Below are 144,179 nucleotides of genomic sequence, written 5' to 3'. Positions count from 1 at the left end.
TGTTGGATTGACACTCCGATCGAAGGCAGTGAGTTTCTTTGCACCCCGATCTGTGGAGGTTATGAGTGCATCCTTATGCAGCGATCTGTTGATGGAACGGAGATGAGGACGTTGGTGAAAGTTTGGAAAGTGGGTCTTACTAGGGAGGTGCTCCGGTTTGAGGTGTTGATGCTGTCCCAGATAAGCAGCATCCCGGCGATCGTGAATGAGTTCAAGTTAGGTACATAATGGAGAGTGTCAACCTATGGTGGGGTGTCCAGATCAATCTAGAGGCCTAAGTCAACTGGGCTGCCCAAATCTAGCTGCGATGTTGAAATTAATTATGTAATGGGTCCTAGAACAAAGAGAGTGCTTAGTGGACTTGGGCTTTCTCATGGACCGAACTAACGAGCTCCAGTTTTCTAGTGTTTCATATTTGGGATCTTGGAGGTTTCACTCAACTAACTACGTTTATGTCTGACATATGGGGTATTAGCGAATCTTCTAGAGTAGTATTGAAGAATGATTCAAGCTATTCTATAATGGAGGAGCATGACATGTCAAATGAGTGGACCTATCTTTATGTACCACCGTGGGTACTACTACATCTTCTTGTTGATACGCTAAAAGCAAGTGCGCAATTTAACCTTGCAAAATGTTGTTGTCAGTATAGAAAAAGTAGGGATCGTTCTAGCCGGGGATTGAGGGTACACCTGTAAACAAATAAATAATTAATAAAAAGTATAAAATATTATTTACAAAAATAAAACAAAGAATAAAAATATATACAAGTAAACACAAATAAGGGGGTTTTAGGATTTTTAAATTAAAAAATTAAAAGAAACAAAAATGAAAATGTAAAATACATATACAAGGGTGGAACGCAAGGAACAAAGATTAAAACCACAATCATATGAATGAAATCCAATCACAATTACTATAGTTCATTATCTATGTCATGAGAAAGAAGTTGACCATGTGAAACGTTAAAAAGCAAACGATTTCCCATTTTTTACTTTCCTTGAATAATTAATCTAAGTGAAAGTACCTAAATTAATCCTATTGAACATGCAATCATAGTCTCGAAAGCTAGCTACTCAAGAACACATTCAATGCATGAAGAACAAAGAAAAGATGTCAACCAAAGTGCACGACCTAGTATGAAAAAGTTCATCTATTTGCAATCCTCTTTAATTGATTTCGACTTTTGTCCAAAGCCTTTACTACTTATGAAATAGGTTCACAAAACTATTAGGTGAATTGTTTACCTAAATCTAGCCCCAATTGCATGCATATATCCTAAGTTGGCCACCAAAGAACATAAATATGCAAAAGTTTTCTGTAATCCAAAATCAATCAAGCAATCTCACATAAGCAACATAGAAATCAACATAAAGAAGTCACAACTTTATTTCAAAACATATAAACGGGCTTTAAACTTTGCCCTTAACGTCATGTTAACTATAATTCATAACTCTACAAATCAAAAAAAGGAAAACAAAAGAAAGCATGAAATACACCGTGAAAGATGAATGACAAAGCCTTGAGACAAAGAACTTGAAGATCCTTGAAAGCAAGCAATCTTCTAGGGACGACATAAGGGTGGATGGCGGTTAGGATCTTGATGTATTGCATGACTTCTTCTCCTCCTTGGTTGATACGCAGAGCTTCTGAAGACTAGAGAATGGAGAGAATTTTGCTGATGTTTTGAAAAGAATGAAAAACTTGGTTGGTGAAGTGTCCCAATGATGCTCCTATTTATAGGAGGATGGCAACTTGGTCTCCAAGCCTTCAAATTTTTTTTTCTAGGATTTATCTGATTAGTCCACACAGCAGTAGCCAATCAAATAATTCCACATCATCCTTCCTAAGTCATCCAACCAATAAGAAGTCTTCAAATTATCACCTTGATTCTAGGGAGATTATTTTTGAATTAATTACATGATTATTTTCTTATTTATCTCCTCAATTTTGACCAAGGATGGAGTGTAGCGCTCAAGGAATGTATCTGGACCTGTTTTCAACCTTCCTGAATATTGTAAATCCCTTAAAACTCTCCATGATAACTTCAAATTTCAAAAACGTCACTTTCCAGAATCCTTTGAATATCTCATGGCAAAAATACTTATTTCACTTAAAATTCCTTCCTTTTGCATCCAAGAAACCATAGTATACTTAGGTCTCTTTCTTTGCCGCAATATCCCAAGTTTTCTAGAACATTCTTGAGCTATCTTGAAGCCACATGGTCTCCTAGTGCTCTGAGGTTTCTTAGCCCCATCAGGACTCCTCATGTCTTCAGGACTCCTAGTCAAACAAGGACTCTTCATATGAAATGTTCTTGAACCTTCCAGAATCTTCTTTTGCTATCCTTGTTAACCCAGGATTCCTACTTTGATTGGGTTTCCTAGTCGGACCAGGATTTCCTGGCTGGACCAGGAAAACATCATTTCTTCATTTTTGCTCATTTATGCATCCTTGTGCCTTGCCTTTGTCACTTGTAACATCTCACATCCTTCTCATATCCTTGTCATTTTCTCCGATGTACCTAAAAAATAGAAACTAAATTAAAAATGATTAAGTAAAGGAATAACTAAGCAAAATATGGGGAGTTAAATATTAAAATTTCGCATTAGAATGCTCCTATCACTTGTTCTGTCTATAGATGGCAGCGGAAGGGTATGTAATGACCACTCCTGCTTGAGGCTAGTACAAGTTTTTTGTAGTTTGATAATACTCAAAGAAATGTTATCTGGATGTTACGATACAATTATAATAAACTCTATTGAGTTTCTATCTATAAAGTTATTTCCCTAATTAAAAAAATAAGGTTAGTAATTAAGAGAAGCCTAATGATCAAATTTGTAGTTTGAAGAGAAAAGGGTGGTGTAATGAGAATGGGAGGTATTGAGAGAAAATTTGAAACTTCCAATAGAAATTCTCTTTTGTTACTTAAACCAGATAGAAGAATCAAGTAGTTTCAAATCTTAGACCCAAGTCTACTATTGGAAGTTAGACTAAAGACTACTTCACAAGCTAAAACCGAACTTCAATTCAATCCCATGTCTTGAAATCTGCACTGCAACTATGCTTAATATGCAGGAGCATAGATCTAGGGTTAAGAAAGAAAAAAAATTCAATAGTGGAATGTGTTTAATATTGGGTTATATATTATCACAAATGGTACATGAACTTATCCTCTATCTTATCTATGGTACCTGAACTTCAATTTTGATCACAACCAATACCTGAACTTTTCGATTTAATTTCTAATGGAACCTATCACTAACTTCCGTTAATGTTCCATTGAAAACTAACATGTGACTCATTTTTCAAGGATAAGCTTGTAAAATTACTTTTCTTTTCCCTATATTTTTTGTAATATCACTTATTTTCACTTATACTAGCATGGGCCTACACACACAAAGGGATGTTTTTTTTTCTTTTTTCTTGAAGGTGTGTGGGGAAGTAGTTAAAAGTAGTGGGGAGTTTCCTTATAGAAACCCACCACGTTTCCACTACTTTTATTTTAATATTGTTTTTATTTTTATTTTGTAAATTGACTTTTATTATCTCTTTTGATTATTTTTGATTCAAAGTTTTTTAATATATAAAGGGTAAATTAGTAAAAAATTTCAATTATGGAGAGCAAGCTCTCTTCTCTTAATAATAGTATAGATTATGAGATAATCAAAAAGAGAAACTTTCAACTTCAATTAAAAATATGAATGATAATGTTTTATAGTTTGTCAAAAAAAAAAATGTTTTATAGTTTACATGAAATGTTTTGTCTATATCTATAAAACAAATTAATTTTTGATGAGATCTTGTTTTAAATTTTTTTTTCATAAGAGGGAAGAGATACAATTTAATTTCTATTTTTTATTGAACTTCTATTTTATTAACATATTAGTTGACCAAAATACTATTTATGATTTTTTAGTAAACAAAATTATTTAAATGGGTTTTCATCAAACTACTCTTAAATATAGGTCATGTGCTTTGCACATGTCAGTTTTTAACAGAACATTAACGGAAGTTAGTGATAGGTACCATTTGAAATGAAATCGAAATGTTCAGGTACTAATTGTGATCAAAATTGAAGTTCATGTACCATCATAAGATAGAGGATAAGTTCAGGTACTATTTGTGATAATAACCATTTAATATTTGACAGAGTAAAGAGCTCTTCTAAAAAATGAAGTGATTCTTCGGAGTGAACCAAGAAGCAATTCACAATTTTTCTTCATTTATAAGAGAACATGTTACAAGAAAGTTTCATGGTGAGCTTCGATGAGCGGGGAAGGGATACAACAAACTTGGCCAACCACCTATACATCCCATGCAAAGAGAAGCTAGAGTAGAGATATTCTCGGCCATCAAAGTTGAAGGTGCCACTGTTGCAGAGGGATACTAATAGAGTGACAGGCAACTCTAGGAAAACAGATGATGGTGATACTGATAAAGTCTCACCCAGAAACAATAGTCCTCACATTACTTTCAGGACCAGCTATCAATGTGACATGCAACTCCAACTCTTTGGCACACAAACATAGGAACGTACTCAACTGCAGTACAAAACTATTTCTTATGTGGCATCATACTCAAGAAGCATAACATATGCTAACAATGTTCACTACATAACATCAAACACATCTCTCATAATGCAGCATCAAAGATGTGTAAAATTTCACATACTTGGTAAATCTTGCTAACGAAAGATGGTACTTATTTTTCTCTCTATAGACAATAGTTGATTAATGTGACGTCACTAGTAGGATTGAAGTATACTGTAAGTATCATTTCAACCATGTGACATTCAGCCATTCTTTTGGCTTCAGCAGGAACCTGAGAAAATGTAAAAGGGATTATCAAGTTAATAGATATATATTCTGCTTCTTTTCTTATTTTTCCTTTTTAAGTCAAACAATAGAGATAAAGTCTAGACCTCCACATCTTTTCGCTCTTGCTGCTTTGTTTGAGAAAAGACTATCTCCCGTAAATTTCTATGGCTACTAGATGAAGGAGAAAATAAGAGAAATTAATTAAATCTAATAGACTAATATAGTCATGCTGGTACTAAATAACTCAAAATCAAAAGACAATAATAAAATGGGCAACCAGTGAACAAGACTCCTGCAAAATACGGTCTAGACAAAGCTATACTGAACCTTGACAATAAGGTGCACTGAAAGTTAACTGAAGCGTATGAAGGCGACGCCGCTCTAGCTATCAATACATGTTGAGCTACTGAATAAAGAGCCAACTTGAATAACCTTCCTCATACAGTGAATTACAGTGAAATTAGCATAGAAATCAAACTACAATTTGAACATCAATCATGAAAGTGATTAAAAGGGAGATCCTTCATTTCCCCCACAGTACTAATTTATGGCAACCTGTCAGCCATCACAATGAAGAGGGAGATCAAATTGTTGACACAAGTGAAACAATTGATTTGTCTCCTCCTTTGTCCGTAGCTATGAAGGGAGAAAATAACAACAGAGAATGATGCAATGAACCCTGATACAATGATAAATAATTTATAAAAGCATTCACCAGTTTAGTAAAACCAGATCATACAAACAAAATTGGTTTGATACCTAGCTACAGGAGCAGCCAAAACCAATGTTTTAAAACGCTGAGGTCAGTGGCAGATCTAGGATGTACATTTGGGTCGAGTTAATTTATGGGTTGCGCATAAGATCATATATATATTTTTTTTCTATCAATAATGCTTCCAAGAATTTTGAGACTAAATTTTAAAAAAAAAAATTAATAAAAATAATTGTAACTAAAGAGAAGATCGATGGGTGGAGAAAATGGCAAAAGAGCCAAAAAAAAAAAACAAGCAAGAAAAATGTCAAATATACTAATAAAAATGTTGTAACAAAAGGAAAAAAAAAAGGAAGGAAGAGAAAAAGGGTGAAAAAAATGTGAAAATAGCAACAACAACAAAAAAGGAACAAAAGAACAAAATTGGGGGGAAGAAAATGACAAAAGAACAAAGAAAACAGGCATGAATTGCCATTATGCATGCCTTTAAGAGGATTCGAACCGTGGTCTTGAGAGAAATGAACCTGTTACTTTGTCAACTGAACCAGGGATGAGTTAAATAAAATTTAGGACCTATAATGCATGAAATATTTGAAGCATTTGGGTTGGGCTGTAGCCCAACCAGCCACCTACATAGATACGCCAATGGCTGAGGCGTACCCTAGACTTTTTCGGGAGAGCCTCACTAAAGCGTAAGCCTTACGATGAAATATATATATATATATATATATTTATATATATAGCACACTAATAATAAAGAAAAAACTTATTAAATATCATTAATGAAAGGTTTGTGATGATTATTATTATAGCTGTACATGTATTAGATAAAGAGGAGCAACGTGCCCATGTTTCTTGCGGGTGATAATGTGATGTTAATGGAAAATAGGTCGACTAAAAAGAAAAGTGGTTATTTATTTTTTAGACATAGTATAGTGGTGGTTTGGGTATTTTTTTTCAATTTCTCTTTTATTTATTTATATTTTGTTAATTTAATTTGAAAATTATGTTATTGAAGGGTATTATAGGCACTTTCAATATTTGGTGAAGTCTTTGACACCAAAAGAGGACCTCCTATTATAGTAGTACATATGAAAATTAAAACTTTTAAACTGTGGAATCAATTGAAGAATAGCCCTCATCAGAAGAAGATAAAGATAAGGACTTTGGTTTAGCAGAACTCATAATAATTCATAATAACCCAGGCTTCATTTTGTGAAGGAGAGACCTATGCTCCATCTTGCTTCTTGCCGCTTCTCATTCTGTTCCCATCCCTGTACGTTAGTTTCAAGACCCGAGCTTTCCTCTTCCATTTGTCCATTACCATAGTATATACCCCAAGTTGCGAACCCCGCCACAAGTTCTTTTCTTAGAACAACCCAAGACCATGAGTTTTGAAGCCGGGGAACAGAAGTTTGACAAAGAGATGCTTGACGATTAGAAGTATAATAGCAGCTATAGGCCATTTTCATGAAACATCAGAGTCTAAGGGAACAGTTCTTGGGAATTCTAACAAAAAGCTATAAATCATATATAGTTGATGCTTTGGGAATTCGTAAAAAAAAAAAAAAAAAAAAGTTTTCTAGGCGTTAGCTTTTGACGCCTTCCACTTTGGCGCTTCGTCGCCTTAACAGCAAAACACATTCATTTGAATGAACGCCTCACGCCTTCGACTCCTCAAGAGGTGTGGTGATGTAGGACGAGATTTCAGCCAATTTCAACAAAGAATCTCGAAAAGAAAGAAGCGTCTCTACATTAAGAAGAATGATTTGAATATTGAAAATTGGTATTCAAATAGGCTTCTTAATGATGAAATTAATCATAAATTACTCTTTTGGATATATCGGGATTTTCGAGCAAAATCTTGGTTGGGATTCCAAATACTTAATATTACGCAAATTTTTAGTATCTAGGATTTTATTTTCGATTTTTATTTAATCAAGTTTAATTAGGTTTCCTAGTTTTAGTCTACAATAAATTGTTATGTATGTTTTCTAGTTGTATTAGGTTTATGCTATGTGCCCTATATAAGGGACCTCTTAGATTGTAATTTTCATTCAAGTTATCAATAAAAAACCAAATATTAGAGAAATTTCTCTATGTTTCTTACGGCTGTGCCCGTAATTGCTAGTGGATTCTAGCTCATCTCATATGGCTTTCGACGCTTGACGGAGCCTCTTACTATCGTGTTCACGCTTCCCGCAACATTTGGTATCAGAGCGGGTATCGCCCGCTCCTTAGCAGACGACGATCCAAGGGAGAAGTTCACTACCACCAACCTCAACGACGCTGATCATAGAGTATCTATCAAAGAAAGTTTCGTTGAAGAGGAACATGCCAAGGGATTCGCCCTAGGACAACCTCATCAATCCAAAAAAAAAAAAAAAGAGAGAAAAAAAAGGAATGTTGGATATTCACAACACCAGATTACGACGACTTCCGAACAACATGCATCATCAAAGACAAGGTATGCTTGGTAATACTTGACTGTGGTCTACGAGAGAACTTTGTAGCAAACAAAGTTGTGGATTATTTTCAATTACCGACAGTGAAGCTGAGTGATCCATACTTGATTCCATTTGGAGATGATGAATATGCACAAGTAACAGAGGTTTGTAAAGCTCCTGTCTCTATGGGAAAATTTTATAAAGAAGAGATTACTTCACTACCAGAAAGAAGATATTCACAAATGCAGGCCGTAAATGGGCATGCCGTAAAAGACAACTATCATTTACGGCGCACATTATGTGCGTTGTAAATAAGTCTCAATATGCGTCGTAAATGAGTCAAAAGTGGGCCGTAAAAGAGAGGTGCATTTACGATACACTTACCATGCACGCCGTAAATGAGTTACATGTGTGCCGTAAAAGAGGGTTACATTTACTGCACACATACCATGCACGCCGTAAATGATGTTTGAAAAAAAAAAAAAAAACAAAACAAAAAATTCACAATTTATTTGTTATTTCATGATGCTATATTTTTGTTAGTTAATAAACTTCATTTATATAGTCATTGTACATCATATAAAATTTGCTTGCAAGTAAAGAAGAATCCATTTCCTACACTACTTTACATTCATTTCTTTCACCTACTCTATCTACAATATTGTAACTCATTGTCACAAGACTCACAGCCCTAGTGCCTCACCAAGTTGCAGTCCTACAAATAAAAAATGACGAAGCAGAATAGAAAACAGAGGCAAGAACCAATCATCCCTTCCATTAGTGTAAACACATGGTCATCAGTATCTTCCCCAAGTGATTCTGCAAGAATTCCCTTCAATAGGAAAACAGAGGCAGCCGTGAGAGCTTTAATTTTGATTTCCAATGCTTAAGGCCTCAAAATATAACAATATAGATGACTTGAATTACTGGGTCTTTCCAAATGTAAGCTAGAGTTTTGTGCTCAATGTCTAACACTTATTTTCTCATTCAATAAAACAGATGACTGAAATCACTAGGGTTTGTCACAACTAAGCAAAGAGTGTATGTATCGAAAAACAAAAAGCAAATTATGAAATATGAAAGCATGAGTCCATCAGCGTACCTTGCTTATCCAAAAATTGATCCTCCGATTAAGTGTATCTATTGGAACCCCAACTGCAGCTGCAAGATCTTTGGAGGTCCAGCTGAAAGTAGGCAATATCAATAAAGACAAAAATTAATGAACCAAAAACGATATACTAAGATATTCCTCCCATTTACCTTTTCTGATCTTGAAATTGCATTATAATTGCTGCATGAAGAGGAGCAACCATGAACTGCATTTCTCTATCTTCAAATTGCAATTCCAACTGAGACAGCATTAACCATCAATATATAGTGTCAATCTCATATTATCGGTAGTGATTCATGAAAAATAGAATAGCTAATGTGCTCTCTCAACCTTAAGACTCAGGAATCCAAGAAGATATGTCAAACTATAAGAATGTAAATAAATAATTATAGTAGACTTCTGGTAATACGAGAGCAAGCCCCAAAAGTAATAACACCTGTAGGAAAATATATATGTATATATATATATATATATATTCAAAGCTACCTGTATGAGATGGCTGAGCTATGGTTGCTTAATATTGGTGTTGGTCCTCTTAGAACCAATCAAATCATTGAGCATAATTTCACATTTCTGCATGCTGTTCTCTCCAAAATGTATCTGAAGAATGATTTCACCAAAATGAACATTAAGGTAGACAGTTATAAAGAAATAAATTCAAACTTTCTCACCCAAGTGATAACATATTGGTTGGAACCCACAGCAAGTCCATATCTAGTGCATATTGCTTGTGGAATAACCTGGCAAAATAAAAGCAAACACCAAATCAAATTCAAATTCACCCCAACCATAAACGAGCATAAATGTTAGAACCACAATGCCAAATCATGGAACAAGCCTCACCTCTCTGAAAAACAGGACAAAATTCACGGAGAGGATTATAACAACATACTAATTGAAAAGCTTGTCCAAATATATATGAAGAGCCTGCAGATAGCAAATTGAATTAGTTCAAAACAATTCTCAACTAGAATACTCAAATTGCGTCTTCAAATATTTCATAACCAATTTAACTTTTGCACAATCAAATAACAAAGCAAGTGAAAAGCAAATAGAATGCAATTGATCAAAGTACTTACATCCATATCTAGTCATCGATTTCGGAGGCAAATGCTACCCTAGAAGCAATTTAGCCACCACTTGTATTCCCAGTAATCCACTTTCAGATAGATAAACAATTAAAACAAAACCAGACCCATTTTAGCTATTTAAATCAGTAATCCAAGTCCTCCACAGAATATCATTAAAGGGCGTCACTTTATGACCTCCCACATTGACCCTATGCACAACGTGAAGAGCTTGCTTAGCCAACCCATTGAAACCCACAACTTTCCCATCACTCACATACATTGCAATATTAGCAACAAGGTCCGTAGGTGCAGAACGACCTCAATCGCATTCACAAACGCAAAGCTTGAATTTTTATCAAGAACAAATCGAATTACAAGCTTTTCAGTACTGACCCAAATCAAGTACTCCCTAACCATTGGACCTAATACACCCTCAAATCCAAAGTTACTGACTTTCAGAACCACAAACCCATTGACCAAGACATGAAACTGAGCACTATTCCAATCAAAATTACAAGAATTGAAGCTCTGGAAATTGAGTCGTACCATGTGGGTGCCCAGGTCGCGGATCTGAAACTCATACTAGGACGGCCACCGGAAAACCTTAGCGGTTTGGTAAATTTGGGGGGAATTGGGATTTGGGTTTTGGTTTCGGAGTGAAATTGAGCGAGCTGAAGTGGACAAGTCCAGAACGAAGCGGCGGCCATCGTCGAAGGTGGAGTCCACGCTGGAGCTGCAGTCGAAGACGTAGTTGTCGACGGGAGAGAAGGCGGAGAGGGTGAGGGAGAGGTGGAAGATCCGACAATTACATGGGTAGGTGATTTTGGGTGTTTGCGATGATGGATAGAGAGGGAGGACGAGAGAACTTTGGGAGAATTTTTTTTTCTTTTGAGGCGAGGGCGAATCTTCTGGTTTTCATAGCAAACTTCCAGTAAAGAGGGAAATTAGAATTTGAGCCAAAAATAATAGTGGGCTCTTCAAATTTTTTGGCATTTACGACGCACATAAAAAATGCAAAAACATCAAATTGGAAAGTCTTTTACAGCGCACATGAAAAAGTGCCGTAAAAGATCAGTAAGAGAAGTCTTTTACGGCACACATTATATGTGCGCTGTAAATATAATATGACATTTACGGCACACACGAAATGCAAGCCGTAAAAGATCAGAACGAGAAGTCTTTTACAGCGCACATAAAAACACGCCGTAAAAGACAGTCTTTTACGGCGTGCATGGCATGCACGCCGTAATTTGTGCGTCGTAAAAGACAAGTTTTCTGGTAGTGCTTGTCATGTGATTGACATGGATGACAGTAATGTGCTTTTTGGAAGGCCATGGCATGAAAGCTTCAAAGGTGGTTATTGCAAAGATAACACATATTTATTCAAGTGGGAGTCGCACAAAATTAAAATCAAGCCTGGAAGGAAGAACATCAAGAATGACCATCCTGAGGTGTGTGAAAAGGAACATGAAGAAGCTACTTTGAAGATTGAAGAGAAACTCATTGAGGACAAGGAAGCTGATTCATTCATCACATCGATATCCATGTCATGCATGCCTAATTGTGTTCAAGATCAACCCAAGGAGAAGTCAATGCCCATTCCTTTTCAAGTGGAGGAGTTCAAGTTTCAAGATGCTTATTCCAAACTTGTCTACGGTATTGGATTCATGGTGATACCTTTTAATTTCGAGAATATTGAAGTTGTTGGCTTATCATGTTTCATTCTTACTAATGATCGAGCTGCATTCAAGAGGAACTTGAGGTCGAGTTCTTTTCAAGTGGAGGAGTCTGATGTAGGACGAGATTTTAGCCAATTTCAACAAAAAATCTCGAAAAGAAAGAAGCGTCTTCACATTAAGAAAAATAATTTAAATATTGGCAATTGGTATTCAAATAGACTTCTTAATGATGGAATAAATCATAAATTACTCTTTTGGATATATCGGGATTCTCGAGCAAAATCTTGATTGGGATTCCAAGCATAATATTCTTTAGTATCTAGGATTCTATTTCCGATTTATATTTAATTAGGTTTCCTAGTTTTAGTCTACAATAAATTATTCTTTATGTTTTCTAGATGTATTAGGTTTATGCTATGTTCCCTATATAAGGCACCTCTTAGATTGTAATTTTCATTCAAGTTTCAATAAAAACCCAAATATTAGAGAAGTTTCTCTATTTTTCTTATGGTTGTGCCCGTAATTGCTAGTGGATTCTAGCTCATCTCATATTGCTTTCGACGCTTGACTGATCCTCTTACTATCATGTTCACGCTTCCCGCATCATTTAGTCTCCTCCACTTGAAAAGAACTCGACCTCAAGTTCCTCTTGAATGCAGCTCGATCATTAGTAGGAATAAAACATGATAAGCCATCAACTTCAATATTCTCGAAATTAAAAGGTATCACCATGAATCCAATACCATAAACAAGTTTAGGATCAGCATATTGAAACTTAAGCTCCTCCACTTGAAAAGGAATGGTCATTGACTTCTCTTTGGGTTGGTCTTGAATACTATTAAGCATGCATGACATGGATATCGATGTGATGAATGAATCAGATTCCTTGTCTTTAATAAGTTTCTCTTCACGTTTCTCTTCAATCTTCAAAGTGGCTTCTTCATGTTTCTTTTCACATATCTCACGATGGTCATTCTTGATGTTCTTCCTTCTAGACTTGATTTTAATTTTGTGCGCATCCCACCTAAATAAATATGTGTTGTCCTTGCAATAACCACCATTGACGCTTTCATGCCATGATCTTCCAAAAATCACATTAGTGTCGTCCATATCAATCACATGACAAGTAATCTCTTCTTTATAAAATTTTCCCATAGAGGCAGGAACTTTACAAACCTCTATTACTTGTGTATATTCATCATCCCCAAATGGAATCTTGTATGGATCACTCAGCTTCACTGTCGGTAATTGAAAATAATCCACAACTTTATTTGCTATCAATTATTACAGAGCCTACCTTGTCTTTGATGGTACATGTAGTTCTGAAGTCGTCGTAATCTGGCGTTGTGAATATCCAACGTTCCATGTTTCTTCTTCTTCTTCTTCTTCTTCTTCTTCTTCTTCTTCTTCTTTTTTCTTATTTTGTTTGTTTTTTTTTTTTTTTGGATTGATGAGGTTGTTCTAGGGCGAATCCCTTGGCATGTTCCTCTTCAACGAAACTTTCTTTGATAGATACTCTACGACCAGCGTTTTTGAGGTTGGTGGTAGTGAACTTCTCCCTTAGATCGTCGTCTACTAAGAAGCGGGCGATACCCGCTCTGATACCAAATGATGTGGGAAGCGTGAACACGATAGTAAGAGGCTCCGTCAAGAGTCGAAAGCCATATGAGATGAGCCAGAATCCACTAGCAATTACGGGCACAACCGTAAGAAAAATAGAGAAACTTCTCTAATATTTGGGTTTTTATTGATAACTTGAATGAAAATTACAATCTAAAAGGTACCTTATATAGGGCACATAGCATAAACCTAATACACCTAGAAAACATAAAGAATTTATTGTAGACTAAAACTAGGAAACCTAATTAAATAAAAATCGGAAATAGAATTCTAGATACTAAAGAATATTATGCTTGGAATCCTAATCAAGATTTTGCTCGAGAATCCCGATATATATATATCCAAAAGAGTAATTTATGATTTATTCCATCATTAAGAAATCTATTTGAATACCAATTTCCAATATTCAAATTATTCTTCTTAATGTGAAGACGCTTCTTTCTTTTCGAGATTTTTTTGTTGAAATTGGCTAAAATCTCGTCCTACATCATGTGGCTTACTCAAAACCTTCTCATACTCCTCATCTGTATATTTGATAACATCCCAAACTACACAGAATTTATAAAGAATTCTAAGTCGATAAGAAGTGGGCAAGTATTTGAAATCATAGTTATAAGGATACTTGTATATACCTTATTATACTTGCCAAAAAGAGTAGTCACCCGCAATGTTTTAAAAGGCGCTCCTGAGGCGAGCCTTGAGGCATTCATCAAAGTGAGTGTGTTTTGCTGCTGAGGAGACGAGGCACCAAAGGCGTTGATCAAGGCGCAAAAGGCGCGGACGAAGGCGTACAAAGCGAATGCCCATATTTTATTTTTATTTTTTTTATTTATTTATTTCCTTTTAGGAGAATTCTTGGGTACCTTGGTGTTTGTCATACCCTCATTTTGTTAAATATTTTGGACCATTCCATTAGTAATATATCCAATGGTTTAAAATATTTAACAAATTGGTAACTTGTTTAGCCCTTAGCCTTTTTTTATTTTTATTATTATTTTTTTTTTTAGGGTTAAGTTGGAACAAGAAGAAGCAATTTTTTTTTTTCTCCAGCAATATTGCACGCAGCCGCATATCAAATTTCAAAAGAATCAATAGAAAGGAAGAAGAAGATAAAAGAAAGAGAAGCTGATTTTGAGAAAGCTTGGTTTGTCAAATTTCCAAATGAAAGCTTCAACCATCACTCTAAGCGGCATATCTCTTTGAGGCTCGACTCTCCTTCAAGTAAACCCTAACCTCATTTTGTCTTCTTAATTCAATCTCTTACCTCTACTAATTATTGTAGCTTCTGTCCAGTTTTCCATTGTTATTTTTCGTTTTCTTTGGAATTCCTAATTGACTTGGAATCGTTGCTTGTTGGGTTTTCTTTCTTGCTTGGCCTCTATTTTATTTTCTTTCTTTTTCTTAGTTTGATCGGCTTTGATCGGTTGCAAGAAGAGATAATTTGTGTGTGTGTGTATATATGTGTGCGTAATTAAAATAGTATATTGTGTAATGTCCATCGTCGAATTAGTAATTAATTTTAATTAACGTAATTTACCACAAACTCCAATAATTTATGAAAAAACAATAAATTTTGTTCTAATTAAAGTAATTACTCCACCTACAACCGATGTACTAGTTTATGGATAATTTCACCAGTGTGACAATAAATTTGTTATCAAAGTGGTAAATCTTTATGTTTTTATCATTACTGAAATTATTACTACAATGACTACGCATTTTATCACAACCCACAACACTTAATGTAAAAGCGGTAACTTTTATTCTATTTATAGTAATTACTCCACCTAAACTAATGTACTAATTTATAGACAATTTGACAAGTATGACAACAAATTTGTTGTCAGAGTGGTAAATCTTTATGTTTTTATCATTAATGAAATGACTACTACAATGACTACACATTTTTTCACAACCACAACAATTGATGTAAAAGCGGTAACCTTTGTCCTATTTATAGTAATTATTCAAACCTAAACTAATGTACTAATTTATGGATAATTTAACAAGTGCAACAACAAATTTGTTGTCAAAGTGGTAAATCTTTATATTTTTATCATTAATGGAATAATTACTCAATGACTACATATTTTACCATAATTCGCAACTATTGGTTTAAAACCGGTAACTTTTGTTCTGATTGTAGTAATTACTTCAAAAACTATACCATTTACAAGATTACCAACCATTTTACAATTCCGATAACATTTGTGTTGTGAACATGGTAAAATTAAAATTAGACCAAAAGATATGTAACAACTCAGTATTGTAAGGAGGTTCTCCACTTGATAATCAAGGTTCTCCATTTGATAAAAGTTGTCCAAATATGATATTTACATCTTTGACAACTCAATTACAATAAGCACAACAACTATTGTCATAAGTCGTAATTGAAGTTCAACATTATTATTTTGACAATACTTGTTACATGATTTTTAACAATATTACATATGGTAAATTTTATTTTTTTAAATGACACATGTCGATATTTAATTGGGTAACTTGTTGACAAGTTCAGTAGGTTTCCACTATATTAATTTACTAAAAGTAAAAAAATTAAAAAAATAAGGGTATGACATACATCAAGGTACACTACACGACCCCTTTTTTTTAATGTATGAGGATTGAGGATATAGAAGATAAATGTTTGGTTTACTTGATGGAATCAGTTTTGACTTTGAGCAACGCGGTGGGGTTTGGATCTGAGCAAGGATTTCATGACATTTCCTTTTTGGCAATATGGGTATATCCTAGAGAACTACAGTTCATAGTTTCCGACCTCTGACAGAGTCCTGGTTATCTAATCATGGTAGGAGAGTTTGCGACATCTTTTCTGATCAGATTGAGTATGATATGAGCAGCATATTCCATATTGAATTATCACTACATTTGATCCTCTGCCTGTTAGAAAAATAATTAGGAAATTGTTATATTGTGAATCAGTATATCTATAAGAAATCACTGTAATTCAAAGCAAATACGATATAAGAAAACTGAAGTATGAAATCTAAGAAAAACCTTTGACAGATCGAGGTTAGAATTTGATTCTATGGCCTTAAGACAAATCGTCCCTCATAGGTGCTTGAAAGTTTGTAATGGCGAATGCCTCCCAGGATACAACGATCTTTCTTCTTGCGGAGAAAACACTTTAATCAGCAAGAAACGGCGAACCAATGTAGTGTTTGAACCTTCTCTGTTTTTAACTCTAATATGAAATGCAGAAATTCTTTGAATACTGGATGAATTTTCTGATGCAAAAGTTGGATGCAAAGTGGTGGGATTGGTTCTGTATATATAGGAGTCTGATGCATCTATTTGAAAGCTCATACCTTTCTACACTACAACTTCCACCTTGTGTTTAGTTTGAAAGGTTATAACCTTTGGATAAGATGATCAGTTACTTCTTTCATATATATCAAAATTGGTAATTTGAATTTTCATTCAAATGAATTTAATCTAATTTAAATTAATTAAATTTCCAACACTGCCAACCTAAATCACTAGGTACTGATTACTATGTTTTTTTTTTTTTTTTTGAGGGAAATGGAATCAGGTTCCAAATATATTACGACGTCACTGCGTCAAGCTAGAGGGTTTCATGAAACCACTGATAGTACAAGTACAAGCACAATACAGACTGCGCAAGGCAGCCAGAAACTCCTAACCAATCTGCCCAAAGCAGCTAAATTATTACTAGCCAACAAATCGAAAACCTAAAGGAACTGCAGAAAAGAAAAGCAAATAAATAAAACTCCCCTAACCCTACCCTATCCAAAGATGGAACCACTGTCTTGAGCATCTTGACGCCTAAGACCCAAATGGTGTACATCGCAACACAACAACACAGAGCACGGTAACATCCAGAAGACAAAATAGGGCTAGAAGATAAACTATCTACCTCCCTAAAAGCCCGATCCAACCCAAACTAGTGAAAGGAAAGAGGAGACCTGAGCCAAAGGCCCAGATCACTAGGCTGCACCACAACCCAGTATGGCAGAGGCCCGAGCCCACTACCAAAATCCAACTTCCTCACACCAGCCGGACTAGACCGGCCTTCCCAGAAGGCAGCCCCGCCGTTCACCATTCCGGTGGCCTCCATCTCTCCTCCACCATCACTGGGTCCTCCTAGAGACCGGCTGGGACACCTACTTCAAAAGCCAATCAACGGAGCCAGGGAACCACCAGCCCCCGCTCTCGAAGCCGCCCGAACTCGCACCCTCCCCTGTCACACCGCAATCGGAGCCTCAATAGACGGCGATCTTCCTCAGAACCTCCGATCACAAATCTCTGCCGCCGTCCTTCAAAAGCTAGACAACAGATCTCCGACTTGGATCACACCACACAAGCCACCGCCTCCTCGCTAAGACAACCGCAATCGGAGCCTGGCACACCTGGATCGATCAACGTCGTGGATCACCACTGACCTCGCCGCGATCAATGCCTGCCACAGCCTGGATCGAAACCCACCAACACAATCTGAGAAGCCTCCAAACCAGGAAGCCCCCCGCTGCACCCACGATCGCCGCAGAGAGCCTTCCCTGCGTCGTCGTCGTCCACGATCGTCGCCTTGCCTGAAGGAAGAGCGCCGCCGCAGCCAGTCGAAACCTAGGTTTCGAAAAAAACCAAGGTCACTCGCTCCGAGAAGCTCGGAGACGAAAACCCTGGATTTAATTATATTATGTGCTGCTCGCCTAGGTACTGATTACTATGTTAATAACTTTTGTGTGTATTATATTTGATCCATAATATTTTTCTTTGCAAGTCTGCTTGGCTGTCTAATGAAGGTATCTTTTAAGCTTACAGTTCAATCTGATGTTGTTCTGTTTATGATATGCATTGTGTTATCCTGCTTCAATTTTGAATATCTGTTTGGTGAATGACTTGTAATTCAATTAGTGATGTTTTTTTTTTGTTGCAATACATATTCTATATATAAAACTAATAATTATATAAATATAGCTCGTTAATTTATACGTAAGGCCAGGCCCAAAAACGCCTCGGCTACGCCTCAGTCTTTTAAAACATTGGTCACCTGTCGGTGTGACACCGTGTATACAACTATAACCTGCAAAAGTGCAAAGTAGATATGAGCAAAAACATCACCAAAGCTCAAGTCGCAAAGAGACGTGGTATTTGGAGGCATATATGTTACATAATTAAGAAAAAGCTGTAGGTTATCTTTATATGCAGAATTTGTAACAGGAAGCCAGTTTCCAAGTGATCTGGAAGCAAAACACAGACTTCTCATGAGTCATGATTGATTGTGGACAGTGAAATGCAGATCAAACAACCCAATATATATATATATATATATATATATGGAACCGCCTACACCTACAAACACTTGACATCCAATGCATGTATGGTCTCATATATATAAGTTCTACTTGTACTATATATATTTTACAACTGGTGATCCATGAAATGTGATCAAACAAACTAATGAAAACCAAATAACCTTGTCATCTTTCGTCAGTGGTTCAACCACAGGCATAATTGGCAGCAAAGCATCAATAAGAGCATACACGTGCATGCATTTCGATAAGACCAAACACAGTCAATCAGTTCAATTCACTGTTTATCAAGATAATCCAGTAAACCACCTAACATGCATGCCATTTTACTATATCAGCCAGAACAGAAACATACGATTCCAACAGTATTCCAGTGTCTTGGCAAATATCCAATGTGGAGTTTCTTCCAATTCTTCTCATAAGTAGCCATAGCTACTTGACAATCTCAAGAATTACCAGTTTAGGAATCTTTTTGTTTTCACTTTCCAGTCTGAAGCATATATACATGAGCTTTCCTAGGCACAATCATCACATTGCATTTTAATTCCATAATTAATCATACAAGAATAGAAGGCAAAAGGAGATGCAGAGCCAGAAATGTATACATATAGATGTGTGTATGTGTATATCTCTACTACTAGAAATGGAAGCTTTTAGTTTGGTGTCAAAAGCTTCACCAAAATTTAAACTCTCAAAAATGGCCATACCAGAGACAAAATAGATTGAAGAAAATAATATCTACAAGGGTTAACATGGTAATCTACAAAAAAGAAAAGCAAAATAAAAATTAGAAAAAGATGTGAAAACGTGGAAGAGGTGGCTTCACACATTTACCCACGTTCAATTTAACCGCCCGTTGTGGTTTCCTACAAAAAGCGAGTGGAGGCCGCTGATGAAACAAAAGAGCAATTGGGAAATTGAACAAGGAAACAGACCGGGTAGGTTTCTGCAAATTAAATTGAACTTTGTAGTTTCTTTTTCCAATTTGATCTCAATTTCTGCCAAGTCTTTCCCTTACGTCACTGTTTGGTTGAGTTTTTAACTTTTTACTTTATACTATTTTGTTTTAGTATGCGATTGTTTTGCTATGAATGGGAGAAAATGATGGATTAAATTTCATAATTTTCATCGTCTGTGTTTGCAGGGGTCATGACCGAAACAGAAACAGGAAGACTTGAAAAATACAAAGGTAAGACATGCTTATGCAGTTGTGCAGATTGCAGATTAAAGTTTGATTCCTGCAATTGAAGGTTTAACTCTTTTTTTTTTCTTTTTTTTTTCATCATGTCTTGAAGATTTGGAATTTATATATGGGGATCAAACCAGGTGAGTCTTCTCTGACACATATGTTTGGTTTAGTTTGGTTTCTTAGATAAGTTACCGAATTGATGCAGAGAGAATGTGTTTGGGCAATAGTCCAATGGCCAGCAGTGGCTTAGTGAGTTCTCATCTTTGATATTTTGATCATTATTTATTTTCTTGTTTTATAATCTTCTTCTATAAACTTTGTTTCCTTTTACCAGGATTGTTGTTTCATTTTGGATGAGTCGGAATTCATTCTTTTCGTTTAAACTGCTCTATAGTGTCTCTTGAAAATTTTGCACTATTCTGAGTAATTTTGATTTCAGGTGTGTTTTAGTTTCTTTCTTTTGTTCTCCATTGCACCAATTTATATATATTTTTTTTCATTTGTTTTTTGTGTGACTACTATGGGTCATGCAGATATAGTTAGTTGTTGCTATGTCAGGTACTCCTTTTCCTTACCTTCTGTTTTGTTAACCAGAAGGGTGTGAATAAGCAAACATCAGTTTTGTTAAGAATCATTTTGAGTTTAGGGAGATTGTTTCAATTCACAATATTTTATTATTGTTTTTGTTTCTTTCCAAAAAGCTTTTTCCAAGTACGTAGAATTTGCTGGTGAAATTTGATATCGATGAAAATGAAAATATTCATGTTTGCGAACATGGTCAACTAAGATTTTCAGTTTTAATCTTTTGTGTTGCACTTTTAATTGTGATAAAAAGGAAAAACGATCATGAAATATTTTTTAAAGAATTTGTTTGGATATCAATTCAAATTTGAATACAGTTGTTCTAGGAAACTGAAGCATAAGGTTCATTGAGTTTGGTTTCTTAGGTTATTTATTCTTTCTCTATGATTAGTTCAGTTTTAATCTTTTGTGGTGCACTTTTAATTGTGATATAAAGGAAAAACGATCATGAAATCTTTTTTTAAAGAATTTGTTTGGATATCAATTCAAATATGAATTCAGTTGTCCTAGGAACTTGAATCAATTGAAGCATAAGGTTTATTGAGTTGGTTTCTTAGGTTATTTGTTATTTCTCTATGATTAGTTTATTGAATGAATTTTTATTTTGCTTGGCTAATTTTTTTTTTCTACTATTTTGCTGGTTAACAAATCAGAAAAGATAGAAGAATGTGTCAGAACCCCTAAGTAGGGTACGTATCGCGACATGAGTACTTTACCCATGTTTAGGAGTGGTTTAATTTCAACTGCTTTGTAAAAAAGCAAATGGTGACCGAAGGGAAAACGAAGACACCTGGTAGCTTATGCATATATATTAAATTTGATTTATGCTGTTAATTTTTCCATTTGATCCCTATTTTTGAACAACTCTCTTAAACCAATTTTGTAGGAAACCTTTTTCCTATGTTTTTTCATTTTTGGTTATTGTATGGTGTATATGATCTGCAATTTATGTTGTTTGATCACTTTGATCAAATATCACCTCCTTTATGGTTCTGTTATTGATGATTGTGAATTCCTTTTCACACCAAAAATTAGATCCGCAGAGGAAGGTGAAATATTGTACTGTGAGTGAAGGGCCAACAGCCAATGGTGCAGTAGTGAAAGGCCAAACACCGAAGCTGAAACGAAGATCTCCGGAGGATCAAGTTTATGAAAAGTTGAGGGCTGATGGAGTTATGTTGTCTTTTCTTTTCAGCACATTTATTGAGTATTCTGTTAATTGATGGCTTGTCTTTACGTATAAAGATGAGAAGACAGACCATTAACGAACTAAAGCAGACACTGAGTAGAGAAGGTACTTGAGTTATTATGGATTTACAGCTTAAAAGGTGGCTAATGTATCCCCCATAAGCAAATGAATTGAAACAAACTGCATATGATGTGATGCTAATTTCACAGGGAAGGTCGTACAACATTAGACCACGTCTCAAGATCCAGAACTTTAAAGTTGTAGAGCTATCCATGTGGATAATTCAACTATTTTCTCTGAATGGTGACTTAGAAAGGCATTAACAAATTTGACTATAAAAATTACCAACCTGTTTAAGGAAAACTGAATTGGGAGAGAATTGAGTCGTGCTTTCATTGATAATAAGGGCCTCTTTATATAGAGGATTACAAGCATAGAGACAGAGTTGTACATGGAAACATAATCGTACATTGATTGGATATCTCCTAAGATTTTCCGAGAATATCTCTAATATAAACCCTATTTCAACTAGAGCAAGTAACCTAGAGTTTGGGCCAGACACATATTCTGGATTTACTTAAACACTCCCCCTTGTGTCGCCCAAACGTGGTGCTCCTCTCGTTGCCACATTAAAAACCTTGCCAAGTAACAAAAAAAACCCTGTGGGACAAAAATAACCTCGGTCGAAGGGGAAAAAGAGCACAACACACCCTTCACGTTTCGAGACCATACATGTAGACATCTCCCCCTGATGTCTGCATCTCCCCCTGATGACTACGGTCATGGGAGTTCGGATAACCTCCGCAAACGATGCTACCAACATGTTCCTCGAAAGTGGAATTTAGGCAATGACTTAGTGAGCAAGCCTGCCACACTGTCCTCAGATTGAACCTAGTTCACTTTGATCTTGAGGAGAGTTTGTTGTTGCTAATTATGCTTGTTGTTTTCGCTTTTGATATAGCCTTGCTTTATTTGTTCAAAACAAACAACATTATCCTAAATACTCGTAGGCTCATCTGTGGTAGACTTCAAACCACAATTGTTCGAACATGCGTAATTATGGATCCAATCCATAAACATTCACGAACCATTTCGTGAAGAGAAATAATCTCTGCATGGTTCGAAGATATAGCGACTAAAGTCTATTCTGTAGACCTCCAAGATATCACGGTCTTTTCCCATGGTGAACTTTTAACCAGTTTGGGAATGACCTTTGTATGGGTCAGAGAGATACCCAATATCAACAAAACCTTCCAAAACACTTATGTCGTTTTGGGGTGGGGATAGAGAACGCAGGCCAGCGTTGGCGGCGTTTCTGGTGTGTGATGGGTCCGAATCCATCATCTCTCTGTAGGGATAGAACAAGCCCATATCAATTGTACATCTCAAGTACCAAAAGATGTCTTTTACACCAATCAAATGACGTCACGTTGGTGCAGAGCTATACGTTAGCTAACAAGTTCACTGCAAATGAGATGTGTCTGGTCCTGTGCATTGAACTAAGTACAATAATGCGCCTATTGTACTCAAGTAAGGCACTCCTGCCTCTAACACATCTTCGTCATCATCCTTTGAACGAAGAGGATCCTTTTTAGGATTAAGACTACAGGCGATCATGGGGGTGCTTGGAGGCTTGACCTTGTCAAAATGCCTAAGCATCTATCAACACGATGCTCAAGTTCCAAACCGAGACATAATCGTGTTCTCCCAAAATCCTTCATCTCAAACTCGGATTTCACGTGTTCAGCGGTTTCCCTTAACTCTTTAAGGGCTTCTAATGAAGATCATGTCCAACATGAACCGCGATAGAATCCGGAACTTGTTATGGAAACGCGTGGGCATATCCCTTCCCAATCAAGTAGTCATCTTAGTGAGCGTTTCAACCTCTTTGTAAATGCGCTCCGTGGTCTAGAGCCACTTGACTTGGGTAAATGAAGTTCACCATGAACCTTCATGTATATTCCGTATCTATATCCCCATAGAGATAGGTAGTGACCACATTTGTAAGCTACATAATCAGTTATTCGGAAACTACCAAACTGACAGGGTAGTGGAGTGCAATGACATCCATTACGAGAGACTATGTCTCATCGTAGTCAATTCTAGGGCGTTTTGTGAGAAGCCTTGCGCCTTAAGGCGAGATTGCCATCTCTTTTTCTCATCATGCTTTCTAACGAAGACCCATTAGGCAATAGGTTTTATGTTAGGAGGTGTTGACATCACTAGCTCGAAAACCTTCCTCTTCGTTAGAGAATCCATCTTAACCTGGATCGCATCTTTCCATTTAGGCCAGATTTCTCTACGTTGGAATTCCGTCATCAACGGAGCGTGGTTCGATATCATCGGACTCAACAAACTCATGCGCAACAAAATGCACAACTACATCATCAATTATGATGGAGTTTCTATCCCATGTCTCATGTACACTAGTGTAATTTTCATAGAGCTCTATATTCTCAGGAATAGGTTCTAACGTTGAGGCGTCCCCCAACGATAACCATAACCCGGAAGATACTCATGAGACGGATTCTGAGTCATAATGATCAAATGATTGGAATGTGCCAAAGTATCCTTCGAACCCATGGGCCTCCCACGCATCCTAGCTGGGGCCATGGCCTATAACACCAGAGTGCCACTCTCTTTGGCATTGGCGCCATGCCTACCTCCGTGTAGGGTGGCGCTACGTCCTCTCGTAGGGACGTGCTTCCTTGCAGGCATGTTTGCAGCATATTTGTGTGATCTCGTCACTTTAACAGAGATCAAGATGAGACACAGTGGGGACAGGTCACGACAATTCCTGTCGTTCCTGCTGAACATCCGTGTTCTTATCTCCCCCTAACGACGGGAAGATTGTCTCATCAAAGTGACATCCGCAAATCTAGCGGTAATGAGATCGCCATGCAAGGATATTAAGTGGCGGACGATTGTTGGTCTCTTAAATCCAACGTAGTTACCCATTCGTCTGTAAGGACCCATTATAGAGCGATGTGGTGGCGCAATTGGCACATAACTTGCACACTCAAATATGCGCAAGTACGATATTTGTACCCAGTCACTAGTTGTAACGTAGAGGTAGATTGAGTGGCAGTGGGTTGTAGACAAATTAGCATAGTTGCATGCGATATTGCATTACCCCAAGCGGATAGAAGGAGGTTGGTGTGCATTACCAATATCTTGACGACCATCGTAGTCGTTTCCGCGAGACCATTTGGGTGTGTTCATGAGAATATAATGTCCAACAGTTGTCCCAATGCAATAACCATCGAAAGTCTTCGATGTAAACTCTCTAGCAATGTCAAATCCAATTGACTGAATAGGATGATCCGAGGAGCGAGCCCGTTGTCATATGATATGTGCTAGGAGAGTAGCATAAGCAGCATTTACAGATGGACAATGGCATAACACGTGACCATTGTGTTTGTGTGTCAACCAACATCATGAGATATTTAAATGTATGCAAGTTGGTTGAACTAGTCCACAGAGTCCCCATGGATTCTATGTAAGAACATAATGAGTATTTTCATATCATTTGCATAGGATGATCTCAGTCCTAATTTTCCTAAGGAACGGACTTTGTAAAACGTGCGAGCGGCTTTAGAAACAACCAATGAGAATTTTGGTTAAGCCTGAGCGTCTGAACGCTATGTTGAAGCAAGTTGGTGATTGCAGCATCACCAGGGGCGCCATCACCATGATGGACGCCATCCATGGCGTCATGGATAGGGACTATGCCAGCCCTAGGCTGGTGATGGACGGAGGTGGTGCCCTAGGCAGCAACGTCAGTCACACTTAGTCCAGGAATCAACTTTTGATTCATGCTTCATTTCGCTCGATAGAAAAGATGTCCATGTGAAGTTTTTAGTAGATGGATCATCATATCATGACTAGAATGACCTATTCTGTTGTGACAAAGCCAAAATGTGTCTAAATCCAAGAGATCTTCTCTCATAACTTTATTGGATTTAATAGCTCGAATAGTGACATAGAGTCCACTAGAGAGACACATAAACTTCTCAAAGATGCGCATTTGTTCACAATCGTTAGAGGTATTGCAAAGGAACTCATTTCCGTTCTCTATACGCGATTTCGCATGGAATCCGTCAGCTATTCATAGGTGCGATTTTCCCTATGAACGTAGAGAGTTTCTGTGACAATAATTAAGGTGCCATTTGGCAAGTGGAACTTGGGCAATTCCATGACCTTGAATTAATACTGATGACCCAGCCATCGTAGTCACAAAGAAATATGCTCAGAATCAAAATTGAGTCATAATGAAAGGAACTCGAAATTTTATTCATGAGCCAACGGAGTTACATCATTATCTCTTTGACCAAAGAAAATCTAATCCAAAAACTAGCTAATGCAAAACAATGGTAGTCGTCTAACTTCTTTCGGTAATTCCAAAATGAATGTGACCAGGTGAGTAAAGAGATGTCGGTGGAGTAAGGCTCGCTTAAGTACCACTAATCTTAGAACCTTCCTCGATATCATACTTACTTTGGTTGAGCCTACATTGAAGAAAGACTAAACCATTAATATACCACAAAATATATGGCAATTGCCTATTACATCTCTTGGAAAAATAAAGACTTAAACAGAATTGGCAATCTATTGATCCCAGCCAGATTTGTAGTCTTTAACCCTTCACTCTAGATCATCTTCTTGATCTTCTTGTTCCATATAGTAAGCTTCTCTTGCTTCACAATATGCTTTGTAGGTGGTGACAATTTCTTCATGAGCTCTACAAATGTGTGCCCAATGATCAGACACTCCACATCGAGAACATACATCTCCTTGCTCAAACTCCATTGATTGAGGCGCTTTGAAAGCGTCATTTAGATGGCTCTTAGTGTTGGTGGCGCCACCAACATGGCCAGAGGCGTTGCCTCCCTCTCTCTTTCCACGTTGACCTCTTCGGTTCTGTGTTCGCCTATTTTGGCGGTTACCTTCCCAAGTAGAGTGATTATATGGAATAGAACTTCCAGAAGTATCCCTAAGATTAGGGTTTCGCTCTTGGCGCCTTCTCTTAGGGGCGCGACTATAATTGGATTCCGGAATATGCTCTATTTTTACAGATCTCGAATTATAGTTTTTCACAAGGATGTTGTCATGCTTTTCAGCGACATTCATAGCTCCAATGAGCTCATGAAACCTTGTGATCTGCCTTGCAGTAACATCGATTCGATAGTTCTTAGCAACCATCAATGCAGAGACGGGGAAGGTAGAGAGAGTCTTCTAAATCAACATCACATTTGTGATCTCTTTACCACATAATTCCATTAAGGATTTAATGCGAAGTGCTTCCGAGTTGTAGTCAAGAACTGACTTGAAATCACAGAAGCGGAGGCTATGCCATCTCACTTCTAGGTTAGGAAGCATGGAGTCACGGACGTTGCCAAATTTTTCTTCGAGTGAGACCCACAGCCTTCTGGGGTTTTCTTCATTCATACACTCGTACTGGAGCGAATCATCCATGTGACGAGTTATTAGGATGATGGCTTTCGCCTTATTTGCCTCTAAGGCTGCTCTATTTGCTTCCCAAGCTTAAGCTTGCTCAGCAGTTAGCACGTCCTGGCTAGGCTCGAGAATAGTATCCAGGATTCCATCGGCCTTGAGATGTTGGCGGACATCACGAACCCACCTGTGATATCCAGAGCCAGTTGTTCCCAATGGAGCAAAATCCAATTTGTTCAGGTTACTCATCCTGAAAGAGAACAAGAAATTAGGGTTAGTTTCGGAGCGTAAAAGGCTACCATGAAAACATATAAAATTTCTGAGCGTAGTCACTTCCAAGAAATTGGGAATTTCTGAGCGTAATCACTTCCAAGAATTTAGGAATTTATGAGCGTAATTGCTTCCGAGAAATTATATTCCAAGAGGTATTGGATTAGATTGAAACAATGATGTAAGTGGTCGATCATAAATTCTCTACAAACTCTAAGTTTGGAGATCTCAACAAGCTCTAAGCTTAGAGTGAGCACGAACCCCCACAGTTCGGCTTGATTTGGTCTCCCCTATGGTGAAGAAAGGGGGGTAGAAGAAGGGAGGTTGCAAGTCCCCGAAAAGAAGAGAAATTGAATTAAAAACTCTAAAAAAAAGGGAACGTTTAGTAAAAAAATACCTTGAAATAGGTCGCCGGAAAATTTGACTGGAAAAAGTACCCAGAAAAGTCGCCGGAAAGTGCCAGGAAAAGTCGCCAGTAGGGTCCATGCTAACGTGGGACTGTCCAGAGCTGACGTGGCGCTGACGCGGCAAGCTGACTGGTTGCTGACGTGGCGGTGACGTGGATGCTGACCTTGGGCTGGTGTCAGTGGGCCTCGTTACTGGGCTTCAGGCCTATCCTTTCTATTTCTGGGCCGAAGGCTGCTCTGTTGATTCTGGGCTGGGTTAAGGCTTCTCTTCTGCGTCTGGGCCGTATACTTCTGGGAAGGGCTGCTTGGGACAGAGAGAATCTGCAGATGGAATTTGCAGACAGCGGTTCACGGTGCAGTGGCATTCGGTGGGCTGTTCGGGTACTTTCCGGCCAGTTCCAAGAAGGATTTTTTCAGTTCCGGGAAACTGGGGTGGCGCTGCAACTTCTGACAGAGGATGGCTGTGAAAAGTGGACGGCAAGGATGTGAACCAGGCAGGGAACCAACGGATTCTTCTTAGGGTCGGTTCAGTCACTTCCAACAGCCGGTTCTGGGGGTGGCGCCGCCGGTTCCGAGTTCCTGGAGTCAGTGGCTTCAAGGAGGGCGGCGGAGGTTTCTGGCATTTGAAGGTTACGACTTTAGGGTTTCAGGGTTAGGGCTTCGTGCTGATAACGTGTTTAAGGAAAACTGAATTGAGAGAGAATTAAGTCGTGCTTTCATTGATAATAGAGGCCTCTTTATATAGAGGATTACAAGCATAGAGACAGAGTTGTACATGGAAACATAATCGTTTATTAATTGGATATCTCCTAAGATTTTCCGAGAATATCTCTAATATAAACCTTATTTCAACCAGAGCAATATAAACCTTATTTCAACTAGAGCAAGTAACTTAGAGTTTGGGGCAGACACATATTTTGGATTTACTTGAACACAACCACATAAAACATTACCAAAGTACAATTATACAAAAAAAAAAAAAAAACAAACAAACAAACAAACAAATACAAGAAAAATAATAAAATAATAAAATTACCAACCATGCACATTAAACAAAAGTAAGAATCGTTCGTAGGCATACTCATAGGAAAGATAATTCGCACGCACAGGCGTGACAAGAATAGGTATCCCGCGTTTGACACTTTGACCATTATCAAAATAGATTAAAGAAGATTAAGTTTGTGTTTGTCTATCGTCTGCCAATATGTGTAAAGATATATGAAAACAGATTGTTAACCATGTCAATGTTGACATTTAATGGTAACAAAATTACACCGGCCAAATAATTAAAAAAATATACTATGCACGCGTGAGCACAGAACTTCCGCACAATAAATTTTTTTATTTTTTTTTCTGTTATGAAACTAAACTGAAATGGGGTTAAAAGAGTAAACCAAATTAATTGAATCAAATATGAATTTATCAACAGTAGAAAATCACATTAACATGCTCAATGATAAAACATATTCGCACGCGCGAGCGCGCCTTTTTCCACACGTGCGTGCAAGAAGGCTAGTATATATGAATAGAACGGAACATAATTGAATCCCAGAAAACTTAGATTTGACCTGATCAGTGGCAAAAAGAAAAGTCAAAACGGAGAAACCGCGCCTTGACGGTTAGAGATGGAAAAAAGAACTTTCACTTGGAGGGGCGAAAAGACGTACACGCCCTTGGAAGTGGGGGTTTAAAAAGTGGCTGAACAACTCTCTTAAGAGTTAAGACTGAAACTTTGTAATTCATCAAAAACGAAAAGAGACTGAGAAAGTTCGCGTCTTTGGTGAAAGACGAGGAAAAGAAATCGAGAGAGGATGCGCGGCTTAACGGTGTGGTTCTGGGCGCTGACGTCAGCAGCAGCAGCTATATTGGGGGCGGCAGCGTCGTCATCGTCGTCGTGGGTGGCGGACGGGACGGTGCTGGAGCTGGACGATTCCAACTTCGAATCGGCGATTTCAGCGCTGGACTTGGTCTTGGTTGACTTCCACGCCCCCTGGTGCGGCCACTGCAAGCGTCTCTCTCCTCAGGTCTCTGATTGCTTTGCTCTGATATCATCCATGGATTATTATTATTATTTTTGATGATTAGAATTCGATTTGTAATGTAATGGTAATACCCACTTTTAAACCCTATTGTTTTCATGGGTTGGTTGGATTTAGTTGGATGCGGCTGCGCCGGAGCTTGCTTCATTGAAGAACCCAATAGTGATAGCGAAAGTTAATGCTGACAAGTACACATCTCTAGCTCGCAAATATGGAGTCGAGTATGCTTCCCAACCCCAAAATTCAAAAGCTTTAAACTAAAACTAGTACATTGCAGATTTTGATTTTTTTTTTTTTCTCGCTGTTTGATTGATGTAGTGGATATCCTACGCTGAAGCTCTTTATACATGGTGTCCCCCAAGAGTATAAAGGGCCGAGGAAAGCCGATTTGCTTGTTAGTTATCTCAAGAAATTCGCAGCTCCCGATGTTACCCTACTTGATTCAGACTCTGCTGTTGCTGATTTTGTTGGAGCAGCAGGCACATTCTTCCCTGTTTATGTTGGTTTTGGCTTGGATGAGTCCCTGATATCTGAGTTGGGATTGAAGTACAAAAGGAAGGCCTGGTTTTCTGTTGCAAAGGATTTCTCGGAGGATCTAATGATGTTGTATGATTTTGACAAGGTTCCTGCCTTGGTATCCCTTCATCCAAGTTACGATGAGCGCCACGTCTTTTACGGCCCCTTTGAAGGTTGGTTTAGTTTTGGTGTATCACTGCTAATTCACTGCTAAAAAAACGTATAAATATAATCCCTTCCAATGCAACCAATACAGAATATTAAAATACGTATGCAGTTCAATTTATTAAGTGTGCCTAACAACATTACACCTTATTGTTTGAGGATTCAGAGTACTTGTCCATGTGGTTGCTATAGTTCCACTTGTACCAAATTCCAATCCCTAAATTCATACTTGTTATTCATATTTGAATGAGCTTCCTGGTCCATTTTCCGCTAGGAGAAACTTGAACAAAATTTCAGAAATTTTCCACTTTTAATTTTTAAACATACTAACTTTTTAAGTTTCTGTTTTTATGGATGGGCAAGCTGTTTATATCTGAATTGTAAAGGAACCATCCTTAAGTGTTTTCTGCATTGTTCACTGCATTCATCTATAGCAACCCTGAGTTTTTTGGTTTGACTTGTTGAGGCTGTTGGCTTTTTCTGGCACTGGGAAAGATTAGAGCCAAGTGCTAGTATATAACCAGTCATGAATTAAAGCTCAAATATGGCTCATAAATATTTTGCCTAGCTCTATCTCAGATTCATTATAAGTCTAATCTAGTGAAATAATTTCAAAGACCCTGTCTTTAAATTTGTAACAGTTTAGTGTGTGAACTCCAAATCCCTTCTAGATTGCATAAAGTATTCTTTATTCCAGAAGTTTTAGAATCGCTTTTTTACTTTCAAGTGCTGTGGCTTTAGCTTTTTGTTTTGAATATGCAGAGGAATTTTTGGAAGATTTCATAAAACAAAGTTTGTTACCTTTGGCCATACCCATCAACTATGACACATTAAAATCATTGGACGATGATGAAAGAAAAATTGTGTTGACAATTGTGGAGGATGAGGATGAAGAGAAGTCAAAGAACTTGATCAAGATTTTGAAATCTGCTGCTTCCGCCAATCGAGACCTTGTATTTGGTTATGTCGGGATCAAACAATGGGAAGATTTTGCTGAAACATTCGGAGCGAACAAGAAGACAAAACTACCAAAAATGGTTGTTTGGGATCGAATGGAGGAGTACTTAACAGTAAGTAGTTAATTAGAAACACTTATAATTTTTCTTATATCTAAATGCTAAATTCATCTCTGAAAGTTTATACACGTTGTACTTATCTTGTGAATATATCATAGCTTTGTGTGAAAGAACATGAGTGCAGGTTATTTAGTCCTAAATCCTTTCTTTCCCCACATGTATGAATAGAATGAGTAGACAATGAAAAATTAAGCAAGAAACCACAAAGTGAATGGGAATGGGAAAAGATCATTAGTACTTTTCTTGAGTTTTCATAAAAGCTGTTTCTTTTCAAAAACAGAAAAATAAAATAATAAAATAAATAAAAAAGGCCACAAGGATAAATCCAAATACTAGTACATTACAAATATGTGACTACTGGAAACTGTAGAAAAAGCCAGAGGTAAACAAAATCTGGGGTACCTTTCAGGGCATTGGAACATCTTACCAAGCTGGTTGTACTTGTCTTTTGCCTAAAACCTAAACCACCAAACACTCTCTTGTATGCGCAAGGGATTGCTTTCACTATAAGTGGGTTCTCCAAGTGTCAAAGTTGATTTTTGAATCACTATGAGATAAGAAAGTTAGAGTAGAGGAGATAAATTGTACCTAAGAGTCTAGCGATGCTTTTCCACTTTTCTAGGTGCATCCTGTAATGATGGTTTACCACTTGTAGAAGCACATATTCATAGAAGACGGGCAGACAGCAAAGGTCTTCTTCCTTACATGAATCAATTTGTAGAATTTCCAAATTTGTGGTGTCTCTTCATCTTTAACTTCTCCTTCCAACCTTTGTTGGCTGCGAAGAGTGTCTTTTAATCGACAAAGTAATACATTTGTGTAGTTTCAATTACAAACATGACCATGTATTCTAAACTTCATAGGTTAACCAATATCTCCATTCACATTTTCATTTTGTGTATATGGTTACACAAGGATATTTTGGAAGTGTCCTTGAGATAAATGAGAATCCACTTCTTGAAATTCTAATGCTCTTTGTATAAATTGGGCAAGAATCAGACCAACAACTTGTAGGTCAGGTCTTATACATTACATCGCAATGTCACATATGTCAAACTAGCTTGCTGCTAAGGCATAAGTAGCCTTTCTCATCCTTTTCTTTCTCATTCTGCTGTGAACTGAGTATGAAGCATCTGGCAATCCATATTGGTTGCTGTGGTACTTTTTCAATACACAGCTCATGAAGGATATTTTTGTTGAGGATTTGCTTGGTCGACCTCAAGTCCCTTATATGAACTTGCTATCTAGCCAATTCCCTGTGCCAATATGATATGGACAAGAAACATGATGGAGCTACCATCAGATACTTGTGCCAAATTTCTGCTGACTGCTTTAGTTATTACAAAGTCTTCTTCAACTTGCAGACTATATGTTCTTTGCGTTGGCTTTAAACTTCTCTAATTGCTCCATGCAAATTTCTTTCTCTATATCACAATGAGAAGAAGTCTCACATGTCTTTCATTTGTCTTAGAATTGAGTTGGGTCTTAATTATTGAGCAACACTTTCAGTTTGAACTTTCATCATATAATATTGGCAGCCAACCCACTTGGTACTAACAAGATTTGCGTGCTATCTCTGGTTTGTAAAAGTGAGCTGATATACCATCTTTGAACCTAATAACTCGTTTCGAATCCACACCAATTTAAGGATTTCTGTAAAATTACTATGTGCTATTGTGTTCTCTACAGAAGTTCTCAGTTCCTTGGTGATTTTTATTTTTTATTTTTTAAGAAATTAAAGGAACTTTTATAGAGAAACCATAGCATCCTCCTTTACTATCTCTTTATGTGAACCTATAGCAATTAGTGTCAGTATTAGCAAAAGCAGAAAATTGGCAGAAGTTGTGTTTTGTTTCATGTTTATCAGTACTAAAAAATTTATCCCGGTTTGATAGTGGTGTTTGTTCTAAAAGGCGCTTTTTCCTAGAATGTGTTCTAGGTCATGTGTCTAGTTTACTTTTGTTGTTGAGATACTAATGAAGTTAAACAAATTAAAGTTAATTGCAGATGATAGTTGAAGGCTTTAGTAATGTAGGTCAAAGTCAAACTAATTTGTGATATTCCTGTTTCATTTTCTGCATTAAGATTGCCTTGCTTCTCTTAGTGAACTGGGGTGTTCTTGACAGTTCTGCTTTATAGAAATGCATTACATGTAGCGATTGTTGATGTTTATTTACAAACAGGTCAACGGCTCAGAAAGCATTGACGGGGAAGATCAGGCATCTCAAGTCTCGCAGTTTCTTGAAGGATATAAGGAAGGAAGAACGATTAAAGAAAAAGTTGGTGGCAGTGTGTCGCTTACTGCCTTTATATCTTCATTTATTGGGATTGGAACTGTGTATATATTAGTTTTTGTGGTAGCGACGATAATTCTTATTAGAAAAGCCACTGAGGAAGAACCTCTCAGGGTTGGTAGGGGAGATAAGGTTGATCATGCTACAAGCTCTACTGCCGAGGCTGAAAGCAGTGAGCATAAAGCTGGAGAAAAGGAAGATTAGAGTTGCCTTTTGTGGTTCGTTTAATCACATCTGATTGGGTACTGTCAAAATCTGATCTATGAGAATTAATTCTGAGTGTGCCTAAATCAGTATGGAGTGAAATGTCCATGATTTTGTAGAGAATGATGTATTCCTCTGCACTCTGATGTGTTTATTTCATAAGCGGACTTTTTTTTTTGTCTGTTATTGTTGTGATGCTCAAGAAATTTAGGCTATTACAGATTTTCTAAATGTATCATGTTTAAAATTATTTTCTCCACTCTTTGATTCTGGTTCTACAGTGGTTGGAATATGCCCATTTTATATATTTCACAGGGGGTGTTGAAATGATTTATAACACTCAATATTCAACAAGTCTTTGCAAATCAACAATGGTGGATGAGTATAAGATCAACAAGACGTACATAGATCTTTAAGAAGAAGGTACCAGTAGAATGCGCACCAGAGAGACTGACCTTTGGGGGGTCGCCGGATGGCAGGAACAGCGTCAACCAATCGAGGCGGCGACATTTGGCTGCAGGGTCAAGTTCTCGATATGAAAATTCTGACGAAGAGAATTGATTTGATTTATAAATTGGGTTGAATTCAAGTTCAGGTTGGGGGTAAAATCAGTTCAGTTCTTTCAATTTCATAGGAACATTCTCGTAGTCTCATTATTTTATCCAATAACTCCATCCCTGAATCCGATAATCAACTATAAAATTTAAAGTATTTAGCAATGCTGATCAGCATCCTCTATATTAGAATGGAAAACCACCTTTCATCAAAACCATCATCATACTGCCCATTTGTGACTCCCCAAGTTTTCAGTGGCCTGGTACTCGGAATGTTTAAGCTTGACAATATAACCGAACCAATATCACTGATATTTACCTTGTATTTTATTTTTCAACAGAGAGGAGAGCTTTTATAACTGCATATGATCTCACTGTTCCATTTGCTAGATGGGCATGTAGCTATGAATAGTATCACATCTTCAAAAGGGTACCAAATAGCACAGAACTACAGATCGAAGGGAATCGTACGTGGTAGGATTTCTCTTATGATCTGCATCCAAGTAGAGAGTGATGCAAAAGCAGTAATTGAAGGAATTAGCAAGCTTGGAGTTGGTCCAAGGGATAAAGGTATGCAAAAACTTGTTCATCAACAAAATCAAGCAAAAACTAGCATTTCCATTAAGCTTTATTTGTACACAGCTCAAAGTCGTGGTCAATAATATCTCACCAATGCCAAAATCAAACGCAAATATTGATCACAATACAGCACAGAATGCAGTCTGACTTTCTCACACGATAAACGTTAGATGCTGAACCCCATATACATTCTTGCATATCAGAATTATAGACAACCTTATGCTATAATATACATGTGAGGTAGCATGAAGACACATTTCTCGGGCATATCGATCAGATAGCAAGCATCCACATGAGATGAGCCCAATCATGATATTGCAACTAGTGATTTGAAGTCAAAGTGGTGAAAACATCTTCATTTACCTCCCTCTTATGACTTGGCAGCATGTACCCAAGGAACTCAACTATATGGACAATTTGGAATCAGCATTCAGGAAGAGAATGAGCAGAAGCAAAAGGAGAAAAGGTTGCTGCTGACTCACTACAATGTAGTGGATGCTGTTGATGACTGGAAGAACTCAAGAAACTTGGTGAAGCATTGCTTGCGCTTGGAATGGGTACAGTCAGATATCTCGAGTTCAGTGGTGATAAAGATGGGTAGTACGAGGAGTGGGGAGAAATAAAATAGGAAGCATGAGACCTTTGGGATGAGGAATTCCGCAGGTCTACTGAGCTTCGGCTTACACTCATAGAAGGGGACTGGCGGAAGGAGGACCTAAGAGACTGCTGGATGTATGTGCTAGAAAGAGAGTGAGGATGAGAAACATAAGGAGACCTTGATGATTCTGGTACTATCTGAATGGCTGAAGATGATGCTAGTGATGATCTCCTAGATGACAGTACAGACGAGGCCACAGAGGATGGGCCGGGTGAAAGCAATGGTGTCGATTCTGAAGCTGGTAGATCACTCATGTTGGCTCTTGCATCACGCTTGCAAACTGGGCAAAAGGTTCTCCATGAAGTAAGCCAAGAGTCCACACAGACAGCATGAAACTCTGCAACACCCAAAGTTATTACATTGAGATATGCTATTCAAATAAATAATAAACTATCAAAACTGTATATTCAGAGAGTCACATTTAAAGTAATATAAGTAAACAACCTGTGGAGCATGTCTCATTCAAATCACAGTAAAAGACTAGGGGGATTTGGGTGAGTTGGGAGCGAATCCCTTTTATTCTGCTCTAATACTAAAGACAGAAAGTTAAATTTCAACATTGAACATATTCTGAAGTTGCAGTCACCCATACAAGGTCACCAAGGTGGGAGAGCTAAATTTGTTTCCAACAGCTACTTGACATTTATAACTTCTCACCATTTACTACATCTTACTTGAAAGGGACATGAGTTTTCAGCATATAGAAACTCACGTTTCAATACACGCAATATCAAGATTCATATTATCAGAATTCTATTAGAGATTAGGAACTATGCCTTATCAAATCTTCTTTTCTTTTGGTCTGGATGCCCAATTAAATCAAACTCCAATGAAAATATAAAAAACAAAAAAATTCAACTCCAATAATACTGAACTGTCACTTGTATCATATAGGACACAATTTGGGCATTTCTTGGTAGAGGAAAGAAGCATACAAAGCTGTTATAGCAGTGCAAAAATACAATTTAAAAGGATATCCCAGCAATAACAAAGAGAAGACGAGGGTTGATAAGTGAACTATAGGGCAAAGAGACCCACGAGAACGGTACAGTCTAATCTTAAAGGAAAGAAAAAATCCATCCAAAGTCTAAAAAAAAGAGAACTAAGATTAAGCGCGTCCTACCATCCTAGCCCATGATGACTTATAGTTGAGTGTTCATAGCCCTTGACAAATGCTTAGAAAAACATACATACCACCAAGTACCAAAAAAAAAAAAAATAATAAAAAAAAAAAACCTAGACACAAAACAATGATCCCCCAAATCAGATAATATACAAATCAAACAAGCCAAATAAAGGCCAAATAAAGAATAAGCAAGCCACTAAAACTCCAAACTAACTACAACCAAAGTGAAGTTGGCTAGAGGGCCCACTTAGTCCCGGAAAGCTTGTAGATGCTACTTATTTCAGTATGCAACTTCATGTCAATAACAAAGCATCATTGCCAATCATTTTATTTCACCAGAAGTTTTAGACAGAAGGGCTTGTTGCACCATACCAAACCCAAGTTTACCTGTTATAAAGTCCCTCCATTCAGTACTTCAAGCAACTATACATAAGCAAAATTTAGTCTTCGATACGGCAAATTAGCTCTTTCTTCCTCTAATAAATAAGTTTCAGAAATGGTACACATTATCTAGTAGATAAATTAAACAGGAGGCAACTTGTGGAACCCCGCCATTTGAGTAGGTCACATTTTAATAAATAAAAATACTTTATGAATGATCACCAATTTCTAAATCACCACCTATATCTTGACTGGTCTCAATGTGCCTAGTAAACCGTACCTAAAAAATATCAGCATTCCTGGGCAGGGCATTATCATATATCTCAAAAAGCTAATGGTAAAAACACCATGCCACCAAATTAAACAAAACAGCTCCTCAAACGACAATATGGGCGGGGGAAAAAAAAAAAAAAAGAGAAAAAGAGCAAACTTACTGTGACAACAAGGCAGAATCCTAAGTTTCTCTCCAACACTGTAGTCCTCAAGGCATATTGCACATGTTACTGAAGTGCAGTTGTCCTCTAAAACGGCAGTAAATATCAAACTTGGCATTGCTTTTACTAATCTACTGCTCATCCCATGAAATTCTCGGACCCGAGAAGCTTGAGGCCTTTCTCGTCTTATGCGATGTCTGCGAACGAAAAAGCAAGTAGCCAATACTGCAGACATGGCGAGCAAGGAAATGAAGGAGATTGCCATGATAGACCATGCTGAGTTCTCAAAGCTTGCAATTAGCCACACCTCCATGTTAGTGAGTCCAGTGTACATTTTGAGAATTTCCCCAGAAGCTTTTGAAACAAAAACTGCATGTATTTTTATACCAGCTGAACTTCCTGCCACTGTAATTTCCACATAAATGTTAGTTGTACTTTCTAAAAGTGACAAAAGGTAATGCATAGATAAAGAATTTGAAACTTCAACCTGGGAGAACAAAACAGTAGACAGAAGTAGAACAGAAACTACAAATACACACATGGACACCGCATGACTCATACCAAAAAGATAAAAGAGTGTTCACATTCCACTACCGCATATACTTATTTTTAACTTGCAGAAGGTTGAACATTTCTACAATACGACTAGATTGGATGAAGATGTGCAATTTACAGTATCAGAAAAGAGCTTCCAATCAACTTATTCAGTAAACCGACCATTATCGCAACAGGAAAAGAACACCAACATTCTACTTTACAAATCCACTAAAAAACAAGAAATCTAACAGTCTCACCCAAAAAAAAAAAAAAAAATCAGACTGAGACACTATGTGGTACAGTAGTAACAAGTTTCCCTTGAAACTGATATTCCACTCTTCATTATTGAACCTTCAAGTGAAATTATGTTCTAATGAAAAATTATTTCAGGGATCCATAATGCCAGCAGACACAATTTTACCTGGAATGATTAACACAATGCAAAAAGGTATGCAAGGAAATAAAATACTATGGAAATAACCATGCATTATAATATGATACGTGAAACTGAATTTCCAGGTGCAACATTTAATCAAAAAATCTGTCTAAAATAAATATGCAGTCTTACAATCTGAAAGACTGATACAATAACAGGCAATTTTCATTTTTTCATCAAGCCATGCACGTTGTACTAGCTAAAAACTAACTACAGAATGTTACCAATATATTTTAATTCAAATAAATGAAAAGGAATGCTTCTCCAGCCACACAGAGAGAGAGAGAGAGAGAGAGAGAGAAAACAATTAGAAATAAAAAAAGAGACCAACGAAAATGAATGTTTGTTACTTTTTACACTGCATATTAAAAGATGCATTTTATTAAACCCATTTGGATGTACCATGTAGTTTGATTTTTGTGAAAACTTGATCTTGTGCTAGTAGATGAATTAGGAGAGGGCCATTTAACTTTCTTTTTTTCTTTTTTTCATTAGAGAAATGGGGAGGAAATTTAAGCCACTCAGCCTGTTCGAACCAACCAGGTCTGCCCAATTCTAGATTTAATCTGGGTAATACCTGAAGCAACCCAACACAGTTGGTTTAACATTAGTCCGAGGTTTTCTAAACCTGATAAATCCAACCCAAACCTACCCATATATATAGGTGATCAAAAATATTTATATTCCCCTCACCCTGTTAGAAAGTAACATAACTAGCGTGCCACTCGTCTAATCTGGGTTTTGATAAAGGGTCCCTAAAAGTTTACTTATTCTGTCCTGCAGAGCTGTTTTCAGTTCCAAGGGAATCATATCCAGAGTCATCTAGAAACATTAGAGACCCAGTGAAATCCACAAACATGAATAAGGTCTTCTTTGAAAATGTCACACATACTTCTGTCGCCATGAGGCCAAGACAAGGACTGAGCTTTTGGAGAAACATTTCAAGATTTGACTAAAAGGATGAAATAAGCTGCCAAAGGAAAACAACCCTTCTTATCTAAGGCACAAAGTTCCATTATCGACATCTTTTCAGGCTTCAGTTTCTTCAGACATTTGGGATTGGTCTTTCCATATGACCACTAACAATGAAAGACTTTGTTCCTCATTAAACGATTAAAGCTGAAGAAGAGCAAATTCAGGTTTGTTGCTCAATGAACTGACAGAGGACTTCAAAACACACCCGAGCCTTCCAGTAACTAGATGCTCCTGTTGGTACTTGATGTGACCAATCAAACCTCCCCCAATAGTGTTAGATTTGCAGAAAGCTCACCCAACTCCTGCTCATTCAAGGTTTTTCTGAAGCCAAACCCCCATCTCCCCACCCCCCCCCCCCCCCCCCCCCGGGGGAATAACTTTGTTCATAATGCTGCGAACAGTGCAGAAAAACATGGTTTACAAATCTTCCCATCTTCACAAAATGTTCCGATATGAAGAAACATACACGAGATCAGACATGTTGACCTCTGTCATGAGCCACTAACCAAGACAAAACCTTAACTTTGGGAAGAAAATTTGCTTTTCAGATTGGACTAAAAGGCTGAAAAGAAGCAAAGTTGGCTCTTAAATAACTGACATGCATGAGATCAGACATGCTTAACTTTGGGAAGAAAGTTCTAAAAGGCTGAAAAGAAGCAAAGTTGGCTGCTTAAATAACTGACATAGGAATTGCATGAAATCACAATTATCTTGTGAGATCTTGATGGGACCAGTCATACCTCCTCCAAATAGCATTAAACGTGTAGTACACTCCTCCAACTCCTCCTCAATTATTATTCTTCCGGCATAACCCCGGTTCTACGGAAATAAGCTAAACTAATAAGATATGGATTCTAGACTGATGCTTCACCACTAAACTCAGCATCATAATCTATTTTCCCTAAGCTAATTAGCAAAACATAGGTTCTAACTTCCTAGACGAATGAAAGAGTAAAGCAGAAACATTTCATACCTACACAAAACAACTCAAGCACCTAACAAATCGCACTTACCAAACCCAACAAGAAGCACGCATGGACAGACTCCTGCATTGCATACATCTTCAATTGAATCTTAACTTCATGGATCAGTAATTGCAACACAAACACTGAACTTCACACAAATTAAAACACTATGCATAAAAAAGTTTATAGAAGAAAGGTCATTACTTGAAACCAAGACGCCGTCGTCTTCATTGTCATAGACAATTGCAGCTTTGAACCCAGCCTCTTGAGCTCTCCTAACTTTCTCCTCAAAACTGCAACCCCCTCCTCTTATAATCAACACAAAAGGGGAGCTATAATTCGTGCCCGGTCCGGCTTTCTTAGTCAATGTCGAGCATGCATCAATCGGCTCAGCCAAATACAACACTCCACACTCCCCAGAACCCCTAACTGCCGGAGCTGAACAAATCAACAAACACATAAACATCATACAAAAACACACACACACCCTTAAAAAAGCACTTAACTAAGTAAATAATGATAACCCAAAACACCAATCTCTCTTCTTTCGCCAAAATTCTCAGAATTTAACCATAAAACAAGAAACCCAGAACAATTCCACTCACCAAAATTAGCTTCAACGTCCTCGAAAGAGAGGGTGACGTTGCTCCCAATCAAGACCACATTGGCATCCGCCATGCAAAACTTGCCAAAGAGAAGCACCGTCAAAACCACGACCAGATTCATTGTGCCCATCAATCCAAAACAAAAACACGACAACTTGTGATTAAACCTATCTATCTAAGTGATTATGGAGAAAAAGACAGAGAAACCCAAACTATTATATTATAATATATATCCCTCAGAACTAACAATAATTACAACATCCGCTTCCATCCTAAGAGGATATGAATCTTTTGTGGGTTTGATGCTTTTGATGGACTCGTAATTTCTACTAATAAATAGGAGAGATAACGAGCGATATATGAAAGGGGTTGATATGAACTCCAATTACTCGCTCTATATCTTTCTCTCCCTTTGTTTTTTTGTTTCGACCAACATCCTTTCCCCACTGATATTATCTTTTGTTTTTTTGATAGACAATAAAACAAAAACTAAAGTTTGGGGTTGACTCACAAGCACCAATTTCAGTTTAACTTTGTCTAAATTTGGTTTAACTATTGACCATATAGTCGTCATCCATCAAACTGATTGAACCCCCACGAGGCTGTGTGAGTCTTGAGTTATCCGTTGTATGAATTGTGGGGCCGAGTTGTAAACAAGTTTGATACGCCTCGAGTTTGATTCGTATTTGGTATAGCAGTGGAATTAGGATTTAAATCTCAGAGATAATGATCATTTACACAATTTTTGTCTAAAAATTACTCACTCACTCCACTAAGAGTTTTTTACTTCCATTTATCCAATCTAACATTTGTTGACAGCATTGCCCTCATTTTAATTAATAAATTACACTCATCTCTCTCTCCCCTCCCGTCGTCGATCTATTCTCTCTCCCCTCCCGTCGTCGATCTATTCTCTCTCCCCTCCCGTCTTCGGCCTCCCTCTCACTGTCACTAACGCTCGAACCAGGCCTCCATCGAACCAAGCCTCCGGCGAATCAGACCGCGACAGCTTCTCTCTCTCTCTCTCTCTCTCTCTCTCTCTCTCTCTCTCTCTCTCTCTCTCTCTCTCTCTCTCTCTCTCTCTCTCTCTCTCTCTCTCTCTCTCTCTCTCTCACTGACGCTCGACCCAGGCCTCCGGCTAACCAGGCTTCCGATGAATCAGGCCACGACGGCCTCCAAGTTTGATTACGGCCTCCTGAATTATCTCCTTGGATTAGACGGCTCTTCTCCCCCGGATTTAGGGTTTCCTAGTGGTGATCCAGATCGGAATTGGTCTCGACGACTCGGTCCAGATCCTAATCGGCCTCAACGACTCGCTGGTCCCAGTCTAGATTGGAAAACGTGCAGAACCAGAGAGAGAGATTTCCGGATCCTGATTTTGATTTTGATTTTGGCCTGCGTTTTGGATTTTCCATTTGAAATTGATTATGATGGATTGAATGTATAAGATGGTGAATTCAAGCCTTGAAGAAGGCAGGTCTGCAACCATCGAAGTTGAAGATGGGAGAAGAAGAAGATGTGGGTGCCCAGAGCATTTTCTAGGTGCCCAAATCAATTTTTATTTTATTTTTTGGTAAAATTGGGGCAAAATGCCCAGAAGGAAACAAAAAAGAAAACAGAAAAAAAAAATTAAGGGGCAATAATCTGATTATTGGGGGGTAATAATACGATTACTGGGAGGGCATTAATATGATTATTGGGGGAAAATAATACGATTATTGGAGGGCAATAATATGATTACTAGGAGGCAATAATACGATTACTGGGGGGGGCAATAATTTGATTACTAGGTATTATTAGGGGCAATAAAATAGGAAGCCGGAATCCGGTCACCGGAGTCCCGCGAGGTCTCCGATTACTTTTCTCTCTAAGTGACAAAGAATGAGAGGGCAAACTTGTCCTAAAAAGCAATAAAAAATACTTAATTGGGTAAATGGGTAAAATATATATAAGATATTGTGTAAGTGGGCAATTTCTTATAGTGTTTGGATAAATGGGGTTAATTAACCCCAAGTGTAAATTGTCATTATCCTTAAATCTTAAGGGTTCAAAAAACAAAAGATCACAATCGCACTATAAAAATTTGGAAACAAATTTAAAAAACTTCAAAACAATCCGTATTGTTTTCTTCAAAAGCTTATGCAAAATTCTTTGTTAATTGTTATAAATAACATTAGTACTTTTTATCAAAATAATTTTTAGAATGTCTCTAGTTGGTTGGTTATTTTCTTCTCTTGGGGGGAGGGGGGTAAACTCGACTCATGAAAATTTATTAATATATTATTTTTCTAATAGAAACTTTTCATTGCCTACCTTTTCAATTTGAATAGAATTTAAGTATATAACCTGTAATAGACATAATGAAACTACATGGCGGGCTTTCTCTGCTAGGGTTGCGATAGTGCCGCTTTCGTCGTCTCATAACCTTCCTCCATCATCAATGGATAACCCTTTTCGGTACTGATTTCAATGCCGGCTCTTTTGCACACGGCTTATGTTGTTCTCAGACCATGGTTTTTGTCTGCGCCAATCCATATCTTTCAAATCTAATCTAACCTTAGCCTTCATGTTTCATGGGCGGATGAGGTTGTGGTGCAACCTTTCCAGATAGAGATAGTGCTAAATGTTGGCTGGCTTTGACCAATCCGAGCATGTCTGAAGTCAATGACTGACATCGGCTTTGGTTTAGTGGTGTAGAGGCTGGATGAGGGGATCGAGATGGGTCATTCTTTGACCATGACCATGATCATATATTCAAATTATTGTCAAGCTCGTGAGTAAATTGAATTTGTTAAACTCGACTCATGAAAATTTATTAAAATATTATTTTTCTAATAGAAACTTTTCATTGCCTTCCTTTTCAATTTGAAGAGAATTTAAGTATAGCCTGTAATAGACATAATGAAACTACATGGCGGGCTTTCTCTACTAGGGTTGCGATAGTGCTGCTTTTGGCGTCTCATAACCTTCCTCCATCATCAATGGATAACCCTTTTCGGTACTGATTTCGGTGCCGACTCTTTTGCACACGGCTTATGTTGTTCTCAGACCATGGTTTTTGTCTACGCCAATCCATATCTTTCAAATCTAATCTAACCTTAGCCTTCTTGTTTCGTGAGGGGATGAGGTTGTGGTGCAACCTTTCCAGATCGAGACAGTGCTAAATGTTGGCTGGCTTTGACCAATCCGAGCGTGTCTGAAGTCAATGACGGACATCGGCTTTGGTTTAGTGGTGTAGAGGTTGGATGAGGGGATCGAGATAGGTCATTCTTCGACCATGATCATAGGTAAATTGGCACAATAACCTGTATCGGATTCTAGCGTTCATGACTTAACAAATCATTTTAGCAGGGGTTCTGTTCAGAAGATTCCTTTCGGTGAGTAACGGTGGCGCAGACAGCAAGCAACGATGGTACAGCAGTCAGGCACCAGTAAGTGACGGCAGTGTGCAATTAAGCGCAAGTGCTGGTGGAATGAACGTAAGGCTCCACAGAAGGTTACCATGGTCTAATGAGTGCCTAGAGTCTGCTGGGGTGCCTGAAGAAAATTCAATTGGTCTTAGGCCTTTGATATGGAAGAGGTGTATGGGCTTGCTGCTATTTGGATTCATATTTAGGATCCAGGAGATTTATGGGCTTTACTTTTTGCTATGCTTTGGATTTGGTTCTTCGGTTAAGTAGAAAAATTCTCTTTATTCAACACATTAATTTGTGTGGAATATGGATCGGTCATACTACCGGTTACATTGATAGAAGATTACCCTCTGTTCGACGTATTCTTTTGCATGGAAGTATGGTTGGTCATTTCATTGGTAACTTTTTACATAGCTTGAGTTATGTCTAGTGCTTCATCGAATGCGTTATCGCATTCCTTAGTATCCTTGCTAGGTTACCCTTTGCTGCTTTTAATATTGTTGCTGTTATTTTTCATTTTGATGTATTTGCTACATCTATCCAGTTGTAATTATTATTATTATTAGAGTGTCACGCCCCGTTCTGAGATAAAGAATATTCTCGAGTTAGAGCGTGAATTAAAAGAGAGAGAATAAAATTAAGATAAAATAAATTGTAAAACAATTAATGGCACGTTTACTTACTTGGAATGGAAAATAATCATGAATCGGAGTCAAGTGGAATGGGAGAAGAAAGGAATCGGTATTGATTCCGGAGGAATGATTCCTAAACCCATCTCCCCCCTTCGTAATCGAATTCCTGAGTATTCAGGAATCGATTCCTGATAAGGAGGTGGGACCTACATCCATTCCGATTTCTTCATGTGTTAGTAAACGCAGGAATTTTTTACTCCGTAATCATTCCCTTTCCTTCCAAGTAAGTAAACATGCCCTAAGAGAATTTCCATTATTTATAAATTGGAGAAAATTATGTTTAGTCCCTGTACTATGGCTATGTCATCGTTTCAGTCCCTGACATTCTAATTTAGTCTGAAAAGTCAATGAGGTCACAATTTTCGTCTAATAGGTCATCGCCGTCTAAATAATCCGTTAACTGCTTAATGTGGCAGATAAGTAAACGTCAACTCAGCGCCACGTAAGCGTGGTGAATGTTAAAATGTCAAGAATAACCCTAGCCTCCCCTCTTAGTTAAAACTTTTTAGTTCTTGCTACAATCTCTTCTGCCTCTTGTTCCTTTACCCAAACATCGGCCTCATCACCTAGCCCTTCTTCTTCCTCTTCCTCTCATCAAATCCAACCTCAAAGCTGAAGAAGACACTCTTGTTTCGGAACCCGAAACAAAGTCATTCCATGAGACCAAACGAAGAGAACCCAATGAAGGAAGCAAAGGAAGTAGCCAAGAAAACATCACAATCCATAATTTCTCCAGAGGAGGTTTCAATTTGGGATTGAATTGAAGGCAAGTAGGAAGAAGAAGATGAGTAGGCAGCAGCAGGCATACACTACTGGTTCTAGGGCTTCGATTTTGGAAAGAAGGAAGGGCATGTAGTTTTTGTTCTTGAATGTGGAATTGCAGTTTTGTGTGTCGGGATTTATGGGTTTTGTGAGGATTTTGGTGGTAGTGAAGGTAGGGATCTGGGGGATGTGCATGTGGTGTTTGCGGTGACAGTGATGATGGAGGTGGTGACTGGGAACTCGTTGTTCGGGAAAGTAAGAACGAAAGGGATAGCGGAAGAGTTGGTTTGGCTACGGTGACCTGTGCTGTGGTTGTGGCTTGGATATCCAGTGCTCGAACCCGAATGGATACCCAAAATCAAAAATTCAATCTTTTGCATCTATGAAACAATCGAAAATTCAACTCACCTTAATCCCACCACCATCTCCAGAAAATGAAAACTCACTATAAACAAATTGGGCCAAGTCGGGAAGAGCTTGGCCTCTTCCTTCTCCTCCGACGAGCTTCAAATTTCGTAAACATGTCATCTTTGACTTTGGTTCTTCTATGGTTCGGCAAGATGTCATCTTTTTTATCAGGCAAACTCTCAACTTTCTCTGCTTCTTTGATTCGTCTGCTTGTATAAATTCAAGTTGGGTTTTGTAAAGAATCAAAACTAGAATCTGGATTTTAGGTATTTTTGGCTTTGATCAGTGAGGATTTTGGGGTCTTCTTGGTTCCCAAAAAACAGAGAAAATTGATTTGGAATTGGGGTTTGTGTTGTGTTGCTACTGACATCCAATGTTCTTTTAGTGATTGAATTGATTATTCACAAATTGGGTTTCTAAATTAACCTTGATTTTGATTGAGATTACTATGAAATTGAACTTTTGCAACTCGATGTTGGTGAAATCCTGGGTAAGACCCATTTTGATGATGGTGGTCTGATGAGTTCGATCAAGATGGGATAAGACCCATATCTACTGATAGTGATGATAAGACCCATTTCTAGATTTCCTTTTAGTGAAGAGAGAGAGGGAGGGGGAGGGAGGGAGAGCTTGGTGGTGGTGGTTATGGTGGTTTGGGTGTGAAGAAGAAGAAGAAGAAGAAGGTAGGAAGAAAAGAAAAACAAAGCGCAACAAAAGAAATTAAAAAGGAAAAAAATGAAAGGAGAAATAACAGAGGTCACTCCTCAACACGATGTTTTTTTAATAAAACATCATGATTAACTATAATTATGTTTTATAACACATGACAGTTTTATATTGAGTGGTGGTATCACCACAAAAATATTGGTGGTGAGCAAATTTGAATCAGGATTATATTGGACGTTTCAGCACTATCGTGCTGAGGAGTGATGTGACGTAGAATGGATTGCCACGTCAGCAAGTTAATGGCCCAATTTGACGGAATTTTAACAATGAGGATCTATTAGACGGAAATTGTGACATAAGAGACTTTTCAGATTAAATTAGAATGTCATAGACTGAAACAATGACAAAGTCATAGTACATGGACTGAATAGAATTTTCCCCTTTATAAATTCATCATTTAGTAACGGTTTAAATGACTTTCCGGTGATTTTCAAGAAGAAACATAAATCCTTCTATGAAAATTCAAGAAAACTAAAGTCGGTGAGTCGTGTTATGTTGGTTAGCTAGCCTAACTAATACTGTGGAGGTCATGGGTTTAAATCTCACTGACATCAAGGGTAGGGTGGGGAGTTACATTGTCGTCCAGAATAAAAAAATAAAAAATAAAAAGTCTACAAGCAAATCTTAAGTTCGACAAAATAACAATTGCAGGGCTTCTCACAAAGTAGATCCCATTATTATAAAGAAAAATTGAAAAGTGGAAAAAGTCCAGCATGTCTCGAAAATTACCAACAGAAAAGAGAAATCACAAGTTTCTTTAGCTCACACCCATTGCACCTGGAATCTCAATGAAGAGTAATCTTACCTGCAAGAATAATAATAACATAGTGATGAGCTGCCACCGCTCAATTGAGGAAAATCATCCTCACACACTCATGTCTCAATAACTTATTAGGTGAAGCAAAAAACGCACACAAGCACTAAGCAACACTCACACCTCAAACTCCAATCCTTCATAATGAACCCTTGTTCCACCCTTCCGCAACCCATTTTGCGTCATCTTATCCTCCGCGCGATCTCTAAGTCCAAATCATCCGAAACGGTATAATTGACTATACGACCATCAATATCCCATATCAGAATCACCAACATAGGTATAATCGATATTCCCTTCTTTGTGTACATGCACAGACTCGCCTGAACCCTTGTGCCTATGAGGTTTGGATTCACCTACACGGCTACACATAACATTCCCACCCCCCAACAAATGATATCCCCACGTCTCCGATAGGCAACAAACGTTGTTGGCAATTCTTTCTACTGTAGAGGTACCACATGCAATCATTTACATTTGCAACAAATACAAGCCATTAATTTCCATTACTATCCGCAAAGTCAAGCTCATACCATGGCATGTAGCCGATAAAACATGCATTATATAAATATTTATACGATAGCAATGCAATTCACAAAAAAAAAAAATAGAGATGCATTAAATATATATCTATCGTTTGAATAGAAACTGTTTGAACTCAAAATTAACATTTTTTCCCAACAAGGGGGACTCGAAGAAATCTGGGCCAATATCTGTGGCCCAAGCCATATATTTTTGATAAGTTCGGAATATATTGTTTAGAGGCTAAGTAAAGCCAACTTGAAGACCAAGTGATCTTAAGGCAAATCGTGATCTTATCGGTTTACTATTAATAATCAAGATATTTGATAATTAATAGTGGTTTGGTCGGTTGCAAAGATGGAGCACATGGAAAGATCTTTGCATTAAAGATGGCCCCATGATTTTGTTTGGCTAGGATTCTAATGGACATATTTGGCAAAAGATCAACAAGGACTCCTCTTAGTTACGTGCATGTCATGGCTTTATCAATTAAGGAAGGGTAGGTGAATTAATGAAGCTTTCATCCATAATTGCATGAATCTATTAATATATAGAGCTTTTTACCAATAACTACAAAATGACATTACTATTTACCAATAGCAGACTCCAAAACCAATAGCCCATGCGGCCAATAATTGAAACAATCTGTCAGCCCATTTTATAGAAAAAACACTCAAATATTAAGAAAATTATGAAACATGCCACTGAGACTCACATAACCCATTTCTCCCAAAATCAGAACGGTTCCAAAATCGAAACCATCCCAAAATCCAAATCCTCCCTAAATCGATCTAGGGCTCCGACGAAGGTAGGGGACGAAGAAGCTGGCGGATCGAGGCAGCGAAGCAACCGATGAAGGGAGGCTGCGAATCCTGCGAAGGGAGGCTGCCAATCAGGTGAAGCAAGGCTGCGATGCAACTTGCGAAGCGAGGCTGTGAAGCCTGCGAAGTGAGGCGGCGAAGGGAGGCTGCGAAGGTTAGCATAATGCATTAGATATTATCTGTAATGATGAATCTTATAAAAAAGATGTACAAACATGATTGGGCTACTAATTTGTAATTGCTGCAGGTTATCAATTTGACTATGTATTTGATTGGACAATACTGAAGTATCCACAAATTGGCTCCGGTTCCAAAACACGAGTAAGTACTTAATTTGTTCGGGTTTTCTCTAAAGGAAAATAATATCCTTTTTGTTTGTGTGTATATCTGTATCGATAATGATCATTATTTCATTTGAATGTCTTTCTAGCAGGCAAGTGCAAAACCAGCTTTGAACCCTAGACCTTCTGCAGAAAGAACAGAAACGCCTTCAGGTTTGTAAGTTTAAGTTTTCAAGCAAGGCTTGAAATGCATCAATCTTTACTTATGTAAATAGGTGTTTACAATATCTTCAATTGTTGGTCTTGGATCTGTGGTTTAGTCTTTGATTGAATTAATTTTTAATTATATGAATACTTCAGTGGGACAAGATTTTCGAGATAGATTCTCAGGTGCGGTTGAAGCATTTTCTAGAAGGAATGGTTATGGGCATGGTTCACATGGTGATAACTCCATACATAGATCAACTGATGATGCGCCATCATCCAAAGATGTGGTGAGTGGTGCCAACATCTTATACACTTTATGTTTGAGAAATTCTGAGGGTCAGTACCTTTAGCCTCATGTTGCCACAGGTTTTGGCATGGGTAAGCTATAATGACCTTGTGTTGTTTATTTGTTTTACAATTTGGTGGAGCTGTACTGATCCTAATTTATTTGTTATTTCTGCAGGGCATAGCAACATTTTGTTTGTAGGTCAGTAGCTATAGGCTGATTGTTAGTTTTATATTGAGGGTCAGTAGCTCTAGTTTGTGTTTATGTTAGTTTCTTATGGTTCTTAGTTCTTGCAAGTTCATGGATTAGTTGCAAATTTTGCTGCTTGTATCTTCTACTTCCTTTCATTTTTTTCTTTTCCAATTTTTATCTTGGAAAGAAATAGAAGAAACTTTAGAGATTAGGCTCTAAGTTTAGTGACAGTTTTTATGTGTTTGAATGCTATGATTTTTGAAGAGAAAGGATTAGAGTTGTAATCGCCAAAGCATTTTTGGGCACACTTTGTCATCCCTTATGCTCTGTATTGTCGATTGACTTGCAGGATGGAGCTAATGAAAGCAATGCTAAAGTGAGCAAATGCAAGAAGGCCAGGCTAGTATACTACTAGGGATCAGTACACTACTGAGGGTCAGTATACTACTGGGGCTAGTATACTACTGGGGGTCAATATACTACTGAGGGTCAGTACTCCAGGAAATCCTGCTGGAGAACTTCTTCACTATGAGATGAGGTGAAATTCAATGCAACTTGTATGTGCAAGCAGCAAAGCCAGAAATAAATGATATATTGTTCAAGTTTCATATTGTAATATTTATAAATAGTTTTTGGAATTATTAAATAAATGAGTTGTTTCTAAGAAAAACAAAGATGGAATATAGAAATATTATTTATTCACAATGTTACTGACATTCAGCAGTGTTAATTCACATTATCAAACTCACAAGGGCAGATTCATAAATTACTTACCAATATAAATAATTCAAAAAATGAAGGAGTCTGACCGCATGGGCCATGAACAGTACCTCATGGGTCATGAACAGTGCCAAATGGGAATTAAAAAAAACAGGTCTGCTAATGGTAATTTATAGACTAAAAGTGTAGTTAGTGGTAATTTGCTATAATATATATATATATATATATATATATATATATATATATATATATATATTTATATATATATATATGGAAGCATGTGGTCAAAAATGAACATATATATATATATATATATATGTATATGTATATATGATGTGTATATGCAATTAAACATGGCGAACATGTTGTCCTCCTTTACTTCAAGATGGTCCATGCAATTAAGTCTTATGGCGGAGCAAGAAAGGAAGGGCATAATCATGCTTGATGGCAGTCAACACACACACACACACACACACACACACACAAGTTAATTGTGCAAGTTGCATGGTCCAAATTGATTACGTGGGCTATATGTATATGCATGCAATTAATGACCTCGTGAAGATATATGAACATATATACATGCATATCCTACCACATCTAAGAGGAAGATTACGTCCAAGACTCTAAGAGGCAATTTATCATTGCCTACATTCTAGCGGCGACAGAGGAGGATAATTATTAATTGACTACGATAGATATCAAAACTATTAAGAGTTTTGATTTGATTTAAGGCCAATAACTGTGGCCTAAAATATAGTATTTCATTCCTATTAGGAAGGAGAATCTACGGGCAGCCTATGTATAGAGGCTACAGCGATACAATAAAACACAACTCTCAAATCAACTAATCATACAGATTATCAAAGCCTCTCTGGAGCAAACCTACCCGCAACCTAGTTGCAACCCAGCGAAGCAAGGGTAATGCCCTCGCAACCCAGCGAAGCTAAGGTCACGCTTTAGCAAAACCCATGCTTTCTCCAAACTTCCCAGTGATTGCTCTGCTCAACCAACAACGTTGAGTATCGATCCGGTGTCGCGAAGATATCACAACCAAAGCCCTTACCGGTAAGGCAAGAAGTCCTTTTCCGAAAGGCATAGAGAAGAACCTGGTAACGAGGTTGGTCCTCTCCTCGTCCACGGCGTTTGATCAAGAAGTCAGGTCAAGGGATTCTCCGACGACTGCACTCTACGGTGCTGGCATGCCTGCGCACACGCTCAAAAGAGACAGTTTGCACCCATACTGGTTTTGGAGCCAAACAGAAACCCCTACCTCGGAAAGAGAAAATGCAGCTAGCCTTGTTCCTGCTCCACACTAGTAGTCCCTCCTTCGTTACTTCGTAGTTCGCGTCATCCACCAAGGTGCCCAAAAGAAACTCTCTTCTTTCTCTCGTTGAACAGAAGAAGAAAAAGAAGAGACGAAACTCTCCTTACAATCGGTTTTCTTCTTTAAACCATTCCTAATGGAATTGGATTGAATTTCATAATTCCCTTCCCTAACTTTCCTCATCAACATAAATTCTAATTTCTCAAATTAGGGATAGCAAATATCTCCATCGGGTAGGGTACCCATAGGGTATTCGAACCTAAAGGAGAGAAATTCGGGGAAATTCGGGTAACGGGGATGGGGATCCCCAGTATTCGAATTCTAAAATCGGGTACAGGGCGGGGATGGTATATTGATCCTATCCCCGTACCCACCCAATAAGAATCATCTGAAATACATATATATATATATATTATTTATTATAACTATTTTTGATATTATTTATAAATAAATATTTATGTAAACTTCATGTTATTGTCAAAATTTAAATTTTATTAATAAATATGTTCAAAAAAAGGAAGATTTTTTTAATAAAAGATCTTTATCAACATGTTAATTTTCCTTGATTGAAATACGAAATTTATTTTATTTTGATGTTTGATTTTAACTTTATATTTTACAATCCATAATTATTTGTATAAATTTTTGTATAATAAATTAGTAATATTGTTAACCGAGATTTGGACGGGTACGGGGACCTAATCCCCAATGGGGACGGGGATGAGGAATCCCCAGTATCTTATTACGCGGATTAGAGAGGGTACGAGAATGGAGAATAAAGTCGGGTATGGGGATGGTAATTTAATCCCCTTACCCTACCCTACCTTAACTTTCTGTAACAACATAAATTCTAGATTGAAATCCAACATTTCCTTCACTAACCTTCTATTACAACATAAAAGCAACATAAATTCTGAATTTAAATTCAACATTTCCTTCATTAACCTTCTATAACAACATAAATTCTAAATCCCAAATAAATTCTAGCCTAACTAATAACTCCTAATTAAACTCTCGTTAAGTCATAATAGATTCTAAACCAGAAAACTCTCTTTCTCAAAAAATGTACTGCCCGTAAGAGAAAATAGAAAATAAAATAAAAAAACAAAAATTTAGGGACGGGTTATTGCGTGGAGTTGTAAGTCTTTTTCAAAAAGAAAAAAAAAGTATAGCATATAACCAAAAAAGATAATACTTGTGCAGCAATTAAATTAGATGAGTGCAACAATTAAATCAAACTCTAACCTACCAATTTGGATATTGTCAATCTATTTCCTGACATTTTAATTTTGATTAATTACACCCCTACTTTTTCAATTGTTGCCGATTTACCCCCTACCGTTAATTTTTGGATTTTTCATCTAATTTCTCCATTAGCTTGATTAGTATGTGAGGAGTATTTTCGTCTTTCCGATCCAATTGTCTATCGAAAAAGAAAAAAAAAATCAAACCAACAATGTTAGATTTTAGGAGAGAGGGATCTGGAGAGAGACATGCCACTGATCGATGAACCTCATGATGAAATGGCGCAGTCAATACATGAGCCATTCTGGCATCTGGATATGGCGAGAGAGACCATGTCAGAGAGAGAGAACTGCCCTGACCAAAAGTACAAGGATATGAGTACATAAGACCTAATGGCAGTGGTCCATTTTAACTGTTTTTTTAATCCTCTCTGCTCTCTTCTCTTATCGATGTTTATGTTCTCTTCGATGTGGGACTTCTTCACATGTTGGAGCCAATGAATTTGGTAAAACCAGCATTATGTATGTGGGTGTGATCTTTGCTTAGTTGTTTACGTTAAATCTGGAACAAATAATCCATTTTATAGACCAAGTGTCGTTTGCTCATATCTCTGACTCCATAATTAGTCTCAACCATTCTTGTGGTTGAGTATAAATCGAATTAGATCTTACCCGCTACTCTCACTTGGTTGCAGGTGAACAATGGTTTGAGAAATTGTGTTTTTGATCTAATATGCATCATATTTCCATTGCACTTGAAGGCTTGTGGGCTTTCTGGGTTCATTTCTCTCTTCAATGGAGAATAATATTTACTGTCCGACATAATCTATCTGGGCACATATTAACTCAAGGTAAGAGACCAATAAAGCTCTCACATATTAACGAAGGATTGTTGGTGACAGATTTGGTCTCTCCCTATATCCCTCTCTCCTAAAATCTGACATTGATTGTTGGTTTGTTTAATTATTTTTCTATAGACAATTGGAAAAACGAAAATGCTCCTCACAAGCTAACTAAGTTAACCAAAAAATTAAATGAAATGTCTAAAAGTTAATGGTAGCGGCTAAATCCTCAACAATTAGTAAAGTGAGGGTGTAAATAATCAAAATTAAAATGTCATGGGGTAAATCGACAATAACGGTATAAGTCAGGGGGTAATTTGACTATTTTGCCATTATTTTATGTGAAATTTTCTTCTTCTTATTTAACTTTATTAATTTAGAGCCAATCCGAGCCTAATTCAAGGTCGAGCTTTTCCAATATTCAAGCCGAGCAAGCTTGAACTTGAAAAAAATTATTCAAGGTTAAGCCCGACTCAAGCTCGATAAAAAGAAATTGAGCTAAGTTTTTTCACCTTGGCACTTCGACTCGGCCTATTTACAGCCCTAAAGTTGATGGTCCAGTTTAGCTAGACCACCAATACATAGATCTAGTTTACTTGTATATCAAAGTGATTTATGAAATAGGAAAAACTGCCGCATCGGCGTAATGTAATCCAACGGCCAGAAACGAGAAAAATTTCAAAACCCAATTTTCATCTCGGAGCACCGGATCTTCCCCCTTATGTTCACCCTCGGTCTTGAACTAAAGAAGCAACAATCGAATTAATTATATATGAGGGCCCTTCCACTAAAGGGATATTTTTTATTTTATTTTTGTCATTATAAGGGATCACTTGTGGGACCCATTTTCAATCACATTTCAGCACCGTTCAGTTTTTCAGGTTCAAATGTGTAGATCATTTCTGCAAATTTTCAGCCAAGTTTATGACTGTTAAGTAGGGCTGGCTTAAATTACCATACCTACCGAAACCAGCCGAAAACCGGCCGAACCGGTGGCCTCGGTGCCGACAAATCCTGTACCCGAAGGTACGGCACGGTACTACCGTACCGAAGCAAAGTTATCGGCTTGGTAGCGGTACAACCAATTGCATAGGTTCGGTGTTACCGAACCAACCGAGATAGCAGTTTCTGGATTTAATTCCAAAAAATCCTACGCTCTTGCGTTTGCCAAGCATTGAACCTTTGCAAACATCACAACAAACTAGAGCCTCTTACCACCAGGCCACAAGCTTGCTTGTGTAAAGTTAAGGAAAAGCAAGTAATTAAATGGAATAAGAAATGATGAAAATTAAAATGTGTTTCGAGTCGTCTTCTTCGTTCTCTGACTTCTCTCTGTTTCTCTTTCTCCTCCGTTCTCTCACTTTCTGCTCTCTATCTCTCTCTCCATTTCTGGCTCTTGTTCTTCTTATATTCTTTTGCTTCTTCCTCCATTTTCTCATCATTTTACTTATTCATTCCTCCACTTCTTCTTTCACCTCTAGCTATGAATCAAAAATCGGATCTCCAACTGACTTTCTAGATTTGGAATTAGGAGGGCCGTTGTTCTTCCTCACTGCTGCCGCAACGTCGGTCGACAAACCGAAACCGAGCAGCAAAGTCGGTATACCGATTCATCAGTAACCGATCTATCGGTATCGGCGGCGGTTCAAAAAATTCAGAACCAATGAGTTTCGGTTCGGTAGCGGTGTTAGAGCAAAAAATCCTGTTATCGGTACCGAGCCAACCCTACTGTTAAGGTATCAAATTAGATTAAATTAATAGACGGACCAAATCTGTTCAACATGCAAGAGGCATGTTGCAAGAGGCGTGCAAGAGGCATAGCACATAAAGGAACCTCATCTAGACATGCACCTTACACACTTAATGAATATATCAGCACCAAAGAGAAAACGATGGGGAACCGCTGCAGTTGGGCCATCACTCGAGAGGTACTGTGTAACATCAAGCATATAAGGTGACAAGATAGAAAATGGTCTCCAGAATTTGACAACCTAATGCTCTGATACCAACTAACAGGACCCGCCCCCGTATTTCACCTTGAAATCCGAAGTGGCCCTGCGGGGTCCACCTTAGAAGAAATTATTCCAAAAATTGGGTAGAACTTCTCCTAAAATGGACTACCCAAAACCTGTAGAAATGAAATTTACACTTCTAAATTACCCATCCTTATTCTCCTGGAGCCACCCTGCTCCCCAAATCACAACATCGTCCAATTCACATAACACAAAACGCAACTTGAATAACATTAATCCCACAAGTAATCAGAGCAATTCTAATAGAAAGGTAAACAAGGAAAACCTAATTCAAAGGCAATTGCGGAAGCCATGCTATTGACTATGCCTCAACTCCATGTACGCCCGACCTCAACTAATTTCGCCTGCAAACTGGGCATTTGAAACAGAAAGGCCCAGGGGAAAAGTATTGAAAACACGTTAGAGTGAGTGGACAAAGATAATTAACTAAGAAAAAAAATCATTTAAAGGGAGTAAAAGTTTTTACTACTTTCCCACGTATTTAAATTTATAAAACCTCGATGCATGCAACGTTTATAAAACATATCTTTTAAATCGAGAACCTCGTAAAGACAAGCCTGCCCCGCTGGTTAAGGGAAATCGGACTAGCCCCGCTAGTCAAAAATAATATAAGAAATAGGGGAAAAAGATAGCCATACGAATGAGCCTCCTAGGCTCGGGTGATAGCCTCCCTGGCTAAAGTACTCTCATATACTCCCGTTATATACCCACAAGCCACTAAGTGTAGCGATTAGGATACTGGGCTTCAGCATTACTGTCACAAAGACAGTAACCAGCGCCACAAAGGCGGACGAGCTTCAATGATCCCATCACCTCACCATAAAGGCGGACATCAATGCTAGCATGATAAATAATCACCCAAAGTATGGCAAAAGAATCCGAAAACAAATAAATCCATAAATACATAAGGGTTCCCCAACTCTCGCAAATGAATTTCCAACGATGTGTCCCACACGCCAAGATAATCTCAAGTCAATGATGCATAAGCAAGGAAGTTCAATAATGAACTAATATTCCATTTTAGAAAATACCATGGAAAATAGTTTATTGAAAAACAACATAAATCATATATTTGAATCTGAGCATAACAAAATTAATATCCGAAAATCACAACCGGAAATAATTCATAATCACTTCTTGAAAATCATCAATGCAAGTAATTCCACGAGATAAATCGAAATCAAAATCTGAAAACAATCATATGCTCGAAAAGTAATATGATAAATAACTAGAGCATTACTTTAAGAAATTAATGCATGCATCATTATTTAAAAACAAAAGTCCACTCACAGTACTATACAGTCGACCATGCATACGAATTTCCTTCGTCGAGCAGTAACTCGGTATAGTGCCTTGTACACAAATATATTCCGTGAATAACAATTCGATCGGTAATTAAATACAATTCCCAAAATCAATCCTCTTAGTCCAACATCTCTATTTCCTTCTCCGATTTAACCCAAACTTTACCACCAACACCATTTCATTAATTCAAAGTTTCTAGGGCAAAGTTAAGAGAAATCCAACGGTGGAATTCTCGAAAATCAATAACCAAACTATTCAACTTTGGAAAAATTCCGATTAATATCCAAACCTCCTCCAATTTCCACCAAACTTCACATACAAGCTCCACAACATTTATAGGATTTAATTGGGCTAAAATAGAAAATAAAAAGCTGCCCTACTTGGCTCCACGCGCGACCTACAGCGGCGGCCACCACCTCCAATGACCACCAAATTTTGGCAGCAACAACAACACAACAGACCCAACAATTTTCTCAACTACAACACATTCCAATTTTACCTTAAAGCACTCGAAATTGGCCAGTGAAGAAAACCCAGAAAAACCTCCGAACCCTAGAATTTAAAATCGTCGATTCGACCTCCACACTGCAAATTGAAGTGAATGGCCTTAGGGGGAAATGATCACCGGTTTGAGGCACTCCTACTGTCCCAATTTGGTGGTCGAAAAAGGCCGGAAATGGCTGAATTGCCGAAAAAGCTCAAACTGCCCCCGTGAGGAACCTTGCTTTGATTCGAGGTTTTTCCGGCCAAATTGCCGAAATCCAAGGGCACTAGCGTTAAGAGAAGGAAGAGGCGATCACGTGGTGGCCGATTACCCACCAGTTGATGGCCGGACGGCGGTGAATTGAGGGGAAGAAGGCCGACGCGGGGAAAAGAGGGAGACTGAGAAATCAGGGTAGGGGTAGGTTTCCCGAAATGGAAACTTACCTTGGTAACTTTCTATATATATAAAGTTACCGTGAACAGTAACTTTAGTATTTTGGCCATAACTTTCGCATACGAACTTAGATTTAAGCGTACCACATATGCACAGACTCGGTTTAATGTTCTTTATAACTTTTGTGAAGAAAATTTTCTCAAATTTTGACCCGAACAAAAAGTCAACTTTTAGGGCCACTAAAAGTATCGAAACAAAGTAAAAAGTGAAAATAGTTGTCGTTTACCGTCCAGATGACTAGTAAACAGGTAAATTAAGATACGGAACATTACATGAACCGTTCATGTTTATAATTATAAATCACAATTATAAATACCCAAACGATCATTACTTTGGCTGAAATTTTACAAATTAATCTATTCATAAAGACATAAAAACTAAACGGTGGAGATGCTAATATGTGTCTAAAAAGTTAGTCTTATAAGAGCATCTCCAACGGTGGTGTCAAAATCCACCGTGGAGCTCCAACGGATACAAAAGGCAGATCTCTTCCTCTTCAACCTATCCTTCAAATCCACCGTGGATGACAATTCTTGGTTTCATCTGTCAAATTTGACAGACTCAGGTCATCTGTCATTTTATTTCTTATTGTTTCTCCCCTTCTCCTCTATCGTTCTCCTCAATTTCATGCTACCCAAATCAAAGTCATTCATGATCTTTCTCATCTTTCTATTTCTTCCTACAATACCCAAATCTTCATACCCAAACCTTCAAAAATCATTGATATCAAACCAAAAATTAAATTTTCATTCAGATTTGGGGAAAAAGAGAGGAAGAGAGTTAGAGTTTGGAGTTAGAAAGAAAAACTGAAGAATTGGGTTCAAGCAGCTCCGATCACATTTGAGTGTTGCCATGGTCGATCACAGTGTTGAGGTCGCGATTATGTTTGCGATGTTGGAATCTGGGCTGCTTATGGTTGCTTGGATCTATTCAAATTTGTTAATATGGTGGCTGTTCTAATTGCCCAGAAAAGCTAGAAGAAGGCGAAGAGAAAGAAGATGGAGAGAAACAAAGCAATAGTGCAACTGTGTTTTAATTAAATACATTATAATAATAATAAAATATTTATTTATTTTAACCTATGGGTTGGAGTGAAAAATTGTCAAAATTGACAATTCCTAGTAGTTGTCAAATTTCAAACTTACCTCAAAATTTTTGACCCCTCCATTGGAGATGGTCTAAGTGATGCAAAGTGACCAAAAAAAAAATCCTAGACGACAAAGTGACAAAACCAAAGAATACAGTAGCTCCATTTCAAGATTGCATTCGGCGGCTCATCCTCACTCCCATCATCAGACCCTTCTTCTCTTCTTCTTCTTCTGCTCTTCCGGTTATGGATACTTTAAAGTACCCAAACCCCCCACTCTGTTCTTCACCGCTCCATTTCCTTCCCGCACCGCGGAGAATCCATGCCTACGTACACAACTATATGAGACAGCAGACTCGGGTTGTCTGTTCTGTAGTATTCAAGAGAGTAATACAATCTCCGCCTCCTTTCTGGCGTTTCTTAAATGTTGTTGCCTAACTCATAAAGAGATAATACCCAACCCCCTTTAGGGAGGATATATATAATTATATATATATATATATATATATATATATATATATTCAAACTCGGGTTGTCTGTTCTGTACTATTCAAGAGAGCAGTACAATCGCCGCCTCCTTTCCGGCGTCCCTTAAATGTTGTTGCCTAACTCATAAAGAGATAATAATACCCAACCCCCTTTATGGAGGACATATATATTCAAACATGCACAACTCACTTGGTAAGCACCTGTTTCCACAATGGCCATGTCTTTCGCCAACCCTTATTCACTTGTAGTTCATAATAGTACAACTACTTCTCATCTATCTAGAATCTCTTTACCGAAATCTCTGCCGATTCATTTGACAGCTAAAAGGAAATCAGGTGCTTTCACTGCTTATTGCTCCGCCGCCGACGCAGCAAAAGATCCCATCAAGGATAAGGATACCCCTATTGAATTGAGTATGAGTTTTGCATTGCCTTGCTGCTATAGATTGCTATCATGAGTATGAACCTTAGTTGTGCTCTCTTTGATTTGACTTGTAGTTGAAGTTTTCTAACTTCACTCCCTCTGTCTTTTGTGCAGGATATGAAGCATTTCCTACTGTGATGGATATCCATGAAATTCGTGAAAGTTTGCCTCACCGGTGAGTCACTTTTATCTATTTTTCTATCTATCTATCTACACCATTTGTGCTGGTAATTTCGCTGTGTTGTGGTGCTGAGTCACCATTTGTGCTGGTGTTTTCGCTGTGTTGTGGTGCTGGTAATTTCTGAAACGATTGATAATAGAATCAAATGGAAAGGAATCCAAATTATCTGCAGATTTTAATTAGGTTTTGTTTGTGTCTAGGTTTCCATTTCTGTTGGTGGATAGAGTGGTTGAATATACTCGTGGAGGATTTTCAGCTGTAGGAATCAAGAACATTACGATTAATGAGAATTTCTTTAATGGGCATTTCCCTGGCAAGCCAATTGTTCCTGGTGTTCTAGTGATTGAGGTATTAAGCTTTTTCCCTGACCGCTTTCATGACCTAGTTAGCTGTCACCCTTTAACCCCACCCCTTCACCAAAACGCACCTACGGCTAGGCCTTAAGGGATCCTCTAGCTAGGTATTATTTATCATGTTACTATTACTTTGATGTGTGCAAACAATGATGGACTCAAAAACAGCTGATTTTTTTTCCTGATGAAATTGATAAAACTTCCATTTCCTTGTACTATTCCTTCATTGGTACATTAACAAAATTTGAAGGGCAGCTTTGATCCCCTAGAAAATTTTATATTGTTTATGCTTCCTTAGTAGTGATTCCTAAGTAGATTGTGCAAATGTTTTTCTTTAGCTTATATGCATGAAGTTTTGTGCCCAAATTGTTACTCTCAACAAGACATCAAAATGTTTGGTTCCACATGATCGTCTAAATTAAGGAGATGAAAATCATGTCAATGGAGTTGATTATTGTTTTCTCATGTGACGATATTGGGTTTTCCTAGGAATGTATACTGAATAGAGCGGATTTGATAGGATTAAGTGGTGCGTCGTAAAAGAATATATTCGTACTGAAATATATCGGTGCTTCTTGTTGGATCTAGGCGATGGCACAGCTCGGTGGCTTGATTCTGCTGCAACCAGAACTGGCAGGTCCTTGTGAGAGATTCTTTTTGGTTGGAACTGACAAGGTGCGGTTCAGGAAACCAGTTGTTGCTGGTGACACATTGGTGATGAGAATGACTATTGTCAAGATGCAGAAACGCTTAGGAATAGCAAAATGTGAAGGCAGGGCATACGTTGGAGGTGAACTTGTATGCGAGGCTGACTATTTGTTATATGCTGATAAGGCTGCAGGTTATTAATATCAAAATTGTTGATGATTTATTGCTGAACTAACTAATGTCCCTGGACCTATAATTTCTCGTTATTTTTCTCTCTTCAGTGTATGCCGTGTGGCAGTCAGTTGATTTGGCTTTAGTACTCTTATCTATATCTGAAGTGAATGAAACCATAATATAAGCTTCCTGCTTCTTTTTTTGCTATTCCTGTTCAGTAGAGTATTCTTGATTTGTGTGGGAGAGAATATTTCTTATAATTATAACCGTTGGTTAAAGATTCGATTGATTTAAATGCATAGAAGAGGATTCCTATAGTTCTTGCTTTTGTTCTCAGGGTAAGCTAGCTACCGAGTCCCGTGATCAGAGAACATGTCATATTTTGTGTCCCAATTTAATTTTGAAGTATTCGGTGGAAATCACTCCCTAATATGAGAAATGATAATGTTGATCTATATGTCCAAAAAGGCTGAAAGCGTGAAGCTATGGAATAACGTATTGCTGTTTGTATTTTGTGTTTATTTTCTTACAACCATAAGAAATCTCAACTCTTTTTTAAGAGGAGCTCAAGCTGAGGTGAGATACGTACTGTCAATTTAAGTCGATGTCTATTAGTAGATTGCACTGTGATGATGCAAATTGCTGCTAGCAGTTGAATGTGGCATAAGAAGCAATTGAGAGCTCAGGTTGTGAATCCTTGATTGTTTCTAAAATTAAATTTATCTACATAATACAATGGATTTACAAGCCAAGAGCACCAAGGGGTGTCTTCCCCTGTCCAGCCTCAAAGTAGAAAATAAGCATAGCCACCATAGCAAGCCTTGCATGCTTGATCTCAGCCAATTTCAGTCTCTCCAACTTCTCAGTGTCCGGGATGTAAACTCCGTCCTTGATGGAGCCGGCTAAGCCCAAGGGATCGAAGAACTTGCCTCCCGGGTAGCCTTGCTCTCCGGTGGCGTTGGAAAAGTTCTCGGCAGTCTTGGACCATGGTGTAGCCCACTCCACGGACTGCGACTCAGGGTTGTAGAAGTCCACCCATCTTTTGCTTTCCACCCAACCCATGAGCAGGAGCTGAGTCCCAAGAAGGGAGCCGAAGGAGAAGGGTGCTATTGCACTGGGGTCAGCTCCGGCTTCGAACCAGGGAACACCACTCCAGGCCTGCCCTACAAAGATGCCCACCACCGCTGCCATTGCCCACCGCCCGTGGATCAGTTCAGCCTCTCTGTACCACTTGAGGAAGGCCGGATCCTTGCCTAGTCCCAGAGGGTCGAAACCATAGTCACCTGGAAGCCTGCACATCATGTCACAAATATTAGTTACATTTCGATCATATGCGATGGAAATTAGTCCAAAAGCAACTGAAACTTACGAGCCATCGAGCCACTCGGGGTTGATGAAGTTGCCACCGCCTCTAACGCCGGGGATCCAAGACTTCTTGGAAGCCGCAGCAGCCACAACAATGAACCTCTTGGGAGCAACAGAGCCTCCAACTCTGGCCGCAGCACCAGCAGACAACAAGCTCTGGCTTCTCTTGCCTCCACATAAGAAAGTGGAGTTCAACCCATTAAGCATTGCACCAGTTGTTGCAGCCATCTCTCACTCTCTAAGATTCTACAATTGGATGGGTTGCTGGAGAGAGACTGGAGACTAGAGAAGAAGCTAGGAGTGATGTTAGTATTGTTTGAGCTGTGTTGGCGATGATGCAATATATGAGGTTTGTAGGGAGAAAATCTAGTGGGTGGTGATGAGGGGAGCCAAGTAGGATAATGAAATCTGAGCTCCAGAGGTATCTAGATAGATTTCGGACCAATGGGGAAGTAATATTAGAGCTCCATCCGCATCCTGGTTTTGCCTCCAACCACGTGGAACCATTACTTTGTGTCTCTGTGGCACCACCTTCACTTGCATTCAAGACTAGAAAACGAAAACTGAAAATATCAGAAAGGTCCTTGCAAAATGACAGAATATCATCCAGGGCTACTCGAATTTGATTGGGAACCAACTTTCAAATTTGTGGCCAAATATTTGTGGTGGCCATGGCTTAACTTTGTTATGAAACAAGAAAAATTATGATGGTATCATAAAAAACAGACACAATGGAATGACCTAGACAATTGTTGTTGTGTTGTTGGGATCATTCAATCCCTTGAGATCTCATAATGAGCTTGCTTGTGCTACAATACTATTTATAACCACTCAAAATTTCATTCAAAAGTGTTGGTTAAAATTACTTTTGAAATCTTAAGATAAAAAAGTTTCACGATACATTAATACACATATTTATAAAAAAATATACTAGTTTCATACAAAGATAGACCGACTTCATTAACTGTATTAAACTTGATGTATTGATACATTAACGTACTGTAGACGAATCCTAATGTGAATTGATATATTTTCAACACAAAATTGTTGTGGAACTCAAGGTATTTCAAATGGTGCAAGTAGAGGAAAGAGAAAGAGAAGATGTGGGGTTGCCTATCTCAAATTAGGGTTAAAGAAAGAGGATGACAGTAGATTGCATATGAGGTAGGAGGTTGGAGTGGGCAAATTACTTACTTTCTTCTTTCCATCATACGATGTTGCGTAAAATTCAAAGTCAGTTAGCTTTTATTATAGACAACTCAAAGAGTGACTCCATAGTCTAAACGATCTAACCACTAAATGCTTAATGAGAGTGAAATACACACTCTAAATTTCAATCAAAGTCACCTTATTTGGTGAATGATATAAATCAAACTTAATAAGCGTTCAGGCCCAATAAATATTAAATAGGGGAACTAAAGTAACATCATTGTGGCCTCCTTGCTGCAAATTCCCCATTAGCTTAGTGTCGTAACCAAGTGGTTAGTCACTCTATGTTATCATAAACTAAGTGTGGTTGCAAACCTAAGGGTAATCTAACATCGCCGCATCAATACAAATTTGATGCCTCATCCCAAGATAAGATGCTTGCAACACAAAGCAAAGAGCATTTGCCCACCTTAGAAAAGATCTGATCCTGCAAAGACAAGCCTAGGAAAATGGGATGTCGACCATGTAATCTAATGACTAAAGAACTTTACATTAATATTTTGATTGTAGGTTTGTAATCCCTGACTTCAATATTGTTATTAATATTGCTCGAATCATGGAATATTGGTCTTTTTTTCAAATTCAAATGGATTAATTGCTACTTGAAATGAACCAAATGTTGAGAGACTTTTGCATATCTTTTTTTTGGGTTCACAAACCTTCTATCACGGAGATAATTAAGTTATTTGATTCTTACTATCTATAGAATTTGTTGTGATGAAAATTGTAGAGAATAATGTTCATGGTGTTCAAGTAAATCCAGAATATGTGTTTGGCCCAAACTCTAGGTTACTTGACCTATTGGTAATAGAATTAGAATTAGAGATAATATTGGAGAATCTCGGAGATAGCCAATCAATTGTAATATTACGTTTCCTTGTGGAACTCTGATTCTATGTCTTGTAATCCTCTATATAAAGAGACCCCTATTATCAATAAAAGTACGACTCAATTCTCTCCCAATTTCAGTTTTCCTTAAATACGTTATCAGCACGAAGCCCTAACCCTGAAACAAATAGCAAAACCCTGATTCAAGAAGCATGAATCAAAAGTTGATTCCTAGACTAAGTGTGACCGCCGTAGCCGTCAACCACCAGCCCACGCCATGACGTCATGGATAGCATACATTATGGTGGTGATGCCCTAGGTGATGTTGCAATCACCAACTTTGCTTCAAATAGCGTTTCAGACGCTTAGGCCTAACCAAAATCCTCATTGGTTGCTTCTAAAGCCTCTTGCTCGTTTTACAAAGCATGTTCCTTAGGAAAATTAGGACTGAGACCGTCCTATGCAAAGGATATGAAAATAATCAATTCTATTCCTACATAGAATCCATGGGAATTCTGTGGACTGATTCAACCAACCTGCGGACGTTTAAATATCTCATGATGTTGGTTGACACACAAACAAGCTGGTCACGAGTTGTGCCATTGTTCACTTGTAATGCTGCTTATGCTACACTCCTAGCACATATCATACAACAACGGGCTCACTCCCTGAATCATCATATTCAGTCAATTAGATTTGACTATGCTAGCGAGTTTACATCGAAGACTTTCGATGGTTATTGCATTAGGGAATGATGTTGGACATCATATCCTCATGTACACACCCAAATGGTCTCGCGAAAATGTCTACGATGGTAGTCCGGACATTGGTACACCAATCTCCTATATCCGCTTGGGGTGATGCAATATCGCATGCAGCTATGCTAATTCGTCTACGACCCATCGCCACTCAATCTACCTCTGCGTTACAGCTAGTGACTGGGTACAAGTATCGTACTTACACATCATTAAGTGTGCTATTTATGTGCCAATTGCGCCGCCACAACGCTTTATGATGGGTTCTTATAGACGAATGGGCAACTACATTGGATTTGCAACTTTAACAATCGTCCGCCACTTAATGCCCTTACAAGGCGATCTCCTTACCGCTAGATTTGCGGGTTGTCACTTTGATGAGACAGTCTTCCCGTCGTTAGGGGGAGATAAGAACACGGATGTTCAGCAGGAACGACAGGAATTGTCGTGGCTTGTTCCCACTATGTCTCATCTTGATCCCTGTTAAAGTGACGAGATCACACATCTGCTGCAAATATGCCTGCAAGGAAGGACGTCCCTACGAGAGGACGTAGCGCCACCCTACACAGAGGTAGGCAGGGTGCCAAAGCTAAAAAGAGTGGCACTTTGGCATAACAGGCCATGGCCCCAGCTAGGATGCGTGGGAGGCCCGTGGGTTCGAAGGATACTTTGGTACATTCCAATCCTTTGATCATCAAGACTCAAAATCCGTCTCATGAGTATCTTTCGGGTTATGGTTATCGTTGGGGACGCCTCAACGTCAGAACTTATTCCTGAGAATATAGAGCTCTATGAAAATTACACTAGTGTACATGAGACGTGGGATAAAAACTCTATCATAATTGATGATGCAGTTGTGCATTTCATCGCGCATGAGTTTGTTGAGTCCAATGATATCGAACCACGCTCCGTTGATGAATGAATGCCAACATAGAGAAATTTGGCCTAAATGGAAAGATGTGATCCAGGTTAAGATAGATTCTCTAAACGAAGAGGAAGGTTTTCGAGCCAGTGATGCCAACACCTCCTAACATAAAACCTATTGACTAATGGGTCTTCGTTAGAAAGCGTGATGAGAAAAAGAGATGACAATCTAGCCTTATGGCGCAAGGTTTCTCATAAAAACGCCCTGGAATCGACTATGATGAGACATATTCTCTCATAATGGATGTCATTGCACTCCACTACCCTGTCAGTTTGGTAGTTTCCGAATAACTGAACATGCAGTTTACAAATGTGGTCAACACGTATCTTTATGGGGATCTAGATACGGAATATACATGAAGGTTCATGGTAAACTTCATTTACCCAAGTCAAGTGGCTCTAGACCATGGAGCGCGTTTGTAATAAAGTTGAAACGCTCACTAAAGTGACTACTTGATTGGGAAGGGATATGCCCGCGCGTTTTCATAATAAGTTTCGAATTCTATCGTTGTTCATATTGGACATGATCTTCATTAGAAGCCTTTAAAGAGTTAAGGGAAACTGCTGAACACTTGAAATCTGAGTTTGAGATGAAGGATTTTGGGAGAACACGATTATGTCTCGGTTTGGAACTTGAGCATCGTGTCGATAGATGCTTAGGCATTTTGACAGGGTCAAAGCCTTCAAGCACCCCCATGATAGTTCGTAGTCTTAATCCTGAAAAGAATCATCTTCATCCAAAGGATGATGACAAAGATGTGCTTGAGGCAGAAGTGCCTTACTTAAGTACAATAGGCGCATTATTGTACTTATCTCAATGCACAAGACCGGACATCTCATATGTTGTGAACTTGTTAGCTAGATATAGCTTTGCGCCAACGCGACGCTATTGGATTTGTGTAAAAGATATCTTTAGGTACTTGAGATGTACGATTGATATGAGTTTGTTCTATCCCTACAGAGAGACGATGGATTCGGACCCATCACACACCAGGAACGCCGCCAACACTGGCCTGCGTCCACTATCCCCATCCCAAAACGACATGTGTTTTGAAAGGTTTTGCTGATGTTGGGTATCTCTCTGACCCACACAAAGGTCATTCCTAAAATGGTTAAGTGTTCACCATGGGTAAAGGCCGTGATATCTTGGAGTTCTACAGAAATAGACCATAGTCGCTATATCTTAGAATCATGCAAAGATTATTGCTCTTCACGAAAGTTCGTGAATGTTTATGGATTGGATCCATAATTACTCATGTTCGAACAATTGTGGTTTGAAGTCTACCATAGATGAGCCTACAAGCATTTAGGATAATGCTGCTTGTTTTAAACAAATGAAGCAAGGCTACATCAAAAGCGACAACACCAAGCATAATCAGCAACAACTGACTCTCCTCAAGATCAAAGTGAAGTTTTGATCTGAGGACAGTGTGGCAGACTTGCTCACTAAGTCATTGCCTAAATTCCACTTGCGAAAATCATGTTGGTAGCATCGTTTTTGGAAGTTATCCAAACTCTAGTGACCGTTGTCATCAGGGGGAGATGCAGACATCATGGGGAGATGTCTACATGTATGGTCTCGAAACGTGAAAGGTGTGTTGTGCTCGTTTTCCCCTTCGACCGAGGTTATTTTTGTCCCACAGGTAACAAGGTTTTTAATGAGGCAACGAGAGGAGCACCACATTTGAGAGACACAAGGGGGAGTGTTCAAGTAAATCCAGAATATGTGTCTGGCCCAAACTCTAGGTTACTTGACCTGGTGGTAATATGATTAGAATTAGAGATAATATGGGAGAATCTCGGAGATATCCAATCAATTGTAATATTACGTTTCCTTGTAGAACTCTGATTCTATGCATTGTAATCCTCTATATAAAGAGGCCCCTATTATCAATGAAAGTACGACTCAATTCTCTCCCAATTTCAGTTATCCTTAAACACGGTTTTTTATGTGTGTTTTTTACTTTTCATTGCAAAGCACTAAATGTATTCAATGAAATTCATTAATAATTTAGTTCATATAATGGTTTGTATTAATTGCATATCTAATATAGATCTAGGTTTATTCGACTATACCATAGTTATTATACACATACTAGCTTGGGTAAAACAGTTGACTTTCAGGTGATGATCGAAAAAAAAAAAGGTAGGTAGTAAGCGTGACTTTTAAGTTCTAAAAATTTAATGCCTAACTGGAGTAGTTAAGATCAATTACCATGATTTTCAATTTACAACAGATACAAAACTTCAATATATAATGAAAACATGAAGCACTAATGGAAACATGTCAAGTAGACAAACTCTAACAATACAATTTGAAACTCATAAATCACACCTTACCTAACATTTGTATAGCTATCTCATTCTCATACACAATACTTGCAACCAAAACTATTGTAGGGGTGACCTTTCATCCTGTTGTCAATAGGACTCTGCCGTAGCTAGGTTTCAAAACCATCTACAAATAGTGTTGTGGTGAGTTGTACAAATATTTAATAAAACTTCTTTCAAAATGAACAACACAACAGTGCACCTTGGATCCCAATTTCTTTACATGATGGCCAGTTCCATATAACCCATTACATGACCTTACCTCGTATATAATAACACCAGGTAAGTGTAGCGAAATCGTCATAACACCATATATATACACACAAAATTGAAATCAGAATTGCAAGCAAAAGACAAGCACAACTAACATATCTCCCATATGAAGATTTAGGGGATCGAACCCAAGTAAGTCAATAATCACCTTTTGCTCTTAAGACATCAAACAATACTTGCATGTGCATAATGATGTGCACTAATGCATTTATTATGCAATAATAAAAATATTCACACATAAACATTTGAAAAACTACAAACCACTAAGACAAGTCCTAAGTTTCCTACCTAGAATTTTGTAGCTTTGGCTCAATTCGCTTTTGTAGGCCAACACCACCACACATTTCATATTATGGATAATTGGAGTCTCTGCTGCAACTATTAGTCCAATTATCATAATCTTAGAAACTTATTTTGTTAGCCACCTCGTTAGTAGTCAAGTTCAACTAACTAACACTACTCTTACTTAGTAGCTTATTGACTATTACAAAAATCAATGTTTTAATACCAACTAAGAGCAACAAGAAGTATATAACATATACCAATCTAGGTCATCGCTACTAAAATCCTTAAATTGAGACCTTGTGATCTTCACAACATTAGTAGCTTTGACAAGCTTTTAATGTTTCATCATTTATCAACACCAATTCATATATGCCTTTCAAAAGAATTCTCAACCCAAATTCCATTGAAAGCGGGTGTTAGGGGCATTAATAGGCTATCTTGTGTACTATTACCTAAATCAGCTAAGAGATGAAATGTGATGTGCTTTATATAAGGGTTGTGTTTTTGGGTGGAAGTCCAAGAACAAAATCATGAGGCAAGACTCAAAATGGACGATATATTGTTATGACAGAATAATATCAGAACTTGGCCCTAGCTAGAAGTCTACCAACGAGGACATTAGGCCCCTAAAAGGAGATGACTTGTATTGATTTACATGGGCGGGCACTAGAGGCACTTGTTAGTTACCTTGTGCACTACAAACCCACATCGATCGGGGAAATAGAGGTGATGTGATTTATATATATGTGCCTTAAAACACATCACCTCAGGCACTGTGAAGACTTACATTCTTAGTGTAAGACGCGTTTCAAGATGTTATCCCCAAAAACAAAACTGTGCAAACGAGGCCCAAAGAGGACAATATTTTTCTCTGTTCAACTTTGATAGTGCTAGAAAAAGATTCAAGTATTTTAGAAATGAAGGCATTTGATATTAGACTTCTTGTCCATATCTCTCCCCCCTCCCAAAAAAAAAATGGATAGCATATCAGAAGAATATGCCCCTATCATGTTGGGTGGAAGTTGTGAAGTTTGCTGCTTATCTTATCAAATGAACTCCATATAATGTTCTTACAGAGTTTGAAACACCGCTCCGAAAACTCTGAATCATCTTCTCATCTCTAACAATACCTATTCTTACACACCATGTTTTTGGTTGTTAAGTGTATGTTCAGATTCCCAAACATGCATCAACATAATAAACTTGAACTTTGTTCATGAAAGTGTGTGATCCTTAAAAGGTTACCAAGTTACTGCATGTTTCATCGAATGTATCATTCTAGAAAACTTAGGCCTATTCTTCAAGAATATATTCTATATTCCCACTTAAGGGGGAGAGTATGATTGAAGCATATGCTCACATTGAAAATAAATTTCTTAATATGGAGAAAATCACAAAAAAAAAAAAAAAAAACAAGAATAAAAACAAAGGAAGAAGGCTCTAGTACATGGAGCACATATCAGTAAAAGTCAATGTCACTATAATCAATCAAAGGAGCTTACAACCTATCAATTGAAGGAAAAATTTTAAACTCTAATATTGCCTACTTTGCCAGTACCGTAAATCAAATCATCATATTAGGGTGTTCCACATGTATCTCCCACCCATGAAATAGTTGATTTTTTTTTTTTTGAAAGGGGGCTGGTGCGGCTGGCCTCAAGCATTGATTAATGAAACTGCAGAATACAAGAGGGGGCATAGAGCCTGAACCCCAAATTACAATAAGCATCGGGAGAACATCCTGAAATAATACCAAAATTCTCCATAAAAACTATGTATCCTAACAAGCACCAATTAGCAAAGAGTGCACGAATGACTACTCCATTTGTTTTGACAAAGCGATGACATACCGGAAAGATAACTCTATCAAGAAGAAACATCATTACAAATAGCACAGCTTTCCTACTATGTTGCCGCATGGAAATAAGTCCGATAACACTTCGTTTCATCCTGACACTAGGTGGTTGCGACCATTTGATCAAATAAATAGCTTGCCGCCTCGCTAGGCCATACAAGACACACTAAGTGTGCATACCGGGACAAAGCCTACGTCGCCCTACCCAAAAGTGGTAGGGACTTATTGCCGGCAGAAAGCCACATCTTACTAAAATTAAATAAACATAAACCAAAACATAAAAGTAAAATGGGGCAAGGGTGAAAGCCCAAGCCCAACATTGACCAAGCCCAGGCCCAATGAGACTGTTGGTGCAGCACGACCATCTACACATTCTTGTCCACTCCCCACCGGCCACAGCACCGTCGCCACCATCTGTGAGGATTGCCGGAAAACAATTCCTCTCACCACCGTCCCCAACCCACTGGCGAAGAGCACCGTCTCTCCCAGCCATCCTCCTCTATAGATCGATTCCAGCATATCCCAACCAGGTCGGAGAACTCCTACCCAATCTGCGAACCTAGGAACCTAATCTGATCTCCACTCCTTCGTTCCCACCAGACAACCGCATCTCCCACCAACTGCACTCTGACCCTAGATGGAGCGACACCAGCGCTGCCAAAAAGCCACCAAACCACGCAAACTGCACTCAGTCCCAGACTAAATCTCCACGCAAACTCGATCGCAAACACCATGCCACCTAACTCTGACTAAGCTGGCAACCAAACCAACAACATCCAGATACAAGGTCTACTCCGGCCCGTCAGACGCCGCAGCCGCAAGGGGGTGCCGTCGAACCGGGCATACACTATGACAGAAGAGTTTTGAGAGAGAAGTTTTTACTCAATGTTAGAGCCACAAGCATAATAACCAAATTATATTGTTTAGTCTCCTACCCCCGGCATGAAATGTTGAGCCTAGTTTCCCAAAAAGAATCAGACCTAAAAGCCAAAGCTTATCACCTAATTAATAACAATTTGTTTACCCAGAAGTTGTCAAAATCACACACACCCAAACACACCTTGTTAATTAATTATCTATTATATCTATTCTCAACAGTGTGAAAGATGTTTTGGCTGATCCATGGTGGAATAAAGATATAAATGAAGGAATGGAAGCATTGCAAAAGAATTTTACATAAAACAAAAGGGAAATGAATCGTTGGGTGCAAGTGGATATACACAGTTAAACTAAAAGCTGATGGTATCATAGAAAGATATGACACCGAGTTAGTTTCAAAGGGGTATACTAAAAAGTATAGAGTGAATTATTAGAAAGCATTTGCACTAGTTGCTAAGATTATTACCATTCAAATCATTATGTCACGTAATTGCTGAAATTTTGCATTAGTATCTAGAACAATTTGATGTGAAGAATGAATTCATCCATGGAGAACTAAAAGAAGAAGTGCGTATGACTTTTGCCTTCAAGAAATATGGTAGAGACCTTGTAATGTAGAAAATGTTTGAAAGTTGAAGAAATCATTATATGGATTGAAGTAGTCTCCTAGAGCGTGGATCACAAAGTTCATGAAGACATTTGGGTATAGACAGAATAATGTAGACTATAATCTATAAATTAAGCACAAGAAATATAAAGTGGCGGTCCTCATTAGAGCTATATATATATATATATATATATATATATATATAACACTAGAAGGATCTAAAGCGGACTTCCGCACTTCGCTAAAGTGCATACGTCGACGTAGCAGGCTCGCTCAGGCCGCGACAGCTACGCGAATCGTGCCGGAAGGAGGCCAGAGGTATCCCAGACGGCTTTCGGGCGGCGATCGTTGCAGGTTTCTAGGTAGCGACCTCACCTGCAACTACAGGTTCTGGGTAGCCTTGCAACCATGTCGCCGGCGACTCCACCCGACTGCAGATCGGTCCGTCAGACCCTTGGCCTCCATCTGGCAAGCGGTGCCGCGTCGTCTTGGCCTGAGTGGAGCTGCTCCATATGTGTGTGTGTGTGTGTGTGTGTGTGTGTGTGTGTGTGTGTGTGTGTGTGTGTGTGTGTGTGTGTGTGTGTGTGTGTGTATGATGGAGAATTAATATGATATAAGTACACATGTTAATACCGTAGTTCTAACCTATGAAATCTGGTAAATTGAAGTAGATAGTCAGACAATGGTTTAGAAAACTCTAATGTGCATTACTGTTTCAACAAAATAGACAAAAAAGACCAGCGAGAACCAAAATACTTGAACTTGAACTTCGCCCATCGCACGTGCCAAATATTTTTTTAGTACTCAATTACATCTTTGAACGGATCGATTCAGTAGGTAACCCTGCTCAAAATCAATAGCGACACCTTTGCTGATGTTTGTAATAGTATTTGCAATCTCCTCATAGGCTATATAGTTCTTGATAATACTATGGTAGAGAAGCTCTGCATCCTTAAGCTTGTAGACTAGGCAACTCATGAATTCAGCATATGTTGTTATAAGTCTTGAGGAATGATAGGAGCATTGTTCAAGTGCAATGAAACTCAGCCATAGCTTGATAGAAAGATTGTCTAATTTTAGCTCTGGGATTTCAAGCACTCCATCGGAAAATTTGATATCTAAGAAACTCCTTGCCTTGCTCAACTTGAATTTAACTCCAGCAAGATGAAGCTTTGTAGCTGACTGGATATGATATCGAACTACAAAATCTTGTCGAGGTTCACCACTGGGAAGCCTCATTTCCTTGGGGATTGTTGGTGACGAAAAATTCCGTAGAGGAGTTTGACTCACCAATGAATGCAGACTGGAGCGGGAGCTGACCGGGAATAATCGAGAGGCTTCCTTCGAGCTTTGACCTAGAGTTTGACCGTCGGCTTAAGAAGAAAGGGGGGTACCTATCCTCCGATGCCTAAGTTAGTATGTTTCTTAGTAGTGGAGTAGAGAGAGTTGGAATTCGATGTATTACCTCGATGTCGAGCCGCCTATGTATAGGTGCATTTCGGCGTGGGTTGCAAGTAAACTTGCACAACAAGTTTGTAGTGACTTAAGCGGCAAGCCTTAAGGCCGTATTCACACATGCAATGACCACCACTTATTGGCAGCCATGATTGCCACACTAAATGTCGCATTAACCGTCGCTTTTATGGCTACATTAACTATCGCACATACTGCTGCCATTACTTTTCTTTAATTGCCTTGATTGCATGGTCAAATTAATTGACCAACCCCACAATGCCCCCAAATTTTCTCCTTGGGAATTCAGAGAAAATTTCCAAAGCTCAAATTTCTCTATGGGCTCCACATCTTTATATTTCTCTTTGGGCACCCCTCTTTGAATTTGATCCAGGCCTTCCTCGTGTTAAAAATGTAGATGCCCATAAAAGAAGATCCTTGCTCCTTGTTTAGAGTGGGCATCTCATCTCGTTGACGACGCAGATGCCGACGTGCCCAAATCAGGACTCAAATCTGCCTTTGTCTTGCAGCCATTCTAGTGTCGGGTCTTCGCTTCGCGGACTCGTCTGCTTGTTGAGTCTCCGGTGCCTCACCCACAGCGCCGAAGCCTAGTTTCTAGTCTCGCCTACGCTCGGTGCCCCCGTTGAGCTTCCTCGTTCCTAAGACGTGCGCCCAGCACAGCTCAAACTAGACTCCGAGCCTAAGGTACCCTGCTGTGAAACTCTTCCTCTTTTCCCTTCTTAGTCACCTAACATTCTGTGACGTTGGCCTCGATGTCATGACGTCTCCTTCACAATGACCACGACGTCGGTGTAGGCGTCGATGATGTCTTCTTTAATGTCTATGGTGTCAACCTCGACGATGGTGACTTTTTCTCATTAACCTCGGCACCAGCCTCGACGTTAGTGACGTCCTTCTCAATAACTACGACGCTAGCCTCAACGTCGATGATGTTGCTCTCAATAACCTCGCTGCTAACCTCCACGTTGGTGTCAACCTTGATGTCGGTGACGTTTTTCTCAATAATCTCGGTGTCAACCTCGACGTCGGCGCCAACCTCGATGTCGATGACTTCTTTTGCAGTAACCTCGGTGCTAACTCGACGTCGGTGTCAACCTCAACATCGGTGACGGCTTTCTCAATAACCTCGGTGTCGAGCTCGACGTCGTGTGACGTCTTTCTCAATAACCTCGACGTCGGCAACGTCTTTCCCAATAACCTCAGTGTCGACCTCGATGTTGGTGTCTTGTCGTCGGCCCTTAGGGTCAATCTCGACGTTGGCGTAGGCGTTTTTCTCAACAATCTCACCTCAGCGCCGATCTCGACCTCGATGTCGGTGTCGACCTCGACGTCGATGACGTCTTTCTCAATGCCTTTAGTGCCAATCTCCATGCCGGTGTTCACTTCGACGAGGGCGTCAACCTCAGATCGGCGTAGGCGTCTATTTTAATGAAGGCAAGGGCGTCTCAACGTCGGCGTAGGTGTCCACTTCGATGAGGGCGCCTCGACGTCGACTTCTCGTCGTCTCTCTCGTCGAGGGTGCCTCTACGTCGGTGTCAATTTCGACAAGGGTACCTCGATGTCGGAGTCCATTTCAACGAGGGCGCCTTGACGTTGGCGTCCATTTTGACTAGGGCGCCTCGACGTCGGCTTCGACAAGGGTGCCTTGACGTCAGTGTCCATTTCGACGAGGGCGCCTCAACTTTTGCTTGGCGTCGGCATCCCTCTCGACGAGGGCGCCTCGACGTCGGCTTGGACAAGGGTGCCTCAACTTCGGTGTCCATTTCGATGAGGGGGCCTAGATGTCAGCTTGGTGTCGGCGTCCCTCTCGACGAGGGCGACTAGACGTCAGAGTCCATTTCGATGAGGGCACCTCTACGTCGGCGTAGGTGTCCACTTCGACAAGGGCGCCTCCACGTCGGCTTCGACAAGAGTGCCTCGACTTCGGTGTCCATTTCGACGAGGGCGCCTCGACGTCAGCTTGGCGTCGGCATCCTTCTCAACGAGGGCGCCTCGACGTCAGCGTCCATTTCGACGAAGGCCACTCGACGTCAGCTTCGACAAGGGTGCCTCGACGTCGGTGTCCTCGTAATCTCCTCAGCATCAATCTTAACGTTAGCCTAGGTGATGACGACGACTGTTATGGCTTGGATACATATTCCATTCTCTTATGTGCCCCTTTGTTTTTATTATCTGTGCCCACAGATGCTCAGAAAGAAAAACAAAACAAAAGCAAAATAGTCGAGGCATGAAGCCGTGCAAAACAATAGAAGAATTGAAACCAAATCGTAATGGAGGGTCTATCCGCCACGCATTGCGTCTGAACAACATCCGGGGATGGGAATACCCCCACTCCCCGTACAGAACCGATTGCATAACCACCATATCCTGCACATTTAAAATTCGTCACGCCATCCCACCCTCGCCTGCAGCGAGCGTGTGGTTCATCATCCCACCCCCGCCCGGGGTGAAGGGTGAGGCATGCCATCCCAGCCCCACCTGCGGCAAGGGTGTGGTCCATCATCCCACCCTTGCCCGCGGTGAAGGATGAGGCACGCTATCCCACCCCCGCCCGCAACGAGGGTGTGGTCCATCATCCCACCCCTGCCTGCAGCGAGGGTGAGGTCCAGAAGGTCGCACAAGTTTAATCAAACAATAGTTCAGTCATTCTCGCCACTTGCTTCCATTGCATTTAAAGATCAATTGTGAACTATAATCATAGGAGTAACTGCTAAATGCTAATCGGTGTTACCTGGGTTGGTGCCTATATGTTACTTTGAATGGAGACTTACTGGCATCCCCTTCAATTTCAGCTGCGAGCACTCGAGGATTGGCTCAGTTATACTCATCGATCACTTTCCTCAGCACATGCTTCCTTAGATCCCTCGAGGATTGGCCTGTACTGGTTCCTCCAGTTGTTCATCCAATCAGTGTGCCGCTTGCCCCCTCGGCATGAGATCTGTTTAAGCCTTTGCTAGTGGCGTAGCTGGCGCCCGCATTTGTCACTCTATTCGTTTAGCAAGCACATCCCTAGCCTCGCCGCTGCCTCAGCCTTTGCATCTCATCATTCAGAGGCAAGTTTAGATCTTACAGTAGGTTTGAGGCAAGTCTGTTTGGGGATTGAATTTTGTCACCGCCAGTCCTCAGTGACAGAAATGCGATGTCAGCTCGAGGAGAAAGGGGGGTACCTGTAGAAAACCCGCCAATGCCTAAGTTAGTACGTTTCTTAGTAGTGGAGTAGAGAGAATTGGAATTCGATGCATTATCTCGATGTCGAGCCACCTATTTATAGGTGCATTTCGGCGTGGGCTACAAGTAAACTTGCTGTGCAAGTTTGTAGTGACTTAAGCGGCAAGCCACCATTAAGGCCGAATTCACACCTGCAATGACCACCACTTATTGGCAGCCATGATTGCCACACTAAATGTCGCATTAACTGTCGCATTTATGGCTACATTAACTGTCGCACTTACTGCTGCCATTACTTTTCTTTAATTGCCTTGATTGCATGGTCAAATTAATTGACCACCCCCACAGTGATGAAATTCAAGCGAAGCAAATCAATTAAATGTCTTCCTTGAGCATCTACATAAAGTATTCATACTGCGTAGCCAAAGATTTTTAAAGCAATTTTGGCAAGTGTTGAGTTACTATCTCCTCTTTAGAGATCTTGATGTATCAAACAATTATTGAAGAACCATGAATGAAATTTGGTTCTCCAATGGTAAAAGATCTGGGATGAGCTCAGTGATGACCCTTGATAAGTTGAAGATGGGGTTATCCTTACTCATCAGTGACAATTCTTCTAATTTGCAGAACATTTCAATAATGAAGAGATCATCCAAAACCATCATCTCAACAAGGTTTTGGCTACTAAACTTGAGTGTCTTTGAATAGCACTCTCTTATAGCTTCTTCCATTGATGTTACCTCCCTTAGGTAGTCATCAAGTCTCAGGCCAGTTGATGGTGTTCAAGTTAGGAGATGGTGAAGAAATCTCTATTTGTGTTGCTCCATCATCTTCAAATGTTTTTCATCATTGTGATATGGACCAATGGAGACTATACGAGGTGCGTAGAAAATCTTATTTGTATCTAGCAAGCGTTGGGGCACTCTAAAGATGCAACAACACTTGCTTCCGGCTGACAGGTCCATCTCGTTTCTACGATTCTTTGCATGTTTGCTCTATTTTTTTACCGACCTTATTAGTATACACAAATGATTGATAATGGGAATGATGATGTATGCATGTGGTTGTTTAATAGAAGTGTTAAAGTGCAGAAGGCGAGTGTGCATTACGATATTATTTTCTTCACATGCACTTAGCAGATTTGTGTAACAAATTGTCTTTTTAAAGAAGTTCCCATAAAGTGTAATTTCACTTTTCCTATTACTAATTTGTGTGAGAGGTCTCATGTAGAACGCAAGTGAAACTTTCACATTCGGTAGTATAAATTGAAAATAAGGTGAAACTAGCATTAGATGAAGTTTGAACTGAAACTTTCCCTCTTATTTGGGGTGAGTTTCTATGAAAGTCGTAGGAACCTATTATTTACCGTCCAAATGACTAGTAAACCGGTAAATTGAGATACGGGACGCAACACCTATAAAAAGCCTGAAGACCGTATTAGGCAAAGGGTAAGATAGGGGGCCTCAGTGAAGCCTAAGATTTGTGGCCTTAATCTTAGATGTCATGTCATGTCACCTATACTACATCGCCTATTTACAAAATCATGTCATGTAATTGTTGAGTAAAAAGACCATCTTATCTTTCTAAAATCTAATAGTTCTAAATTATTTTGGCTTTCTTCTAAAAAAATATTATTTTGGCATTTTTCTTTTTCTTTTTTTCATTATATAGATATAATTGGTCCAAATTATATTTTATATATATATATATATATATATATATATATATATATATATATAGGAAGAGGCTCTAATGAGGACTACTTGAGGAATTTTTTATTAATAGTTGTGAGACCAATTTTTTGATTGCATTTTGGCAAATCTGCCGTTAGATGTTTAGATATTCATGAGCAAATCAGTTCTACAAATTTTCAACCAGATTGGAAATCGTTCATGTATCGAACTAAAACAAATAAATGAATGAACCAAATCTGTCAAATTTGAACTGTTCATGTTCATATATAAACAATAAATCACTATTATAAATGCCTTAACGATTTCCAAAAAATCACAAAAAAATCATTAATTAGTCCTCATTATAGTGGTTCTCACTAGAGCCTCTCCATATATATACAATTCATCCAAAAAAATTTATATTGATGGAGAATTAATATGGTATACGTATATATATATATATATTAATATCGTAGTTCTAACCCATGAATCTGGTAAATTGAAGTAGATTGCCAGAGAATGGTTTAGAAAACTCCAATGTGCATTACTATTTTAACAAAAACAGATAAGAAAGACCAACGAGAACCAAAATACTTGAACTTGAACTCCGCCCATTGCACGTTCCAAATATTTTTTTGGTTTCCCTCTACATCTTTGAACAGGTCCAGTAGACCAGTAACACTACTCAAAATTAATAGCGACATATTTGCCAATGTTTGTAATAGTATTTCCAATCCCTTTATAGGATGAATAGTTCTTAATAACACTATTATTGTAGAGAAGCTCTACGTCCTTAGGCGTACAGACTAGGCAACTGATGAATGCAGCATATGTTGTTATGTGTCTTGAGGAATGATAGGAGCATTGTTCAAGTACAATGAATTTCAGCCATAGCTCGATAGAAAGATCGTCTAATTTTAGCTCTAGGATTTCAAGCACTCCATCGAAAATTTTGATATCTAAGAAGTTCCTTGCTAAACTTGAATTTACTCTAGCAAGATGAAGGTTTGTAGCTGACTAGATCCGATATTGAACTTCAAAATTTTGTCGAGCTTCACCGCTGGGAAGCCTCATTTCTACAATTATGAAATTCAAGCGAAGCAAATCCATTAAATGTCTTCCTTGTGCAACTCCTTAAGGTATTCGTATTACTAGCCAAAGATTTTCAGAGCAATTTTGGCTTGTGTTGAGTTACTATCTCCTCTTGGAGATCTTGATGTATCAAACAATTATTGAAGAACCATGAATAAAATTTGGTTCTGCAACGGTAAAAGATATGGGATGAGCTCAGTGATGGCCCATGAAAAGTTGAAGATGAGGTCATCCTTACTTATTGGTGATAATTCTTATAATTTGTAGAAAAGTTCAATAATGAAGAGACCATCCAACACCATCATCTCAACATGCAAGCTCTTGGCCACTAAACTTAAGTGTCTCTGAATAACACTCTTCTATTGATGTTACCTAAGATAAAGATTGATCAAAGTACAAATGAGTTCATCTATTAACTGATATATAGCTTAAGTTTCTTAGGACCAAGCTAGGTAGTCATCAAGTCTCCAGCTGGTTGATGGTGCTCGAGTGAAGAGATCGTGAAGAAATCTCCATTTGTGCTGCTCCATCATCTTCAAATGTTTTTCACCATTGTGATATGGACCATTAATGGAGACTATACGAGGCGCGTTGAACATCTTGCTTGTATCCAGTAGGCGTTGGGATACTCTGAAGATGCAACAACACTCGCTTTCGAGTGACAGGCGCAATAGCCATCTCGTTTCCCTGATTCTTTGTTGAGTTTGCTCCATTTTGTTACCGGCCCTATTAGTATACACAATCAATTAATAATGAGAATGATGTGGTTGTTTAATAAAAGTGTAGAAGGTGAGTGCGCGTTACGATATTAATTTTTTTCACATGCACTTAGAAGATTTATGTAACAAATTGTCTTTTGAAAGAAGTTCCCCAAAAGTGTAATTTCACTTTGCCTATTATTAATTTGTGTGAGAGACATCATGTAAAACGCAAGTGAAACCTTCACGTTCAATAGTATAAATTGATAAAATAAGGTGAAAGTAGCATAGGATGAAGTTTGAATTGAAACTTTCCCTCTTATTTGGGGTGAGTTTATGTGAAAGTCATAGGGCCTATAAAAAGCTTGAAGACCATATGAGGCAAAGGGCAATGATAAGGGGCCTCAATGAGGCCAGACCATCTTATCATTCTAAAATATAATTATTCTAAATTATTTTTGGCTAAAATATTTTTTTTTTATATAATTTGTCCAAAAAAAATTTATATATATATGAAGAGGCTATAATGAGGACTACTTGAGAAATTTTTGATTAATGGTTGTGAGACCAATGTTTTGATTACATTTCGGCAAATCATCCGTTATATGTTTAGATATTCATGAGCAGATCAGTTCTACAATTTTTTTTAATTTTTTTAAAAAGTGGATCAAAGGATTTCACTCCTACCCCATGGTGACTCAAACCCATGACCTGGATCTTAAGTAGTGGATGCTCTAACCACTGAGCAGGTTAGTTCTACAAATTTTCAACCAAATTGAAAATTGGTGAAGTATCAAACTAGATCAAATAAATAGACAAATCAAATCTTTCAAATTTAAACAGTTCATGTTCATAAACAATAAATCACTATTATAAATGCCTTAACGATTTCTAATTTAGTTAAAAATTTGTAACAATGATCTGCTCATGAATATCTAAACATGTAACAGTTGATTTGTGGAAATGTAATTGAACAGTAGGTCTCACAAAAAAATCATCAATTAGTTCTCGTTATAGTGGTCCTCATTAGAGTATCTCCCTATTTATAGCAGTACTATTATTTGCCCAAAATAATCTCAATATGGAAAGACATATAATGCAAATTAGACGGGAGTAATCTTAGATAGATTTGGGCATTTCATATTTGTTGGAGGTAATTTAGTTATTTTTTTTTTTTTGAATAATGGAATTCCATTGATAATAATGTCGCATGCCAAGAAGGCCATTACATACCCACCTGCTGACACATAACAGTGGTCGGAACAAGGATTCGTGGAGGAGCCACAATGGTACATAAAATAGACCAACTATATCTGAACTTATCACTCGCATAACAGCGAGCCTATAAGCTATGGAAAAAACATAGCAAATAGACAAGCCTAAACAAAATACTCGTTAGGTTCCTAGTACAAGAGAACTTATTGTAATTAGACAAAAAGCTAAAAACATGGGTTTGGGCCAAGAGCCTAAACCCTAGCCCAAAATAGCACTGGACTAGGGAAAAACCCCAACCCAAACAGTTTCGGCCCAATAGGGGAGTCCACCAAGGATTGCATCAGGCCTATCATTGGTTCGGGCCAGTCCACCTTGTCCCTTCCACCACACCGTCGTGCAGCACCAGACCCACGTCGCCACGCTCCTCTTTGCCTCACCCATTCGTCCTGGCGATCCAAAGCCGTGCTGAGCCAACGCCTCTGCAACTTGCATCATCACAGAAGACCCATCCTAGTCCAGGCCCTGCAACCGCCCATGCCATTGATCGAGATCCATGGCCGCCAAACCATCTAAGAACCCAGCAGCATGAGCCGACGACCAGACCGGTGAAGCACGATCGCCCTTTGCACCATCCCAGCCGAACTTTCTGACGAAACCAGAGCAAAATACCGCCGACAATCCCAAGGGCGGTAGATCTCCCGTCTAGTAGTAAACCCATGACGGCAGTGTGGCAGGAAGCTTGCCCCAATGTCCCGACGCCGCCGGACGAGAACGAAATTGCAACCGGAGTTCTTAGGGTTTCCTGAGGGAAAGTTGGGGGTTTTTTTAGGTAATTTAGTTACTTGGCAAAGTAATAGCAAGATCAAATACAGAAGCAGAATATAGTGAAATGACACATGGACGATGTGATATAAGCATAATATAGTGTATCGAAAATTTCAAAGATAGCTAATAGACCACATTGACGACATCTCAACTGCATGAGAGAATTATGCAATAATTTACCACTAGACGTCTAGACCAAATAGTTTATAGTAAAATTAGGTTAAAAAATTAGTGAGTTTAGTCTCACCAATCATGATCCCCTGGTCAGCTACTGACAAGGGGAACGAGACTTGTAGTCTCACAAAGTTGTGTCCAGATGTGGTCAATGTTTATCTTCTTTTCTTTATGGTGTACAACTTGAGCGTTATTTGAGGGTGGTGGATTTATAGAAGAGAGTTTCTATTGGGACCTCCAAATCTGCTTACTTGACCTCACTCTATTATGAATTATTAAATGACATATATAACCTACTATAAAATGACTATTAGGGACAATAATTATACCAAAAATGGTTATATTTATTTTCTCTAGACTTTCCAATTCAATAATATTAAATTGTATTTTTTATTATTTTCCCTATCTATTTTCATTTTCCAATTTCACTACATACTCATTAAAGCATTCATATATATATATATATATATATATATATTTATTAAGAAATAAAACTATGATTAACATAAAAATGTATGATATGCATATTGAACACATATTGGTCAGGGAGAACAAAATAAATTGTATTATGCCCTAAATGTAAATCTATCCATTATATTTGTAAAAAGAAGAAGAAAAAAAAAAAGAGCTAGCAAATAAAAATAAATAAAAAATATTTAAATAATTAATCATGAGGTACAAAAATAGAAAAACATTAAGAAAAATGATTAATCTTTTTTTTTTTTTTGCACAGCTAAAAAAGAAAAAGTAAATAAAAAAAAGTCACATAATAGTTCATGTTATTTTATTTTTATTAATTTTTAAAATTCAATACCTTGTGTTTGATTTTTTTTTTATTGGATAAGAGATTTATGTTGTCTGATTAAGGAATGGAGATGTAATTAAGATTTATAACTCTATAAATTATTGAAATGACTAAGTTTTTTATTATACAGATCTTTGTTTGTTTGTAAATTAATTATATGAGCGAGGTTATTTGAGGAACTTTAGTGAGGTTTAATGAGTAAATTTAATATTTGAAAATTTGATAGGAGGTATAAAAAAACATAGAGGTTAAGTGAGTAAATTTGGAGGTTTCAATAGAAAAACTCTTTACAGAGAAATTCTGTCCTTGATATTCAAAAATAAAAATTCAATTTAGAAAAAAAAATAAAAATAAATAAAGGGTATTTATGGCATGTCGATCAGCAACATCCAGAAGTACAGATAAGCATATCCTTCACTCTCACTTCTCTCAAATCGCCACAAAATCGGAGAGTCGGCAATGTATATATAAAAATAGAAAGCATGCATAGTATAACTATAATTAATACAACCTCCCAAAAATGGGTGATCCTTGTGTCTGCCTCCTCCTCAAAACTCGCTGCTTCACCTTCTCTTCCTCCTTCCTTCCCTCCAGACCTTTTCTGCACAACAAGCTCAGAACTCGGACTCCGCTTGGATTTCCAAAGCCAAGGCCAACGACGACGACGCTTCCGCATTCATCATCGTCATCGTCATCGTCATCATCACAATTCGTTCTCATTTCGACTACCGGTGAGTATAATTTTCTCGGGAAACAAATGGATTATGAATTCAGAGGTAGAGATTTATGTTCGTTTTGATTTGCGCTGTGACAGAGTGCTCGGACGGTAGCGTCGTCTTCCGATTTGGCGACGAGAGCGAGAAGGCTGCTTTTGATGAGATTAATAGTCGTCTGGATGCGGAGTTGAGTGACGGATTGGTTGGCGAAAGCAATGCGGAAGAATCGGAGATTGATGCTTCTCCGGCGAGTTCACCTGAGGAGACTGCCTTCCTTGATTTGACCTCAGCAGATGAAGTCAAAAGCTCAGCAGTGGTTAGTGTTGACTCTTTTCACTCATCATCTTTACTAATGTTAGGAAATTTTGGATTCAACACTCGGCTATTTCGCAATTGGTTACTTTCGAGCTGTTTAATCAGTGTTTGGTACTTGGACTGCTTTTAATTTGTCAGCTTGGTACATTAGGAGTTCAAAAAGAAGCTTGATAAATGTCTAATTAGCAGAGATGGTGGAATAGGTAATAGATGTAATCGGAGTATAAATTTCAGAACTGGTACATGATCTTTCTAATAGATGGATTAATTGGTTAGGAGATGCCATATCGTCAGGTGCTCTGCTAAAATTATCAACACATTTGCTCTGGCAGTGCTCTGTTTTGGGTGTCCTTGATCGCGTAGTGTGTTAAGAGACTTGAGGCCTGTAAAAATGGGCTTTTGTAGAGAAATGTGTGTTAAATAGTAAGGTTCCATTATTCCTGTGTTGGCATTTGAGGCTAGAGGAACGATAGTGTTTTTGAAGGAGTTGAGCAATCTTTTAGGGAGATCAATGTCAACCCATTCAGATGGTTATTTGAGTAACTGCTTCTATGTTCTTCCTTTCTATTTTGTATTTTGTTTCTTTCAACCATTCTGATATTTTCTGTCTACATGTATGAGTTGTGTCTGCTCATGCCTTCAAAGGAATGCTATAACTTATCATTAAAATCACTTTTTACAGTCTGCTCTGTTATCATTTTGATTTATTTCCCTTTTTGTATTATCTAATGGTCATATGGGAAGGCACATTCACATCCTAAACTTCTTATAGTGTCATTGAGTTTTAAATTTGATTTCTTGCCATTTTTGCGTCAACTGTTCTCTCTGTTATACTTTTTCTTCATTTGGATGGAACCCCGAAGGAGTGCTTGTTAAATAACCAAAGCCTATTAGTTTATGAAAGCATGCTCACATGCTTCACAGATATGCTTAATTTAACGCTAACCTTTTTTCAAGTCAGCATATGGTTAGGTATATAGTTGGGGTTTTCAGTTTGACATGAAGAATTAGGTGACAAGCCTAGTGGTTGTTATATATATACTTCACGTTTTTTTTTTTTTTTTTCATATTAAGGAACTCAAACGCCCTTGTTTTATGTTGTGCATAGTTAGGTGACAGCTCCCCTTCCACCAATTCACAAGATGTATTCACAGAGGCTGAATCACATAGCAGGGATATTTCAGGAGCATCAGCTCCTAGGAAATTGGAATTCCATACACTTGAAGGCTCAGAGGGGTATCCACCCACTATTTCAGAAGATGAATTCATAGAGCAAGCACATAGAAGAGATGTCACAGGAGCATCAACTCCTATGCCAGTGGAATTGCATACATCTGAAGGCTCTGAGGGGTATCCTTCTGCAAAGTCAGAAGATGAATTAACAGAGGGTAAAGAAGATACAACATATGTCATAGGAGCATCAACTCCTACGCCAGTGGAATTGCATACATCTGAAGGCTCTGAGGGTTATCCTTCTACAAAGTCAGAAGATGAATTAACAGAGGCTAAAGAAGATAGAAGAGATGTCACAGGAGCATCAACTCATACGACAGTGGAATTGCATACATCTGAAGGCTCTGAGGGGTATCCATCTACAGAATCAGAAGATGAAGTAACAGAGGGCAAAGAACATAGAAGAGATGTCACAGGAGCATCAACTCCTATGCCAGTGGAATTGCATACATTTGAAGGCTCTGAGGGGTATCATTCTACAAAGTCAGAAGAGGAATCAACAGAGGGTAAAGAAGATAGAACACCAACTCCTAGGATGGTTAAATTGCATACTGTTGAAGGCTCTGCGGGATATCCCTCCACAAAGTCAGAAGATGAATTGACAGAGGGGAAAGCCCATCAAAGAGATGTCTCAGGAGCATCAACTAATAGGACAGAGGATATGCATACTGTTGAAGGTGCTGAGGAGAATGCTTCCATAAATTCAGAGGATGAATTTGCAGATGATAAAACACATAGAAGAGATGCTTCAGGAGAATTAATGCCAAGGATATTGGAATTTCATTCAGTTGAAGGCGCTTTGGGGTATCCTTTAACAAAATCAGAAGATGAATCAACAGGGGGTAAAGGACAAAGAGATGTTTCAGGAGCATCAACTACTAGAACAGTGGAATTGCATACAGTTGAAGGTGCTAAGGGGCATGCTTCCACAAAGTTAGAAGATAAATTCGCAGAGGGTAAACTAGATAGAACAGATGTTTTAGAAGCAGCAACTCCCAGGACAGTGGAATTGCAAACAGTTGAACGTGCTAAGGATACCCCTTCAAAAAAGTCAGAAGATGAATTCACAGAGGGTAAAGCACATATAAGAAATGTTTCGGGAGCATCAACTCCTAGGATAGTGGAATTGCATACAGTTGAAGGCGCTGAAGGGTATGCTAGTTTTTCTCTTGATTCTTTCCTATATATAATTGCAATATAGTTATTCTGCTTTACTCTATGTTTCTTATAAGAATATTATTTTGTTTCGTTGGCAAATGAAAGGCTGATAGAAATCACTTGAGGAGTTAAAACAGTGTAGGAACATCCCACGCACCTTATTTGTCTTTTAGCTTAAAATTTGTACAGCAATAATTTGCTTCAAAGAAGGTCACCAAACCTTCCTCTATCCTCCTCCAATTAAGGGGAATCAACGGATCTATTGCTTTTGGTATTTGATTGACTTGGGGATTATAGAATAGCTTGCTAGGTGGAGGTAGTTTGGGTTTTAGGTAATCCACTTCTGACAGTTCAGAGTTTGAACATAGATTTGGGAGGATCAGGAAGCTGAAGAGGGGTAAAAATTTATGGAGTATGAGAGCATTATTATGAGTCATTTTTAGGGAAGGAAATAGTCTTAGTTTAAGGAAAAGAAGAAGTAATCAAGTACTCTCCTTACTTGTCCTCATTTTTTTTTTTTTGGTCAAAGAATTACTTGTCCCCATTATTCCTCTATATCTCTAAAAGTGCTACCCTTTAAAAGCATCGTATGATCTTTGAGCCGGTCTTGTTATTTAGTAAGAAGGTGCAACTTTGGTGATCATAACAATACATATTCTTTTATGGAGGGAAGCTTTGAGCCGGTCTTGTTATTTAGTAAGAAGGTGCAACTTTGGTGATCATAACAATACATATTCTTTTATGGAGGGAAGCTATTAGTTTATACCTTTGGCTGCAAAGGTTTCTCTGCCCAGTAAGGTCAAGAGGACAACTGACAGTTTCCTTGTTCAACACATTGAAGGTGATGATTTTATAATGGGTTCAGTTTCAAACTGACCAGATCAAGTTCCCTCCAGGGGAGGAGAAATGGTCTTATAGCTATTGCTTGGTTAGGAAAATAATATCTGCATTGGTTGGAATCCCCTTGTTGAAATCTGACTACTCCTTTAGACCTTTACCCTAAATTTTTTCTAGTTACAAAAATTTCTACCATCTATAACCAATCAATAGCATAAGGATCACTCACTTTCATTGTTCTACATATATGAGTCTGCACCTCTCTCTCTCTCTCTATATATATATATACGGTCCGGCTAAAGGTGCGGACGGTACGGATTTCCCGTTTTCACCCACTTTCCGATCACATATTTTGATCATAACCGTTCAGTTTTTAGGTCCTAATGTATAGATCACCTCTGCAAAATTTCATCCAATTTGGTGATCGTTAAGGCATCCAAAACTGCAAATTACAACAATGTACACGAACGGTTCCGGTTCGACAGATTTGGTTCGTTCGTGTAAATTGCAGTTTTGGATGCCTTAACGATCACCAAATTGGCTGAAATTTTGCAGAGATGATCTATACATTAGGACCTAAAAACTGAACGGTTAAGATCAAACTATGTGATCGGAAAGTGGGTGAAAACCGGAAATCCGTACTGAAATTTCGGTACGGACGTCCGCACCTGAGAAAAATCCTATATATATATATATATATGAACCATTACCAATTAAATTCTAAGAAGTAAAACCTTTTGATACAATACAGTCGTTATTTTTTATTTTTTGTTATTATTATTTTTTTTAGAAGAAAATTAATACGGTACGGTTAATCTAGCCATTCATTCCTTATGTTAGTTCATAATATGTACACAGGGAGGACATTGCTGCACCATTACTTCTACTATCGACTGGTGCTGCATTATTACCGCATCCCTCAAAGGTACTTCTGAATTGCAAGCTTTAACGTCTTTATTTATTGTTGCACATACATTTTACGGTTTTGGGCAATAAGAATGGTACACAATGTTGACTACATTGGTGGACATACTTTTTTGTGTAGGATCTATGTTTTTGATTTGTTAATGCTCAAAGTTTGGGATTTGGCTCAACTTTGCTTTATGAATTATTAATGTAATGACTTTGGTGCCGGGTCCTATTAAATTTTATGTATGGCAGCCTGGCATGCATGTAAGATCTGCTTTTATATGTGAAACTTGGACAGTATATGGAAGGGTTACTTCTGAAATTTGGACTGGACATTATAATTGATCTTTGTTAATACAGCATCCATAAAGGAATTTAATATTACAATTTTGGGAAGCAATGTTCTTGAATTCAGTTCCATTTTACACTCATTTAAACACAGGTCCACAGACACATTTAATCCTGATATATGGTTTTCCTTTAATGAGCTTTGTCCCTACAGGTGACCTTTTCTTGATTTAGTAACAGTAAGTAATTCAATAATTAATAATGCCAGGCATTGACAGGTGGGGAGGATGCTTGCTTTGTTGCTTCCGGAAACTGGCTAGGTGTGGCTGATGGAGTTAGTCAATGGTCACTGGAAGGTATCTCTTTCATGATTTTTAATTTCTGCATAATGAACCAAAGTCTATTTCTTTCTTTTAATCTCCTCGTATTTACCAGTTAAGAAAGAGACTATTTCTCAAACTCTATTGGAAAATTTTAATGCATTAATTTATCTTAGATACTCTTCCAGATGATGATTTTTCAGATTTTAGATCATATATGTTGGTTTTCTTTCCCCAATATATGGTCCTCAATAGTTAGCTATAGCATTCGTGATATCTCTTATATGTTTCATAGACTTCAGCCTCAACATAGGTTCACATGTTTTCACTTTCACTTTAATGCCTATATTTTAACTATCAGATTAGATGCTTAAGCAAAAATTGTGTATTGATCTCGGTTCACCATTGTGCTCTAATGAAAATATAGTAAATGCCGGTAGTCTCTCTCTCTGTGTTCTTTTTTTTTTTTTTTTAATAAAAAAATGTAATTAGTCTCTAATATTGTATCCATATTTGATATTTGGTCATAGCTTCACAACATATCAAATTATAATCCTTAGTAATTGGGGAAAATAGTTTAATTTAATCAATCACTCAACAAGAATGGCCTTTAATTATTTATATCTATACATACTAATGGAATAAATTATTGTTTTTATCTAACCAATGAACATTCATCTCAATTACCATTGACCATGACTTGTAAACTCTTTTAGTATTGCCTTACCACCATAACTATGCTAGAATTAATAAGTCCCATATTTGTTCCACCAAAAATTAAATGTTTTTCAAACCAAAATTAACACTTTGTTCTAGCAATAGAGGATGAACTTGATATTGAGAATATATATTATACAATATATGTAATACTTATTTGCAGGTGGGTCCACAACAAAGATACCTAAATCTCTGTACTGTTTTGTAGTAGTTCTTCTTTTTCCTTGGTTATATTAGCACATTCTTTTCTAAAAGCTACCATTAGTTGTGGACTTCTAGTTGACCAAATTTCTTCACCACTTGACCAAGGCAAGAATGCAATGTTTCCCTTATAAATGCAATACTTACAATAAATTATATTGAGCTGCTACCTAGTATGTTGGTTAACAATTTTATGTTCTTCTGCAATCTTCAGGGATTAATCCTGGGCTATATGCTCATGAACTCATGAAGAACTGTGAAAGGTTTGTATCCGATAGCAAAGGTATACCATTGACTAAACCAGAAGACGTCCTTGTTAGCGGTGCTACACAAACAAAATCTCCTGGCTCATCTACAGTTTTAGTCGCTTACTTTGATGGTCAGGTATGAACTTTCCCTTAATTGTTTCCGGGTCTCTTATAAACAGAGTATGAGGGAAATACCAATGGTAAAGGGACTAGAGGGGTTAATAAGGAAAACCCCAAAATGGAAGCCACATTAGTCGAGACAGGCAGGGAATTGTAGAATCTTGGATAGTATAGTAAATAATATGCGATTAATAGAGTAAATGGTTTTTATCCTGGTTGGTGTAAGAGGTGCTTCAAAGCACATCTACCAGGCCTAAGAAGGTTTGACTATGAAAATCAGGAGGCAAAACCTTAAGCAAAAAGAGATACCCAAATAGGTGTGTTCAAGAGTTTCTCAAAAGGCCCTAGGCATATCATAATGAGGGATATTTATAGTGAATTGCTATGGAGGCTAAGATATATACAGCAACCCTAAACTGTATTGCTTCAATGAATTTGATTTTCAAGGCTGTATGTTGTACTTATTGAAAATTTGATTTTGTAGGCCCTCCATGTGGCAAACATTGGTAACTCAGGATTTATCATAATCAGAAATGGTGCTGTTTTTAAGAGATCATCTCCAATGATTCATGGCTTCAATTTTCCATTACAAACTGTCAGAGGCGTTGACCCCTCGGAACTAATAGAGGTATGTTACAGTATTACATTCCCAAATAAGTTCTAGCATGTTAGCCGATTATAATTGTACTACTCACAAGAGATTATAAAAATTTTACTGCCCTGGATCCCTAGAAATGCAGTGAGAGAAGCAGTACATATTTATTGGCTGTCTTAGTCTTACATTGTAAGCACTAGGTGAAGGTTGAGAGAGATCATTCTAACAAATTTCCTTGTTCTCAGAGATACAGTATAGATTTGGATGAGGGAGATGTCATTGTCACTGCAACGGATGGCCTTTTTGACAACTTGTATGAGCAAGAAATCACTTCAATTGTAACTAAGTCATTCCAAAGGAGAATGAGACTTCAGGTGAATAGTCTCAACAGTTGCCTATATATATATCTATATATTGTCTTTTTTTTCCTTACCTTCTTTGAAAAAGTAAATGAAGAGAGAAAAGTTTGTTGTGCATTTGTTTAGAGGAACTGTAGACAATAAAAAAAGGATATGGAGTGATGGTGGTCATTGTGCCATTTCTATTCTCAATGGTTCTGGTACTGTAGTACCAAATATTGTGATTTCATCAGAAAAATACTATTGCGGTACTCCTTGATAATTTTCCACCAAATAATGTTGTCAATATAATTATTTTTGGGAGAGAAAACTTATAACTCCAACTTGAAGCTAGAAAGACTATACTTGCTAGGGAAACATATAGCTGTATATTACAGTAACTTGTTATGTTGTCTGATATGCATGTTGGGTTCTTTTGTTTTTCTGTGTGTGCATCCCTTTCAGGATATAGCAGAGTTCTTGGCCGCTAGCGCACAGGAGGTTGGGCAATCTACTTCTAGAAGAAGCCCATTTGCAGATGCAGTTGAGGCATCTGGGTATGTGGGATATACTGGTGGCAAGCTCGATGATGTGACTGTTATTGTGTCGCTTGTACAGAAGAAAAGCAGCTGTTAGGTATAATCTCTTTCTTTGTTTCATTCTTTTCAATTCGGGAGTACGAATTGAGGAAGGAAATTTCAATATGTATATTTAAAAGAGTAAACAAAATCCTGGTTTTAGTGTTAATATATGCTCAATCCAAGTATCTTTAGGAATGTTAGAAAAACCTTCCACTTGTGGGTTTTCTTCTATATACCTGTTTAGAAATTTATTTGGCAGTTGCATTTTGTTCAAGGATCCAAGGATCCTACTAACTAGCCAGAAATGGTGTTTAAATAACTGAAAAGCTAATATATCACGTGTTTCTCCTCTTTATGAATGTTTTGTGGCTTTGTGAGATCAAAATTCTGGGGTTACATTTGGTCAGTCAGAACCTTTGAGTTTTTATTTAAACAAAAATCTTGTGCAGTATCCCATCATCCCATGACAACAAAGTAAAGCAGCATATGTTGTAGCTAAGCTTGCATATAAAATGGGTTGGAAGGAAATCCTAAAGGCTAACGACACTTTACTATAGTCCCAAGGCGAAGGAGTATTTGTTGAGAATATACATATTCTACATGGGAAAAATGGGACCTTGCCTATGAGTTTATAAGGGTTTGGGCCACTCCATCTATTGCCAATTGGTTTTGGTTGTGAACCTCAGATTACTTTATTAGTATTCGCAAAGCAAAGAATCTACAATTCAAGTTATTCACTATTACTACACAGTTTCATGTTATTCACTATTTTGTAACTAGTTTTGTTTACAATATACATATAAAAATGTATTACTTTATCAGTACAAAGCAAAGCATCTACAATTCAAGTTATTCACTATTACTACACAGTTTCAAGTTATTCACTATTTTGTAACTAATTTTGTTTACAATATACATATATAAATGTATCAATTCATCAAGTAAACCAGCTTGACATGAGTCGTAGAATAGTTCGGCATTGGTTTAGAACTCAAGTTAGTCTAGAACTGTATGAAGCTTGTCTATAAAGAGATGGTTAATGGATTGATATTATAATGTATCAAAGAGTTTTTCATCATATTTTATTTACAATTTTAACATTTGACCTCGTTGATATCTTGAATTTTTTGATCGAATGAGAAATTTCATTAAAGCCCAGGGGTAAGACAAAGTACAAACAGGAAAGGAGATAAACTGGAAGAACAAATGAAAAAGGGAAACTAGTAAACTAAAAGGTAAACGCCTGGTAAAAACCTAAGAATTAAAGGGCGATGGTGATCCAGGGAGGCCATCACTTCTTAGAACAGAGAAAATGGAGGTTGGGGGCCTATCAGCCCAATCCACGGAGCACAACCTTGATTTGGCTAGCTTAGCGCGGCATCTGTTACACCGTTAGCTTTTTCTGGGATCCACTTTCAAGTAATATTTTCAAAAGGTGTCTTGATTTGTCGCCACTCAGCTAAGAAGGGTTGAGGTCAGCTTCAATGGCAAAGTTGTGGATGCCATATCTACAAAGGCCTGCAATTGAATTGCCACTGATATCTTTGGATCGATACTCGAAATCAGAATTTCCAGCCTCGTTAATAATAACGTTTGAAGATGCATGATGTGATTCCTCCTAGTCCTACTGTCCTTGTTGAGACTCGCACACAAGCAAGGCTTGGCAGTTTTATTTGAAAGTTTGACTGAATCATCGATAACACAAAAGCAAAGGGAGATGCCCCATAATCATGAAGTTGGGTCCACTCACGAGCTCAATAACTCCCAATTATAACTCTCAACACCATGCCAGGCAAACTCGGAACATCCGAAAAAAGGCAAAGTGAAAAGGAAACAATGCAACTGCCACTTTTACATTATTCAAATTCCAGATTTAATGCTGATTTTCATAATTACACTACATTTCCGGCGGGTGTTACATCAAGTTAGCATAATAATCATTCACTAGAGCCCTGTGTTGCAAGTATGGATGCTAGCTGGGGTTGTATGATTCAATGCAACTGATTAAGAGCTTTTCAAACTCGATAGTCCCCACCTCCACATGCGAATCTCGATTGATGATGATGATCATCATCATCTCCTTTGCGATTCAAAGTCAAATGTTTTGTAAAGTTCAAGTTTGAGTAATTGAGTGTTCACTCCTCACCCCTAAGATATCGGGGTCATGAGGAAAGATTAGAACAAAAAGATTTTTTTTTTTAATTATTTTTTGTTTTGTGCAGACGGGTGATAAGTATGGTTTTTTGAAATCTCGAACAAAACTCTAAAGATTGGAGAACATTTGTATGTGGATGTGAAAATGTTTCGCCTGTGATGTCATAATTACACACGTCTAGGAAATTTTAGCAAGACTTCAGAATCCAAAACCTTTCGTGAAGCATTGTTATAGAATTCTCGAATCATTTTACATGTACCAGCACAAGATATGGACGATTCATTGGGAAAAATATTTTTCTATTGTAGAATTATAAGATTGTGGCAGCCAAATATTATGTCCCAATTATAGTAATCTTGGTGCTCCAAAATCATTTTGAGATAATCAGAGTATTATATACAATTGACGCTAGTCACTTATATATGTTAGGGACAAAATTCACAACAAGTACTCAACACGCTGACACCTTAACTTTAGACTTCGGTTATAATTTCTAAATTTTAAAATACCAAAATCTAGTTCCGTACTTGAACTACCGAAATATTTATAATTAGATGTGATCCTATGTATTAAGTCCGTCTACCAAAACATAAAGCAAATTTACTACTATTTCAATAAATGGAACCGGACATGGGACTGAGCCTCCCAGCTAGGCTGGGTTCCAACCCCCTTTCAAAAAAAACACCAGAAGAATACAAAATATACCTAAAATCATGCCTCAACCGAAATCAAGTCATTTTCCTTTACTAAACTCCCCATTTCGTATTTTAGTTGAGACTATCATTATAGCTCACTAGCTCGTGCCTATTTGGTTTAGAAAAGGCATTGCAAATGTGCTTGAAGGTTTCTCTGGAAAAAATGAGGAGATGAAATGATTTCACCAACCTCGAGCTGAGACAATCAATCAATATCAATATTGGTGGTCCTCTTGCGTGGTTGGCTTTGGTTTGAGCTATATGCCACTTCTCAGTTCACATTTATTAGAACGTGGAATGCCAAAGTAGGCGCCATATATCCTCCTGCGTTTGTCTATTCCAAACGTAACAACAATCTGTTATGTTAATATCTCAGCAATCTCAACTGTATACATGACATTGTCCCATTTTTGGTCTTGATTAGTCTACACGTCTTTTCCATTTCTTTCTTTTGTTTCTTTTGTTTATTATTTCTTATTTTTCCTTTCATCACCATCTATTCTTTATATCTAGTAAGATATCAACGCATCACGTCTATTAGATTGATTTTCGATTTGATTTTCAAATCAAATCATATTTTTTTAGCAATTATTTGTTTGTTTTTATAATCGAACGTCGGCCCATAGTCCACTAATTAGTGCTCAATTTGGTAATATTTCTTGAAACATTTCTCTCAATTAAAATTTTTTTTTCATTAGAAAAAATTGGAGTAAACTTGTGAGGCGACTTAGGGTTGGGAAAAGTATGGGCTATGTTGTGGCTTGTCCGGCAGCACCCTCACGACGATGACAACATCCTACCTTATCACAATGTGATGGGTTTGCTCATGGTTCTCAAGGATCTAGGCTACTGCCTACAGTGGCGGATCCAGAAAAGTTTCTTAGGTAAGGCAAGATTCAAGGCAAACAAGAAAAACCCAACCTAGGTAAGGCAAGATTCATCTGATTTTGCCCTTTTCTGCTATGTTTTAGTTAGCTTCCTTCAGCCAACATATATAAATCAAGGTAAACAAGAAAATCTCAGTTTAGGCAAGTGCCCAAGATGGCCTATATGTCGCTCCGCCCCTGACTGCCTAAGCCTTCATCTTTTTATTGGAGGGAGGCTAAGGCAAATCCAGTGGTTTTTTGACGATCAACATGGTGCAGATGGTCAATGGTTAGGTCATGGATCGTATGGCTTTGGATGTTGTTTTGATGTGGGTTGTGGAGCTGTGGCTGGGGTGACGATTTTGGAGCTCAACACCCTTATCAGATCTGATTTGATGGGAGCTCTTGTCAGATAGGTAGTGGTATCCGAATTTGATAGATAAGGGCGATGGTGGATTGAGTTTCCAATTGCTTGGTGGTGAAATTTGATTGGCCATATGTGGGGTTTCGAAGGTGAGATGTGGAGGGGATCTAGTTTTTGGGTAAAATTAGTCCTTACTCAATTGAGTTAGGGTTCAGGAGTGAGGAGTCTTGGTCTTGTTGTTGTGTCATACTATTGCGTTGTTTCATGAAACTATGTGTTCTAATTTTTGTGCATTCTAGTTGTCAATGTGATGATGAATTACCTTCTCATGTAGTGTGGTGATATTTGTATACAGTGCTTGAGAAGGTGTGCAGGTTCATCTTAATGTTGGTGGTGGAGTTGTATCGTAACATTCAGAATTGGTAGTGGTATCTGAATTTGGTCGATAAGGGCGATGGTGGATTGAGAGTCCAATTGCTTGGTGGTGAAATTTGATCGGCCATATGTGGAGTTTCGGTAGTGAGATGTGGAGGGGATCTAGTTTTTGGGTCGTTTTTTTTTTGGTCAAATAAGTATTTACTCAATTGAGTTAGGGTTCATAAGTCTTGGTCTTATCGTTGTGTCATTCTATTGCGTTGTTTTAGAAAACTATGTGTTCTATTTTTGATGTCTTTTGGTTGTCAACGTGATAGTGAATTACTCTCACTTGTTGTTTAGTAGTATTTGTATACGGTGCTTGAGAAGGTGAAGAGGTTCATCTTAATGTTGGTGGCAGAGTTGTATCGTAACACTCAAAATTCGTTACCTTTCATTATAACCCACAGCTTTGGACATAAAATTTTGTTGGGGATTAGGCCCTTTTAACTCATGGATGTCACTAATAGTGACAACCTCGTAACTGCTAATGTTGGTAGGAATTTATGTCATGGTGTTTCAGCCACGACTGATCATTCTAATCTTTTTTGTTATTATTGGATTTATTCTTCTAAAAAAATGTGATATTTCTCCCTGCAAAAATTGTTAATAGAGTTCCAAGTTCATCTTTCTTTCCTTAATAATTGTATTAAATAATTATTTTTCTTTTGAGTTTATCTAAAAGCCCATTGAACTATTCAACTAATATACCGTAACAAAAATGACTTTTCTAAGTACTAAATAGTTCGTGCCCAAAACAAGTAATATATAGTTTTATTTTTCAAACCTAATGAACAAAGCCAATTTATAGCCAAACCCTAACTCAATTTCCTATATTTCCTCATCACTTGGGTTTATCCCAAAGCTTTCAAGAATCAACTTGAATTTGATAGAGATAAATTAATTATATAAATATTGTGTAAGAAACCTTCTCCAATTATATAAAGCTTTCAAAAATTATACCTCCTCATCACTTGTGAGAAACTGTCATGGCTTGGGGTTCCGTCAATGTCGCAAGGCGTTGGTTTCAGGTCAATTTCTCTCTCCGTCTCTCGTTACCTATTGGTCAGCGCCAACATCGGTCAGTGTCAGCAGGCATCAAGACATGCACAACGTGCGTTGGTCTCAAAACCAGCATGCTTTATTGTATCACCAAGATCACATCTCACTAGTCTACAAGTGTAGTCACCGACATGTTTGCTTTTAGGCTCTTAGAATTAGCGGCCTTAGGAATTGGGTTTGGGTGTTTTGGGTTACATGGCTGGTATGGAGGCTTCGTCCATGCAGGGCACGTCTCAAATCTGATTAGACCTGCTTGCATAATGAAGATTGGATCGTGATGGATGGTCTATATGTATCTTTTTTAGCTTTGGACCTAGGATCTTGGTCCTGCGATAGGTTTGATTCTATTTGAATTTTTTTTTCTCTTCACTTTATCTGATGAACAGTAGTTTTGATGCTTGTTTATTTGTTGGATTGATGAATACTGCACTCTATGAGTCTCTGTATCAGCGTGTTGTGAGTACCACAATTACGTGCTGAGGTGAGCAGTGCGAATTGTGTTGGGGCGAGTATAATATGGATCAATTTGCTGCTTTCTTTATAAGGTAATTCGATTGTGTTACAGAGCTCTTACCAAGAGTAAAATATTGAATGAGGTTTGTAATTATTTCAGTCTTTATTTTCGGTATATCTAATTTGAACTTTGGACTCTATATATGCTAAATTTTTTCTCACTACTTCGCCTATGATCCTTTGATGTGCTAATGTACTTTGGTGAATTTTTAATGTTTTGTCTAATCATATGTGATCTAATGAAATATTTTTCATCATAGGTGGTTGATGGATGAGCTTATTTCGCTCCATCTCAATGATTTGGTCGAGTGTTGCATTTGTTGTGGACTAATAATTTCAATTCATGACAAGTTGCTTTTTCTTTTAGGGTTTTGCGGTTTCGTTGGCTAGCAACACCACATTGCGAGAGAGATGCTTAGATATCTATTAGTATAATTGATGCATCAAAGCTTGGTCATGCTTATTTGAGGCAGTGAGGTTGGTTTTGCACAATGTTATGGGTGGCTCTATCTACTAGGTAGCCAGTAACATTGGTATGGTTGTCTAGGGTGTTTAGGGTATTGATCTAGATAAGGCCATGTATTGCTGACTCACAGGCTAGCCTAATGAACTGTTAGTTTTGTTGCAAATGAAAGCTAAGATTCATACTGATTTAAGTGAGGAGTATGATCACTCGTTTATTATATCCTTTTGTCTTAAGAGGATTAAACTTTAGAAATACCTCAAAAAGATGACAAGGTATGTAGTGGTGATTCCTATTGTAAACAATGGTTTCTCCTCAATTTACAATGTCCTAAGGCTGATAATCGCATTTTAACCTGCATATCTTTAATCTCGTTTGATCCACTGTCGAATTCATCCTCATTATTTACTAATACAAAATGGTGGTGGTAGGAAAACCCATTAAAATTTGTATTGCACATGGTGTCATTCAGATCACCAAGATCCATCGCATTTTTTACTTTGTAAGATTATGACAACTTTGATACTTGCAAAAACAAAAGTCAACATGTCATATTCTGAAGCTTGTTGCTTAGAGGCCTCCCGATAAGACATTGGGAAATGAAATGAGTGACAACAACTATGTTGTTTGCGTAGGTGGAATCTAGTTTCAAATCATAAGATGGCAAAGTGATCGATTGCACTAACGAATCTAAACGCATAATCAAATGCTCAAGTGGTTCTCTTTGTATGAATGAAGAGGAAAAAAAATAAATAGTGTCGAACGTTACTTAAGTATGGGTGATCAGCACTTCAACCACTAGAATAGTAGCAAATTCTTTTAAAAATTCTCAATGTAGCCAACATGAGGCAATTTGAGGGAGACAACATAGGGCAAAAGATAGAGCTTTGAGTGAGGGTTGTCGAAGAGCAGAAAAACAAGTCACTCGAAGCAATTGGTCCTGGTGAATGAGTCCTATCAATCAAGTAAAGGCCGGGCGAGGGCGCTCAGCGGCTACTTTTTACGGTTGTTAGATTTTTTTTTCCAGCTCTTAGATTATATCCTACTTTCTAGCTTTGTTGAATCCCTATATCCACTTTAATATCATCAAAGATACATAGTAGTGTAATCAAGATATATGACTCTTCTTGTCCTTAACATCCCTAAAAGCTAAATTCACATCCTTCTAGTTGCACCATAAAGTGTATTAGCAAACCAAATGTTGAATTATGGCTCTTATTTTGTTAATTCTCACAAAATGGTCCAACACTGCGACCGCTTCATCACCCTTAGTTCACCTCTTTTAAACGGATCATCTTTAGTTTTAGTCCAACTCTATGTGCCTAATTAGTTTTTCTTTGATCTTTGGTGTTTGTTCACCCCCATCAATATCATTGAGACTTATCGCAAGTGAGGTAGTTTTTTAATGTAATGCTCCTTCACCATTGTGCATGACACATTTGTGGATCTTAATTACATTTTGATTGATGTTCTTGAGCATAAAGCTTCCCTTTGGGATAACTATGTTGAATGTAAACTGATACATTTTAGGGAGGCAAAAGTAAGATATCCCACTCCAAAAGGGAAAAGAACCTATTGAGAAAAGGTATAATACATTTGAAAAAGAAGAAAATGTCGTTTGTATTCAACACATATAATAACCTCAAATGTATCCTACCTATTGTGAAAGCAACCTATTTGCATCGCCAACTACTAAAAGAAGATTGCACCCTACATTCAAACAACTTCAGCTATCCAAACTAGCTAATTGTTGCCTTAGAGACAAAACCGGCCTCAAAAGCAAACAACCATGCCCCAACGCCTATAAAGCAAGCCGATCTAACCACTATTAACGCAAAAACAATATAATGCCGAAGCCATCAACCGCTAACAAATGATAATGAGCAAAACAAAAACATTGTCAAAGAAAAAAAAAATTTCTGAGACAAGAATTTTTTGAATAAAATGAGACTAGCCCTTTATTGAAATTGAAAGATTACAACGATACAATGCCAAAAAGCATCAACAAAGAAAATAAACAGTGCGAAAGGAAAAGATGCAAAAATTGCATCTGAAATACAAAGAATTACTAAAGCAAGAGCAGTAATGTCAAAATGCAACGCTGATTTTACACTAGGGATTGCAGTCGTGTAGTGAATTGAGTAGTCAGTGGTTTGACTACCCATGCAACTCCAACACATAAATTGACAAGAGCCAATTTGGCCCCAGAATGAAGGCACTCTCCCACCTAAAGATCGAAGCCGTCAAAGGGTGTCAGAACATGGCCATGTTGGCAGATGATCTTTCACGAACAAATACCATAAACCTGGGTTCCAAAATTCAATACCACTAACGAGCAAAGGCCCCAAGCCACTCTAAAGATTGAAAAACAGCCAATGAACATAGTGGGCCGGAACCCAAGCCCAACAACAAAAGTGGGCCAGAATCCCAACCCAACATCGAGAGTGGGTCGAAGTCCAATCCCACGACGCATCCGGATCCCAAATCCAGATTTTCTTTCTCTGGTCCCAAACCTGATACGTGTGGTGCATCACCCAGTTCCATAGCCAGCAAGACGAGCCAAGCACCACCGTTGCCTCAATTGCATCACTGCCACAACCATTAAGTTGCAACCAAAACACAACTAAGCAGTCGAGATCTAATCGAAGGATCTTATTCCTAACCTTCCAAAACCTTATATGCGGCGCCCCCTGAAGAACGCCGCCACCGCAATCCACACCACCATCACGGTCAGCCTTACGCTGACGCTAGAAGCAGACCGATGTCAGTCTATCCACCATAGCAGAACCTTTATCAAAACTCATCTACACCAACAACGGGAAAAACAAATTACCAGCCCCAATGAGAGGAAGCAGTAAGAAGAATAGCATTCCAAGACTTGTAGATTTATCTATAGGCAGGAGTAGGGCTGCCACCTGGTTTGGTAATTACTAAACCGACCGAGTACTAACTGAAGTTTTAGGTTTGATAAATCGACTTTTTGATAACCAAGACCGATAAAACCGAAATCTAAAATTACTGAAAAAGTTGGTTTAATTTTGATATATATTGAATCTACCGATTTTCTAAATATTATCTTTATACACTATAGTTTTCAATACACATATATACATGTTATAAAAAATTTCATAATAGTATGAACATTACTACATATAGTACATTAATAGTACATGTATTTTAAGTAACCTGGTTTTTTTTATTTTTTTTATTTTTTTATCGAAATAGGTCAGCCCTTTCATTAAGTTCAGCAAATAGTACAAAAATGAAATACCTTTATGGGGTCGACAGAAAGCAATCGTTCCTTAGAACCTCTGAAATCCCTATTCTAGAAGAACAAGAACCCAATAAGTCCCGAGTACACCCACCTTTGAGAAAATCCATGCGCCTTTATTCTAACAAAAACCAAGAAACCTCGAAGCAAACATAAAATGGAACCAACTAAGGTTCTGGTCTTTGCGACCCAAACAAGAATTAAATTAAACTATTAGTAGAAGGTGAGATAACACCTTCCACTTTACTCTCGGCAGTAGCAGACTCCACCCTCTTCACAGCCTCTCCCTCTACCTTGAAAAGAGACATCATGACCAACAATAAAATGAACAAAATGCCACTTTGCTGATGGGCCGAGAACCATCGAGCCCACCAACACAAATCAAAACAGCCCACAAGGAACCCTAGCCCAAAGAAGCAAGCACACTTGGGGGCCCAAGTCACCAACCAAGACCAGCCTCTATCTTCCACAACCTCCGTCCAGTCGCCAGAGAAGAGGTTACCGCCGTCACCAACGCAAACCGCTCCACCAGCATCCGGGATCCAGAGCTCCTCGATCTTGGACGGCACCTCCATCAAAGTATCAATTTCCTGCCCTTCAACCGCATCTACTTCCCAAGGAGGAGCTCCGTCGCAAGCAATGAAGAAATCAGTCCCTAGTTCGGGACAAACCCGATCAGAGACGCACAGCACAACCACCACCAAGCTTAGATCGGACCCCCGATCTCTACCATAGCCTTCCTTGACACAGATCATCGGATAAAGAGCAGATCCATCATCACTGCCAATTGGAATTCCTCCATGCTAGATTTGGTCAACCAGAACCCCATCCCCACCAACCTTAGCAAGTATGCCTCCTCCACCTGAAGAGAGAGACAGACAAATGATTTTATCGCCGCCGCAATATGAAAAAAGAAGCAGACGAGACGTTTTGTCGCCGTTGCTCGCTGTAGAGAGGAACTGACGATAGTCCTCTCGAGAGAGAGTCAGAGACATAGTTTAGCTCAAGTAACCTGGTTAAAGATGGTTAAAATAACCTAGTTTTATTGAAAATGGCTAAAACTTGATGTCATATGTACAAAACAAACAAAAAAGCTATAATAAGTAGATGAAATACAAAGTTTACGACTATAAAATTGAAAAACCTAGTATTGTTCATTCTAATTTATATTACAAAGAATTAATTGTTCTAAAATTGGTAATATCGAAAACTGAAATACAGAATTTGGTAGGTATAATTAAAAACTGAAAAATTTTGGTTGGTAATTGGTAGCTCAATTTTGAAACTGAAAACTTTGGTTTTGAAGTTAATAATACCTATTCGAGTCGACCGGGTCACAACCCTTGGTAGGAGGAGGCATAAGAGCTGTGTCCGCTGGTGATGACGACTCACAAACCCTAGCAGAGCTAGGTCAACTAATTGACTTCATTTCTAATACAAGAATTAAACTAACTCCACAATGTATTAAAAAGACGATGACATAGGATAAACCCTAGACAGGGCTTTACGTAAAAAGAGAGAGAGAAACCCTTGTTTCTACATATACTAGAAGAGGAATGTTAGCAACCTTCCCCTCCAACCTTTACCTTTCTACATTTCTCATTCATTGCATGTCATATGTATTCTACTATCTAAAAAATTCAAATAATTAATACAATTAAAAGACAAGTTTTCACTTCCCCTTTTTACCCTTATTTAATTTCTCATGCATTTAATCAAGTAATTAATTTTAGCTTTTCAAATTTTTTTTTTCTTTTGTGAATCTTTTTTATTTGCAATTTATATACCCTTGTGGACTTACATACATATTTACATAAGAAATACGTACATATTGTAAATACATACATATATATTTAAGAACATACTTACAATTTTTCCCAAAAAGAAAAAGACAAAATTGAAACAAAAAAATAGTCAAACGTTGGCTTTACTTATATACATATATCAAAGAGAATGTTAAAAATAAATAAAAAATAAAAATAAAAAACATTTGAAGCTACTATGTCAGTGAGCTTTATCATTTTATTTTTTGTTTTTGTTTTTTGTGGGTTTTATATAAAAAAAAAAGTTAAAAAAGTCTCAGTATTATGGAACATGACCAAAGAAATAAAAGAAAAATTTTCGTTGAAGAATTTAGGAAATATAAGAAATGAAAAAAACGTTAGATAAACAAAAGAGTCAAGAGCTTTTTATTTTTATTTTTTTATTATTCATATTAATAGAGAGCATTTAATAAGGTCAAACATAAATAAGGGTAAAATATGAAATGAAATTAGTTGTTTTTTCAAGATAGTAAATACATACATTGTAATCATAAATAAATCCACATGGCATGCAACGAATGGAGAAAGTAGAAAAGGAAAGATTAGAGGGAAATGTTGCTAGCATTCTTCTTTGACATTATTACTCTTCCTATTAAACCATACGTAATTAGAGGATATTTATATCAAAATTTTTGGTGGCCGTTAACAATGCCTCTTATAAAGGTAATCACAACAAATTGATTTAAATTGGTAGAATTGCTTCAATTTGAAAAAAGAAATTGATTGTTTTTAGATAACAAAATTTAACTACCATGATTCAAAATTGGTAGAAGTATTTGCTTCGAGTTTGGACTCTCTCTCTTACCAAAAAAAACACAAATGAAACAGTAGGCGACGATAGACGCGTACACAATCCCACTTCATTACACCCACTAACTCCCACTCCCATTCCCACTCTCACTCTCTCCCTCTCCCTCCTAACTTTACTCTCAGCAAAACCACAAACCAAGACATCTCCATTTTCACTTCCCTTGTTTCTATATAAACCCAACTCCTCTCTCTCTCTCTCCCTACCACCACCGCAATCCCCATTTCCCCATTTTTTGATTCACTCAAGAAAAATGGCACCTTCAAGACTCTCCCTTTCCCTCGCTCTGCTCCTCGTCGCCGTCTGGGGCTTCGTCCACGGCCACTCCGCCTCCTCCCGCGGCGCCCCTGCTCCTGCCGTGGACTGCTCGTCGTTGATCCTGAACATGGCGGACTGCTTGTCGTTTGTCTCCAACGGCAGCAAGGCCGAGAAGCCGGAAGGGAGTTGCTGCACTGGACTCAAGACTGTGCTCAAAGCTGACGCCGCTTGTCTCTGTGAGGCCTTCAAGAGCAGCGCCCAGTTGGGTGTCGTCTTGAACATCACTAAGGCCATGTCCCTCCCCGCCGCTTGCAAAGTCTCCGCCCCCTCCGCCACCAACTGTGGATGTCAGTCCTCCATTTCTATTCTATCTTTCATTTTATATTTCTGAAGATTTGGGGTTTTAAGATTTTTGACCCATCTTTTTTTTTTTTTTTTTGGGATTTCAGTGTCTGTTTCTCCTGCTGGTGCTCCTGGTATGTTCTTCTTCTTAACTAGTTTATTTGCTCTTAGATTTGTTTGTTTGTTTTGTTTTGTTTTTCTTTACTGTGAATCTAGTTCAGAATAAAGTATTGCATTCATTTGATTTGTTTAAGGTAATTTGCTTCTGGAATTTGCCTGATCTGTAGACTACAGGATACTCCTGTCTTCAAGAAATTGATGGATTTGTTTTTTAATTTAGAGTACGAGACAGAATATTGTAATGCTCTCACAACCCTTGTGGTCACTTGGCAGATTTTGAGTCTCACACCTATCTGTCTGTCTGAGCTTTGATGGTTATAGAAGTTTCAAATGCACTAAAATTTCTGATTCTTTTCTCTGATTTCAAAACATTGGATTTTGATTTATTATAATTTTTTTTTTTATACTTTCAAGAGAAATTTTGATTTTAGTATTACCACTTGACACCGTATGTTTTGTTTCAATTTTTGGCAAATTAGTTGCTTCCAAGTATTAGTTTGTTCATAGTCAAATTGACATTGATCATGTGATCATGTTTCATAGACCTCTTGTAGGATAGATTCATAGATCTCACCTCATTCCACCTGACTCAAAGCTCATATACCAGGCTTGAAATATGTATTCTTTAATAAGATATTCATTTCCACAATTCCCTGGTTTCCTAAATTGTTTTGATCTGAATCGATCCATCAGTTCTAAATTACCATCTGTCTATGTTTTGATTAGTTTCTTATGTTCTAGATGGACCAACACACGCAATGCATTTGTAATGTGTTGTTGCATGTAAAGCGGAGTTTATAAGAGGGGGAAATGTGTGATTATTATAACACACTTTGTTTATGAATCTGTTGCTTAATTGTGTGCTAAAATAGGGATCTGTAATAATAGTTGAGCAGTTGTCTATTACAAAATAGAGATGGTTACTATAAGATTTGCTGTTTGACAGTTGCAACTCTTTCACCACTATCTGCTCCAACTTCAGCTGCTGCTGCACCTGAATCACCTGCAGCTGCCGGAGGGAATGTGTTAGCACCTGCAGCTTCTCCAGTGAACTCGGCTTCTGCCATGCTTTTCAGTTCAGTTACCCTGTTTTTGGGTCTTCTGGTTGCATCATTGCCTTATTTCTGAGTAAATGTGGCATGTAGCGCCATTTTTGAGAGCATAGAGTGATGACTTGTGATGTTCATTTTAGCATTAGTTCTGTTCGCAGTTCTTCTATTCGGGATGTTACTGAAGTAGTTTTTAACATGTGTTCTGTTCTTGGTCACTTGAGACCTGTTTGGTGGTTGGACATGGTTTTCTAATATGTTACTATCTACCTATTCTCATATTTCTGGTCGCTTTTCAGTTGATATTTGAACGTAACACTTTCCTTATTCTGGTATCTTCAATGTAAATATTATGGACCCTATATGGTTATGATGGTAACATCCAGATACTCATAGCCTATTCAATGGATTATAAGAGAGGCACCTAACGATACAAGTGAAGACAAAACCGTTGTGATACATAGCATGATTTAGTGGATCTAGGAAGGAGAACTGAAAATTTACCCTCTTTCTAGCATGTTGTTTGACATGGGTATGCGATGTTGCACAAGAGTTCCAAACCATGACATCAGAACAACTCGAACGCAATTACAGAATAGGATGTTGCTCAAGAGTTCCAAGCCGTGATATCAAAACAATTCAAACCGAAGTTGTGCTACATTATGAACATTGCATAATCAAGAAATATAAAAGCAATTGATCAATTTGGTTGCGCAATAATTTTGCTTCTTCACTTGGAGGTTGTCTTGGCATGACCCTCTGAAGTGGTCCGGCTACCAAATGACCAATCGCCACGTGTGCGAGTTTAGAACTAGTAGTTCTATATTTTTCAAAATTTTTACTGGACAATAGCAGAGGCAATAAGAGCATGAGACAAAAAATAAGTGGTGGTCGAATTCTTCACACGCTAGAAACTGTACAGCGGTGTTTCAGCTGGCCTAGTCGAGGAGATGGCCAGCAAGGCTTTCCCCATTGTCACTCGGTAAACGCACCATCAACAGTTGTTTTCTGCTGCTGCCCCTCCCTAGAAGTCCAGAACAAAAGGACATCATGGCCTTCAACTATTTTAATTCAATAATAAACAATAATTTAATTTATTTATTTTTGTTTGTATATGTACAAGTATAAATTAGTATGTGGTATTTTTTTTTTTTCATACAGCAAAAACAAAGCAACAAAAACTAAAGACCAAAACCCCTAATACACTCCTGATACTAGTTTGAAATTTGTATTTGGTATTTGACTGCATTGTTGTTGCCGTTTTCATTTCATTTCTGGTGCAATATACATTTTTCGGTTTGAAAATTTAGTAGTGAAAGTGTTGGTTGATCCATTAGTACTGTCCTAGATCATTTGCCATCACCCACCTCAATGTTTAATTATCGCACGGTTCCGAGGTGAAATCTTTCCATATAATCACATCAAAACAACTTAAAGCAAGTCTTACAGCATTAACAACATTGCATAACCGAGAAATATAAAAGCAAGACGCTAGATTAGATTGGTTGAGCAACCTCTTGCTTCCTCGGTTAGGTGCCGGTCAAATTCTCACACACCAGAGAGTAGAGACAACACTGCTTGAGCATCATACTCGATCAAGAATAGAATGCAGGAGCATCCAGCATACAAAGACTAAAATTTCCAAGTTTCAGCTGGCCTAGAAGAAGAGGTGTTCCCCTCTGTCATTGTGTAAACTGACACAAACACCAGTACACCGCCAACCCATTTGTTTTCTGCTGCTTCCCCTTCCTAGAACAATAGCAACATTTTGAGCTACAATTATTTATTTTAATGCAATAGTATCGATTTTTTTTAATATGCGCCTGTATATGTATAGATTACTATTAAATATGTCAATGATGTGAATGGTGGGCGCAGCAACAAGACTACACAGGGAAGAAGCCAAGAGGTACACTGTGGCATTGACTGCATTGTTTTTGCCGTTTTCCTTTCCTCTTGGTGCAATCGCATGCATTTTTTACATTGAGAAGTAATTTGATAATCCATGCATTATTTTTCTTCACATCGGATTCAATATGACAAATCTAACTTACACGGGTAAACTTTTTTATCTACAAAGATTCTAAACTACAACTCAAATATTGCTGTGCCATGGTTAAGAAGTTGTTTTCGCCTTAATTATTTTCTCACCATTGTGTTTTCTGGTAAATGAGCCGAGTGGCCTTTGTGACACGGTGCTAAAAATAGTGCAGTTTTATTTTTTGAAGACGTCAATAGTTTTATTGAAACAAAATCCAATCCTAAGAGTAAAAGATTCATTACAATGAAAAGTTTGTGCCGGTCAATAATGCTTAAACATGGTTAGAAGAAAAGAACAAACATAGAGGCATTTATGTGGCTAAGCCCTAATGAGCTAGGACAATGCATGCAATATGAAATCAATCAAAGGAAATGTTAGACAGGCCACTAACTAGTTAGGAATGCGCTTTTGTGTTCTAGCTTCATGTTTAGGTTGGGATATGAATAAGTCGTTTCTTGGCTGTTTACCATATTTATATTCATTGTATTTATCTAGTCGCAAAATGATAAAGACAAGGTGCAATTGCTTCATATACCAGGACTAAGCAGAATATGATCGATTCACATTACCAAATCTCCTTACTAAAGCTATTGATTAGAAAATAAGATGCTTGGCAACAATAACCACCAAGTCCTCCCCGGATCGACACCATCGTAGACACTGGCTATGTTCATAGAGTAGAAAAGAATACTTTGATTTTAGGGTTTTCAATAATAATACTATTCATCCACAAAGGGGTATATATACAAGGACAAGAGGAGTAGTCTAACCCTAATAGGAAACAATCATTCCTATAATTACATGATAACCTAAATAAATAAGAATCATAATTACATAAGATTTACAGCTATTCTACACTCCCCCTCAAGTTGGTGCATAGATATCTATCATGCCCAACTTGTCAACTGAGCTGTCAAATATCTTCCTGGACACTCCTTTAGTAAGAACATCAGCTAACTGCTCTTCTGAGTTTACAAATGGAAAACGAATAACCTTTCTGTCAAGATTTTCTTTAATAAAATGACGGTCAACCTCCACATGCTTTGTCCTATCATGCTGAACTGGATTATGTGCAATCTCAATTGCAGCTTTATTATCACAATGCAAATCCATAGGTTGTCTAAGCTTGTAACCTAGATCTTTCAGGACATTACGAATCCATAACATTTCACAGACTCCATGTGCCATACCTCGAAATTCAGCTTCTGCACTTGATCTGGCTACAACTTTCTGTTTCTTGCTACGCCAAGTGACAAGGTTCCCTCCTACAAAAGTGAAGTACCCAGATGTAGAACGCCTGTCAGTTTTATCACCAGCCCAATCTGCATCTGTGTATCCCCCAACTTCCAATTCATCCTTTTTCTCAAACAGTAATCCTTTACCTGGCGCCATCTTCAAATACCTCAAAATCCGAAAAACTGCATCCATATGTTCTTCACTAGGACAATGCATAAACTGACTGACAACACTCACAACATAAGCAATATCAGGTCTAGTATGTGAAAGATAAATCAACCTTCCTACAAGACGTTGATACCTTCCTTTATCAGTTGGAATTTGATCAGGATAAATGGCAAGTCTGTGATTCATCTCAATGGGTGTCTCAATTGGACTGCAGTCCAGCATCCCCGTTTCAGTAAGTAAGTCAAGAACATACTTCCTCTGTGACAGTGAAATTCCCTTCTTAGACCTCGCAACTTCAATACCCAGAAAATACTTCAGTTGCCCCAGATCCTTCATTTCAAACTCCTTTGACAGATACTTTTGTAACTCATTCATCTCTTTCGGATCATCCCCTGTAACAATCATGTCATCAACATACACAATAAGAGCTGTAATCTTACCATTCTTGCGCTTGATAAACAAGGTATGGTCAGAATTGCTCTGTCTGTACCCAAAGGCTCTCATGGACTTTGAAAATCTCCCAAACCAGGCTCTTGGAGATTGCTTCAGGCCATACAAAGACTTCTTCAATTTACACACCTTGCCAACTTCACTTGGGTAATTCTTAACACCTGGGGGCACATCCATGTACACTTCTTCTTCCAAATTCCCATTAAGAAATGCATTCTTCACATCAAACTGGTGTAAGGGCCAATCTTTGTTTGCTGCAAGTGAGATTAGAATCCGAACAGTATTGATCTTTGCCACAGGTGCAAAAGTCTCCTCATAATCAATCCCATAACATTGTGTGTATCCTTTGGCAACCAACCTCGCCTTGTATCTATTAATAGTTCCATCTGCATTAAGCTTCACAGTAAATACCCAACGACACCCTACAGTCTTCTTTCCAACCGGCATAGGTACTAGTTCCCATGTTGCATTCTTTTGAAGAGCTTCCAATTCTTCATTCATCGCCTTTGTCCATTTTGGATCCGTTAATGCATCCTGCACGTTACTAGGAATAGATACAGTAGATAATTGATCAATAACAAGTGCATGTGACCCAGAAATCCTATGGTTAGACATAAAATTAGCTATAGGGTATTTAGCTTTGGCTTTGATATCTGGTTCATATTGTTTCTTAGGAATTCCCTTGGTAACCCTTTGTGATTTCCTAGGTTCGACACTTTCTAACCCAGAAGATTCATTAAAGTTTAGGGGTACCTGAGGCGGATCATTCTGACCGGGATCTTCAGTTGGTGATGTAGAAGGGGGAATATCTTGTGTGTGAGCTTCAGATACGTCTTGATTTTGATTCAAACTATCCAGAAAAGTCATCTCTTCTGTCTCGGAATTCACAACACTCTGTTCGGCAGTTACATTTTGTGTTTCGGAATTCACAACACTCTGTTCGGCAGTCGCATTTTCTGTTTCGGAATTCGCAACACTTCGTTCGGCAGTCGCATTGTCTATTTCGGAATTCACAATGCTCTGTTCGGCAACTGCATTTTCTGTTTCCAAATTTTTTCTACCCTCAAATGTATCCTCCAAATTTTCCAAGTCTTCAAAGACATCAAAATCAATAATAGAACGAGGATTCCCTTCACAACCTCTCTCCCCCTGAAGGGAAGACTGAGAAGCTCCCCCTGAGTAATAAGGCTCGGATTCACGAAAAGCAACATCAAGAGAGACATGTAAAGTGCCAGTAAGGGGATCATAACATCGATAACCCTTCTGGAAGTCAGCATAACCAACAAAGATACACTTACGGGCACGGGGATCAAGCTTGTTGCGTTGAGGCTTGGGAATATGAACATAGGCTGTGCACCCAAACACCCGGGGCTCCAAATTAGGCATAGAAGGGATGGTCAAAAATGTATGAAGCTTCTGATGAGGATTCTGAAACTCAATCACCCGTGAAGGAGTACGGTTGATAAGATATGCTGCAGATTTTACTGCTTCTCCCCAATAGGACCGAGGTACATTCATGCCAAATAAGGAAGCACGAACAACTTCCATCAACTGCCTGTTCTTCCGTTCTGCTAACCCATTCTGTTGAGGAGTATAAGAATTGGAGGTTTGATGACGAATTCCATGTGACCGGCAAAACTCAATCATAGGGCCATTCACAAACTCTCCACCATTGTCAGGCTGAAACACTCGGATGGATTGTTGATACTGAGTTGCCACCATTTTGTGAAATTCGATAAACATTCCAAATACATCACCCTTATTCTTCAGAAATGACACCCATGTCATGCGAGTGCAATCATCAATAAACGTTACAAAATACCGAGCTCCAGAAAGAGAAGGAATCTTTGCAGGACCCCAGACATCAGAGTGAATTTTCATAAAAGGAACAGGACTTTTATGAAGACTTGGTGAATATGAAATGCGGTGGCTCTTGGCCAGTTCACAAATGTCACAATGGAAATCCAAATCACTGACAACCGAAAACAAATGAGGTTGCAGCTTCTTAAGATAACTAAAAGATAGATGACCTAAACGGCGATGCCATAACCATACTGCTTCCTTTGCATTCTCTACCCCATTAATCTGATTAGCTTGCCCCAAAAGATGCTTCTGGTTTTCTCCAGTCTCTGTCAGATCCAGGTAGTATAATTTTCCCCTTCTAACACCATAACCAAGAATCCGCCGAGTCAGAATGTCTTGAAACACACAGAAAGATGGATAGAAGGTCACAATACATGCAAGTGCTAAAATAATCTGACCAACAGATAGGAGATTATAAGCTAGTGAGGGAACAACTAGGACAGATTCAAGGGTTAAGGTATCAGATACAACAATAGAACCTTCTCCGGTGACCGGAGTTGGAGTACCATCAGCAGTAGAGACAATATTTTGAGAGGAACGTCTAAGGTTTTTCACAAGACTAGGGTCATTGGTCATATGATCAGATGCACCTGTATCAATTATCCATGTATTATTCAAAGTAGCCTTACCCTTCATACCTGACTGCGCTACATTAGCGGAGGCATTGTCGAGATGCTCTTCCTCTGTAGTAGCAATAGCCGCCTTGCCCGGATTCTTTCGCGGTTTCCTGGTGAAGTCCCACCAATCAGGGTAGCCAATCACTTCATAGCACCGCTCCTTGGTATGACCTACTTCCCCACAGACAACACATTTTTTGTTTGCGTATGGGTTTGGTTTGTCATGAGGACGGCGTGGAGAAGGACCTGAGAAGCCTGGAGGAGGACCTGGTCGGCGTTGAACGGCCATTGAGGAATTTTGGGGTTTGTTTGTTTTTTTTTTTTTTTTTTTCAGGTTTGGTTTTTCTAGGGTTTCAAAAAATTCAAGGATGGCTTGATTTTAATGGTGGTGGTACGCAGCGGTTTGTGGTGTGCTTTGGGATTCAGGATTCAGGATTCAGGATTCAGGATTTAGGATTCAAAGGATGCAGGCAAGTTCAAAGGATTGAACCTGCTCTGATACCAAGTAGAAAAGAATACTTTGATTTTAGGGTTTTCAATAATAATACTATTCATCCACAAAGGGGTATATATACAAGGACAAGAGGAGTAGTCTAACCCTAATAGGAAACAATCATTCCTATAATTACATGATAACCTAAATAAATAAGAATGATAATTACATAAGATTTACAGCTATTCTACACATAGAACCCCAAACTTAGAGCTAGACAGAAGCTCAAACTTTAAAAACTCCTGGGTTATGAGCCACCCCTCATATTCGAACAAGACCCAAGCTGACGCAAGTAGATCCCGTTGCCTGAAAGTGCACCATAACTCAAATGATAGGGACCTTATATAACAATTGGAAATTATTTAGGATTTTCTTAATTATTTAAGCTTTGGCCTTTGGGGCATAAGACATGGTGCAAATCTTCTAATTATTTACTATGAGAAGTGATCCTGCATGTCTCAGGAATGGACATATAAACGTTTATTGTGATTAGAGTTTGAATATTTCTTACGCAAAATATCTCATGTTGTTTCTCTCATGGTATTAATTTTCTTATCACTTGGATGTATGATTTATGATTGAGTTGAATCAAATTATTTTTACTCTAAAAAAACTACAACGCAACTCTCATTTTTCTTTTCCTTAGGTTGGAATTACAGAAAAATTATTTTCAAATTTACTAATCCTTAACTTTTTGGGGAATCCTTCATCAGGGAAAGCAGGGCAAAGATTACCGACGACATTCGAGCTACACAATATTACTTGAATGATGAATTGTGTAGAAAAATTCATAAAATCAATAGGTACTTTGTTAGATATAAACTGTTTCTGAAATTCAGTCCCACTCAGGTGATCATTTATCTTCTCAAATTAGTGGTTACAAATGGTGATTGCAAGACAACAATTTATGACTCAACTGCACACTTGAAAACTAAAAAATCACCCTCAAACATCAACAGTGGCATATTATCTGTCGATGCTTATTAGGGCGAAAACGCGTTGGGTCTAGGAGTTAACGCAATTGTTTTTCTTTCCTTTCAATTCAACGCTGGCCTCATCCATATTCTAATTTGCACATTTCCTTATCCTTACTAAAATATATTTGATCTATGGAATCCATACAGAGCATACCCTTCGTTCACTTCTCTATATATTCTAGCAGAAACCCACTTTCTTCTTGTATTCAAAACTCAGAAGAGCTACTAATTGGCCATGAATACTACTTGGGTGACCACCTCAACCCTAAACACTAGCTTGGCTGCTAATACTTTTCTTTCTCATAAATCATCACCAGCTACTATCACTTATAGTAAGTTTTCCGTTGCGTGCAGAGCTACTAATTATGATACAAGAAACGAGAAAAAAACCAACTACTATAAGTTACTTAGTTTGAGTCCCAATAGTAATACAAGCATGGATGACATAAAGAGAGCTTACAGAAGCATGGCTCTCCGGTACCACCCTGACGTTGTGGATCATCGAGCTGATGATTCTTCGATGAAGGAGTCGACTCAGTTGTTTGTTCAGCTGAATGAGGCATACAAGACGCTGTCGGATCCCGTGTTGCGTGAGGAGTACGATTATGAATTGGGTTTGACAGCGAATTCATCATGCAGTTCATCTTGTAGGCGTACTACCTATAAATTCAGGAAGGATATGAGTACCGTTGGACCAAATTTGCAATGGCGACAACAGATTCTCGAGTTGAAGAGAAGATCGAACGGCCGTATGGCACGAAAGGAAGGATCCTGGGCTAGCAGAGTCAGGAGGGCAGAACATGTTTCAACCATGGAGTAGTAGTACTAGTGCTAGGACTACTCCTAGTGCTAGCTCCTACTCGCGCTAGCTTTTGACTAAATTTCGTTTTTACTGTACTCATTTATTCATATTCATTTAATTCTTGGGACAACATCCACTTCTTCTATTAAAAACAAACTTCTATAGTTACTTGATCATAGTATGTCTTGAAATGAACTTATCGTCTGAAATTACTTGATTCGATCAAGTTCATAAACTGTGTAATCATCTTAAGCACTCTCTCAAGTCTCAACGTTGACCAAAATGGTAACGAGTAGTATAAAGTGGAGGTTGTCCATCGGTTTTTGAGGTCCAACTGGTGAGGTTGTTAGTTCTATGGACTATGGTGAAATCGGCAGCTATTGAGGTCTCATGTCGTTGAGGTTGCTGCTCAATGAGGTTGTCGGCCATTGAGGTCATTGATTCATAAAGTGGCTGACATAAGTGAGGTTGCCGGCAAGTGAATTCGCCAGTCATTGATCGCGGCTCAGTGGTAAGATTGCCGGTGGTTTAGGTCGTTGGTCAATGAGTCATCGAATTATTGGTGACATCACTAGTTGGCGGGCGAGGGTGCTAGTCCGTCCATGAGGTCCCAATCACTCTATGAGGTTACCAACGGTCATTGAGATCGTCAGCTGATAGTCGATAGGTTGGCAAGACTACCAGTTAGGCAGTATGTGGAGTCCCCAAATAGGTGGTGATGGGGTTTATTAGTTTGTCAATCAAAACCTCTTTAAAATTAATGCTGAAATAAAGGCAGAGGCAAAGTACATTCCATGCAAGTTCTAAATATAAATCCGAAATCTTGCCAAAAAGAAAAAAAAAAATTAATCTGAATCAGCAATATCAAGCAATTCATTCAAACATTGAAGTGTATTATCTAGTATTTACACCTAAACATATGAACAATTCAAAGGAACGAAATCTCAGTTCTTCAAAACAAGGAACAAAATGAACTTCAACCTCTTTTCGTCAAGAATTTGCCTCAGTTCAATAGTTGTTTACCAAGTTGGATAGTTGTTACTCCCAATTAGATAGTCCAGTATTTACGTTGGCCTGCTCCTCACTTTCCACGTCTTGTTCCTGCTTAAGTTAAAGAAACACTAAATACATTGAGACAGACATTTGCCCCCTTTACATTCATCAATGCAATTGTTTCGCCAATCTTGTATTTTAAACAGAGAAAGAGTTGCACACCAGAATAACCGGTCTAAATGTTTCATGATAAAAAATTCTGAAAAGCAAGAAGTTGAACACCAGAATAACCAGAAGTTCCAATTGTATTTATGGAATAAATACTCCTCTGTGATGTTTATCATCTCTCTCATGTTTATTCTTCTATCTAATAAATAATAACCTTGCACTTTATTTTTCAAATGATAATAGTCCAAGGTGGTGAAAGGGGAAACAACAGAACTCTGAATTTCAATCTAAATCACAAAATATGCAAAATACATGCAAACTATTGGTCATGGTTAAACATGTATAAAGATGAAATAACTGAAATTTGAATTTATGCACAGATGCATGTTCCAAAACTTTAGAGCAGCCTGAGCCTCAAAGGGTAAATTAAGTATGATATTAGCAGAATTAATCATTTCCATAAAAAAAGTTTGGTTAAAGAAGTGGTTAAACAACACGATCCATCAAAGAGCCATAACCCCGTTGCAAGTGTCAACTCTTAACATTCAGTTTTGAGCAACTACTGAAACATGATGATTTTGTATCATATATACCATGTAGACTGAGGACAGCAAAGGAAAGTTAGATAGGCTCTTAAATCAGTCATTTAAATAACCGGGCCCAGACTCAACTACAACATATGACATTGGATTTCTTGCATAATCAAATTTTCATAGGGTGAAAGAAAATTCTGAACAGATGTGAGTCTTAACCACATACAGTGGAATACTTTTGGGAAAAGAAGACCAACAAAATTATGTCACTCATAACCTCATATGTTCAATACATATACCAAAATGAACAACCAAGACACCTCAGACACAGAAAGAGAATAGAGATGCATCAGAGACTTTACATGGCAGCTGAGACTTACAAGTCTATCATAGCACCTATCAAGGCAGCTGAGACATGCCATACTCTCCCACTCCCAGGTATTTGGGGGCAATCTGTTAATACTTGGGACTGCCATGCAAAGCAGTTGCTTGTAACCTCTTTTAACCTCTTTATTCAGTTCATAAGCATGCCAAAATCCAACAGGATGCACAGTATGGGATGTACAAGACCAACCTCTCACACAAGGAACATCACATATTGTCATTTTGTAAACTTAACCAAGGATTGATAACAAAATTCAACGGATTTCGTGCTTTACCTTGAATCAAATAATATTATGCAGTAGTGACGAAGGCTTGGTTGAATTGAATTACCAATCATTTTACTGAGCTGCAAGCAGCAATCATTCCTCCTCTTCCTCTAGCAACACTTTGGTTGGCCAATGACACATTATTTTCATATTGAACTATTGGCACTGCTAGTATCATAACAGGCAAAAAATCTATTAAAAAAGTTCCACAATAATTTCATAAACATCGAAAATTATCGTGATTTTCTTATAACCGATCTACTTAAAAATTGCTTTTAATAATTCATCAGAAAATCCTGATGCCATTCTAAATATTATATTTCACAACAGTTTCAATTTGAGACTTGGATATCCCAAAGCTGTTTTGATAAGACCCTTCTAAAATCACAACTCTCTTACAATCAACACGGACAAAGTTCTAGTTTGTAACTCAAAACTGAATGTAAAGATCAAAGTTTGTTCCAAAATACGTTCAAGCTCGGAAGATCCAGAACACCCCATCTATCAAATAAAATACTCAGAAAAGTGTAAAAAAAAAAAAAAAAAAAAAAAAAAAAAGGAAGAGAAAGAAAAGTGATTTTCGGCATTTTAATTTGAAAAGTATGTCGAGTAAAATAATGCAATGATGATAGAAATACAAAGACATATCACTAAAAGAAAACCAGCTAAACTGTATGAAGTTTGTCTTGGAACCTTTTCAGTTCTCTTCTGCTTTGGCACAAGATGTGTCAACAATTCCCAGGAGACCCAAACTGAACCACATTTAAGAACCTGAAAAAATAGAACAATGAAAATGTGGCTCAGTTTTGCCATATAAGAAGAAAATTGGGACTAGATAGTGCCATCGTAAACACTAAGATGGAAAACCCCACCACCATCTTTAGAACTTTGGAAGCAAGGCATGCCAAGCCTCCCAACCATGGCCCTGAAAATGCAGGGAACCATCAATAAGATTCATGATATGGTGCCAAGCATGCACTCACATAGTTACAAGGAAACCACGCTATTGTAACAAAAATCCACAAAGAGATATTTCCTAATAAAAAAACATGCACCCAGATAAGAATAGCCAAAACCATATGTCAATAAGTCTTCCCCCTGTAATCACATAATACAGAGCCTTAACAAATATATTGGGCACAGAGAGTTTAAATCATCCATAGGTGAAAAGGATATTCCAGTTCTTCCACAACAGAAGTACAAGGTCTCAAGGAGACAAATAGTAAAATAAAAAATAAATATCTAAAATATTGGTTTTTGATACTAAATTTCCAAAACCCACATTTCACTATTTCACATATATAAACCACGGCAGACCCGGAACTAAGATTAGCATAACAAGAAAAGAAAGGCCATAGTGAACCTGAAAATATTCACTTCTATTTGAGCTAAGATACATAATTCCCAAAGTACAAATTCTGCATGTTTCAATCTCTACAAATTGGACAACTAGGCTGTAACAATTCATTCTACTTTTTACAGTACGGAAAAGGCAGTAAAAGTTAACTAACATAAAAATTTGTTCCAGCAGAAATTAAGTTCCTTACTTCCATCAAATGTTCATCATTGGAAATGTGTAAGGACATACGGAGGTTTGTCAATAAATCTTCTTGTTCCCAACTTAAAGAACCTGAAGCATGCATTAACATTAGAGTACGGCGATAAGCATGCAACTCCGACCTAGAGTCTTTTGCTGTTACATCCCCTTTCAGAGGAAAGGAATTAAATTCTTGCACATCAGCACCACCAGAAAAAGAGTCTGCATCACTACAAAGGGTATCTTCATCTTCACTGTGACCGGCTAGATTATACCCGGACAACTTATTTGAACTGTTACTAATAACACTACAACTACCAACAGATTCAATAGAGCATGCATCACTATCAAAAACACCATCCGAGCTTCCTTCAAAACATGAATTGGCACCATTTAAAATTCGCTTCTCATTTTCACAATATTGAGTGGAAGGGCAAATAAAGGAAGCGTGCACGTATTTTTCAGCCAGATTTTCTCTTGGGTAAGCAACAGCATCTACCTTCTCAAGCAAGGAAGATGGGGACCGAGAGAAAACTTGTTGCCGCCCCGATTCTTTCTCAATAGCTCTTATCTTTCGGGGATATGCTTCGGTATAAAGAGAGCAACATTGAGAAGGTCTCTTTAATGACGCCGAGGAGACAATATGGGAATCCTCACAACTATTGTTTTCCGGAGGAGGTAAACAATCATTTCCATTGGGCAGCTTTATTCTTAAATTCATTCGTGAGACTGGAGAACTCGTATGATTGTGGTAAGCTGATCCCAGACCCTGCAAATGAAACCAAAAAAATATTAGTAAGTTCAACGACAAGGGTACTACAGGAATATATTAGTAAGTTCAAAGACAAGTGTTCATTTTTCTTAAAAATAAAAAAAAATAAAAAAACAAATTGAGAAGGGAAAAAACATGAAGCTATACGTTGCACATATTATTAACAGACTTAAGTACCATGGAAAATTATATTGCATAAAACTAAAGTGACCCAGATAGATATTTACCTTTCCAATAACAATCCATTCCTCATCTTTCAAAACTTGACGCACCCTGATCCTAGATTTGTGGATTCTAAACTCCTCAAATGATCCAAGCAGCCTAGCCAAGTAATAGTTTTCATCAAAAACCTTCACTAAGTTAGCCATCTTCCAGAAACCAACATCAAAGACCTCAACAACATCACCGACTGCCCAACAATCTGCACCCTGAACAGGCGGAGGACAAGGCCTAATAGCCTTCCGCGGGACTCTCTCAATAACTGCTTGACCTTCCCAGTTAGGAGACCAATCATACCTAACACCGTAAGTGTGTCCATTGCCTGATATAATCACAGCGCACTGCCATGCTCCTGAAGGCCCCTCCTTTTCGTTTAGTACTTCCACCTTGCTCCCTTTCTTGAATCTCATGTTGCTATGTAAGATCCTGAGACCCTGTAACAACCAAAAATTCAAATCTATGAATCAGAACCAACATCAACAACTCCAACAAAAACATAAACGGTATGAAAGCAAAAAACAAATAACTAAATTCACAGTGAATAAGTGAAAGAGTGTACCAAATTAACCATTACAACAACCAGAATTACCAAATACTCAATCTAAAGCCTCAGAGTATATCAAACTGAACCAAACTAAGCAAAAGCCCCAAATACGTAGTTTATGATTAGAATTGGATTTCGCAGCATACGAATAACACAAAAATCCTTCAAAAACATAATCCAATCGCATCCAAGTTAACATAAAAGCAAAGGAACAGAGAATTAAGAACGGAAATTGGAATTAGGAATTGATTGGACTGACCTGCCTTGCGATGTCACAAAATTCGATTGGGATGAAAAGAATACTGATATCGATCTGTTGTGTTTCAGAACCAATTAGAGATTTGGAGTCTCTGAAATTGAGAATTGCCAACTTGGAATTGGGAGGAGCAAGTTTGATAAACCGTGAGAATGAGAAAACTAAAATTGTTTTTGAATTTTATAGTTTCGCCATTTTTTTTTTTTTTTTTAAAACGTTTTTTTGCGTTGGTCTCAAGACAACTTGAAAGGGATGCGCATTGCGCATAGGACACCTACTTCCCTTCTATGAGAAGCTGTTTTTTTTTTTTTTTAGTTAAGTGAGTTAAGTAAGGTGTGATTTTGGCAACAACGGTCAAGGCTAAAGTGGTTGCTTGAAGGTGATAGCAATACCAATTTTTTCCACATGACTACTCTTCACCGAAGATAGTTGAATAGGATCACAAAACTTTCTTTGGGCAATGATTTGTGGATCTTAGGAGAGTTTAACATAAGAGCAGCCTTCAATGATTTTTTGGGAGCCTATTCAGAGCTTCATAACCTAGAAATTGGGGAGATATTTTCAACTGTGTTTCACCAAGCATCTCCCCAGAGCAAAACATCTCCCTTCCAAAGCCTTTCACTATTGATGAAGTCATGAGAGCTACTAAGCAGCTTGGAGCCTTCAAAGCCCTTGGACCAGACGGTTTCCCTGATATGTTCTATCATCAATACTGGAATGTTGTTTGTGATTCTATTAATACAGTGGTTCGTGGCTTCTACTGTGGTGATTTTTCCATTGAAACCATCAATACAACCAACATTGTGCTCATTCCTAAAGTCCCAAGTCTTGAATCTGTGGATCAATTTCGGCCAGTAAGTCTGTGCAACAATGCTTTCAAGATCATCTCTAAGCTCCTAGCAAATCGAATAAAGTCTATCATCCCAATGCTTATTTCTCAAGAGCAGAATGCTTTCGTTCAAGGTTGTCAAATCCAAGACAACAACATTATTGCCCATGAAGTTTATCATCACTTAAAGAGCAAAAACTCATCAAAATCCCATGAGCTAGCTCTCACGTTGGATATGAACAAAGCTTATGATCGGGTCGAGTGAGACTTTCTCGAAGCTACAATGGTAAAGATGGGTTTTTGACCTCAAGTGGATTAAGCTTGTTATGGGTTGTGTCAGTTCAGTATCCTTCTCAGTCCTTCGTAATGGTAAAGCCAACTGCCCATTTAAACCTTCAAGAGGTTTAAGGCAGGGGGATCCCATGTCCCCATACCTTTTTCTTCTGGTTTGTGAGGTTCTCTCATTGAATATTTCTAATGCTGCCGCAAATGACTCTATTCAAGGGGTGACGTTGAGTAAGGATGGCCATATTCTAACCCATCTTTTCATTGTCGATAATGCTCTTTTCTTCACCAAAGCCAATGAGTAGAACTGAACCATCCTCTATTCTATTTCTGATTACTGTTCTGCTTCTGGGCAGCCATAAATCTCAGCAAATCCTCAGTCCTATTCTCAGCTGACACTCCCCAAGATGTCAAAATAAGGATTGCAGACATTCTTAACATCCCTGTAGCTGATAAACCTAGTGTTTACTTGGGTCTCCCTTCTCACTGGGGAAAAACAAAGAGACAGACCCTTGCTTACATTCGTGACAAAATCAATAGCAAAATTAAAGGATGGAAATCAAACTTTCTATCACAAGCAGGAAGAGAGGCTTTGATCAAGGCAGTGGCTTCTGCAGTTCCGGCTTATCATATGTCTATTTTTCAGCTTCCTATCTCGCTTTGCAAAGCTATTAATTCTGATCTTGCAAATTTCTGGTGGGGTTACTCAGATTCAAAGAACAAAATCCATTGTCATGCTTGGCAGAAATTGTGTAACAGCAAGTCTGAAGTGTGAATCGGATTCAGGGAGCTCAATACCTTGAATAAGGCTCTTACAAAGCAGTGTTGGCGAATTCTCAAAAATTCTGATGCTCTTTGGGTGAAAGTCCTGAAAAGTCATTACTTCCCCAGTTGCTCCTTTCTTGATGTGAAAAAAGTTTCGAGACCTTCTTGGGGTTGGAATAGTTTGATGGCAGGAAGAGACACTATTAAACTAAACTCCTTCTGGCAGATCAATAATGGTAAGTTGGTGGATGTTTGGACTGACCGTCGGGTGCCTAACTCAAATAGTGGTATCATTAAACCGATTGATACCATAAATAGATTCACTTCCCTTGCTGTTCATGAAGTCATTGATCTCGAGAACCAGTGTTGGAACATTGAACACTTAGAGCCTTTCCTCTACAACAATGACATTTAAGCCATCAAGTCTATTCCAATTAGAGATAAAAACAAGAATGATTGTCTTATTTGGCCTCTAGATAAGTCTGGTTCTTACAAGGTAAAGTCGGGTTATAAAGGCTTAATTTCCAGTGAACCTATGCAAATGGCCAATAAGTCGTCATCTTCTCATCAAATTGATAAAGGATTTTGGAACATCATTTAGAAGTCTGGCTTTACTCCCAAGATCTCAAATTTCCTTCGAAAAGCTATCTCCAATGCTCTTCCTTGCTTTTGGAATCTGTTCAAGAGGAACATCATTCAATGTCCCATGCGTCAATTTCCTGACACTATTGAGCATTGCCTTCTCCTTTGTCCTTGGACCGAAAGAGTTTGGTTTGGAAGTTCTATCGGCTACCATCCAAGAAAGGAGCAAATCTCCACCCTTGATTCTTGGCTTCAGCTAACTGTTAAAGAAAGTTCCAAGATGACTGATGACTCAAGACAGTTCCTCTCTCACTTAGGTTCCATCCTCTTTAAAATCTGGAAAATGAGGTGCGCGGCTATTTATAAAGATGGAGCAACCAGTCCTGATACGGTCATTACCAAAGCTGTTTTTCAATACAATGAACTTTATGATGCAATTAACTACAATGTTGACTTACTTACCTCAGCTACATCAGACAACCCTTTGACTCGCTGAAGTCCCCTTACAGAAGCTTCAATTAAAATGATCAAACTCATATGGAGCTTGAAATCATGATTCAAGAAAAGGTGGAACTGGTACGATAATTAGAGATCATAATGGTTGCTTTTTAAGATAGGACACATATTGGTTTTGTTATGATAGGATACATCATCTTTGTCATGATATGATGATCTGTCTATTAAAGACTTCACACGGACATCCATTCTCTCGAGCGAAACGAAGCAAGAATCAAAGGTTGATTCTGGGACTAAGAGTGACCGCCGCTGCTACCTTTGGCACCGCCACCGTCCACCACCGGCCTAGAGCTGGTGAAGTCCCTACCATGACTCCATGGATGGCGTCCATCATGGTGATGACACGATTGGTGATGTTGTAGCGACCAACTTTGCTTCCAATTGCGTTTCAGATGCTCAGGCCCAACCAAAATCGTCATTAATTGGTTGTTTCTAAGGCCCCTCGCTCGTTCTACAAGGCATGTTCCTTAAGAAAATTAGGATTGAGATCATCATATGCAAATGATACTAAAATACTCATTATGTTCTTACATAGAATCCAAGGGATGTTGTGGACCAATTCAACCAACTTGTGGATCTTTAAATATTTCATGATGTTGATTGACACGCAAACACGCTGGTCACATGTAGTGCCATTGTCCACTTTTAATGCTACTTATACTACACCCCTAGCATAGATTATATGGTGACAGGCTCACTCCCCTGATCATCTCATTCACTCAATTTGACTTGATATTGCTAGAGAGTTTACATCGAAGACTTTCGATGATTATTGCATATTACTGGGACTGATTTTGGACATCATATTCCCACATACACACCCAAATAGTCTCGCCGACACGACTACGATAGTAGCCCGGACATTGGTAATGCGCACCAATCTCCCTATATTTGCTTGGGGTGATGCAATATCGCATGCTGTTATGCTAATTCGTTTACGACACATCGGCACTCAATCTATCTTTGTGTTATAGATAGTGACTATGTACAAGTATCTCGTTCTTATACATATTTGAGTGCCCCATTTATGTGCCCATTGCGTCACCACAGCTCACTATGATGGGTCCTCATAGACGAATGGGCAAATACATTGGATACAAGACTCCAACAATCATCTGCCACTTAATACCTTTGCTAGACGATCTCTTTTACCGCTAGATTTGCTGATTATCACTTTGATGAGACAGTCATCCCATCGTTAGGGAGAGATAAGAACACGGATGTTCAACATGAATGACAGGAATTGTCGTAGTCTGTCCCCACTATGACTCATCTCTATCCCCGTTCAAGTGACGAGATCACACATATCTGCTGCAAACATGCCTGCAAGGATGGACGTCCTTACGAGAGGACGTAACACCACCCTACACAGAGGTAGGCATTGCACCAATGCCATAAAGAGTGGCACTCTGGCGTCATAGGTCATGGCCCTAGTTAAGATGCATAGGAGGCCTGTGGGTTCAAAAGATACATTAGCACAACTCAATCATTTGATCATCGACACTCAAAATACGTCTCATGAGAATGTTCCAGATTATGGTTATCGTTGGGGGATACCTCAACGTCAGAACCTATTCCTGAGAATATAGAGCTCTCTGAAAATTACATTAGTGTACATGAGACATGGGATAGAAACTTCATCATGATTGATGATGTATTCGAGCCTTTTGTTGGGCATGAGTTTGTGGAGTATGATGATAAACAAACCACGCTTCGTTGATGAATGAATGCCAACGTAGAGAAAATTGGCCTAAATATATGGAAAGATACGATCATGCAGGTTAAGTTGGATTCTCTAACAAAAAGGAAGGTTTTTTGAGCCAGTGATGCCAACACCTCCTAACATAAAACTTGTGACTAATGAGTCTTCGTTAGAAAGCGTGATGAGAAAAGAGACGGTAATCTTGCCTTATGGTGCAAGGCTTCTGATAAAAAGCCCTAGAATCGACTATGAGGAGACATATTCTCTCATAATGGATGTCATTGCACATCCACTACCTTGTCAGTTTGGTAGTTTCCAAATAATTGAACATGCAGCTTACGAATGTGGTCACTAAGTATCTTTATGGGGATCTAGATATGGAATATATATGAAGGTTCATGGTGAACTTCATTTACCCAAGTCAAGTAGCTCTAGACCATGGAGAGCGTTTGCAAAGAGGTTGAAACGCTTACTAAAGTGACTACTTGATTGGGAAGGGATATGTCAATGATGAACTATGCCTGAGCGCTTCTATGACAAGTTTCAGATTTTATCGTTGTTCATGTTGGTGATATGATCTTCATTGGAAGCCCTTAAGGAGTTAAGGGAAACCGCTAAATACTTGAAATTCGAGTTTGAGATGAATGACCTTGGGGAACACAGTTTTGTCTCAGTTTGGAACTTGAGCATCGTAAAGATGGTATCCTGAATGATCAATCAGCTTATACCCAAAAGATGCTTAGGCATTTCAATACTGACAAAGTTAAGCCTACAAGCATCCCAATGGTCATTTGTAGTCTTAATCCAAAGAAAGATCCATTCCATCCAAAGGATGATAATGAAGATGTGCTAGAGGTAGAAGTGCCCTACCTAAGTACAATAGGCACATTATTGTACTTAGCTCAGTGCACAAGATCAGACAACTCATTTGCAGTGAACTTGTTAGCCAGACATAGCTCTACGCCAATGCGACGCCACTAGATTGGTGTAAAAGATATCTTTCGATACATGAGATGTACAATTGATATGGGCATGCTCTATCCCTATAGAGAGATAATGGATTCGGACCTATCACAAACTAGGAACGCCGCCAACACTGGCTTGCATCCTCATCCTTATCCCAAAATAACATTAGCATTTTGGAAGGTTTTGCTGATGCTGGGTACCTCTCTGACCCACACAATGGTCATTCCCAAACTGGTTATGTGTTCACCATGGGTAAGACCGCGATATCTTGGAGGTCTACAAAAAAGACCATAGTCGCTACATCTTTGAACCATGTAGAGATTATTGTTCTTCACGTACTAGTTCATGAATGTATATGGATTGGATCCATAATTACACATGTTCGAAGAAATTGTGGTTTGAAGTCTACCACAGATGGGCCTACGAGCATTTATGAGGATAATGTTGATTGCTTTGAACAAATGAAGCAAGGCTACAACAAAGGTGACCACATAAGCATAATCAACAACAATTAATAGACTTTCCTCAAGATCAGAGTGAACCAGGTTCGATCTGAGGACAATGTAACAGACTTGTTCACTAAGTCATTGCCTAAATCCACTTTTGAGAAACATGTTAGTAGCATCGCTTACAAAAGTTGTCCTAACTCCCATGATCCTAGTCATCAGGGGAGATGTTTACATGTATGATCTTGAAACGCGAAGGGTGTGTTGTACTCTTTTTCTCCTTCGACTGAGGTTAGTTTTGTCCTACTGGGTTTTTATTACTCGGCAAAGTCTTTGACGAGACAACGAGAGGAGCACTACATTTAGGCGACACAAGGGGGAGTGTTTAAGGACATCTGATTTATGTGTCTGGCCCAAACTCTAGTGACTTGTTCAAGTTGTAATACGGTTAGTCTTACGATTAAGTTTCCTTGTAAGATTTATATTCTTTGCTTGTAATCATCTATATAAAAAGACCCTTATAATCAATGAAAGCACAACTCGTTCTCTCCCAATTTCTGATTTCCTAAAATATATCTAATTTTCTCAAAAGAAAAAAAGCACAAGCACCCTTTAGAAATAAAGGATGAAGGCACAAAAGTAACTCAAAACTTAGAACCCTAGAGGCTACTTGAACCCAACACAACCAAACCCAAAAACCTAGTTTGGACCAAACATTTCAGGAAAAGGCACCATAGTTTGCTAGAGTATCTGCTACCAAGATACATTCTTTGAAGATGTGAACATTCATTTGATGAGCTGTATGTAAGCATTTACCCCAAACTGTACGAACATGCCAAGAAACAGACTAGGGCTCCTTGAAGTTATTTGACAGAAGCATTGAGTCCACTTCCAACCATAGGTTATGCCACCCATTTGTCCAAGATAAGCACACTGCCTCCCACTAATTGATTTAGAATACCTAGAAATTGAAAAGAATGATCGACATCATGAAGACGTCATGACCCGAGACAATAAGCTAACTGAAAAGTATAATCAGTTGTCTAAATTGTTTCAATGACAACATGTTAATGAATTCAGCCAATGCATTTGTTGATGAATTTATTCACTAATCACAAATCACTAAACCCGTGCTTTAATTAGGAAAACTTTACTTATCTTCGTACCTACTACCTAGCTAATAAGAAGGAAGAACCTGTATGTATTTCTATTGCAAACTTTGGTTAAGATATCGTGATTCACTCTACAGTCACATAGCGTGGTAGCCGAAAACTGCGCAATAGCGGAAGAATCTAACATTCTTCAAGTGATAGGTGGTCGATGAAGACTATGATTATGATGGTGCGTTTGTGATGGCTTGTTGGAAGATAACAAGGTGAGTTTCTTGGGTTTTTGTCTCAACCTCTTATAGGTGTTAACCGTGTTATTGTTTTACTATTTCTCTACGTGTGGAGTCCGTCTTTGAGGGATAGAACTTTGTTGGCTCTACGATATACAATTCTGATTGAGAGTAGTGATTGCGTGCGCTTGGCTTATTGGTGTTAACCATAAAACGGGAAGCAGATGATACTTCAAAATTAAAGAAGATCGATGTATTGTGGACTACATTAATAGTTTCTTGTCTTAGTATATGTACCACATCGCCATACTGTAATTCAGGTGAAGCCCTAATTTCTTATTATTAGGGTTTCTAATAGTAAGGAAATTAGTGAGCTGATCGAGTCATCGAGCTAAATTGTGTTGTAGCCCTCGTTTTTCAAAATATACACGTACAACTTACACAGCCATAGGAAATATTTCTAACAAAAACCAATTGGATATACATTTCTTGAAGGGAACATGAACTTGAGATGACAAAGGAAGAAAAGTAAAGAAAACGAAGAAAGAAAACCCTACTGTCAGAGAGAAATAAATAAAAAAACAAAAGATATTTGTAAATATAGGACTTTGAAAATGATGCATCCTACTGAAATTTAAGAAACACACATACACAAATGTACATATACATCAAATTTCGTTGTTCGGAGCAAGTGTAAGAATGGCATCTGCAACTGAAAGAAAAATCTTGTCCTTCCCGATTAGATCGGGAAACTCGGATGCATGAATCTTGTCAATCACCAGTGTGCCCGGATTTGCTAAAGCAAGCTGCAGCCAATTAATTGAAACCAAATTACTAATAATACATGCAGAAGAGTAAGGGAAAAATGTTCATTTACCCAAAATAATGACCCAACTTACCCAAACATCTTATAAAATTTCCCACTTACCCAACAAACTACATATTTTTTGCCCTAATACCCAATTAAATATTTTTTATTATTTTGTGTATATTATTGAGACCATTTTGCCCTCCCTCCCATTGTCACTTAGAGAGAAGTCAACAGAGATTTGACCGGAGTCCCGTCACCAGTCGCCGGAATCCGGTTATAAGTCGCCGGAAGTTCTCAAAAAACTCGTCAGAGATCTCATAGGTCACGGGAGAATATTATTGTTCCCCAATAATATTATTACTGCCCCTAGTAGCCCCTAATAATATGATTATTGCCCCCTAAATAATATGATTATTGGCCCCTAGAAATAAGAATGAGAAAAATGGATTGGTCTAAGTCCAACATTTCTCGTAAAAATCCACAAGCCCATTGAGCACCGACACATCACACATCTTTCCCAAACCCACATTGCATTACAAACCCATGCAACTGTCTCCCAAGTTCCAAAGCCGACGTATCCGAATAGGAATTGAGAAATGCACAGAAGGTAATCGAATTCGGCCTCCCCTCCCGCACTGCATTCAACATGTAGGCATTCCAAGTGGCAAGTTTTATCTCAGGAATTTTATCAAACAGTTTCTGGGCATCATCTTCGAGACCATGTTTTCAGTACATATCAAAGACACTGCACCCAACAAAGACATCACATATCTGCTCGACCTTGACGACAAGGGCATGAATTTGTTTTCAAACCACCGGTATACAAAACAAACGGGAGGTCTTGAAGGCCTACGCTAACTCCAAAGGCGAGGATCCGACTTCAAACCTGGTTGAGGTGGTGGAGGGCTAGGAGAATCCGAATACGAAACCGGAGGATGTCGGCGCTGGAGCTGGAAAATCCAGCGCAGAGCCACCGGCCATAACGATTCCCGGTCGGCCTACGACGTCATCCAAGAGCCTCACCGGCTAAGAGCTCGACCGCAGCAAAGACAAGTTCACTTCCTATTTCGACGGCGCATGCAGCTTCTCGCTTGAAGGATCCTTGAGGTCGACGACGACGGTCACTAAGCCAGCACACTGATCGGAGATTAAGATTGAGGTGTGTGTGTGAGAGAGAGCGAGAGAGATCTGAAAAAGTAAAGTCAATGAAGACGTGCTGTTGATAGGTGCTGGTGGCATGATTTGTAATTTATTTGTTTTTGCAGTCTAAAAGCGACGTTGCACTGTTAGTTTGTGTAAGTGGACACAAATATCTCTTAATGGAGTGTTTGGTTCCTGTTGGTCTTAAATTAGGTAACTGGTCACTGCTCCGAAGAGTAATTGGATATTTTAATAAGAGTTTTGCTTTTAGATCAAATTGACATGAGGTACAAATTCAATTAGTGCAATTTGATGTGGACTGACCTGCCTTGCGATGTCACAAAATTCGATTGGGATGAAAAGAATACTGATATCGATCTGTTGTGTTTCAGAACCAATTAGAGATTTGGAGTCTCTGAAATTGAGAATTGCCAACTTGGAATTGGGAGGAGCAAGTTTGATAAACCGTGAGAATGAGAAAACTAAAATTGTTTTTGAATTTTATAGTTTCGCCATTTTTTTTTTTTTTTTTAAAACGTTTTTTTGCGTTGGTCTCAAGACAACTTGAAAGGGATGCGCATTGCGCATAGGACACCTACTTCCCTTCTATGAGAAGCTGTTTTTTTTTTTTTTTAGTTAAGTGAGTTAAGTAAGGTGTGATTTTGGCAACAACGGTCAAGGCTAAAGTGGTTGCTTGAAGGTGATAGCAATACCAATTTTTTCCACATGACTACTCTTCACCGAAGATAGTTGAATAGGATCACAAAACTTTCTTTGGGCAATGATTTGTGGATCTTAGGAGAGTTTAACATAAGAGCAGCCTTCAATGATTTTTTTGGGAGCCTATTCAGAGCTTCATAACCTAGAAATTGGGGAGATATTTTCAACTGTGTTTCACCAAGCATCTCCCCAGAGCAAAACATCTCCCTTCCAAAGCCTTTCACTATTGATGAAGTCATGAGAGCTACTAAGCAGCTTGGAGCCTTCAAAGCCCTTGGACCAGACGGTTTCCCTGATATGTTCTATCATCAATACTGGAATGTTGTTTGTGATTCTATTAATACAGTGGTTCGTGGCTTCTACTGTGGTGATTTTTCCATTGAAACCATCAATACAACCAACATTGTGCTCATTCCTAAAGTCCCAAGTCTTGAATCTGTGGATCAATTTCGGCCAGTAAGTCTGTGCAACAATGCTTTCAAGATCATCTCTAAGCTCCTAGCAAATCGAATAAAGTCTATCATCCCAATGCTTATTTCTCAAGAGCAGAATGCTTTCGTTCAAGGTTGTCAAATCCAAGACAACAACATTATTGCCCATGAAGTTTATCATCACTTAAAGAGCAAAAACTCATCAAAATCCCATGAGCTAGCTCTCACGTTGGATATGAACAAAGCTTATGATCGGGTCGAGTGAGACTTTCTCGAAGCTACAATGGTAAAGATGGGTTTTTGACCTCAAGTGGATTAAGCTTGTTATGGGTTGTGTCAGTTCAGTATCCTTCTCAGTCCTTCGTAATGGTAAAGCCAACTGCCCATTTAAACCTTCAAGAGGTTTAAGGCAGGGGGATCCCATGTCCCCATACCTTTTTCTTCTGGTTTGTGAGGTTCTCTCATTGAATATTTCTAATGCTGCCGCAAATGACTCTATTCAAGGGGTGACGTTGAGTAAGGATGGCCATATTCTAACCCATCTTTTCATTGTCGATAATGCTCTTTTCTTCACCAAAGCCAATGAGTAGAACTGAACCATCCTCTATTCTATTTCTGATTACTGTTCTGCTTCTGGGCAGCCATAAATCTCAGCAAATCCTCAGTCCTATTCTCAGCTGACACTCCCCAAGATGTCAAAATAAGGATTGCAGACATTCTTAACATCCCTGTAGCTGATAAACCTAGTGTTTACTTGGGTCTCCCTTCTCACTGGGGAAAAACAAAGAGACAGACCCTTGCTTACATTCGTGACAAAATCAATAGCAAAATTAAAGGATGGAAATCAAACTTTCTATCACAAGCAGGAAGAGAGGCTTTGATCAAGGCAGTGGCTTCTGCAGTTCCGGCTTATCATATGTCTATTTTTCAGCTTCCTATCTCGCTTTGCAAAGCTATTAATTCTGATCTTGCAAATTTCTGGTGGGGTTACTCAGATTCAAAGAACAAAATCCATTGTCATGCTTGGCAGAAATTGTGTAACAGCAAGTCTGAAGTGTGAATCGGATTCAGGGAGCTCAATACCTTGAATAAGGCTCTTACAAAGCAGTGTTGGCGAATTCTCAAAAATTCTGATGCTCTTTGGGTGAAAGTCCTGAAAAGTCATTACTTCCCCAGTTGCTCCTTTCTTGATGTGAAAAAAGTTTCGAGACCTTCTTGGGGTTGGAATAGTTTGATGGCAGGAAGAGACACTTGTTGATGTTGTCTTCACTTGAAGGCATAGCAGCCGAAAGAATTGAAGACTTTTTGGAGTGGGTAGCCACATGTTTTGCATCCCATGTTTGCATGTGCCAAGTCTAATAATACATATGTGGACAAGGCAATTATGGAGCAGCTGCATAAAGCCATGGAAAGAGAATATATGGCAGCTGGAAAGTAGAGAAAGAGTCAAAAAGCTTGTTGAATTTGGCAGCCTAGTGTTGGTATTCATGATGACTGCGTGTGCTAGACATAGCACATAATTATAGACAGAATTGGGGCATTGCAGCCGTATGGGAAAATAATGAGAGGAACGTGAAGCAGAGAGAAGCAGAAGGGAGAAACAAATTGATAGCCATCCTTGAATACTCATAAGCCTTCCTATTCTTGTTGGTGACTTAGCTACTCCATAGTTGAAGCTTCTTAAGCTTAGTTGTTGGTGTTGCTATGTATTGTATATGAGAAGTAAGAATTCTTCTTCTTCTCTATTTGAATCAAAGGAGAGTTAATAGGTTTGGGTGTATTGGGGATTTGGGTAGAGAGAGTTGTTCATAAACTCTAATTGTATGTTTCTCCAAATTGATCATAGTGGAATATCTTGCCGGCTCCGTAAGTGGATGTAGTTCAATCACACTGATTGAGTGAACCACTATAAATCTTGGTGTTTCTTTGTGGTTTGCAAATAAGTTGTTTTATTTTGCTTTGTTTGTTACTGTTGAATTCATATCAATACCTTGTTTGTTACGCTTCCGCACAACAAACTGGTATCAGAGCTCCGGTTCTGAATTTGGGAGTTGTGTATTGATTGGATTCAATGGTTGACACAAAGAAAAATTCGAGTTCGGGTTCATCGTCGTCGACTACTAGGCCATCAATTGGCAATGCCAAATTTGAAGTTGAGAAGTTTGATGGAACAAACAATTTTGGCATGTGGCAGTGTGAGATGATGGACGTCTTGTGTCAACAAGAATTGGATATAGCTCTTGAAGACAAACCAGAAGATATGAGTGAGAAGGAGTGGAAGCAGATTAATAAGTGGGCTTGTGGTTCTATCAGATTGTGCCTTGCAAAGGATATGAAGTTCTTTATCATGAAAGAAACTTCGGCAAAACAGCTGTGGAAGAAATTGGAAGACCAATACATGATCAAGAGTGCTGAAAACCGGTTTCACCTGAAGAGGCGGCTTTTCCGATTCAATTATCGGCAAGGTATTTCTATGTCTGAACACATCAGTGATTTCAATAAGATACTTGCAGATTTGGCTAATTTAGATGTGCAAATTAGTGATGAGGATAAGGCTTTGTGTTTGCTAAATTCTCTCCCTGACGAGTATGAGCATTTGATTACAACTTTGTTGCATGGAAAAGAATTTGTGAAATTTGATGATGTGTGTAATTCATTGATAAATAATGAGTGTCGAAAGAAGGAGAAGCAATTGCAGAAAGTGACAGGTGAAGCACTTGTAGTAAGAGGAAGATCTAGAGATAGAAATTTTGGTGGAAAAAGAGGTAATTCTCGTTCCAAGTCAAGAGGCAAATTTCCTGCAAAAGATGAGTGTGCTTTTTGTCACCAAAAGGGGCATTGGAAGAAAGATTGTCCCAAGTTGAAGACTAGAGACAAGAAGGGTTCTGAAGTGAATGTTGCAAAATCTGAAGATGATGATGATTTTGGTTTTGCATTGAGTTGTTCATCTACCTTTGATGATGTTAAAGAGGATGAGATTGATTTTGCTTTGGCAAGCTCATCTTCACTTGATTACTCTGAGAAATGGATTCTGGATTCGGGTTGTACACACCACATGTGTCCTAACAAGGAATGGTTCTCTACTTTAAGAGAACTAAATGGTGGAGTAGTTTTGATGGGAGATGATAGTCCTTGCAGAACTAGAGGGATTGGTACAATTCGTCTAAAAATGCATGATGGGGTTGTTAGAGAATTGACAGATGTTCGGTATGTTCCGAACTTGAAGAAAAATCTTATCTCTTTGGGAACTTTAGAATCAAAGGGTCTTACAATCACATTGAAGAATGGAGTTGCCAGAGTTGTGTCAGGTTCACTTGTGATGATGAGAGGTACTAGAGATAGAAACTTGTATTTTCTACAAGGGAGTACAGTGACAAGTGAAACAGCAATTTCTGAGACTACAGATGATGCAGATACTACCAGATTATGGCATATGCGTCTTGGACATGCTGGTGAGAAAGCAATGCAGGGATTAGTGAAGCAAGGTTTGTTGAAGGGTGCAAAGACTTGCAAATTGGAATTTTGTGAACATTGTGTATTGGGAAAGCAGACTAGAGTGAAGTTTGGTACTGCAGTTCATCAGACTAAAGGTGCTCTAGACTATGTTCACACAGATGTGTGGGGACCTACCAAAACTGCATCTTTGGGAGGTAAACACTACTATGTCTCTTTTGTTGATGACTTCTCTAGAAGAGTATGGGTGTATACCATGAAGCATAAAGATGAAGTCTTAGATATATTTGTGAAGTGGAAGAAGATGATTGAGACTCAGACAGGTCGGAAAATTAAGAGACTCAGATCAGATAATGGTGGTGAATACAAGTCTGATCCATTCTTGAAGTTATGTCAAGATGAGGGCATTGTGAGACACTTCACAGTTAGAGAGACACCGCAACAAAATGGGGTGGCAGAGCGCATGAATCGTACTTTACTAGAGAAAGTTCGATGTATGTTGTCTAATGCTGGATTAGGCAAAGAGTTTTGGGCTGAGGCAGTTACATATGCAGGCCATCTCATCAACAGGTTGCCTACTGCTGCAAATGAGGGTAAAACGCCCATGGAGGTATGGTCTGGAAAACCTGCTACTGATTATCATTACTTACATATTTTTGGTTGTCCTGCTTATTTTCATGTCAGGGAAAGCAAGCTTGATCCGAGAGCCAAGAAAGCTATTTTCTTGGGATTTAATGATGGTGTGAAGGGATTTAGGCTTTGGTGTCCAGATGTGAGGAAAGTTATTGTAAGCAGAGATGTGACATTCGATGAGGCTGTTATGGTTAATCAGAGTGAGCAGACTGATTCTCAAAAACAGAAGATGACCATAGAGAGTTTGAAGCAGGTGGAGTTTAAAGAAAAAGTTGATGAAACTCCAATTGATCCAGGTAGTCCTACAGTTGAGCTAGATGATTCTACAAATGAAGATTCAAGTATTGAAGTAGACGCTCAAGCTCAAGAGTCTCCACAGCAACATGGACCTATTGCACTTAGAAAAGGAAAAAGAAATGCTCCAAAGCCGGCTTGGCTAAATGATATGGTAACTTATGCACTTCCAATTATTGAAGAAGAAATTCCTTCTACCTATGAAGAAGCTGTGATACATGCAGATAGTGTAGAATGGGAAAAAGCAATGGATGAAGAGATGAAGTCTCTTCACAAGAACAAGACTTGGGAGTTGGTTCAGTTACCACATGGGAAGAGAGCAATTGGCTGCAAATGGGTATTTGCTAAAAAGGAAGGATCTCGATACAAGGCTAGATTGGTAGCTAAAGGCTATGCACAAAAAGAAGGAATAGACTACAATGAGGTATTTTCTCCTGTTGTGAAGCATTCTTCTATTCGTATTCTATTAGCCTTGGTTGCACATTTTGATCTTGAGTTAGCACAACTTGATGTCAAAACTGCATTTTTACATGGTGAATTGAAAGAAGAGATCTATATGACTCAGCCAGATGGTTTCAAAGTTGCTGGTAAGGAAAAATTGGTTTGCAAACTGCATAAATCATTGTATGGTTTGAAACAGTCTCCAAGACAGTGGTATAAGCGGTTTGATAAATTTATGTTTGGTCAGAAGTACACTAGGAGTCTTTATGATCCATGTGTTTACTTTCGCAAGCTACATGATGGGAGCTTCATTTATTTGCTCTTATATGTTGATGATATGCTAATTGCATCTAAGAGCAAGGTGGAAATTGAAAAATTAAAATCACAGTTGAGTGGTGAATTTGAAATGAAGGACTTGGGAGAAGCTAAGAAGATTTTGGGCATGGAAATTGAAAGAGATAGATCGAAAGGCAAGGTTTGTTTGTCACAAAAACAATATTTGAAGAAGATACTACAGCGGTTTGGCATGGTTGATAAATCTAAACCTATAAGTACACCACTTGCCTCTCATTTCAAGCTTAAATCTTCTATGTCTCCTAGCACTGATGATGATAGGAAATATATGGCTAAAGTTCCTTATGCTAGTGCTGTTGGTAGCTTGATGTATTGTATGGTGTGTACTAGACCTGACATTTCACAGGCTTTAAGTGTGGTGAGCAGATATATGCATAACCCAGGAAAAAGTCATTGGCAAGCAGTGAAATGGATTCTACGGTATATTCTTGGTACTGTGGATGTTGGAATTGTGTTTCAGCAGGATAAGATGAGTCAGTGTGTTGTTGGGTATGTGGACTCTGATTTCGCAGGTGATTTGGATAAGTGCCGATCTACTACAGCTTATGTGTTTACTCTTGCTAGTGGAGCGGTGAGTTGGAAGTCGAACTTGCAATCTACTATTGCTTTGTCGACTACAGAAGCTGAATACATGGCGGTAACAGAGGGTGCAAAAGAAGCAGTTTGGCTTCGTGGTTTGCTTGAGGACTTGGGAATAATTCAAGATTATGTGGATCTCTATTGTGATAGTCAGAGTGCTATTCATTTGGCAGAGAACCAGGTTACTCATGCTCGCACTAAACATATCAATGTCAAATTTCACAAGATTCGTCAACTGGTGGAGGATGGTGATATAGAGCTCCTGAAAGTTGGAACTGAAGACAACCCTGCTGATATGTTGACCAAACCAGTTCCATTGAGCAAGTTCAAGCATTGCTTGAACTTGATTGGTGTTCGTAAAATTTGATCTTCCCTACGGGGATGTTGGAGCGGCAAATTGGTATATGATATTCTACTTGTGATGTTATTGTATCAAGTGAAGCCAAGGTGGAGATTGTTGATGTTGTCTTCACTTGAAGGCATAGCAGCCGAAAGAATTGAAGACTTTTTGGAGTGGGTAGCCACATGTTTTGCATCCCATGTTTGCATGTGCCAAGTCTAATAATACATATGTGGACAAGGCAATTATGGAGCAGCTGCATAAAGCCATGGAAAGAGAATATATGGCAGCTGGAAAGTAGAGAAAGAGTCAAAAAGCTTGTTGAATTTGGCAGCCTAGTGTTGGTATTCATGATGACTGCGTGTGCTAGACATAGCACATAATTATAGACAGAATTGGGGCATTGCAGCCGTATGGGAAAATAATGAGAGGAACGTGAAGCAGAGAGAAGCAGAAGGGAGAAACAAATTGATAGCCATCCTTGAATACTCATAAGCCTTCCTATTCTTGTTGGTGACTTAGCTACTCCATAGTTGAAGCTTCTTAAGCTTAGTTGTTGGTGTTGCTATGTATTGTATATGAGAAGTAAGAATTCTTCTTCTTCTCTATTTGAATCAAAGGAGAGTTAATAGGTTTGGGTGTATTGGGGATTTGGGTAGAGAGAGTTGTTCATAAACTCTAATTGTATGTTTCTCCAAATTGATCATAGTGGAATATCTTGCCGGCTCCGTAAGTGGATGTAGTTCAATCACACTGATTGAGTGAACCACTATAAATCTTGGTGTTTCTTTGTGGTTTGCAAATAAGTTGTTTTATTTTGCTTTGTTTGTTACTGTTGAATTCATATCAATACCTTGTTTGTTACGCTTCCGCACAACAACACTATTAAACTAAACTCCTTCTGGCAGATCAATAATGGTAAGTTGGTGGATGTTTGGACTGACCGTCGGGTGCCTAACTCAAATAGTGGTATCATTAAACCGATTGATACCATAAATAGATTCACTTCCCTTGCTGTTCATGAAGTCATTGATCTCGAGAACCAGTGTTGGAACATTGAACACTTAGAGCCTTTCCTCTACAACAATGACATTTAAGCCATCAAGTCTATTCCAATTAGAGATAAAAACAAGAATGATTGTCTTATTTGGCCTCTAGATAAGTCTGGTTCTTACAAGGTAAAGTCGGGTTATAAAGGCTTAATTTCCAGTGAACCTATGCAAATGGCCAATAAGTCGTCATCTTCTCATCAAATTGATAAAGGATTTTGGAACATCATTTAGAAGTCTGGCTTTACTCCCAAGATCTCAAATTTCCTTCGAAAAGCTATCTCCAATGCTCTTCCTTGCTTTTGGAATCTGTTCAAGAGGAACATCATTCAATGTCCCATGCGTCAATTTCCTGACACTATTGAGCATTGCCTTCTCCTTTGTCCTTGGACCGAAAGAGTTTGGTTTGGAAGTTCTATCGGCTACCATCCAAGAAAGGAGCAAATCTCCACCCTTGATTCTTGGCTTCAGCTAACTGTTAAAGAAAGTTCCAAGATGACTGATGACTCAAGACAGTTCCTCTCTCACTTAGGTTCCATCCTCTTTAAAATCTGGAAAATGAGGTGCGCGGCTATTTATAAAGATGGAGCAACCAGTCCTGATACGGTCATTACCAAAGCTGTTTTTCAATACAATGAACTTTATGATGCAATTAACTACAATGTTGACTTACTTACCTCAGCTACATCAGACAACCCTTTGACTCGCTGAAGTCCCCTTACAGAAGCTTCAATTAAAATGATCAAACTCATATGGAGCTTGAAATCATGATTCAAGAAAAGGTGGAACTGGTACGATAATTAGAGATCATAATGGTTGCTTTTTAAGATAGGACACATATTGGTTTTGTTATGATAGGATACATCATCTTTGTCATGATATGATGATCTGTCTATTAAAGACTTCACACGGACATCCATTCTCTCGAGCGAAACGAAGCAAGAATCAAAGGTTGATTCTGGGACTAAGAGTGACCGCCGCTGCTACCTTTGGCACCGCCACCGTCCACCACCGGCCTAGAGCTGGTGAAGTCCCTACCATGACTCCATGGATGGCGTCCATCATGGTGATGACACGATTGGTGATGTTGTAGCGACCAACTTTGCTTCCAATTGCGTTTCAGATGCTCAGGCCCAACCAAAATCGTCATTAATTGGTTGTTTCTAAGGCCCCTCGCTCGTTCTACAAGGCATGTTCCTTAAGAAAATTAGGATTGAGATCATCATATGCAAATGATACTAAAATACTCATTATGTTCTTACATAGAATCCAAGGGATGTTGTGGACCAATTCAACCAACTTGTGGATCTTTAAATATTTCATGATGTTGATTGACACGCAAACACGCTGGTCACATGTAGTGCCATTGTCCACTTTTAATGCTACTTATACTACACCCCTAGCATAGATTATATGGTGACAGGCTCACTCCCCTGATCATCTCATTCACTCAATTTGACTTGATATTGCTAGAGAGTTTACATCGAAGACTTTCGATGATTATTGCATATTACTGGGACTGATTTTGGACATCATATTCCCACATACACACCCAAATAGTCTCGCCGACACGACTACGATAGTAGCCCGGACATTGGTAATGCGCACCAATCTCCCTATATTTGCTTGGGGTGATGCAATATCGCATGCTGTTATGCTAATTCGTTTACGACACATCGGCACTCAATCTATCTTTGTGTTATAGATAGTGACTATGTACAAGTATCTCGTTCTTATACATATTTGAGTGCCCCATTTATGTGCCCATTGCGTCACCACAGCTCACTATGATGGGTCCTCATAGACGAATGGGCAAATACATTGGATACAAGACTCCAACAATCATCTGCCACTTAATACCTTTGCTAGACGATCTCTTTTACCGCTAGATTTGCTGATTATCACTTTGATGAGACAGTCATCCCATCGTTAGGGAGAGATAAGAACACGGATGTTCAACATGAATGACAGGAATTGTCGTAGTCTGTCCCCACTATGACTCATCTCTATCCCCGTTCAAGTGACGAGATCACACATATCTGCTGCAAACATGCCTGCAAGGATGGACGTCCTTACGAGAGGACGTAACACCACCCTACACAGAGGTAGGCATTGCACCAATGCCATAAAGAGTGGCACTCTGGCGTCATAGGTCATGGCCCTAGTTAAGATGCATAGGAGGCCTGTGGGTTCAAAAGATACATTAGCACAACTCAATCATTTGATCATCGACACTCAAAATACGTCTCATGAGAATGTTCCAGATTATGGTTATCGTTGGGGGATACCTCAACGTCAGAACCTATTCCTGAGAATATAGAGCTCTCTGAAAATTACATTAGTGTACATGAGACATGGGATAGAAACTTCATCATGATTGATGATGTATTCGAGCCTTTTGTTGGGCATGAGTTTGTGGAGTATGATGATAAACAAACCACGCTTCGTTGATGAATGAATGCCAACGTAGAGAAAATTGGCCTAAATATATGGAAAGATACGATCATGCAGGTTAAGTTGGATTCTCTAACAAAAAGGAAGGTTTTTTGAGCCAGTGATGCCAACACCTCCTAACATAAAACTTGTGACTAATGAGTCTTCGTTAGAAAGCGTGATGAGAAAAAGAGACGGTAATCTTGCCTTATGGTGCAAGGCTTCTGATAAAAAGCCCTAGAATCGACTATGAGGAGACATATTCTCTCATAATGGATGTCATTGCACATCCACTACCTTGTCAGTTTGGTAGTTTCCAAATAATTGAACATGCAGCTTACGAATGTGGTCACTAAGTATCTTTATGGGGATCTAGATATGGAATATATATGAAGGTTCATGGTGAACTTCATTTACCCAAGTCAAGTAGCTCTAGACCATGGAGAGCGTTTGCAAAGAGGTTGAAACGCTTACTAAAGTGACTACTTGATTGGGAAGGGATATGTCAATGATGAACTATGCCTGAGCGCTTCTATGACAAGTTTCAGATTTTATCGTTGTTCATGTTGGTGATATGATCTTCATTGGAAGCCCTTAAGGAGTTAAGGGAAACCGCTAAATACTTGAAATTCGAGTTTGAGATGAATGACCTTGGGGAACACAGTTTTGTCTCAGTTTGGAACTTGAGCATCGTAAAGATGGTATCCTGAATGATCAATCAGCTTATACCCAAAAGATGCTTAGGCATTTCAATACTGACAAAGTTAAGCCTACAAGCATCCCAATGGTCATTTGTAGTCTTAATCCAAAGAAAGATCCATTCCATCCAAAGGATGATAATGAAGATGTGCTAGAGGTAGAAGTGCCCTACCTAAGTACAATAGGCACATTATTGTACTTAGCTCAGTGCACAAGATCAGACAACTCATTTGCAGTGAACTTGTTAGCCAGACATAGCTCTACGCCAATGCGACGCCACTAGATTGGTGTAAAAGATATCTTTCGATACATGAGATGTACAATTGATATGGGCATGCTCTATCCCTATAGAGAGATAATGGATTCGGACCTATCACAAACTAGGAACGCCGCCAACACTGGCTTGCATCCTCATCCTTATCCCAAAATAACATTAGCATTTTGGAAGGTTTTGCTGATGCTGGGTACCTCTCTGACCCACACAATGGTCATTCCCAAACTGGTTATGTGTTCACCATGGGTAAGACCGCGATATCTTGGAGGTCTACAAAAAAGACCATAGTCGCTACATCTTTGAACCATGTAGAGATTATTGTTCTTCACGTACTAGTTCATGAATGTATATGGATTGGATCCATAATTACACATGTTCGAAGAAATTGTGGTTTGAAGTCTACCACAGATGGGCCTACGAGCATTTATGAGGATAATGTTGATTGCTTTGAACAAATGAAGCAAGGCTACAACAAAGGTGACCACATAAGCATAATCAACAACAATTAATAGACTTTCCTCAAGATCAGAGTGAACCAGGTTCGATCTGAGGACAATGTAACAGACTTGTTCACTAAGTCATTGCCTAAATCCACTTTTGAGAAACATGTTAGTAGCATCGCTTACAAAAGTTGTCCTAACTCCCATGATCCTAGTCATCAGGGGAGATGTTTACATGTATGATCTTGAAACGCGAAGGGTGTGTTGTACTCTTTTTCTCCTTCGACTGAGGTTAGTTTTGTCCTACTGGGTTTTTATTACTCGGCAAAGTCTTTGACGAGACAACGAGAGGAGCACTACATTTAGGCGACACAAGGGGGAGTGTTTAAGGACATCTGATTTATGTGTCTGGCCCAAACTCTAGTGACTTGTTCAAGTTGTAATACGGTTAGTCTTACGATTAAGTTTCCTTGTAAGATTTATATTCTTTGCTTGTAATCATCTATATAAAAAGACCCTTATAATCAATGAAAGCACAACTCGTTCTCTCCCAATTTCTGATTTCCTAAAATATATCTAATTTTCTCAAAAGAAAAAAGCACAAGCACCCTTTAGAAATAAAGGATGAAGGCACAAAAGTAACTCAAAACTTAGAACCCTAGAGGCTACTTGAACCCAACACAACCAAACCCAAAAACCTAGTTTGGACCAAACATTTCAGGAAAAGGCACCATAGTTTGCTAGAGTATCTGCTACCAAGATACATTCTTTGAAGATGTGAACATTCATTTGATGAGCTGTATGTAAGCATTTACCCCAAACTGTACGAACATGCCAAGAAACAGACTAGG

General features: G+C 38.4%; 8 protein-coding genes and 2 long non-coding RNA genes across 20 annotated transcripts; 7 read left to right on the top strand and 3 right to left on the bottom strand.

Annotated features, from left to right (window-relative positions):
* Nucleotides 1-19,623: 19,623 nt before the first annotated feature.
* Nucleotides 19,624-21,855, top strand: LOC121050305. Its single transcript, XR_005802620.1, has 4 exons — nt 19,624-19,691; nt 19,898-19,942; nt 20,049-21,317; nt 21,560-21,855. It is a non-coding gene; the product is annotated as an uncharacterized LOC121050305 (long non-coding RNA).
* Nucleotides 21,856-29,570: 7,715 nt separating this feature from the next.
* LOC112179812 (protein disulfide-isomerase 5-2) lies at nt 29,571-34,319 on the top strand. Its single transcript, XM_024318294.2, has 5 exons — nt 29,571-29,868; nt 30,001-30,104; nt 30,202-30,572; nt 31,327-31,634; nt 33,824-34,319. The coding sequence occupies exons 1-5, from the start codon at nt 29,656-29,658 to the stop codon at nt 34,136-34,138; spliced, it is 1,311 nt and encodes a 436-aa protein (XP_024174062.1). The 5' UTR covers nt 29,571-29,655; the 3' UTR covers nt 34,139-34,319.
* Nucleotides 34,320-35,281: 962 nt separating this feature from the next.
* LOC112176858 (receptor homology region, transmembrane domain- and RING domain-containing protein 2) lies at nt 35,282-41,827 on the bottom strand. Its single transcript, XM_024314960.2, has 4 exons — nt 41,389-41,827; nt 40,988-41,221; nt 37,871-38,275; nt 35,282-36,266 (listed from the first exon to the last, which is right to left on the bottom strand). Exons 1-4 carry the CDS (start codon nt 41,516-41,518, stop codon nt 35,695-35,697), a joined length of 1,341 nt encoding a protein of 446 aa, XP_024170728.1. The 5' UTR covers nt 41,519-41,827; the 3' UTR covers nt 35,282-35,694.
* Nucleotides 41,828-49,352: 7,525 nt separating this feature from the next.
* Nucleotides 49,353-50,385, top strand: LOC121050374. The gene is made up of 4 exons (XR_005802788.1): nt 49,353-49,700; nt 49,794-49,867; nt 49,980-50,040; nt 50,188-50,385. It is a non-coding gene; the product is annotated as an uncharacterized LOC121050374 (long non-coding RNA).
* Nucleotides 50,386-60,683: 10,298 nt separating this feature from the next.
* On the top strand, nt 60,684-62,482 carry LOC112180576 (3-hydroxyacyl-[acyl-carrier-protein] dehydratase FabZ). The gene is made up of 4 exons (XM_024319129.2): nt 60,684-60,909; nt 61,034-61,094; nt 61,301-61,448; nt 62,042-62,482. The coding sequence occupies exons 1-4, from the start codon at nt 60,708-60,710 to the stop codon at nt 62,300-62,302; spliced, it is 672 nt and encodes a 223-aa protein (XP_024174897.1). The 5' UTR covers nt 60,684-60,707; the 3' UTR covers nt 62,303-62,482.
* A 457-nt stretch (nt 62,483-62,939) lies between these two features.
* Nucleotides 62,940-63,971, bottom strand: LOC112175197 (chlorophyll a-b binding protein CP24 10A, chloroplastic). The gene is made up of 2 exons (XM_024312859.2): nt 63,645-63,971; nt 62,940-63,566 (listed from the first exon to the last, which is right to left on the bottom strand). Exons 1-2 carry the CDS (start codon nt 63,866-63,868, stop codon nt 63,017-63,019), a joined length of 774 nt encoding a protein of 257 aa, XP_024168627.1. The 5' UTR covers nt 63,869-63,971; the 3' UTR covers nt 62,940-63,016.
* A 21,187-nt stretch (nt 63,972-85,158) lies between these two features.
* LOC112179649 (probable protein phosphatase 2C 62) lies at nt 85,159-94,157 on the top strand. 2 transcript variants are annotated; one of them, XM_024318101.2, is made up of 10 exons: nt 85,159-85,440; nt 85,524-85,741; nt 86,849-88,125; nt 89,827-89,893; nt 90,434-90,521; nt 91,618-91,787; nt 92,256-92,399; nt 92,612-92,740; nt 93,170-93,340; nt 93,735-94,157. In XM_024318101.2, exons 1-9 carry the CDS (start codon nt 85,230-85,232, stop codon nt 93,338-93,340), a joined length of 2,475 nt encoding a protein of 824 aa, XP_024173869.1. In that variant the 5' UTR covers nt 85,159-85,229; the 3' UTR covers nt 93,735-94,157. The 2 variants fall into 2 exon arrangements, with proteins under 2 accessions (XP_024173869.1, XP_040367075.1); XM_040511141.1 differs by lacking the exon at nt 93,735-94,157 and having other exon boundaries at nt 85,160-85,440; nt 93,170-93,638.
* An 11,647-nt stretch (nt 94,158-105,804) lies between these two features.
* Nucleotides 105,805-107,806, top strand: LOC112175271 (non-specific lipid transfer protein GPI-anchored 31). Of its 2 annotated transcripts, none has more exons than XM_024312940.2 (3): nt 105,805-106,324; nt 106,427-106,453; nt 107,422-107,806. In XM_024312940.2, exons 1-3 carry the CDS (start codon nt 105,973-105,975, stop codon nt 107,565-107,567), a joined length of 525 nt encoding a protein of 174 aa, XP_024168708.1. In that variant the 5' UTR covers nt 105,805-105,972; the 3' UTR covers nt 107,568-107,806. The 2 variants fall into 2 exon arrangements, with proteins under 2 accessions (XP_024168708.1, XP_024168707.1); XM_024312939.2 differs by having other exon boundaries at nt 105,811-106,324; nt 107,386-107,806.
* A 7,963-nt stretch (nt 107,807-115,769) lies between these two features.
* LOC112178080 (chaperone protein dnaJ 20, chloroplastic) lies at nt 115,770-116,153 on the top strand. The gene has a single exon (XM_024316291.1). It carries the CDS (start codon nt 115,770-115,772, stop codon nt 116,151-116,153), a length of 384 nt encoding a protein of 127 aa, XP_024172059.1.
* Nucleotides 116,154-116,945: 792 nt separating this feature from the next.
* On the bottom strand, nt 116,946-121,968 carry LOC112178543. Of its 9 annotated transcripts, none has more exons than XR_005803694.1 (7): nt 121,811-121,968; nt 121,016-121,441; nt 120,027-120,785; nt 119,352-119,404; nt 119,173-119,250; nt 118,210-118,644; nt 116,959-117,236 (listed from the first exon to the last, which is right to left on the bottom strand). XR_005803694.1 is itself a non-coding variant. In XM_024316690.2 (5 exons), exons 2-5 carry the CDS (start codon nt 121,415-121,417, stop codon nt 118,636-118,638), a joined length of 1,248 nt encoding a protein of 415 aa, XP_024172458.1. In that variant the 5' UTR covers nt 121,418-121,441; nt 121,811-121,968; the 3' UTR covers nt 116,946-118,635. The 9 variants fall into 9 exon arrangements, 3 of the variants coding, with proteins under 3 accessions (XP_024172458.1, XP_024172456.1, XP_024172460.1); XR_005803695.1 differs by having other exon boundaries at nt 119,355-119,404; XR_005803693.1 differs by lacking the exon at nt 119,352-119,404 and having other exon boundaries at nt 118,210-118,403; nt 118,489-118,644.
* Between the last annotated feature and the right edge of the window lie 22,211 nt (nt 121,969-144,179).

This window comes from Rosa chinensis, chromosome 7 (assembly GCF_002994745.2).
Source record: "Rosa chinensis cultivar Old Blush chromosome 7, RchiOBHm-V2, whole genome shotgun sequence".
NCBI lineage: Eukaryota > Viridiplantae > Streptophyta > Magnoliopsida > Rosales > Rosaceae > Rosa > Rosa chinensis.
The sequence above is the reverse complement of the archived record's forward strand: the minus strand, read 5'-3'. Positions and strand labels throughout refer to the sequence as shown.

What these genes read in the sequence shown, in the direction of transcription:
- LOC112179812 (XM_024318294.2), top strand. Translation starts at nt 29,656, where the DNA reads ATGCGCGGCTTAACGGTGTGGTTCTGGGCGCTGACGTCAGCAGCAGCA. An exon ending in GCTCGCAAATATGGAGTCGA is followed by an intron (nt 30,105 to 30,201) that starts GTATGCTTCCCA and finishes TGATTGATGTAG; the next exon opens with TGGATATCCTACGCTGAAGC. An exon ending in GAATGGAGGAGTACTTAACA is followed by an intron (nt 31,635 to 33,823) that starts GTAAGTAGTTAA and finishes ATTTACAAACAG; the next exon opens with GTCAACGGCTCAGAAAGCAT.
- LOC112176858 (XM_024314960.2), bottom strand. Translation starts at nt 41,518, where the DNA reads ATGGGCACAATGAATCTGGTCGTGGTTTTGACGGTGCTTCTCTTTGGC. An exon ending in CGACGGCGTCTTGGTTTCAA is followed by an intron (nt 38,276 to 40,987) that starts GTAATGACCTTT and finishes TGGAAATTACAG; the next exon opens with TGGCAGGAAGTTCAGCTGGT. An exon ending in GATTCTGCCTTGTTGTCACA is followed by an intron (nt 36,267 to 37,870) that starts GTAAGTTTGCTC and finishes TGGGTGTTGCAG; the next exon opens with AGTTTCATGCTGTCTGTGTG.
- LOC112180576 (XM_024319129.2), top strand. Translation starts at nt 60,708, where the DNA reads ATGGCCATGTCTTTCGCCAACCCTTATTCACTTGTAGTTCATAATAGT. An exon ending in GGATACCCCTATTGAATTGA is followed by an intron (nt 60,910 to 61,033) that starts GTATGAGTTTTG and finishes TCTTTTGTGCAG; the next exon opens with GATATGAAGCATTTCCTACT. An exon ending in CTGGTGTTCTAGTGATTGAG is followed by an intron (nt 61,449 to 62,041) that starts GTATTAAGCTTT and finishes TGTTGGATCTAG; the next exon opens with GCGATGGCACAGCTCGGTGG.
- LOC112175197 (XM_024312859.2), bottom strand. Translation starts at nt 63,868, where the DNA reads ATGGCTGCAACAACTGGTGCAATGCTTAATGGGTTGAACTCCACTTTC. An exon ending in CCCGAGTGGCTCGATGGCTC is followed by an intron (nt 63,567 to 63,644) that starts GTAAGTTTCAGT and finishes CATGATGTGCAG; the next exon opens with GCTTCCAGGTGACTATGGTT.
- LOC112179649 (XM_024318101.2), top strand. Translation starts at nt 85,230, where the DNA reads ATGGGTGATCCTTGTGTCTGCCTCCTCCTCAAAACTCGCTGCTTCACC. An exon ending in TATTACCGCATCCCTCAAAG is followed by an intron (nt 89,894 to 90,433) that starts GTACTTCTGAAT and finishes TAATAATGCCAG; the next exon opens with GCATTGACAGGTGGGGAGGA. An exon ending in TAGTCAATGGTCACTGGAAG is followed by an intron (nt 90,522 to 91,617) that starts GTATCTCTTTCA and finishes TGCAATCTTCAG; the next exon opens with GGATTAATCCTGGGCTATAT.
- LOC112175271 (XM_024312939.2), top strand. Translation starts at nt 105,973, where the DNA reads ATGGCACCTTCAAGACTCTCCCTTTCCCTCGCTCTGCTCCTCGTCGCC. An exon ending in CTCCGCCACCAACTGTGGAT is followed by an intron (nt 106,325 to 106,426) that starts GTCAGTCCTCCA and finishes TTGGGATTTCAG; the next exon opens with TGTCTGTTTCTCCTGCTGGT. An exon ending in TTCTCCTGCTGGTGCTCCTG is followed by an intron (nt 106,454 to 107,385) that starts GTATGTTCTTCT and finishes GCTGTTTGACAG; the next exon opens with TTGCAACTCTTTCACCACTA.
- LOC112178080 (XM_024316291.1), top strand. Translation starts at nt 115,770, where the DNA reads ATGGATGACATAAAGAGAGCTTACAGAAGCATGGCTCTCCGGTACCAC.
- LOC112178543 (XM_024316688.2), bottom strand. Translation starts at nt 121,417, where the DNA reads ATGAGATTCAAGAAAGGGAGCAAGGTGGAAGTACTAAACGAAAAGGAG. An exon ending in AATGGATTGTTATTGGAAAG is followed by an intron (nt 120,786 to 121,015) that starts GTAAATATCTAT and finishes TTTCATTTGCAG; the next exon opens with GGTCTGGGATCAGCTTACCA. An exon ending in ATGATGAACATTTGATGGAA is followed by an intron (nt 119,251 to 120,026) that starts GTAAGGAACTTA and finishes CTATTTTTTCAG; the next exon opens with GTTCTTAAATGTGGTTCAGT.